This window comes from Hippoglossus stenolepis, chromosome 10 (genome assembly GCF_022539355.2).
Source record: "Hippoglossus stenolepis isolate QCI-W04-F060 chromosome 10, HSTE1.2, whole genome shotgun sequence".
NCBI lineage: Eukaryota > Metazoa > Chordata > Actinopteri > Pleuronectiformes > Pleuronectidae > Hippoglossus > Hippoglossus stenolepis.
Genome location: NC_061492.1, coordinates 9,829,675 through 9,973,853, shown reverse-complemented (window position 1 = coordinate 9,973,853; position 144,179 = coordinate 9,829,675). Strand labels below are relative to the sequence as shown.

Here is a 144,179-nt window from a genome sequence, read left to right as displayed (position 1 = left end):
TGAAGATATTAAAACACTGCACTGGGCCATGAAATTAATGAGACACTCAAGGAAAACTGCATCCCTGACTTGCTTCAGTTGCCACTTCTGCTACTCAGAAAGAGGAATTTCAATGTCCTACCAATTTTGTTCACCAAATAAGTAGCTTCTCGTCAATAAACATCCTCATAACCGGACTTAATTTACGGCACACAGAAAACCACCTCATAGAATATTAATGTTCCTGAAGTCAGTGACAGCACTTTGTTTTGGAGTGGTTATGGAGAGCTGGCCATAGCTCAGAATAGCTGCATGACTCATCCAAAACTTGAAACACCTGGGTTTTTTTGCAGGTAATAAGGAGATGGTCATCAAAGTAGATAAGAAAACAGCCCTGGAAATAAACATCCAGGAAAGAAGATGCTAAGATGGACAAGCAGGGTGGAATCAAGTGAGGAAATGAGAAGATAGGAGGAGTGCCGTTCTGACCAACACACACATGTGAGAAAGCATCACTGGGAGATGTGGAAGGTTTGATTCGGTAGCAACAGGCTCACAGGGGTAGGAATAGGAAACGAACACACCCAGAGCCACAGGAAAAGCTTCCATTTCACCACAGAGCCACAGACAGACAGCCACAGAGAGCAGAGAGGACGCCAATCTGCAACCACAACACACCAACCATCTGCCACACATATTCACAAGTGTCGCAGGTAGCCCGGCACAGACATATCCCTGAGGAATGGAAGGAGTCTTTGGTAGATAAGTAGACTGCACATGGCAAGAGATAGAGGCTCAATATCTGATATGGGAATATTGTTTAACAGTGAAGAACATTATCAAGGCTATTAGTATGTATTGCAAAAGGAACCGCAGGCCCTTGCTCGTATCACACACCCAGTGTGGCTTTCTCTTCCTGGAAATCAGTTTTACTGCCTTTGAGGCTGTCTGTTAAAATGATGCCAGAGGTTTACTCACAGAGACTCCATGCAGGGACCAAAGCCTAGAATGTTCTGAAATGTGACCTTTATATAAATTAAACAGGGGGAAAGCGCAATGCCCTGCTTGTAGACTCGTAGCTGTCTAACTCTGATGCATGATTTAGTCAAACAAACTTACACACATACAGTCTTTCCACTTCCTCTCAATTTCTTTCTGAATGTAACAAAAAAACTTTTCCTTCATCCCAAATTTGTTTACTCCACAAAGACAGGAAAGGGGCTTCCAGTATAGGTTGTTATGGAATGTTATATGGAACGGAGGTCGGGTATTGAGACCTCCTGCAAGCATAGTGCTCTGAATTATAGTCCACCCTTTAGGTTAGCCCGAGAGAGAAGGAAGAATAATGCACTTTTGAATCCCACACTGTGCTTGCTGCAGCAGCTCTGTCAAACCGGGAGGCAACGCTTAGCTGAGCTACAGGGAGGCACTCATACACAGACACACATGCGCACACATTCACACAAACAAACAAATAAAAAGGAGATAAGGCATGGTCGAAACACTTTGCACAAGCCACCCATGGCTTTGAGCAGATGTATTCAGAAAGAAAGACATGTGTGAAAGTCATACATATTCACTTTGGTTTTTATCCCTGTTTCATACATCTGTCCATGTATCTGTCCAATCACCCCAGCTACTTCTCCACCTTTTACTCTGCATTGCAAGTTGCGAAAGTCGTCCATCTTTCCATATTTCTACGGGTTGTACAAATGAGCAGCCAGGTATGCCTCATCTCATTGTGAAACACCAATGATACACAAAAGGTATTTAAAAACAGACCACACCCAAGTAATGATTCAATTAGTGCGTTAATGTTTATTTAGGCAAAACTTCCATATGACCTTCCAAGTTCAGTCTGAGCAGAAACATCCTTTTCATCTTCAATGATAAACTGAACACTCATCTATTTAAGAGGTGTGCTATGTCATCCTCTCCCTCCTGAATCATATTGGCTCTCCAATCTTTCCCCTCCACTCACTCCAATTTCCTCTCATAAAAAGTCTGCCTTCTATGACTCTCCTTGGCTTGAATTTTTATGCCTTTTTGTGGCCCATCTCAAAGGAATGTTTTCAAGGTAATGTGATGATGACCCTTAGACTCCTCATTAAATCACTTAGTTTCACAGCATCAACTAAATATCTTAAATGTTAATGCAAAAATACAGCCGAGGCAGTGCGGACGACCTTAAAAGTTTTCTTTTATCTTTATCAACTAAAGGTCTTCGTCAGAGTCTCATACATTAGCCCGCGCATCAGCATCCATGTCACAACCTTATTCAGACAGCCAGACAGACAGTCCAAACAGAGTCGGTTAGATTCAACAACACTGAAGAGATGGATGTCAGAGTGACAGATGGAAAGTTGAGCATCTGTCACTGTGCTGTACCATTTGGCTGAAATCAAAGGGAGATGAGGGCCTTCAAAGGACAAGCAAAGCCGTGTCTGAGGCCAGACATGCTCTGGTGTGCTCCGCAGATAAGGGCCAAGAGGTTATATTGCTTTTCTTCTGTCTCTCCCTTTGTTCTCCTGTCTTTAGGGAGTGGGAAGAAGACAGACTAAAAAGAAAAAAGTGGGGGATAAAGAAAGGCAGTGAGAGAGAGAGCGAGAGAGAGAGACAGAGAATAAGTCAAGAGCAGGTTGCTTGTCTCCCTCTGCCACGGCGCGCTGTGTTGATCAAACACTCGTTAGTAGAATTTGCTTGGTGTTTCCGGACAGCCAGGGTAATGAGGAGAGGTGGCTGGAACAGAGGGATGCTGGGCCTTTATTGTGGATCATTTCTGACAGTATCAGAGTACTTTGCCTTTCAGCCCTTCCCCTTCCCTGCCCTCTCTAGCTCGCTGCAGCAGAGCCATTGCCTCCAGCGTGCCTTCGACTGGGAGCACTTTGACTCAGCTGGATGCGAGGCATGGGCTTAATAGTAGAGTAATCCACTGTGGAATTTTGAAGGGAATGCACACACTACTTCAAGTCTTAAAGGGTTTGTAGGTTTACTTTCTTGGCACCAGATGAAGAACACTGCTGCCCCGGAGCACATCTATGAAACTGGCTGCTGTGTGTTTTAAAATGCATGCAGTGTGCAAGGTGTTGGCAACGGTGAACTTTTGCTCTGACCTTCCATCCCTCTTCTCTATAGACAGAATATTCCCTTAAGTATTCTGATAGAAATATTTTTATTCCAACATGTATTATTTTAACTTGTATCTACTATTTATCGATCTTATTTGCAACCCACCACAAATACAAGCTGGATTTTGTCATTGAGGTATTAGACATACAACCCGTTTTTGTCCGGTCAGCAAAATTCAAAAGGTCAGGCCAATGTTCTTGCATGATGGCGATGTTAAAAGATTTTCAAAGTGGGCGGGGGGTGGGGGCGGTGAACAAAGGCCAACATTTCGTATTATTGAAATTGAACAACAGCGCTTGTCAGATACATTGATTTTTCTGCTACTGGTTCCTACTATGATGATGCAGGCAGTATGTGAGCTGCCCCTGGAGTCAGGTATATAACACATGCCTAACACCGGCAGATTAGAACACAAAGAGGGGCCCATTCTCCTTTAGCAAGGACAAGTCAGAGTGGTTGATAATGATGGAGGATGGGTGGATGAATGTCTAATGTCCTGTCAGTGTAATACACTTCAGAGTGGCCAGATTTAGCTTTAAGTTTAGCTGACTTTGCGTTAATTTACGTGAATGCACAACATCATTTGCTTCACAACATGCGGCAAATTGTCTGATAACAATTTGGGCAGAGTTTCTGCATGATTTTAAAATGCATATATTATATTGATTATCTCCATATAATACACATTAAAATAAGATGTGGGTACATGTTGCAGCTTGATAATGTGACCTTAAAATAACAGTGAAATACAGCATTATTGACTGTAGACCAGGTTTTTGTTGGTCAAAAGTGCAATCACTTTCTGCTGCCCTCGAGTCAGCAATGCGCCAACAATGTGCGTGACCACACTTCGTTTTAAGGTCAACACGCACAAACATGGACACACATTTAAACAGTGTGGGCAGTGGACAGGCAAATAACAACTGCATCAGTCTGAAACTAATAAAGACTCTTGTGTTGCACTTGGTGCCGCTCTGCGTTGTGGCTTCACTGTGGACTTTCATGTCTTTCTGTCACCAAGCTTATTAAATCGGAATAAAACAACGTTAGCTGGCAACATATTGAGCAAATACACTTTTATGGTAATTCCCTCGACATTTCCGGGGAACTTGGTGACCCATGTCAGCCATTGTGTTTGTGTTTGTCGGATTTTGTTTTATGTAAAAACATCAAAGTATGTCCTCATATTCATCTGTGCTTTTTGATATGACTGAGATTAAGTGGAATAAAAAGAACGTAAATTAGCCGATGCCTTTAGCATTCTTTTGATACAAGAAGGACACTGTTCATAGAGGAGGCGTAGATCTAAATGTCCTCTATGTTGGTTATCGCATGACATAGAGCTAATTAACTCTGGAGCGGAAAATGCAGGCCCTGTAAGGAGCAATAAGCATTCTCCATTAAAAGCCATCTAATTAGAATGCAGGCTACAAGGGCTTGAAGGAGAACACAACAAACAGAGTGGCCAGTGTAATTGTGAACGAAGCTCTGAGGAAAGCAAACATAATGGATATAATCAGTTGAGCACTTCTATAAGGTCATGATAGAACGCTGTGGAAGTACTTCTCCATATCTGACTGAAGTTTCCAGATGGTGTTTTCCTCAACCGTGGAAAAGGTCACAGACATTTTAGCAGCCATGCACTTCAGATAGCATGCCATCAATTATAACCTAATCTATCTGTTGATACCTGCAGTGAGAAGAGCTTGAAGCACAGAAACTTCGACTGGAAAGTTCTAACAATAATATCCTCAGTTAAAATGTAAAGTGGGGGCTTGGACTTTTGGACCCGATTGAAGATTGTCAATGTGTTGAATGCAATAAAGTTAGTTTCTTCTGGATCTAAGCAACTTCTAAAAAAAACAATAGCATTTCACAGACAGGCTTTACTTCCCTTTTATGGTCAGTTAATATTTCATGGATAAAAACAAAATGTTCTATTTGGGTCAGTCTCATTTTCCCACTGCCTTTAAATTAAGAAGGGAGCCAACCAACGTCAAAAGTTGTGGAGAAACTGTAAGATTCCCAAGTCAGCCAGTTCTCCGTCCACTCAAGGCCTTTAGGCTCCGTGGTTGATCGATAGTAATGGAAACGCCAACAGGCCTCCAGAGCCCATTGCCAATTTAACCTGTTTTACCATGACTCAATTCTTCCCTCTTCTTCAAATAACCCAGCTGCTTACCGGGGGATGAACTACAGGCTTCTGCTGCTGATAAGAAGAGCGTGCAGGAGCACAGGGAGGCAGAGATGGATGCAGGAAAATAGTTTTAACGTGTGTGTGTGAGTGTGTGTGTGTGTGTGTGCACAAGCACCACTGGTTTAGAAAAGCAGACAGGTGAGGGAATCTATGGCAAAGCAACAGCAGAAATTTGCTCAATTTCCCTTCACTTGCACAAGCATGATCCACACAACTCAGACACAGCCGGCTTCTTGGTCAATTTATGTATCACACTGGGCACATTATGAGTTCCTGCAAATTTCCCCATTGTGGGACTAATAAAGGACTTCTTAATCTTAAATGTGTTTGGAGCAATGTGGAAGAAGGATTTTTGACTGCGGGTGATAATAATAAATACACAGATTAATCTCCATAAAAGCTTTCAAGGATCTTGGTCAGCAACTAACTGCTCTCCATATAACCGACCATGGGTTTATTTTTATCCAAGACCTCTGGCCTTTTTTTTATCCGTTCTGTGTACACGTTCTGTTATCAATAATTACCATAAACTATGGTGTTTCAATGGATAGAAAAGATAGGGATTTACTCATTTTAAACAAAGCCTTAATTGATACACGTCCTGCTGTTAGGCAAACACTTAAATTTGGATTAATTCTAAACCAAATTAAATTTAGAATTCTAACTGTGTTTATTGCAATTTAAAGCGAGATTACATTTAATCAGGTTGCACTGAAATTCTAAACTCATTTAAAGCCTAATCAAGGATCAATTCCAAACTGTCACTTGTTTAATTTGTTCAAATTGCTTTATTTATTAAAATGACACTAGTGGGGTTTGAGCAAACAACTGAGATGTAAATCAACACATCTCTGGCACAATCGTAACAAAATGTGCTTCTTAACTCTCCACCAAAGCAAATCTACGATGTTACAATTAAATAACAGTGCATCGATGTCCTGAAACCTCTTGTGATTTTTGCTATTTTTGTTCTATCGATTTGGTTTAGGATTTATAGATACAGCAATTGTCTGGTAGCCTATTGTTCCTCAGGGTAAAATGTTTTCATCTTCAGGGACCTGCCTGGTTGAATGAAGGTTCTGCAGGGAAGGGGAGAGAGAGAGGGAGAGGGGAAGAGTAAAAGAGAGAGAGATATATAGACAAAGGACAGCAGCGTTGGGGGGCCGAGACATCTGCTCAGGTAAATAATGATGATGCTGCGGGAGAGGAAAGGAATAAGATATGGAGGTCACGTTCGCTAGCATGGAGTCTCCATCTGTCCCCTGGGGTTAGTGGGGTGAGCCAGGGATGACGGTGGGCCCGGGAGAGAGGGGTTGGCAGGTTGTGGGGAGGGTTGCGGCAGACTGGGGGACGCTGTTTGCCAGCTCCATTTTTATCCCAGAGGCCAAGCAAACAGTAAATGAGGTGTGCTTGATATAAATGCAGTCTATCGGCTCAGCAATCTGCAGACCTTTCGCCACACGAAAGTTGAGGTTGGGATCAGGTGTAGTTTGTATCGATTCGCCCTCCGAGGTGAACTGTGCAATACAGCATCTTAAAGAGGATCATGCCCGCGTTCTCGTGTGTGTGTGTGTGTGTTGTGATCGGGTAGAGACATTTAGGACTTTTATCCTCTCTTTCATGTCGACTCATGACGGCACATTTCCTGAGAGAAAGGGCCAAGTGACACTTAAGCCCTTTAAAATATACTCAGAGCTGGTCTCTAAAAGCATTAAAAGCATGTTAAGGAATAAAAGCTGGACACAAAAAGAGGTACAATTACAGGATGTGTTACAGCAAGCAGCCCACGAATTAGATACCACATAAATCAATTACAGGGCATGATGATGATCTAAGGTCACATATTACACATCTTCACGGGTCTCGAAATCAATTGCACCCTATTTACATGACTGATCCCAACCGAACTCAATAGTCATCGACAAAATGTTTTCTTACACTTGTGTTTAAACAGAGAAAAAGAATAGACAGAATAAACTAGCCTTGCTTCACATATCTGAATCGCAGACCATATCTTAGCGATCCAAAAATGTCTGGTGTTGTGCCACTAACAACAGTTTGTCCACAAATCGGAGCATTCTAAGATTACAACTAGATCCACACCCATATGGATTTCAGGAGGTCAGCGCCGGTACCAATATATTAATCGAAATATTAATATTGAAAATAAATTGGCAATGATTCCTAAGATATCATTATCAGACCTTTTGAGAAAGAAATATAATTGAGGAAACACAAATACAACCAAAGAACTTGAATTAACAAAATATTAAAAAAAGAGCATTTCTGCATTGTATTCTGTGGATGATTTACAGAGGTAGAAGCTCTTTTTTCACTTAATGTAAAAGATGTTAAGTAAACTATTCTTAGCAGCAGCTACCACTGTTGTCCACTGAACAGTACTTGTCACTTCTTAGAACTAAAATATCAGACTGATTATCAGGCTCGGAATAAGTGAAATCCACAGCCTGACAAGGTTGGGTAAATTGATAATGCATGATAACAAATTACTGTATAGTGTTGAGCGATTGTGGTCAGTGTTCGGAAATCAAAGAGCAGGACTTCCTCAAAGCTGGATTTAGCCTCTGACACAGAAAATAACGGCTCTGTTCGCTTCTCTGTCGGAATACCAAAAGGTGACGACCTCCCACCAGAATGTAAAGTGTATCCTTTTTCTCTTTAAATGCTTGGGGATGAATCACAAAAAAAAGGCGAAGGGGCTTCAGGAGCCGGTGCTATTGATTCAATTTATATGACCACAAATACTTTAAAGCATAATAAGCCTATGCTTCAAATTCCCATACCCTTTCGAGGCTTGAAATGGCCTTGTCGTTACCTACAAATCACAGTTCTCCGCAAAGCTGCCCTCTCTGGAGCGATATGTCCGTGACCACAGGGGAGGGGGAAAAACAGAAGGCAAGAGACACAAGCAAGCCTCTGAAAAATGTAATGGTTTCTGTTGAGGATTTAGCCAGTGGTACGGCAGTGTGGAAGTATCACTCATGTTCCAGACGTAGTAGATCCTCTGGGGAGATGGCGAATATTAAAGGGCTTTACAGGAGCCTTCTCGTGAAGGCACTTGACAGGAGATTTGTTTATGACCTTCAAAAAGGGAGGAGGAAGTCAATAATAGCCCTGAATGCCTCTTTTGCATCTCAAGGCAGTCCCTGGCGTGGAAAAAAAAAAGAGAGCCTGCGGTTTCAATTCATCACAACTGTGCAGCTCTTCCACTTCTTTTAATCACGTCGGACCAGTTCTTTTAAAAGCAGTGATAAGGCAATAGCTGTTGCAAAAAAACTGAGTGGATCGGAGAGGAAGACCTAGTTACAGTAAACTGTATCTACGATCGGACGGTCAACAGTTTAGAAGTAAAGAAGATATGGCAGTCTGAGTGCAGGGAACTGCTGACATAAGATATTAAACTGACACTTTCCTCAAATTCATTCATTAAATTATCGCTGACCACAGATGCATCAACTTCTGAAGCTCTCGCTTTCCCAAGAACCCAAGCCAAAGCTGTCAACGCAATCAACATCAAAACTATATGCAGGAATCAAAGTAAAAGATATTCTTGGGACTTCCTGAATACATCGAAGATTTCACCACATCCCTGACCAAAAAATACAGACAATGACATGTTGTCAAGTTTGCACGTAGGCCTAGTTTAGAAATATTACAAAAACATGAGTGTCTTGTATTGAAAGCCACCCGTCTCCATATCCAACTGTACAGAAAAGAAATTCTAAAGAAAAGCTGGGTGTTTGGTCTCTAAAAATAGGTTGGGGATAATTGCCTGAGAGTAAAAGAAAACCTCAACCTGTCAATTTATGAAATACGACATGCTTTATTCCTCAACAGCCCAAAAGTAAAAGTGCCAAGTGTGAATCACAAGGTAGATGAGGCAATACGTGCAGCGTTGCATACTGTATTCCTTATATGCGATAGTGCTTTCTACTAAAACAGGGCAAATCACAACAGCGTTCTTCTCCTCAAATAAACTGAAGCTTGGAAGTCTTTCTGATGACCTTGATTCTGAAAACTTGGGTAACTGTTAGCTATGACGAACAAGGACTTCAACCTCTAAGATACAATATCTGCAATGGAGAAAGACTATAATTACATCTGCCAAGGAGGTTATGTTCTCATCTAAGTTTGTTTGTTTGTCTGTTAGTTATCAAGATTACACAAAAAAACTGGCAAGACAAATTACAGCGAAACTGCAAATTGCAGGGACTTTTTTCCTTTTTCCGCTGCGAGATATGGCACTTTTCAACATTTTAATTGATTTCTCACAGAAAAAGTCATGGATCTTGAATTTTTAAAAAACAGACATATTTAGATAACTGACATCTATAATTGTGTGAAATTTATTGCAGATCCATATGAAAATCTGGTGAATTATTTATGTGGTTTCATAAGGGGACTGTTGGGCCTGGGTGGAGGAATGCGCTCCACTGAGTGCCATTCTAGTTTATGTATGTCAAAGAAAGGATGTCTGACTAAATGAGTTACTGGGGAGCTTTCTTTCAAAGTAGCGGGGGCTGTAATCAACTAAGAATTTTGTCGGTCGATTCAGAACTATTTGATTCGATATAGTTTAATGTGATTGATGTAGAGCCATTAGTCCTGAAAAGTTCATCCATCTCTCAGCTCTGCAGATGCACAAAAATATGGACCACTGTGACAAAACTAAGGTGTCACTCATCTTGGTCCATTAAAATCTACAGAAGCAGATGATCGGCCCCGGATGAAACTGGTCCACAGTTCTAGTAAATTGTCACAGAAGCAAGTTTTACTGACCAATTAACAAGTTCAATAAAGACTAATATCTGCTGCTATACAAACCTTCAGTTTCACACTTTCCTGATCCATCTTCATAAATGAGAGGATGAGGATCTGACTTGACTTTATTCGAAAATTAGTACTACGCTTTCAACAGTATAACTTTGATTAAATAACGACCCTATAGCCATTTGTGCGAGCAGCTTAATACAACCCATGGTCGCAGTATATTGTCAGATGACCTCTAGAAGCCGTGGTATTAATGACTGGAGCAAAGGAGGAATTCAGATAATGTAGTACTGAAGTCCACATCAGGAGATTCACACAATGGAGGTTTTAGTTTCCTGTGAGAAACCGATGACAATGTTGTTACTTTGACCCAAGATTGTTCCACAACCTCAACCACTGGAAACTGTGACGACAGAGGTTGTCTAACCTTATGGGAGTACTTATTTTAACCCAACCCATGTCACGTCACCAAACCGTAACCAAAGAAACACAACATCCGAGTATGGATGGATAGTTTTTTTCAGGAAACACAAAAGATGTGGTATCATTCTAGTCTATAAAACACTCCCTTTTATGTGGTCTCTCCAAGATGTCATATATACAGGCTTTTTCATTTTTCAAATCATTGCATTTGTATTTAAGCCAACTCATGTCACGTCACTAAACCAAACCATAACAAAAGAAATACAACATCCAAGTAATCACAGCCCAGAATCCTTCTGTTTGTCTCAGAGTAAAGACAAGAAGCATCAGAACAAACATAAGTTATTTCAGGGAAACACAAAAGCTCCGGTTGCAAACAAAAAGAAAACACTAAAGAGATAAATACTCAGGTTGTGTTCTGCATACAAAGCCAACTCCCCCCCACACACACTAGTCTATAAAACACTCCCCCTTCATGTTTATGTGGTCTCACCAAGATGTCAAATACATAAAGGCATTTGCATTTTTCTCTGAATTTCATAATGTCGAATCATTGTATTGCAGCTTTGGGATGTGATCTAACAGGGTAATTTCAGCCCATTAAAGTTGTATATTGTAGAGTTGTTTAACTGTAGAGACCTAAAAACCTTCTGTACTCGTGTAAATGTGAGTTGGAGGAAATATGTCCAGGCATTCTGCTTTTTCCTTGTTTTTCCACAGCTTCTAAACCTCTCATGGTTATTTCACCGTGTTGGGATGAATGACGTTAAAACTCCGTGTAAAGTTAGACTCCCTGTGAGAACTTGAACAAGCTCGGGCTGAAAGTCCCATTCTATCCGTCAGAAGGTGAACAGACGTCACGGGCCGCTAGCTACACGGTGCTATAGTGTGTGAAGGACGTCGAACAGCCGGACTCACCACGGAGTTCTTCATCGTGGCCTTCACGGAGAAGCCTCGTGTTCTCAGCTGCGTCTTGTTCCTCGACATGTCCTCAGGTGTCTTCTCCTCAAAGTCCGGTTCAAACCGAGGAGCCACGTTGCGTCTCAACAAGTGTCTGTGTTTGTGTTGCTCTCAAAACGTGACGACCGTCGCGGGGTCCTTTTCCTTTTTTATTTGTTGCAGTGGTTGCTATGCAACATCAGAGACGCTTTGGTCTGGTTGCTGCAGAGACGTGTGTCTCCTAATCACCATGGAAACCACAGGGCACTGCTGAAAATATGCAGAGAAGTGTCGTGGTGTCTGAGTGTTGTTCTTTTTATTCATTATTATAAAGGTAGTAATATTACATATGAAGATCAAGTTAAAGTTCATAGTAATATAATCTATTATTAAGTTTGATATTAAATGTAATTAAAATTTCTTTACCGTCATTGAAACATTTACACGTTTATAATTACTATAAAGATATTAAAATTAACGTAGATTATTTTTACTTTTAATTGTATTTGCATGAATTAAAAACATATAAACACACATATATATAGATATTATTTACATATGTAAAAAAAACGATAATAATATTACATATAGTGATATCAATACTGAATTTGTACTTAAATTTGCTTTGTACTAATCAAAAAAGTATATATATATATATACATAATGTAATTTTCTGTGCCCTAATTAAAGATGTAAACTAATTAAAAATATGTTAATATTACAATTAATTATAAAATAAAAATATATATAAAATTCAATTATTATAAAGATACTAATTGTGCAGCAAAAGATTCAATGATTCAGAATTTAATTCAATTTACTTTCAATTTATCTTTTCCGGAGGGAGATGCATCTAACGACTTACTATATATTAATTCTCCTTTCTAATCTTCTTAATCATCATAGGTGTTTCTCTCGTGTGCAGCTGTAATGGCGGTGCAACAGCAGGCCAAAGGATTCGTATTGCACCTTATTCTGTTGTTCAGTGACACTAATGGGTCAAAAAATAGTGCTCCGTGCTTCTGCCAGCTGGTCACGACTAATGGGCGACAGACAGTGAAACGAGGACCTAACCTCACGCTGGGTGACCTGACTTTTCGTCTGGGAACCAGCACACTTACGTCTGAGACACACAGGATTGATCACACGCTCAGCTCATCATTACACACACACACAGCATTTCTTCATCCACAAGCAAATCCTTAATGATGCTCTTTGTGTGGCAGGTAGACCACGGCCTTGACTCTCAATAAGCTGGTTAGAGAGGGGCCCCGGCACTGAATCATTCCAATTTAGGGATATGGTACTTTTAATCTTCCAATATCGTTTTTGCCTCTGGAGACTTTCTTGGGTGAACTGGTGCAACTGTTATTAATCTTCAGTGCACAGGCAATTTCTCTAAAAGCCCCTATTTGTTTTTTATGGCTCCATTGAGAGAGGAGGGTGTAGCAGCAGGGAGGGAGACTGTAAACAAGGTATGCGGGGAGAGCAAGTTATGTTCCCGTCAGCATTCGAGGCTGGTCTCTCCCTCTCTCCCTCCCTCGGCCTCCCCTCGGAGGATTAAAAAGAGGAAGAGGGGAGTTTTCAGAAAGCAAACCGGAGCGTCAGCATGAATTCAGCTGGACTGAGAAATGATTGTTCAAACAGCACTGCGCTATCTCGCTGCTGTGCGTGCGCGGCGAGGAAGCGGAGCTGGTTCTCGGGAATCGTGGAAGCAGACCTTGCAAAAAGTGATGCATGAAATATGAAATATATGTCGTTGGTTTTCCCGGTTTCTTGACGATTTTGAGTTCATGTGTGACCGTGTAGGGAGGTTTATACTGAATGTATCTCTGTCAGGTTAGCGGTATCGTGGTTTATGTTAATATCTATTTCTTCCAGTTGCTTAAAGGACACAAACAGTATATACTGACTTTGACAGGGAACATTTATTAGTGGCATTTTCTGCCACTAATGATGTCTCACGTATAGCCAGGTGGTTCGGCAGGTATCGAAAGAACGAGGCAGGGAAATATGGGTAGAAAAAGGAGGCCACAATACAAGCAATACTTTGTAGACCACGCTTTGAGGAATACGTCTTATATTTTATACATCCACACTGTGTCTTCATCATCATACCGTGCCGGGTTTTGATCTACAGCTCATTTTCTGGGCCACCTTCAAGCTCGGCAACCATTGTCCACTGCGAGGGAAAACAGCAATTATGATATCATTAGAGCAGGAACCGGTACCTACAAAGCAGAGGACCCAGAGGGGACTAGTAGAAGAATCTCAGCAGGAGAAAAGGATCGTAGAGACTTTGCTGCAGAGTCAGTTTCCCCCCCAATTACCATGAAACAAGACAAACAGTCATTAGAGTCGGCCATTAGGCTGTAGGAAGAGCGGCCGGGGGCTTGTTCGGTTTAACAGTACGTCAGGTTGTGAAAGTCACACAGAAAATGAACAAGGTCTCTGTGATGAATGTTATCCAACGCAGAGGCAAATCGGGATTCTTGTATGTGCGGTTTGCGAACAATATTACACATTCTCTGACTTTTATTTCCAACTGAAAAGATGGAGCCGAAAATACATTGAGTGTCCTGTGGAGAAAATGCAGCAGAGGTCTTTAAACACTGAGAAACCCATGAAGAACAATAAGTCCCGGTAACAACCCTACTGAGCCTCATAGATATAATAGAATAATTTGATTGCTAAGAGGAACACTGATCTGAATACGTCACATGTGCTACAGTTCATCACGATTGCTCGACTATCTTACCGTTTATTGTATATATTTACACATATTTATATATTTAAACACAAAAGCAATGTGGTGCTCTATAAAGTTTGAATCAAACATGAATTGATGTGGTGTGGTTGTTTAAACAAGGAATTAAAAAACAAACCAGTCACAGAAAAATGTATGTACAATAAAGCGTACATCCCATAAAAATAAGAAAAAAACAACAATATAAATAGTCACAATAAAGCGTCAGTGCAATGTAGTGCAGATTTGTGTTTTCTATCTGTACACAGATGGTCTCAAACATCCTCTTCTTTTCCTTACAGTATCTTTGTGTAACATCTCCACTGATATAATTTCTTCACACGTTTTACTCACACAGTCCCGTTGGTTTTACAAATGCATCCTTTCTCACGCAGATTACAGATACAAATCTTCTCTACATTTACAAACTTGAATTCCTCACACAGACTCACAGGTTTACAAATGCAGATTCAGAACCAGAAACCTTTTATTTGCGAGCATCATTTTAACTGCTCAAAATCTTTCACCCTAATTCGAGTCCATACAAACAGCAACAGCAAATAACTGCTTTTGTTTCTGTCTTTTACCACTGAAGGTTCATGTACAGATCCTCTCCATAATTAACAAACAACTTTTATACACATGAGGAGTGGGATTATAAATTATTTGGCAGCAGGTTGGCACATTTACCTGCAGTTTTCTCTCAACATGCAGGGCCGCTGTTTCCCTGCCGTCTGTCCGGTGAATCCTGGAATAAGCCCCAGCCCGTGACCCTGAACTGGAAAAAGTTAGAATATGAAATATGATTGATTGAATGAATAAATAAGCATCTCTCTGGACCAAACGTTAATCACGTAAGGGTATCCTGTCCAGAAATCCACATGGCAGATTGAGGTATCCCAAATTCAACCTAAATTCATGTACAATTGTCCTTAAACAGCTTTTGGAGAATGTTAGACGTTAGCTAAGAAGATTGAACTAACTACGACTGTTCCCACTACCATGCTTTCTATTTATGGATTCCTCTCTAACTTTAAAGCAACACTATGTAACTTTCACTGAGAAACAGCGCCCTCTGCAGCCACATGTGGTGATTAATTCTGTCAGGCTCCGTTTCCGAGTGATTAATAGTTTTTCATTGTGTAGTGCCACTCACTGAACTGAAACACAATGGAACATTGGACATTACCCATGACCCCCAGCTTCCTGAACCAGAAAATCTGCTGCTGTAATATCAATACAGAATTCTTGATACTTTAAAAGTTTTCTTGCGAAATATTTGAGATAAACTCTGGTCCTGATTCGGTTAACTTAAGTTGTGACTATGAGTCAGCTACACTCTTCTCACATGAGATCGTACACGCTCACCAAAGTTACGTTGAGACAATCAGTGCAATTTTGATGCTACTATATTTAGGTAAAAAAGTTGCTCAGTGTTGCTTTATATTACAAATGTTGACAATCTCACAGAACAACTAGAATGGCACTCAGAGAGCACGTCCCTCCACCAAGGCTCAACCGTCTCCTTAAATTCAATCAAGCTTCAATCAAAACATAATGGGTTGCTCCCTCACCCATACTACATTCTTCCAACAAGTTTCATGATAATCCGTCCAGTACTTTTTGTGTTATCTTGCTAACTAACAAACCAGCAAACATGCAGACGAAATCATAACCTCCTTGGTGGAGGTGAATAATACACCAGTTACACCCTGAAGATAAAGTTTGGTGATAAAAGAAGTGAATTATTGCTGAAATGGCCCATTAGTATTAATCTTTATCATCCCACGCTGTCATAAAAACAGCAAATGGCAGACATAGCCCAAACACAGCACCACTTGCCTCGTGTGTTTCTCCTCCCCAAACGATAGCGGTTCAGATATCCAGACTGTAGTCGTCTTTCCCCAGAGCCCTGATGAAATCCAAAGGCATAGATCCCTTCAAACGGCAGGGCAGTTGGCGGCAATACTTGATATGGGCACAGAGTTGCAGGGCCTCACTCACAAAGCCGCAGCGTATTGATCTTCATGCATTATAGAAGCAGCTTTGAGGCCAGCTGATATTAGAAGGCATAGCTTGCAGTCCCAGTGAGCATACACTCTAACATGCCCACTGGACCATAGCAGCAATAATCAGACACAGGTCCAGATGATAAACATATGGATGATACATCTATTATGTCATCGCAGCACTCTGGTTGGTAATTGTTTACATGATTACGTTTGTTACAGATTAATACACTTTTATTTGGCCTCTTAAAATTCATGGGTGCCGCGTGACTCATTCTGTCAGAGGCTGAGCGACTTCAATCTTAAATACTTCACAGGCCATTGTGTCACTGTGGGCTGTCAGGCTTTTTCCGTCTGTATCATCAAAGCAGATCCACCGCACGCTGCTCGCCTGACTGTGTGACCCCCACTGCTGGTGCTTTCAGCAGCCCAGGCAACACCTAACCCTCCAGAGGATTCGGCTTTTCTGTCACCCACAGGTCAATGTCACGTCAACCTGAATGTGCGAACAGTGACACCAGTGATCCCACTGGAGCTTATACAGAAGGTGGCTTCTCTGCACATGGATCCACCGCGGAAACGGTGTTAGGGATAGAGCGAAGCAGAGGAGAGGAGAGAGGAAGCAGGTGAGAGGGTGGGGATAATGGCATTTTTTAAAATATATCCGCTGTAGAGAGGCCTATTGAAAAGATCAGGTTTTTATGTGCTGGTCAAAACTATCAATTTGGTGTGATAAGGTCTAAAAGAGAAGAGGAGCTCTTTTTAGTCCTATAATATAATAGTGTGTGTGTGTGTGTGTGTGTGTGTGTGTGTGTGTGTGTGTGTGTGTGTGTGTGTGTGTGTGTGTGTGTGTGTGTGTGTGTGTGTGTGTGTGTGGCTGAGCCCTTTGAAAACACTACCTTATACTATAACAGTCAGGCGATGCTTTAGGATTCAGGAACATAGATTTTCTAGCTAATAATAATAAGAATCACATTTTTCGTGTGTTTTATTTTACTTTCAATTTTCATCGGCTGGTGGTTTGACCCCCTGTTCCTCTTGTGCCGTTGTCGAAGTGTCCTTTAGCAAATGCAATATAATGGCTGTATACACTGATTTGAGTGAGGCTTTTAAAAATGCAGCCCAGGAGTTGATATATTGTTTTCAAGATCAGAGATGTATCATGGTGTCAGAAAAATATCCTTTATGATGTGTAAAATTGAATTAAAGTTAAATTTGCCTCAGCGGATTGTGAATTTAATCCACATGTCGATAAACTAAAACAAGAAAAAGAAGAAGAGATTTGAGTGTTGACACAAAAACTTTTAGATAAGAATCTAAAAAAACGTTTCCACCCATAAATTACATTTTAAAATCCATCCGCATTAGTCTAAGTCTGTGTATGTACAGTGTGGGAATGCCTCTGTTTTACATACATGTTTTTTTTATCAACCTATTCGAATGCATTTGCCTCTTGTTCACACACACAACAACAAAGATAAACAGAATACCCCTGCGGCGACAAACTGTGTATGGCAGGGCAAATGCAATTTGCTTTCATTTGAGTGAGGGAAAAAAATAACAGCATGCCTCTCATTCACCTGACTGGTGCGTCCCTGCTCTGTGGATAAAATATTCAAATAGACAGAGACAGGCATTTATAAAGCCGATATATTTCAAAGCACATTCCCCTAAGTAAAGCTGATACTAGGGATCCTATCACATATGGGCAGATGGAGGTGGGCAGAGGGGGGACAAGAGGAGACTTTTTTCTTTTTTTCCCCGGGAACTGAAAAGTCATCTCTGCTCACATCACATCTGCCTCCCTCTTCCCGGAGCAGGAGGCTGAGAGCCTGCCTCTCCCGTGCTCCTGACATCTTGGCTCTGTTAATTGCAATGTTTGCCTGCTGTATTGGTATTCACGTTAGGCCCTGGGAACAGATGGCGATTAACTTTAAATATTATTAACACTTCCCAGCGTCCTAAGACCCTGGGTGGCAGTTGTGAGGACGAGCAGACGTGCAGGTGGAATTACCACAATTTCCATTACAGCATCAAACGGAGTAATACAAATTGGGAGGATTTTCCCAACTGTCGAAATGTGTGTGTGTGTGGGGGTGTGATCGTCTGTGTATCGGTATTCCTCATGTTTGCTGTATGTGTCTGTGTGTATCCTGCATGTGGCATTTGACTCTGTAATGTTTAACCACATGTGAAAAATGAGACGGCATCTTTTAAACAATATTGATTGTTGCTGTTTTTACTCTGACATGTATCCTAAGTATATCATGTATCACATGAATTACCTGGTACTGGTATTTATAAAGACAATGTATATATATAAATAGTAATATTATATAAATATCATAAATATTACAGTATTTTTTATAATTGTAAAATAGTTGACAGCAAATATTGATATATGTAGTGAATCATTTTGTTGATCTTACATACGTACAGGCTGGAAGAGACCCCCCCTCTAAATATGTCTTTTTAGAATATGTTATGTGTGACATTTTTGATGTAATAATTAAATTATACCTTTGTGGTAATGTGAAATATTTCCTTAAGATCTACAAAAGGCACGTCAAATATTTCATTGATCCACGATGAAAATTATAGGTACACTTTAAAGCTAGAGTGAGTACAAGAGCATGACATTCCAGAAATGTCTTATTCAAGAAGGAAAAACGACTCCAAAAAGCCCCGGCGCAGGAGTGCACCCGGCATGGCCTCTCGGTGAATGTGCATTCAGTCCGTCTGAATGTGCTTTGAAAAACGCCTTTGAAATATATATGACAGCCTATCTGAGCGGGTCTGCAAATGCACTTAACTGTTGGGTGGCGGGAGAGGTGTCGGAGAGGTGGGGTGACGCGGGATGACTTGAAGGCACCGCAGAGGAGAGGAGGAGTGAGCGGCAGGGGGAGAGAGAGGGGACTGAAACCAGGGAGAATAAAGGCAGAGCTGTTACTTTTACATAGTGCATGGGAGAGTGGCGGCTTTTTGATGACAGCCATGGGGGGAGTAGACTGATGTGTGTGTCTGTGTGTGTGTGTGTGTGTGTGTGTGTGTGTGTGTGTGTGTGTGTGTGTGTGTTTGTGTGTTCATGCAAGAGTGAGTAACTGCGTTTCTACGTTTGAGCGTCTTTGTGTTTCTTTGTCTGGTTTTGTGCGAGAGAGAGAAATAGAGAAACACGCTGTTTTACTGTATTTATGTGTCAGTGTGTCTGTGTGTGTGGGCGTCGAGAAAGCAACTGAGGAAGAAAAAAAACTAGGATAGTTCACTAGTATGAGTGAAAGAGGGCGATGTTCTCGAGCGTGCACTGACATGTCACATCGTATTTGTCACATTGGAAGGGAGTGCACCGGTAGTCCCTGGTGCCCTGACCCTGCAGTCGGGTGGTGCTGCCGTGCTGTTGCCACACAACAGCCGCCGTCTCTGAGATTGTGGGGCTGCAGATCACTGACCCTCAGCAACCCCCCACTGGCAACTTCTGGAGAGCCCGGGCTCCAGGCAACCGTCTCCTGCTCATCCTGCACGTAGTGAACTCCTGCCCACACCACGGGGAGGCCCGAGCTCGTACGTGCAGGCCTCTGTCTCCAGCAGGTGTGCAGGGAAAACAGCAAAAGAAATCACCACCCGCGACAAAAATTAGCAATCACTTTGAGCTGATTGCTTGGCGAGCACAATGCGGTTATGCCGAGATTAACCGCCACCCACCCTCCAAAATGCTGCGGGTCTGGAACCTGCAGAGGTTATTAATTTATGAATAGTGGTGATTGCAGTCTGGCTCCAGGTGAATCATCTGCTCGCTCTGTTCGGTGCTTAACAGGTGCAAGAGTTACTGCTTCGGTTACCCTGGAGACGATTTAAAGCAATTTGAAAGGGCAGACGTATCCGCTCCGGGATCTGTTGGGTTTTACTGTAAAGTGCGCTGCTGCCGCCACGATAGGAGATGACATTTAGTGACAGATGTGCGCTTCCTGTGCGAGTGCGTCTTTGAATTTGTTTCACCATTCGAGAAAATAACACAAATTATGTACAATCATTGCAGCTTTTGCGGAAATTGCTGCGTTCGAGCAGTCAGACACGTGTGATGCTGAAAACCCACTGTGACTCGGTGCAGTGTGCGAATTATACAAACGAGGACAGCTCTAACACATACTGTGCACAGTGCATGCTGGGAGAGGAAGACTCTTGTGTGTTTCACCTCCAACCCCCCCCACACGTTTGAATTTCATTTAACCTACATTTTAGACATGTGTCTAATGTGCTAATTTACAGCAATCACAAGGTGTAAAGTGTTGTGGGGTTGCGAGTCCTGCAGGGAGGACGGCTATAAAAGAACTCTTGTGGGAATAGAACCTGCGTCTTGCAATTCACTGGAACACAGTGGTGCACCAGTAAGTACGAGTTTCAACCTCACATGCACGGGATAGGGCTGGGCAACAGGGAATTGTTAAAGCTCCTGCAAGGTGTTGTAAAGATAATAATGTTTGATTATGTTATTGCAGCGTGTCGTCCAGGTCTATATTTGAAATGATATATTCAGGAAAGAAACTCTTTTATTGTTTTGAATTATTACTATAACACATACACAAATCGATACATCATAAAATAAAGATCATGAGTAGGACAAAATATCAATACGGCAATATATCATCGTCCTGACTCATACGATTATCGATTTGCTATTTTGTTTTATTCAGTTAGACAAATATACCGTTATATGATTGTATTACAATAATACAATTATCGCAGAATCACTGTATCGTGATTTTATCATTATCGCAGACCACATATCGCGTATCCTATCCTATCCTATCCTTACGTGACTTAACCTGCGATTCCCATCCCTAATAAAGAGTTTCTGTTCAAGCCAACACAGTGGTCAGTCTGTTGTTTTCTTCTCTGGGCTCTAACCCACAAGTCAAAGCAATTACGCAAATAATCCTCTGCAGTTCATTCCTGTGTGAGACGAGCAGACGTGCCAGATACCTTCACAATTCTAATTGAGAGAATAGGAGAAAAAAAAAGAAACATATTGCAGGCAGGCTCGCACCTTTTAGCGATGCCTCCCACTCCGGGCCCCCCTCGCAGGAAACGCCTGCTGTTTGCTGTTTAACTGCTGTTGTTTTGTTTTTCGTGCCGAGTGTCTACATCAGTTCTTTAATTAGGTAGCTTTTTTTTATAAAAACCCAATCTAATCACAAGCAGAAGGTCAAAAGCTGTTTGTGTTTTGTGTCATTGTGAAGAAAGAAATCTCACATGTGCTGTTATCAAACATTTTTATAAAGGCCAGCATTTAACTGCAGTGTCTTATTACTATATCTTTTTTATTTTCAAAAGAAGAGATGAACACTTCATGCAGGAAGAAGAGAAATGCCGACCTGGTTTGATTTGATTCGGAGTGTCGTCACATAAAGTCACCAGAAGTCGCCAGAAATCTGAAACTCCAAAGTGCCATCGTCAATATTTTATTTCTACAGCTTCAAAAAACGTCTCTGCATGATGTGAAATGTTTCACTCAGAAAAGTGATGAACCCACGCAGACCTACGCTGCAGCTCCCTCAGCCCTGCGGAGGGCTTCAACCCAGCGTTTTGGTTTTACAGCTTTCTTCCCTGTTTCACAAATAACAGAAAGTGAACAAGGAGCCGGTCAAAGTGAAATTTGGCAACAAAACAGCCTGATGGTTAAAGTGACGACAGCGATAAGTGAGATAATATTGGACTTGCATTCACCCAGTGGCCAGAGAAACTTCTTACAGAGGATCCTAACGCTGCTGCATAACTTCTACTTCTTTATGTGAAAATGATCTCTGTCAATTTAATACACTAAGGTCACAATTTGTCTTCTTTTTTACAGCTTGATTCTGTTGCCCCCATGTTACCAAAAACTGTTTATATGATTTTAAAATGCTTACAGAGGCAATCAATTTGAAATTTAAATAATAATTATCATAATACTTTAAATTCAAATTGTATTAATAGCATCTTTCATACTTTAAATGCAGCTCAACATGCAATGGATTTACGTAAGACAAATAAATGTAAAATAATATGGAATTAAGGCCGCTGAATAAAAGTAATAATGTGAAGTTAAGATGGCAAAGTTAAAAACTGTGCATGAAAACAGTTCAATGCCAGTGCTTTAAAAGAAAAAGAAATATAGAAACAGAAATATACGGAATGAAAAATTGTGTTTGTGATTCAAAATTCAATCCAGTTTGTGACTGGATTCAATCTCCTGATCTATATTTTATTTTGGAGAGGAAGACATCTCTGGTTCATAATTTGACTCCCGATATAGAAAAAAAGCGATGGTTAAAGCAACGATTCCACGCAACATCACCACCATGTCACCAAATTCTGTCTTTCGCTATTGTTTTGAGCGCCCCCTAGCGTCAGACGACACATTGCATGTTTAAGATGAGGATGTACACACTGAAACTGATATGAATCCTGAATTTAAACCTCTGTGTATCGTCCATATAGCTTCTCCTGCCAATAATTCCATCACTGAGCTGCAGTAACAATCCCCTGGAGGATGATTGACTTGTAATAGTAGCCATGACTCTTAATGTGTCCCTCTGTTTAGGACTTGACTGAATAATTTATGTCGGGGTAAAATGATCAGTTGTAAAGCTTTCAGAATCAAGTGCTATTTCCATTTCTGCAAAAACATCCTTCAGGGGTCACGACCTTTGCCTTGTTGCACGATCGCAGAGGAGCAGGGAGACGTGTAGGCAGGGAGACACGAAATGATAAAAGAGCCGGAGAGAAAGAGATTCGGGGAGGGAGAGAAGGGAATAAGAAACAAAAGAGAGAGTGACAAAGCAGTAGGAGGTCCATGCTGTTTGTCAGCACAAGGAGAGCGAAATGTCAGCTTGTGTGCTGCATCAGTGAGTGATGGCTGCCATTATCCCACCCAATGGGTATAAGCAGGCAATATTAGCACACGGCTTCCACACCCAGATGAAACAGGCAGAGTTCTCCACAGTGGGGATACCCAGAGCCAGCGTGGAAAATGGAGTGTGAAAGCATGCGAGGCATAAAGATCGTTGGAGGGAGGGGGGGAGATATAAAAAGACTAAGGGATGTAAGAGGGGGAGGCTGGAAAACTGAAATAAAGAGAGAAGAAAAGGCGCAGGTGTCGCCGCGCACAAAAGACAATCACAAGGAGGCAATGGAGTCAAAAACGGAGGGAGAGAGGAAAATTAGAACAAAGGAAGTGAGTATCCCTGTTGTTTCAGAAGTTCCTGCAGCGCTTTAAATAAAATAGTCCCTCTCAACGTAGACCACACAGCGCGATCTGACATCCATTGAACAAAGTGGCTGAGGCAGATACGGTGGTTCGGGGGCACCGCGGTGGGATGCACACAATGAGAATTACAATTATAGAACAAGCACACATCACTAGCCGGCTTCACACAGAGGGAATCTACCTGTAATTGTTTCAGCAGTTTGAATGGTTTGTGTGTGTGTGTGTGTGATAGAGAGAGAGAGGTTCATAAGTGGTTTTATGTAAATGATGTGGACTAAAATTCAATATACCAACATGGAGTGAAACCTATAATCATCTCTGGGCTGAGTATTTGTGTCCAGACTCCTCTCGTCCTCGTATCACTTTGGACCTGGAATGAAACTCAGCCCTCGGTACCACATCAGCGTAATTAAACCGTTTCTGACATTTAATGCTCATAAAGATCGGTATAGGGAAAATGTTAAAATAAAAACCCTGCCGACGAGGAGGTGAACTTTAGAGGAACATCAGGAGGATTTAACATTGATCTCTGGCATAAGAAATGTACTAAACAGGAGCTTTACCTCCACACTGAGGTATTGAGTTGTGGAAGATGTTGCAGAACGGTTGTTTAGCCTCTGCAAAGACATAAAGATAAGTGTTAGTAGTAACTCTGTTTATGAGAGCCCATCCAGATATGTCAATCTTTGCAAAAGATAGATGTAAACATGAAGAAGTTGACATTGTATGTTCAAAAACACAAGTTCAGACTTAAGATAAGTATCTGCAGACTTATTATATATATAGGAACAGTGATTACCAGTCAACAAAGGGTTTCAAGGTAATATCAAGGGTCACTGGTTAGCTGACAGGAGAGTTTTTCTTAAATGGGAATTCAAATATAAGTATCTGAGAAGATTCATCTATAGACGTGCAACCTGTGAAGAGAGGTCAAAGGTACAGGTAGCTTTGTTATAAGAGGTTAAAATGTTCAGGAACCAAAAGAAAGAAATAAAATTTCAGTTTTCAGACAGAACGGTTCTCTTTCCTGCTTTAGAGATAGTTAACAGATTAAATCTCTCTCTGTGTGTCTATCTATCTATCTATCTATCTATCTATCTATCTATCTATCTATCTATCTATCTATCTATCTATCCTTCTATCTATCCTTCTATCTATCCTTCTATCTATCTATCCTTCTATCTATCCTTCTATCTATCCTTCTATCTATCTATCTATCCTTTTATCTATCTATCTATCCTTCTATCTATCCTTCTATCTATCTATCTATCCTTTTATCTATCCTTCTATCTATCTATCTATCCTTTTATCTATCTATCTATCCTTCTATCTATCTATCTATCCTTTTATCTATCTATCTATCCTTCTATCTATCTATCTATCCTTTTATCTATCCTTCTATCTATCTATCTATCCTTTTATCTATCTATCTATCCTTCTATCTATCTATCTATCCTTTTATCTATCTATCTATCCTTCTATCTATCCTTCTATCTATCTTCTATCTATCTATCCATCCTTTTATCTATCTATCTATCCTTCTATCTATCCTTCTATCTATCTATCTACCCTTTTATCTATCTATCTATCCTTCTATCTATCTTTCTATCTATCTATCTATCCTTTTATCTATCTATCCTTTTATCTATCCTTCTATCTATCTATCTATCCTTTTATCTATCCTTCTATCTATCTATCTACCCTTTTATCTATCTATCTATCCTATCTATCCTTCTATCTATCTATCTACCCTTTTATCTATCTATCTATCCTTCTATCTATCCTTCTATCTATCTATCTATCTATCTATCTATCTATCTATCTATCTATCTATCTATCTATCTATCTATCTATCTATCTATAATCCTTCTATCTATCCTTCTATCTATCCTTCTATCTATCCTTCTATCTATCTATCCTTCTATCTATCCTTCTATCTATCCTTCTATCTATCTATCTATCCTTTTATCTATCTATCTATCTTTCTATCTATCTTTCTATCTATCTATCTATCCTTTTATCTATCCTTCTATCTATCTATCTATCCTTTTATCTATCTATCTATCCTTCTATCTATCCTTCTATCTATCTATCTATCCTTTTATCTATCTATCTATCCTTCTATCTATCTATCTATCTATCTATCTATCCTTTTATCTATCTATCTATCCTTCTATCTATCTATCTATCCTTTTATCTATCTATCTATCCTTCTATCTATCCTTCTATCTATCCTTCTATCTATCCTTCTATCTATCTATCCATCCTTTTATCTATCTATCTATCTTTCTATCTATCCTTCTATCTATCTATCTACCCTTTTATCTATCTATCTATCTTTCTATCTATCCTTCTATCTATCTATCTATCCTTTTATCTATCCTTCTATCTATCTATCTACCCTTTTATCTATCTATCTATCCTTCTATCTATCCTTCTATCTATCTATCTACCCTTTTATCTATCTATCTATCCTTCTATCTATCCTTCTATCTATCTATCTATCTATCTATCTATCTATCTATCTATCTATCTATCTATCTATCTATCTATCTATCTATCTATCTATTTATCTCAGTGTAGAACTGTCCTTTCATTCTTCTTTCATTTTTAATTATTTCAATCTGGAACCCAAACACAGTGGCACCACACTGCACAATCATAAATACTATAATATAATGTTTTTTTCTTATCCACCACCCCCCCCCCCTTGCTAATCCCAATTGTGCTTCAATTGTAACAGCAGCATTATGCTAACGAGAGGAATCTGTTCCATCCATCATCGCAGGAAGCTGCAGCTCGTCTGGCATCGTGTGTAGAAATGACAAAGCTGGCAGATTAGAGAAACATTAACACACAGGATATGCCCCGTGTAGCATACTGTATATCCTTTGTATTGATTTGTTTCCCTTCTGCTATATAGTCCTAAACGAGCTCTCACAGGGGGCACAGGAAGTTACATTGAGTTGGAGTTACTTGGAAGTAAGAGATATGATATCAAAATGCAAAAATATGTAATGAGGGCTTTGCTTTTTTTCCCATTTGTTTCAGAAATTTATTGGCTTTAAATGCGACATGTTCTGGCAGATGAAAGCCCGAGTAGGTGGGAGATTAAATGGTTGTGGTTTTATTACGAGCTAAAGCACAATCTAGGGAAGCCATGTTTGAAAGGCAGACAAAGTAATGACTAGATGTGCTGTCATACGATTGTGAGATTAGACTTTAAAAATTGCATTAACATCATTTATTTACAATTAAGAAAATATAATAGTTTATACAGCAATGCAAACTTTGTGTCTGAGGGAAAGAAAGAGTTTTTTTTACTGCTATTTTCCACCACAATGCAGAATAACTTGGCACTGAAAATGAAACAAAATATGCTTTCCAGATACTCTGAAATACCATTATTTTCTTGGCTCAAACAAGGCAACATGCTGGCATGTGTCAGGATGAAGCGGCTGGGATGAATCTGCCTCAGTAAGTGATTCACAGTCCCCTGGGCCTTCAATCAATGTTATTTTACCCCTGAGATTTGTAATGGCATGTGTAATGACACCTTTTTCTCTCTCTTTGATGATGCAGGTAAAGGAAAAACAAAGGGAATGAGTCAGGAAATCAAACCATTAACCAAAAATGTCACGGTGAGTCAGAGGTACAGAGAAAGTTTGCACGCCGTCAACAAGTCGGCATAAAGGTGCATGAATCCATTGAAATGCTGCACTGTCTATTATCCACACTGAAGTGCGCCACAGATAAGGTTGAAATCGCAGTGTAATGCAGACGGATGAGTTTTGGCAGTTTCAAAGTGGAACCCAAACATAGTTCAACCACATTTAACCTCATTTCAGTCCATTTACCGGCTGACGCTCACCTGCTCCGTCTCTATCCCTCTTTATAAAACAAGTTATGAGCAGAGCAAAGTAACCAAAACAAAGAGCTTGCAGTGTGTGTTTGATCGAGAACTGAGGGCAAGGGAAGGAGGTGAGGTCGAGGAAACTGTGATTCCACACTACAAAGACTTCCTCTTGCAGGAGAGGTGGAAATGAAATGAAAGTGCCACAGTGTCAGCATCAAAAAGTGATTATTTGTTTTTAACATCGGAGGAAGGCACAGGCACAAGTCGCATGTCAAAGGTTGTGTAAGATTTTAAATATTAGTACAGCATCAAATGCAAAGATGTAAAGATGGTGGAGTAAAAGCGTCCTGAAGAGAATGAACTCCCTGTGTGTGTGTGTGTGTGTGCGTGCGTGCGTGCGTGTGCGTGCGTGCGTGCACGTGCGTGCACGTGTGTGCGTGTGTGCGTGTGTGTGTGTGAGTGCCTTCCCCCGTTTCTGAAGTGAGATGGCTCCAGCTCCTATCAACAGTGATATAAACATGAAACTCAGGTGGACACGCATATTTCTTTCCTTTTACACGCCGTGACATCTTCCAGGAAGACCAGGGGCGGCCGTGGCTCAGGTGGTTCGATTCCCAGCTTGTCAAGTACGTCTGTTGAAGGGTCCTTGGGCAAAAAAGACTGAAAACCAAATTTCTCCTGCACCAGCAGTGTCCGAGTGAGACGCTTCAATGAGAAACAGAGCTAGAGATAGAGGCTCCGTGTGAATGTGTGTGTGAATGGGTTGATGTCAACTGTAGTGTTCAAGACTAAAAGTACTGAATACATTTATTTACAAATCCAAACACCTGCCACACATGGTTCTGTTACATCAAAAGAAGTGACACCTTATTTTTACACATCCATGCTAACTAGCCGCTGGCTGCAACACAATCTCGCTGAGAGTGAGCTGCGCTTTTATAAACAAGCATTTACCGATGACAGCGTCTCACAAAGGCTCAGACACTGACAGCAGCAAAGCTTGTGGATGAGATGTGATGAATCAGTTGTATCAGTCTGCACCGGAGCTAGTTGGGGTGTTTCTTGTTGGCTCTCCTGTACACAGGGTCACTTTACTCAGTTGTGTCTCTTGTGTTCAGGGGGTCTCTTTCCCTGAGCTTCGCATCTGCCAAAAAACGAAGGTAGGCAGGAGGTGTTGCCATTGGTCAGGCCGACAAAACATGCAGGATGCTAGTGTTGGAGCTAATGCGAACACTAATGGCGGTGATTATGGTAAACATAACCATTAAGAACTGGAAAGATGTTGTGGTGGCCCCCCTGGACTGTGTATAAAGATGGATGATATGACAAAAAGTCTTTCTCAAAGATTGTTTCTGTGAGTAATAGTAATTCTTATAACTCTGATTTATGTTCAAATGGGCAAGATGGCAGCGTTTGTATCGGGATATTATGGCTTCATGTCTGGATGGCGGGAGGACGTGGAGACTTGTTGCCTATCTTTATTTACAGTCTGTTTCTATTTCCACTGTCTTCAGTACAAGCACAGGCACGGCCATGGATGGATTACGGAATGGTCCTACAAGGGGCCCAAGGGGTCAGGGAGTCCCTGATCCACAGCCTCTTGGACATGATTCATAACATTTTTGTTGGAAAGTCAATCTATAGACAACAAAGATTTCTTGCTCCTAAGTGGGAGGGGGGAGGGGGCCTCGTAATCCGTCTATGGGCACAGTAATCACACAAACAAAACTTCTCCTTTGTTGGAAAATATTGTTTCAGCAGCAACATGTCAGCTCCATTTCCCGGCAGAGAGGAAAACAGTAAACGTTCACCCTACAGTCGACATCAAACCTATACACACCTGCGTCTGTACGTCCTCCCCTGCCTTGTCTCGTCTCGAGGCAGTGACGGCTTCGCGCGGTGATGAGAATCAGATCGCAGGAGATGATTGTGCTTTCCCATCAACACAACCGGTGAATGCGTTCATTGTGCCTGCGATTGTAAGAGCGCTGACAATTGGTTTAAAAAGATCTTTTTCCTATTATGCCTGCAAAGCCTGGAGTATGATGCTATCTGCCACCTATTCTCAACCACCTCTCCAGTAACTTTCAAACGCATCACGCATTTTTCCCCAGGATTGAACTAAATGAGAATGGATGTCAGGGAGTTTCATTTTTTGGGGAAACGAGGACAGCGTACGACTCAAAACCCCAAATCAGCTCCATCAGTTCAGTGAACTATGCTCCTCGCTGTGACAGTTGAATATGTGTGGGTGACAGTACAAACAAAGGTGAATCAATGCATTTCCCCGAGGAAGAGACAAAGGGAGGCTGAGAGGAAGAAGAGAGTGTGAGGGAGAGAGGGAGAGAAAAGACTGAGAGATGAAGGTGGCAGCGTGACACAGGGAGTGTGACAGTGTCATGCAGGCTGGTTTCATCGTTTCTCCCCGGCGCCCTAGGGAGATCATTAGCTCACAATATGGAGTCTATCAATCCTCACAGAATACCACTCTCCCCTCCGGATACATGTCCCGTCTGTTTGCCTCTCTCTCTCTGTCTATCTGTCTGTTTGTCTGCATCTTTCTCGCAAATGTACATTCAGGATCGTGAAACTCTAGTTAGCAAGAAATGCGTTATCTAGCCCTTGGATGTAAAAAAAGACAGTAGCCTAAAGAGTAGCTATTATCCTCTGACAGCACGACTCCCACACTGAATGTGTCAATGTCTCGTCTTCGTCTTTGACTTGACTTGAGGTTGATGAGTTTTTCATCCATACGCTGAAGAAGTAAACAACAGAATCCAATATTGCTTTGATTGATTTGGTCGAGAACCAAATGCATGACACAGAGGAATCGCAGGTAAGGTAGAAACTATTTCAAAACATGGACAGCAACAGGTGGGTAGTCGATTGAGGCAACAAGTCCAAGAAGGGAGCAGGCAGAACAAAACAATAGGCCCCTGTCCACACTATGTGGATTTCTGCAAAACTATTTACACATCTATACATCTACACATTTTTACAAACACTTACCAAAGTCCATATTTTAAAAAGTTCTGGTTTCTGCGTATCGTTGTAAACATGTAAAATGGAGCAGTCTGCTTTGCGCATGGCCACTGTTGCTTTGTGTAATGACCATGCACCAGAAACAAGAATATTTGGCCATTTGACAAATCATCCATGTAGACTTTATCGCCACCTACTGGTCTGGCATGCTGACTTGAGCAATCTCTTTAGTCGTTTTTGTATTATCGTCTGGACGGAGATATTTTGTCATATAAAAGTCATGTGGATGGAGAAGGAAAATATCTGTAGAAGTTTCGTCAAGGCCATGAGGCTACACAGCATAATACACAGTCTGGCAATAAGTCAACCAACTGTATACCTTACAGTATGTGAAGGGGCTAAAGGGCAGGTGAGGAGGCAGTTTCTGACAAGGTGACTCAGGAACGACACAGCATGAGTATCAGTCACACATAGAAAATGTCACAGAATAGTACAAAAATAAACTAATATGAGGTAGTCTCCATATTTTCAATAAAATCCTGTCTGTGGATGCTTTTGAATACCTCATACAGCAGTGCACTTACCCATTGGGATTTTTCACCTCTCTTGACAGTTTGCTGGTTGAAATTATGTTGAAGTCCTTATAGAATTACAGATTAGCTCTCAGGATCTGTGCTGGCTCTTACATTTTAGAACAAACTCCCTTGGTTTTTCTCCTATATTTAGTTGAATACTTACGGTAGAAGCTCCTCTACCTATCAGGCCCTGGGGAAGTATAATGGCAGCACTCAGTGCACCAAAGAACTGCTCAGCGCAAATGTGAAACTTTCAACTTAAACAAGAACTACAGGGGAACTATAAGTAAGCTTCCATCCTTGTGACATTTTTAAGAGATGTCACAAGGATGGGGAAAAAATCGTACATGCTTGAGCAGCATTATGCATTTATACTGCAGACAACCTGTTCAATGCATACCCCACGGATGCATAATGCATGCTGGGATAAGTTCCAGCCCACCCCCCTTATACCCTCCATGACAAGCAGGTATAGTTAATGGATGAATGGATGGAGAAGCCAACTCCAACCCTACTCCACGTGTTTGTGTAAGTCAAATACATACATATGCATACATGTAATTGCGGGTGCAGCCCTGAAACACTCTAAATATGATTACAAATACAGCAATATCATTGTGCCGGGTGGTTTGGCCCACTGTTTAGAAACGATGTAGAGATACAGGAGGGTTTTTCAGGAGCCAGATATTGCACCGTCGACCCTGGTGGCAAAGAGGCGAATGTGTTCCTAATTGCAAAAGGATGTCTCACACACACACACACACACACACACACACACACACACACACACACACACACACACACACACACACAGACACAACCTTAGACACCCTCTGGGAGGAAATCTCTCTTCCTGTTCCGGCTATGGCTGGCCAGCCAAGCGGAGCTGCCACCTCATTGTGTCCTTCTGTACCAAGGCTCTGAGAGAGAGAGAGAGAGAGAGAGAGAGAGAGAGAGAGAGAGAGAGAGAGAGAGAGAGAGAGAGAGAGAGAGAGAGAGCCTGACACACATGACACACACAGGGCTGCATGGGGCCTGATCCCCCGCGATGCAAACACAGAAATTTTAGAGGCTGCAGCATCTCGTTCACAGTTTGTTATTTTTCAAGTGTGCGTGTTCTAACTGCGAGTTGTTGCTTCTCTCTTTGTTCAGGTTTCAATGTTGACCTGTGAAAGCAGCTAACATTGGCCACCATTGAATATTAATCAAGCGCAGTTCTGGAAGGAAATACATAAGTTAAATAAATACATAAGACTAAAGGCACATGGAGGTCGAATAAAAGGAAATGAGGCTGGCAATGTGAAACACAAACTCTCGATGCTTTAATTCACGTTTAACAGATATCAACGACCCCATAAATGTAAATTAAAATGATATGTGGGGAGCAATAAATAAGCTGTTTAATGGCTTTGCCCCTCTCGGGAGGACATTGTTTTTCTATTTTGGCTTTCACACTTTTCTCACACACGGTCTCACATAGACGCTCAAAACGATTCCATCATTAGCAATGAATGCAAATAAGATAATAAAAGATGCGGTTGTTTATTTCATGTCATTTACCTCATCTAGTCCGTGTCAGGCATCCACCTCCCCCTTACTTTCCTCTCTCTTCAGTTCAATTTGTTTCACCTAAGAGGTTTTTAAAAATGCATTAACATTTTGAGCAAAACACTTCTGGGAGTCTGATATTGATTCTTTATCATCAGGTTGTTTGTTGTAATAAATGAATTTGTTCTTAAGGCAATGGATATGTAAAGTTGGACTGGAGTTGGTGCGGAGGGGGAAAAAATGGCCCTGGGTGACACAACCAGCAGAAAAATATGAATCTGTTATTCATTTGATAAAAAACACAACGCTGACTTAATCGTTACAAGTCATAAATGTATGTTGTCATTCTCACTTAGTTTTGCTCCCTGACTGATTTACTCATGGTCAATATGCATATGTGTGTGTGTGTGTGTGTGTGTGTGTGTGTGTGTGTGTGTGTGTGTGTGTGTGTGTGTGTGTGTGTGTGTGTGTGTGTGTGTGTGTGTGTGTGTGTGTGTGTGTGTGTGTGTGTGTGTGTGTGTGTGTGTGTGTGTCCTCATAATAAACAATGGCATACCATTGACACAATACATTTAAATGACTTAACACAAACAGCAAATAGTGGAGGTGTCAAACAGTCAATATGGCTTTGTTCAATCAGCACAGTTGTTAATGAGCTCGTACATACAGGGAGTAGATCAAATAAAAAAATATTTTCATTATTGATTAATCAGCAGATGATTTCTATAATTTAATAATTAAATAGTCATTGGGTTACTGTGCAAACTGTACATAATGCCTGTTTACCTCACTGCCAATCGGACCATCTCATTTTAAAAACTTGGGGAGAGCCACATAGTTTGTCTATCAACAGATGCAACAACACAATATATAATACTTTTTGGATAGTACTATGTTGCAATATTTCCCTGCTTTATTTTCTACTTCCATTTAACTGAATATTTGCATATACTTAAAACAGGACGAGGAGCAGACTGCACGAGAGGGTTGAGTTGAGTTAAGTCAATATCCAGGTATTGAAGAGAACAGCAGGAGTCGGGCGTACATGCAGGCAGGTGCAGGCACATGCACACATCACACTAACACTGTACTCCCACAGTAGCATCTTGAGCAGCCTAGCAACTCTTGTTAATGCGTTATTGGAGCTGCCATCCTGATTCAGTCTATTTATTGCCTTTTTCAAGTTTGTTTACTGCAGCCCGTAACTCATGCCAGCCAGAGACAGACTATTCCTCTCTTCTGCCCATAAAAAAACTTTTACTGGGCTAACAAACTGTACCTGTCGACAGGGACGTCGGTCGGCCGGGGAGGGGATGGAGGAAACAGCAGGAGAGGAGTGAGGGAGGGATTTATGGCTGCTTGTAAATTTGTCCATCAGAGCTGTCTTTCTTATCAGCTACCTTTGCTCTCTCTCCGCTCCACAATGAGCCTGTCTCAGCTCCAAACGAGATCAATTCCATCCGTCAAACGCGGAACGTTCAACTCAAAGTGAAAAGCCGTTTTATTTCTGGGAGAGGAGAGGAAATAAAAGAAATTATGTGTTTTCCAACCTCCTAAACACCTTTCATTAGTGGATGGATCCTGTTCCCAGTGGGTTCGAGAACGAGGAGGGTTAAGTGAGAGGAAACGGAGGAAAAGAGAGGAGAATTTATGAAAGATACAAAAGCGCTAACCTTCCCGTCGCATTATAGCTTTATGAATATAACATCAGGACGGAGAAAGCCGAAGCGTTCAATCAGAGATGCTCTGTTTGTTGGGGGAGCTAGTGATTATTGTTTATTACTCCAATAAAAGCCATACAATCCTCAGCCTTGCTGTGCCCATCTGGTATAATGACAGCTTAAATATTCAGAGCTGTGCAGCCGTAAAGTAAAAACAGAAAGAGTAAAAATAAGTGTGTGTAGTAGCTGGCGAGCTTTCCCACTGGGTTTGTGTTTTGTTTTTTTTATTTATTTCACACACCTCCAGTTTTGGATTGAGAAATGGGCCGACATTTAAAAGCAACGGCAGCAGGTTTCCCTTCAATGTGCACACCGGTCGCACACCCACAGGACGTGATGTAACGAGATAAACCGCAGCGATTCTGCATGCTCAATAATTACACCGAAATATCAGACGTACACCGCACCAATTAAGCTAACGCAATTAACTCCGGGGGCCGTGGAGAATCTCGGAGGCTCGGGGAACCTTACGAGGATTTGTAGCAGGCTCCCAGTCAATCCTCATTTCATTTCATTCCTTCCTAGGTATCATGTAACCGTCTGTGCCGCGCACCTGTGGAGTATTAGGAGCGCCGTTTGGCTCTGATTACGCTCTCTGTCTCAGGCGGCCTTTGTGTTGTGTTGCCACGTTCTCTCTCTGCCAAAGTGTTTCGCTCTAACGGCAACACTTCGTCCCTCCGGCGTCATCCCTCCCGCTCTCTTTGCTTCCCCTGCACACCCCCACCACCACCCTCTCTCCGCGTGTCTCCGTGTGGCCGCGGGGAAGGGCCACTGTAGGCGATCGATACCTGACAATATGGCGAAATCATATATTTTTCCTCTTCTTAAGCAAATTCAATTTGGTCCTTAACATTCCAGTGGCTTTAATTAGATGCCCACGGTAGCAAATTGCAATTTACATTTTTATAGTTTTTCAAGTTAATTAGCTTGCTCACTCAGCCAGACCCAGCTTGTTTATGCTTCTCCCCCCGATTTCCTCTTCTCATTCTTTCCTCTCGCCTCCTGTTGGAGGCCTCCGCGCTTCTGTTGTGTTTACCAGCGGGAAAAAAAAGGTTAATGTCACACAATTCCTTCACAATAAACCAAATAAAACATTAAGTCCACAAACACTTCTTTTAATAGCCATTTAGAAGATAAGCTCCCAGCTACGGTGGGTTGCTTTGACTATATCAAAGTTTCACGGCCCCACCAATGTTACATCCCATTGCACAAAAACATTTTAATCATCTCTTTTATGAGGACAAACCCTTTAAAAACCAAGTAACTTGTGTTTCTTTTCTTCCTGTTAAACTTTTCGTCACCTCCATCTGGTCCAAAGAGATGTGTTGTGTTAAGTTTTCCCTTTTTCTGGCAAATGTGGAAGTGATTCTTAGCCTGACAGTGTTGTTCATTTACAGATGTACAGACGTGGTTGTGTCACTTGATGAACACATGAATCTACCACAGTTAGTGCAAAACTTACAAGTAACATTTCAATGATGAGTTAGTGTAAAAGTTTTTTTGAGTTGAGGCACAAAAACAACTTGTTTAAGTTCTGAAAACATCCTGTTTAGTCAAACCATGGTTACAATCATAGACTGTGTATAAAGATGGGCGACATTACAGCTCCCCAAAAGTGAAGCCAAAGTGTCTCAGTTAATTTCTACTCTCTTTTCTTTTCATTTGGAACCTTGAAAGATGCTACACAATAAAGTGTACCATATATTATTTTAATTAGCTATAAAAACTCCTGATTGACAGTTGAGACTGACTCATGATTGGTTGAGGATTTGTGGCAATAACAGACCTCCAAATGACGCCAAGATGGCAGCCTTCGTATTTACTGTACATTGTTTTGGCTTCATTTCTAGAAATTAGGCGGAAGTGTAGATGTGTTATCCATCTTTATATACACTCTATGGGCACAGATGCGTGGCTAAGGTTAGTGGTCAGTCAAGTGACCACAGCAGTCATGAAAAACACTGTTATGTCTATTATTTTTTACCCCCTATTAAACTATTACATGAAAGCATTACAGCAGTTTGACAATAGGAAAATGCTTTGGTTGATCCATATGATCAAACTACAGAAGACGAACACTGCTGAACCAAGTAACCTTCCGGTATAAGTTCAGTTTAAATCTCTCTCAAAGCTAAAATAGTCCACAGTTGCCAGGGAAGTATATCTACCTCTGTAGAGCTGCCCCCTGCCAAAATAAATCCCAAAATGTTTGTAGCTTTTGTGCAAAGAAATAAAATTGTTAAGCCAATGCTCTGACCTGCCGTTGTCAAAGAAAAGACAAGAGACTGTACCTCCTTTTTTAACTTGTCTGACATTTTCATCATGTTTATTCCCAAACTAAACCTTTCAGATGACAGATATACACAAGAGAGAGAGAGAGCGCGAGAGGGAGGAAAAGAAGGAGGAAGAAGCGAAAGAGGGAGATAAAGAGGGAGATAAAGGGGGAGAAAAGTCTGTGACTGCAACGGAGGTAGATAGAATGAGAAAGACAGCGGGAGAGAGGGAGAGTCAGTCAGTGCGGCAATCAGCTGAGTAGACAGGCGAGTCACCTCTACTGTCAGTCACCACTCCCCCCCTGTGACCAGTGGACTAAATGAAACAAGGCCTTAGAGGTCCTCCATGTTGTCTTCTGTTTCATCCTCCTTCACCATCACTCTTCATCTCGTTTACAGACATCAGACACTTCGCCACGGAGCCTCAGAGACTGCGGGGCCGGCCGGGGGACCAAAGGGTTGCTGACTGCCAAGAGAGCACGTGAGCGCTGACCTCCATTACAGCTCAATTAAACAACTCGTGTCTTCCTCGAAGGTAAGAGAGCCCATCTTCCTTTTCCGTCCATCTGTTTGACGATGATGTCCCACTCTCGCTCTTTGAGACATCACATCCATTTAGTGGCATATTGTAGTGGCAGTTGTTATTGTTTGACCAATGCTATGACTTTCTACTCCCTGAGGCAGAGGGGAGAGACAGGTTAATGTTCACGGCTGGTTTTATGCTGAAATATTACACTGTGGTTCTATGCCCCCACCAACCAGTGCAGTTTCAATCTACATAATTCTTTCTCCAGATTCGTTTGAGGTCACCGTGACCTTTGACCACTGGAATCTAATCAATTATTCTTTCAATCCAGGTGACAACTAAATACATTTCCTAAAGGTAGACTTGAAATAACATGTTCAAAAGGCCAAAATATGTTTTGTGACGCCAACGTGACCTTAACCTTTGACTGCCCAAATGTAATCAGTTAATCCGTGATTCTCTGTGAAATGTTTTTGCAGAATTTGAAAGGATTCTCTTGAGTCAAACTTAAGAGAATCCTTTCATAAGGCATAAAAGAGTTTTAAAGGCCATGTCCATAAGAACGTGAGTTCACAGTGACCTTGTTCGACCTTTAACTACCAAAATGTAATCAGTCCATCTTTGAGTCTAAGTGAACATTTCTACCAAATTTGTGAAAATTCCCTCAAGGTGTTCCTGAGATGTTGCATTCACAAAACCAAAAACATTTTATAAGGAGACAGTGACCTTCAACTGTGACCTTTTACAACCAAATTCTAATCAGTTCATCCGGCCGCTGGTTGTCTTCGGCTCGTAGGCAAAAAAATAAATAGAACACAGGTTAAACACAGGTAAAAGACTCCAAGAGCAGCTGGTATTAAAACATCAATAGACAAGTTAAGTTCGAAACCTGCTGCTATATGCTGTGATGATTGTGGAAATGGGGCAAATAGAAGCTTTCCATCACACGACTAAGACAGAGTAACAGCATCAGCATTTAAACATCAGCTGTCAGATCGTTTCATGGACCAGAGAAACCCAGAGCACATTTGTTCTTCCTCTGAGCTTTTAAATACCATTGAACAAATGAATGAATCAATCTCTCACTTTCACAGTCAAGCAGTCTTTGCCACTTTAGGAAAGACAAATAACCTTGGCTAAGATCTTACAAAAAAAAAGGGAAACTGTTGCTGAATCCACTATCTAAAGGCTAAATGAACAGACGTATCTCGCTGATGGAGGGTTTCTTTTAAGTTTTCTGAGTTCTCAGAGTGAAGAAAGAGGCCTTCATTTTAAGGTCTGCAGGGATACCTCTACAACCCGCAGGCTGCATCATTATAGGCAATATTTGGGTGGAAAACATGCCCAGGGAGCAGCTCCTGGCTCAGAGAGTACAGTGTTTTATATCACACAGAATCTTTGAAAGCAAACATAAGTGTTTTTTTGGGAATTTCAGAAACCTCCCTTTTTTCTGCCTAACCCCCTTTAACAGGTTATGGGATTCACAACTTTCCTCTAGTTATCGGCTGCTTGTTTTTCCTCCAAGCCCGGTTGTGCATTTGAATTCTGAATGTTACTCTGCAAGGATGATCCGTCTTGGTTTCCTGACACATAAGTTCTAGTGCTGTTTAAGAAACACTTTTCAATCATCCTAACTTTATTTTGCTTTTCTTGCAGAAATCATTCTGTCCTGAAGAACTGAAAAGCAGAAGCATGAACACTCCAAAAGAGGACATAAGGCATAATCTCTGCCCGAGGAATGGGGGGGAGAGGGTGAGGACATGGGGGCGGGAGGGAGAGGAGAGCCTCTGACCTGATGTTCCAGCCCCTATCCGCTAATTAGTCTTATTCACTAACCAGATGCTTATAATTAAATTTACATGCAGTAGTGAATAGCCGGATGGAAAAGAACAGATCCATCAGGAGGCCACGGAGGAGGCGTTCAGCCACTATCGCATGGTGTGTAGAAACACAAGAACATAAAAAGCTCATTAAGAGAGACAATAAAGGGAAAAGACCCCCGGAGCACTTCAAACACCATCTTGAGTTGTGCCCTGGAAGCAACCACCCACTTTCACCCACACTCCTCTCTCCCCTCCCTCCATCTATTCTTCCTTCATTTTTCCTTCGGTCTTTCCTGTCTCTTCATGACTGCATTTGCTTCAGTCCATAGAATTACACTTCTTCTCTTATAGGGCTGTCATCAGTTTTATATCCTGATTAGATAAGTTCATACCCAGACAACATGAACAAAAGAAAATTGTTGGACCAACAAATACTTGATTTGGTAACACACAAATTAATTAAGTTTGTTAGAGTTGACATGTCTTTAATGCTGATTCGAATCTCGTAGTCCAGCGGCTATCGTCTGATGATGAATTAGCCTCTTGGGGCAACAGCCAGTATTTTGGGGCTTCCGGTAGATACAGCGGATTTCTCTGCCAAGACTCTCTACTGTTTGCCATAGCTGTTCACAGTCTGACCAGCAACATGAGACACAAATAATGAAGTTGGAGTTGAAAGATCACGTTTGTTTGAATGCTTAAAAGCAACACAGCCAATACATGTCAGTCCCTCCTTTTGTTTAAACTAGAAACTGAAACCAGAAGAGTTCCAGCACCAAATTCATGTCCTTGTCCATTCTCCATAAGCACATGCAGAATCTGTTTATTAAGATTACATCGTTGCTAAAAATTGAATGTGAATTTTACAGTGTGAATTGAGGCCATGTCTTTGATGGCCTTTGTTGCAACAGCAGCTATTGTCTGCTATTTATGTGATTCTTTTCCATGTGGTACATTTGCATGCAAAATCCTTTTGTTGCTCTAATCCATAGACTCTCTATGTACTGTATGACATGATTCTTACATAGATGGTTTAAAAGGTTATTAGCTGTTGAGTGTATTGTGGGAACCGGCCTGAACAGTTTTGTGGTCCATGTCAAATGTTTCATACCGAAACCACATCCATACGACGGAAGTGGCCGCTCTTTCAGGTACAAGCTTCTTATTTTGTCGTGGTTGGTCGGAGTCCTTGAGTGTGATAACAAATACAATATACACGCTCGTATCGCACAACCCTACGCCCTTTCATCCTGCACCTGTCATTGCGGGTTGTTTGTTATCTCGCAGGCAATGTGTGGCAACCAGAGGTAAACCCTCTTCCCTCTGGAGATGTTCAGCGGAGAAGAAGAGGGGGCGACTGAACAAGCTCTTCTTTAATGCAGCTTTGGCACAGTGCCCTGGCTGATGGAAGTAGCTGCAGAAGGAAAACAACAACACACCACCACAGAGAAGACTCACTCGCTCGCTCGCTCCCACTTCGATGCTTCAGCTAGTTAATTATTGCTCGGAGCTATTTAAATACACCTAATTAAAACAAATGTAAAGTAGATCATTAGTTGAAAGATGTTTGCTCCCCCGTCGGAGGGGAAGTGGCGTGGTGCGGGCGGGCAAACAAAAGGGCACCCGTAGATTGCTCTGTGGTCACTGACCGTTGAGATATTCATCAGGAACGAGGCCGGCAGAGGATGAACTGGCACGAAAATGCCATTACCGTTTTCCTGTCGATTTGAGCGAGGCAAACAATGGTTTAATTTCCAGCGCAACGCGTGGCGGCCAGCCGGCTGTGAGCTGATCAAACAAAGTACATATAGGGGGGCAGATCATCAAAAGTAAATATCAAAGGATCTGACAGCCAGAGGCCTAATTGCATTTATTTCCCATGAGGTTCCCCCGCTTTCTTTAGATAAATAAACCTGATCACAGAGGAGAAGGAGCGTCGGCACAGAGAAAACACACAGCGCGCAGGAAAAGTATATTTAATAGGCCATTTTCAAGACACTTTGATTTGTCACGGCAGAAAAAGCACAGGTACAATTAATGACATTAATGACGGCTGATTTTATCCGGGTGTTCCAGTTTCGTGCTATTGAGCGTGCTGGCCCATTGGTGTGGTTTACTGGGACACGCATATGGAGCAGAGCCACTGTAAGACTCATTATTTACACCTGTTCTTCTCCTGCTATGACAAGTCAAAATCTCTGCTGTTGTAATAAACGACGGGAACATTAATTCTGTACAGTTCTGCAGAAACAATGAGCGCTACAAGAAGTGACAGCGCTATTGTAATCGAACGTCAACGTTTTTTTCCCTCAAATACGACAGCTACAGTTTAGTTAACATTAAGGGAAGATTGTGGTTATGGCAGATAAACTATTAATATGATGTGGCGGGAGTTTGACAACTAAAACACTTTGGGGAAGATCGTGGTTATGCTTAATAAAACATTAATTGCACATCTGTGATAGAACTCAAATTCTGGTCTGCTGCATGAAAGTCAGACAAACCTCTACCACCTTACTTTCTACGTGGCTGCGTGCTGCTTCCTGCACCGGCACTAAATGTTGGCACTTGACGTGAATCATGAGGTGAGGAATTACCATCTATGGCTGTTAATTGAGTAAGTGGGCCAATTAACTCGGGGAGTACAATGTCATTATTTCCAGCAGGAATGTTGGGAGAGATGCTGCTACAAACAAAAACTGGAATGTTATTCAGTAAAGTGTATACCATCGCCAAGGCCCTGTAGTCTCTTTAAATTTAATAAAACTGAAATCAGTGTTTTTTCATCAAGATACGTGAACGATTCCCTGGGAAATCAAGGAAAATGTCAAAATGCCCGTTTTCGCAAAGTTAAGGGAAGTGAATGAAAGCTCCTTGATCCGACTTGAAATTTCATGATTTCTTTCCTCATCCATAACACAGCGTTCCACAAAGTTTCATGAAAGTCTTTCTTGTAGTTTTTGCATAATCTTGCTTACAAACAAACATACAAACAGACAGGGGTGAAAACATAACCTCCTAGGTGCAGGCAATGAATAAGAGAAGAGAAGAGAAGAGAAGAGAAGAGAAGAGAAGAGAAGAGAAGAGAAGAGAAGAGTTTTTTAAATGAAATAAACCAGAGAAGACCTGTTCCACTCTGCAGCCGTATGAAGGCCCTTCTTCTGTATCAGTCTTTAATTAACTATTGACCGTGCCACCAACAGGAACCAAGAAGCAGAAGACAAAAGAAAGGAACTAGACAAAAGCCTAATGGCCTGAGAACACTGCGCCTTAAAGGCATTTTCTCCGCTCCACTTATCTCTCCTGCCCAGTTTAGGCTGAGTTTCAAATCCACTCTCAGATGAGCCGGCGGCCTCCAGCACACGTCCGCCGTCAACAAGTTCATCTTCCCAGAATCTGCAGATTTGTTTGATCCAAGTCTGAGGACAATTACTCGCTCACAGAGACGCTGCCAGCTCATCCTTAAAGGCCTCTCCATGTCCGGGAACTGCATGTTAGCGCACATGGCTTTAGCGTGTATGTTCGAATCGGTAATTCAAACAGAGGGAAGCTCTGAAAGTGTTTGCAAATGTGGCTGAATTTGAAGTGGCATTACTGTGAGCATAATTAGAATCAGAGTGGAGGGACGACACGCAGTCGCACAGAATACAACACATGCACCAAGCCACAGGGACCCACTGTGTGTCCACTGCCCACAGTCTGACTGGGCCCATATGTTAAATGCATGCGCCCACACACAAATTATATATGCACACGGTGAGAGGAACAAACAGCCCAGTGACGTACAGCAGCACCTCAGGTCTAACCCCATATGGACAGGAGGTCTCTGTATGTTAAAGACATTTATTTTTACACTACAGTCTACATAATCTATATTTTATTCATTATATATATACATACGATTCAAACACAGAATAAATAATCACTAAGAAGAAAGATGTTGGGACATTCGATAATTAACAAGAACAATCAGTCCATCACTCCACTCCCCCGTCAGATATTAAAAACCTGATGCAAATGAACAATAATTAAGATGGAGGTGTTGTACTCTTTCTACATGGCCATCATCGCCTGTCAATCATTTGCACCTATAGCATGAGAGGAATATTTATCGCCTGCAGCACCGTTCGTGTACAGCTCCGCTCCATATACCTGTAATTACAGAGGAGTAATGCTAAGCAGCCGTGTGTTTGATTGAAGTGTGTGCTGGTGTGAGCGGAAACTGTTTACATTACGCGCAGGCCAGAACTAGGGGATGAGGCGAGATAGATAATTCAAAGATACAAGGAGAGGACACACACGCTTGGTCCACCGGTTCTCCTTGATATTGTAATGAGCCTCCGTGGTCTCCAAACATACCCATAAATTTTCATAACTGGTGGGTGGACGGCGGTTGGCACAGAAAGTGAGCAAATGGCTCAGTCTCAGGCATCATGAATATCAATGAAAGATGGGGGAACACGACGGTCCTGGCGAAGCAGCGACTGGGCGAGCAAATCTCCAGCACTTTCAAACCGTAGAGAAATTTCCCAAGGCTCGCGATGACTGTCGCGTTTCAATCGTCACGGCGCCGTGATGATGTTTCTCACAAAGTTTATAATAGACCTATTAAAATGTGAAATTCTGCGAAGACTGTTGAGACCTAATCAGCACCATGCTGACTTCAAAAATTTATTGTGCGGTATAGTAGCATTATTCTTAACGACACAACGGCTTAAAAATATATCAGCTGCACAATGTCACACAACAGAAATCAGCTGATTACCACCGGAATAGAAGAAAATAGAAGCCAGAACATTGATTAGGGTCCTGATTTCACCAATTTAGTTATTGTTGGCAATCTCAACCAATACAGGAAACTATAAGTTTGGGTATTTGTTCAGATGAGTGCAGTGACCGTTTGTTTGGACTGTGTTAATACTCCAGAGTCTACTTCAGAAGTATTCTTTGTCATTAGTGAGTCCTCCTCAAACAGTTCTACAATCTACTGTCACTTTTTTAATTGTTTGCGTGCTGGATGTTGTGAACAGAGTTAGAAAACATTGCGCTCATCCTACCTGGTTTATCTGCAATGAAGATTTTATGGTGAGTGTTTTTTATTAAATGAAACTGAATTTGCTTTATTACAGTTGGAAAGATATGCTTTTCACAAACACACACACAGACAGATGTTTGTGGAATTAGTTGGTAGATTGATGCTGAATATTTTACAGCTATTCAAAAAAATCGTTGAATCGTCGAGGGGTTTCCCGTGATAACAGAATAAGTGACACGGTCGTGCTGGAGAGTGTTTACCCTCTTCAGAACGGACGTACAGTCTGTGTGGTGAAAACAAACGTTGAGTTTATGGGAATTTTGCTGCCAAATCAAGCTCATCAATCATCCATGCCACAGTTCTATTCCTGCAACAGTTGCACCAATGTATCATCATTAATTTGACACTGATATATTGATGTTTAATAATGATGTTTGATGTAGTATTTTCACAAGATCTCTGCGACACTTCCATTAAGACCAAGATATTCAATCATACGGGGGCTATAGGTAATAACTGTCCTCAGCAGATGCCCCAAAATGACATAATGTATGTTTACATTAAAGTGACACAGTCCATGAGCGACCGTAACCTATGACAAAACCCACATAAGGAGGACGATCAGATAAAAAAACTAGAATGGCTCTGAGGAGAGTAAATACTTCTGCCAAGGCCCAACAGTGCTTTCATGAATTTGATTTGGATCTGCACCAAATTCAACAGACTCTTAAATATCAGCCCCCGAAACGAGATCATGAATTATTCACTGAGAAATCAACAAAGATGTTGAAAAACACTCGCAATCTTCAGGAAAGTGAAGGAAGAAATTTCTGGATTTGCACCAAAGTTTATTGAGTTCTTTTGGTGCCTTCCACCAAGTTTCGTGACAATTTGTCCACTAGTTTTTGCGTAATCGTGCTAACTGACTGAAAAACACAGATGAAAACATAACCTCCCCGGTAACGGAAACTAGAACCGTCATTAGAGCGAGCAACAGTCACGTTAAATTCAAACAAGCCTCACAAATAACACATATCAACGACAGCTGCTTTCAGACATGCACTGAACTGAGGGAGAGCCTCTGGATTATCTGCGGACTTTCTGCTGACTTCGTACTCGGGGGCCAGCTGGAGAGAGGTGAGAAACTTCTCTTTGATTAAAGTTGAATTTAAAGTTGATCACTTAAAACCACATTTGCAATATCATATGTATTCAATGTGCTCATCGAGCAGATCTAATGGAAAAGCATTAATGACTTTACAGGCTGCAGACCTGCTGTCAGTGCATCAGAAGTTGGGCTCTTTGGTTGGAATAAATGAGAAATAGGAAAGTGGTCGTTACCTGTTGGCTGTAGAGGGGGCGAGAGCCGATAGCTGTGGAGCCGGTGGACAGTCGGCCTTTCCTCCACAATAGAATTATGAGCAGGATGGATGGTTGAGCCATGACATCAATATCTACTTATCCATGTGTCCATCTGGAAATCGGCCGAGAGGAATGTGATTAAAAGGCTGCGTGATTCATGCTTTCAATTCTATTGATCTCCTTATACGAACCATTACTGGAGACTCACTCACTCACACACACACACACACACACGCACACACACACGTATCACATATGGACTCACACACAAAGGGCAGTGGATACATAAACACACTCACGTATTACATATGGGCACACACACACACACAGGGCAACGGACAAAGAAACACACGTACACACACAAGGCAGTGGACACAGAAACACACACACAGAGCAGCGGACACAGAAACACACACACACACATGTATCACATATGGACACACACACACACACAGGGCAGGTGACACAGAAACATGGACACACACAAAGGGCAGCGGACACAGAAACATACACACATGTACATACACACACACACACACACACACACACACGTATCACATATGGACACACACACAGGCCAGCGGACACTGAAAAACACACACACATTAATGTGCCATCCATATCTATAAATATCAGCCTGAGGTAGACTGACTGACGACCTTATTTCCTCTCCCTCACACCCTTAACCCCCTGCCACACAAACACACACACACACAGACACACACACACACACACTGAGGTAACGCAGGCCTTCATATTGCCGGGGAAAGCTCGACAGCTAGTTTGCTGTGAATTTAAAGTGATAAGCTGAGCGAGTGGCGAGCAGAAGCTATTCCTGGACGTTAGGTGCACAAAACCGGGCACTGCCGGAAGATTTATCTCCTCCTCTGAAATTTCATTTGGGGGAAGAATAATAAGGCATAGGAAATGAAAGTTAATCAGGAATCCTCTCTCTCTCTGTGTCACTTTCTCCCTCTCCTTTCCTCTCCTCTCCTCTCCTCTCCTCTCCTCTCTCTTCCAGACATGGGGTTTAAGAGCTTGGCTGAGGCCCGCTTTATTTCGTCTGGAGCCTTTTGTGTGCCCACCCCCGCAACCTTTTAAATGCTTCATAAATCAGAAACAAGGCACACACTTCTGACGCTTTGTTGTCCCACAGAAACTAATTACAATGAGAGAGCCCTTTCCGCCGCTGAAACAAACCGGAATAAAACAGTTCGCCATCCAACACCCGCCAGATAGGTGGGCAGGTTAGAAAGCATATGGAGGAGACTGCCGAGGGATTCAGCTGCGAGGTGGCGTTCTCATTATTATCCTATATAGAATCATTTTAATTCCCTTTAATCACATTTCTTCTGTAGAGTTCAGTCTAGTGTGAAATCTGTATTACCTATTCATGAGATGTAAGTTGCAAGTCCGCCCCAACATTTATTTGCAACTTGTACGATGTCCAAACACAATAGCACCTTCCTCCGTGTTCACCAAGATTTCCCCCGTCCCCCTAAAAGAATCAAACATCCATCTATGGAGGTATGAACAAAAAAAACGATTGAGGTGTGGGTCCAAAATTCATTATCTTCCACAGCATCCTCTGTATTTTCCACGCTGACCGGGCAGGTTTTAAAACAGCCAACACAAAAGCAGGTAAATATTGGAGTTTGTGGACCCTGAATGCGACCGTCTGCAATACGACAATACTCCTGGATAATGCTGCACAGGCTGTTTGGAGGAACTTAAACTGTTTGTTGGGTTTTCAGCTGCTTGCGGCCGTGTGAATCTGCGTTTCGCTGAGGTCGTCCAAGTTCAAGATTAATCTCCAACCTCTGGAGTTAAAGCCACAGAGATTCAACACAGAAACAGGCCATTTATCTGTTTGATACTAGAAAATAACAATAAACAGCATATTTCTTAAAATAAAAAAAAGAAAGTTGTTTTCCCTTTAAAATGAAGCTGAAGTAGACTCAACAAATCTCCCTGGATCTGATCTTTAAAGTTCTGTGAAGTAATTTTTCTAATGCTGAAGTCACTGTAACACTGAGTCTAATATGAAAAGGTCTCCGGTGCTGCTGGACCCACGGAGAATTAACACTTTCACCACTTTCCTTTCCCTTAGTTTTCTATCCTGTGCATAAAGACTGTGGACAACAGTTTCACTGCTCTCACCAAGAAATGCCTATGTTTTAAAGTGTCATTTAATATTAATATCTTTCACTTTCTTTTACATTGCAAGGTGTTTATTTTTTTACATTTTTGTGAATTTCTTAGGAAATAATGCGGAGCTCTTTATAAAAAGAATCAGGCATATGTACAGTACTTAGATGATATTTGGTGCAGATCCAGATAATGATGACGATTCTGTGAATCAAAAATTGTATTTCTAGTGAGTTGATCTTTACAGTAACTCATCGAGCTCGGAAACTATTTGCACTACGCATTCATTTCCCTTTTCAAGTGTGTGATGTTGATTCATCTTTCATTTTCAAGTGACATTTGGAGATAATTAAACTATCTTGATGTTCTTATCTTTTGCTTTTTACTCTCAACTATATCAGAGAATAGATATTTTTGCCTTCATGTAACAGTTTGCAGAAAATGTCTGTGTAAATCGCATTTGTATCTGATTTGAATACATGTAAATGCAGTATGGTGATAAAATGGTCAATCAGCCTTGGCGGAGGTATGTGCTTTCTGATGCGTCATTATCTTCCTGTCGTTTTAACATCAATAACATTCAGTGTAATCTGCCGTTTGTGTGGTTGGATGTTTGTACGAAAGCTTCAGAGGTTAAAAAAGTCATTCAGTGAAACCTCTGTAATAGTGTTTTATTCCCTCAGTGCTTCACTCGTGTCACCTGGGTGCACTTGGCTCATATTATTTCTTTGTTTCCTGTCAATTAACCACATATTTAATAGACCAATATTGGACTCTCAAAAACGTACTTAACCTTGCCTTCTGTTTTTTAAATCGCAGGTTATTTGCAAAAAGAAATGGTGCATTTCATATGTGATTTATCAGGACCAGAAAGGCAACAATAGGTTTAATGCAATGCTCTCCAAGGCAGAGGAAGCAGCTAGAGAGGGGGAAAGGGAAGAAATGAATTGAAGTCAATTAAAAATGAGCCGAGGACACAAGTGTGCTGCAGTAATTTAAAGAGCAGCAACATTAAAATATGCTATTCAATGACCTCGAGTTCTGCTGCTGCCCCTTTTAAATACATCAAAATCATGCAAATAGTTGGAAACATGCACAAAAGGCTGCATATTAGCATCGTGGAAATGGGCCTGTTTATTGCTCTAATTTATGATGGAGAACTGGGAGAGGGATTTTTACAAGGCACAGGGATGTGAAGGCTTTATGGTTGTTCAACACAGATAGCCAAAAACCAATAGCATCCTTTTGTAAAGATGGTTCTGCTTATTGAGATCATAAGGTTTAGGTATTTATTTGAGCATATATGAGAGGAAGCACGTGGACAAATAAACCACAAACGCCTACTTATGTGTCAGATGGCGAGGAGTCAAAAGCTTGAATGCAAACCATTAAGCAGTGGTTGATGAATCCAATTTTCTTTAAATAAAGCAAAGCTGCTGTCTGTCATTCCTCTCGGCAAGTCACTTAACCTGAGTCGCTTGTGTAAACACCCGGGGGGATAAATGGGTATTATCTTAGAGGAGGCCAAGAGCTGGCAAGGAAGAGGGGTGATGGAAATAGGTAGGAAAAAAGCTATCGCTTCCACTTCCTGGACAATGAGGATGGCTGTAATGAGCAGTCGATTCGTGTGTGTGTGTGTGTGTGTGTGTGTGTGTGTTTTTTATCTGTGTGTGTGTGTTCCAAGAGGAGCAGAGAGAGAGAGAGAGAGAGAGAGAGAGAGAGAGACAGAGAGACTCGTAATGAGGTGTCTGGGATGCTGATGTGTTTTTCCGGCGATACGCAGCGTAAAGCTCACAGTTCTCTGAGCACGGTGCTCCGACGCACACACACCTCCTGACCGCGCTGAGCCGAGCCAGATTGCTTCGCAGTGATGTGGTTGCGTTGAGCGAGGCTGTGATTGGTGGCTGTGTTTACCTGTCGGTTCGAGAGATAACCAGAAGCCTCTCACTAGGATTTGTTTCTGTCTTCTTACTAAAGGGGCAGTCCAGCATTTTAACACATGAAGATTAATGTACTCATCACAAGAAATACTACTCTTGTTGGGTTCTGGGGGGAGCAATCAGTAGGTTAGTGTTACAAAGTGGTTATGAGCAATATGGAAGATTTAGACATTTGCTTTGCTTTTAAGGTAAGAAGCTATAGCAATGCATTATGGGAATTGTAGGATTTCATGTTTTTGTACCAGGGGATAAAAGTCGGTCACATTCTACATTCTTTTTATAAATCCCTCACAAGTAGAACCAATTTTATTGAAGTGGATCACTAATACACGTAATCAACCCTTTAATGCAGGTTATATGGGGGGGATGTGATGTCAAGACTTTTTCAATGAGTCATCTTTGAAATTCTATACATACATTTTCCATCCATCCATCCATTGTCTTCCAGTTAGCCAAGATCAGGACCTAGGTGTGGGATTCCGAGGCGTTTCCTAGGCCATGACCCAGACATGACCCAGACATGGAGGGACATGCAGTCCCTCCATGTCTGGGTCTACCACTGAGTCTCTTCCCAGTTTGGTGTATCCAATAAACCTCCAATGGAAGGCGCCCAGTAGGATCTCTGATGAGATGCTGAGCCACCTCAGCTGTAGCCTGCTAGGTGAAGGAGCAATGGTTACACTCTGAACTCCTCACCCTATCTCTCAGGCTGAGCCTAGACACCCGACGGAGAAAAATCATTTCGGCCACTTTCATTCATGATCTCGTTATTTCGGGTCAGCACCCCACAGCTCGTGACCATAGGTGAGGGTCGAGATGTATCAACTAGTAAATTGAAACCTTTGCCTTGTTGCCTCCCAATACTGCTGACGCCGCACTGACTTGCCCACATCTTGCATTCCATCGTCCGCTCTCTCATGAACAAGACCCCAGGATATTTGAAAAAAGCTGATTCCTCATGTGCAAAATTCAAACACACACAGTCCTTGGGAGTGTGTTCAAACTCAAGAATAAACCCAGTGCTTTATTCTCTGTAGCATCCCTTTTGCAGTTCATTTTTTCATTTTCAGTGTCTGGTGCTCTGCTGTCGATGCGTCTGGCATTTCCCCTTCCTCTCCTTCTTTCTGTGACCCATCCCTTTTTCCTTCGCTCCCTCCCTCGCTCTGTCGTCTGCTCTCTCCTGCCCGGGCCGAGACTCTTGCCTCATGGACGAGCTCTGTCCGCCCCTGAGAGCTAACACTGAGCTCTACCACATCTCCCAGCATGACAGCAACAAACCAAAAAACTGTTTATTTGTTGTGTGTGTGTGTGTGTGTGTGTGTGTGTGTGTGTGTGTGTGTGTGTGTGTGTGTGTGTGTGTGTGTGTGTGTGTGTGTGTGTGTGTGTGTGTGTGTGTGTGTGTGTGTGTGTGTGTGTGTGTGTGTGTGAGAGAGAGAGAAGGAACGACTTTGAGGCTTGCATCATTTTCCAGGCAGACAAATATGAAAATGTGCAGGACAACTCTTGCATGACAGCCCTGTCATCATCCATCCATCAATCAACTTTGCAACATATATGTACACGGACGCAGGGAACACATGCACACACAGATGCACACATCGTGGGGTATGTAGAAAGATGCCGATTGAATGTCATGTCATTTATTATCCTATATGAACCCGGGGGAGGAAAGGAGATGGTGAGAAATATGTCGAGGGCTGAAGAACCAAATATGACACCTCACCAAACCGGCGTTTAGGCCTCGGAACCAGAGCACAAAACCATTTTGTTCCTCATTTCTTTTCATTTTTCTCGTCACTGGATGTCACTTCGAATTCCGCTCCGTCTTTGAAAGCGGACGGGGACAGGAACTCCAACCTGGGGGGGGATGGTGATTGAAGGAAATGTGGACAGGTGGATGGAGATAGAGGAGGAGCAGAAGAAACTGACACATAAAGAAATGATACCTTCAAGGCTTGTCTGCCTGGTAACGATCATTTTTAAGTGAGCTGTCGTTATGTTTTAAGATAATTTGAGACACGATCAATCCGCTATCCTTAATCTTACCAATACGTCATTACAATATGGAGATTTTTTAATCACCAACCATATCCCGACGTCTGCAGCCAACAGCCATTTAGGTCAGGGCCTCTCCTCCGTTTCTCCTGTCTCTGTACCCCGAGTGTAAATCAGAGCCCTAAGCAGGCAATATCCTCAGCCAGTCTCTCTGCTCTCTCTTATCTTTAAGCCATATATTGCTTTTTTTTTCCCATGCAGCAATTTCCCCAAACTTAGCCCAACTCTCCCCCTCAAGACTTATGAAGATCAGGTTTTATTGGTCGGGGTCTCCTGCGAGTGGATTGAGGGAAGGTATGAGAGGGGCAGGAGAGGGGACGTACAGATTTATTTGCGGTGGAGTCAGAGGAATGGGCTGCCTATTCAACCGGTATCTTTTTTCAATTGTACACAGTAGATATCAGACCGGAGCGCCGCGGTACTGTGGAGCGGGTTTTGGGAAAAGGTCACAGTGCCGCCTCGCTCGCTGCATACAGTCAATTTGTTCAGTTGGAGAGATTTAATTCTTTGCACAAGCCCGACCGGAATGAGTGGGGACAAGCGTCGCATTTGAAATGTGTCATTGTGCTTCACTTACTCACTTTAAAGAATAGTCATTAGTCTGATTAAATGTCATTTCTAAAACACAGAGCATGGTGCATATTGATTATATTATTACCATATCCACCACTTCCAATTGATTCACACAGCGAGCTTGATATTTTTGAAGGGAGGCTGCAATAACACGGTTTGAGTGACAGCTGGCGTCCTCCAGGCTCAGATTGGAAAGGTTGTTATGTGCCGAAGGCGTGGTCATATAGATAAAATATGGTTCCAGTCATTTTAAATATTAAATGTATTATGCATGGACGGCTCTCATTCATTTTGCGCGTGTTCAAGTTTGATAAGTGCACGTAAATGAACTGTATTCTCGGCCACAGCGGGAGCCCGTTGTAAATGGAACGTCAAACGAACATTTCTCTGGGAGCGACGGCAAAAGCAGCGGGTGAAAATTATTTCGAGATTCGGTTTTTATGGCTGTTTTTCATCCTAAATGGCATCGCTGGAATGAGACCCAGCTAATTATAAATGCTATTTGTGAAATATGAGGCTGCGGTTTCGCAAAAAGTTGCTTCATTTTCTGTCGATGCGTTCAACAGTTAAGGTTTTTTCAAGTCAACATGAAAAACTAGTTTTAAGAGACTGCAAAAAAGAGAAGAAAAAAAAAGACCTGAGAATTCTTTCTTGTTTTAATCCTGTTCTATTTTATCCTCTGCCCTCCAGTGAGTCAACAGTAGCGGTGGTGGAACAGATTCGCCGGAGCCCTGTGAAAACAGAACAGATTCGCCGTAATCTGCTGTATGAAGTCAGCATGTTATTGTTCCCCGGGTTTTGAGCCGTGATTAGACAGCAGATTGAAGACATTTGTTGTGCGCAGTCCCCACAGATTACTGAGACACACAGTGACAAAAAAAAGGGAACAGCGCGGCAAGATTTGCATGCAAAGGGGGTGAGAGTGTACGGGGGGGAGAAAGGGGGAGGGGGTTGTATTCTGCTGCACTGTCATGATAGAGAAAACAAACGTCTCACGTGCCAAGCACATGTTGCAGATTCAGACGGACGTATCACACGAACGCTTTCCGACACTCAATGTAAATCACACACTCAACTACACATAATGCATTATTACACTGCCGCCAAACACGTTGAAACGGAGCATCATGCTAAGTGTAATAAAAACACGTTTTTCGCACCATAAAGGCTGATGAATGTGTTTTTGAAAAACTCCACGCCGCCTTTGGAATAATAGGGAGTCAAACTGCTTCACAGATGACACAGATACATAAAATATGTTCCAAAAAGTTGGCAAAGCTGTGAAAGGATCGAGCCGAGGCAGATTATGCAAATCTGTACCTTGACTAATGACGTGAAAATTGCATGTCCGCACTGCATTAACGTACACACCGATTCACACGCGTGCATTAATAGGACTTACAAGACTGAGCTGTCCGTGACAGGTCCACGTTTACTGCGCATAAGCTTGTATGCATATGCATGTGCGTGCACGTATGGGAACACGCCTTTATGTGTCGCTTTATGTATCTGTGTGTGTTCTGCTGTCAATGCCCAGGCACATACGTGTGTGTTTTCCTCCCACGTCTCCAGCTCTAATAGCATGTCCTCTGGATTAAGTGACATAGATGGATTGTTTCCTCCTGATGCACCATCCACCTGCAGGAAAAAGAGCCCCCCCCCCCACAGGGCAAACCCTCCCTTATTATCTCCCCCTCTGGAGCACGGGATTCCGAGGCCGTCGCAGAGGATCAGCAATGAGGAAGAGGAGACAAATGGAGACGGCGAGGCAATCAGCAATTCAGATCAGTCTCGCTGTCAGAGGATGTAGGTCATAATATGTATCTGTGTAAAGGGACAATAGGATGTTCCACCAAGAGGGAGTAATAGAAAACCTCCCAGCGAGGAAGTTTAGGTAGTTAGTTTAGTTAAAAGGGAAAAAACACATTCATTAACATGCATATTTAAAGCTACTATTTTTACCTTAAAACAGCAGCTTCAACATTAGTTTCACTGAAGTAGATCAGGGAGAAAGTTGCAGCTTTCATTCTCACTCCTCGCCCTGAATATCTGTTCTCGCTCTATGTAACTTTGGTGAGTGGGTACGATCTCATGTGAGAAGTGAGTAACTGGCGCAGCTTCAACTGTCAGAATCGGGCCCAAACTCTAGATCACTTAAAAAGACTTAGAAGTCATTAAAAACTGTATATTTAGCGGAGAAACTTTATAAAATATCAAGAATCCTGAACACAGTTTGGTGTATTTGTTATATCGGCAGCTCTTCTGCTTCAGTAAGCTGAGGATCCTGGGAAATAGCCATTGTTCAGTTGTGTTTTATTCAGGAAGTGGGACTACACAGTCAGAGCTTGGGTCAACACATTGATATCCTTTGTTTTCTGCTCAACATGAAAGTAGAGAACAAATAAAAAACTTGTAATGGCTCGGACAGGGAGCACAGAAGAATTAGTCACCACTTGTTTCTGCAGATGTGACGCTGTTGCTCAGTAAAAAGCTTCATATTGTCGCTTTAAATGGGACAGATTTAGGCCAGTTTTCTTCTGCCATCCCTGACAGGTTGATGGTAAAACAACATACAAATAACATGTAGACACATAGAAAACACACACACACGCTTAACATAAATAATTCATACATCATTGACAAAACTGTACGAGAAAAGACAAAGGCACAAAGCGTATGGAAGACAGGAATTACAAATGATTACTATAACAATATTAAGACACAAGTAAATCAAGCTAAAGCACAAAAACACAAAAACACAAAAACAACTAATTAAACCTAACCTTAAACTTGTCTTCATAATGTGACTGTGTAAACAGATTCAGGTCATCACACAGGTTTCGATATTGCAATTAACAGTTGGACTGAAAAATATCTTTCCTCCTATTTTCATTTTAAGGGAATAAAGTATAGTTTTCCTTCATTGGTGTATTTTATTGCTCAACTGTCGGAGTGCTGTAATGACATCAATGTGAGGATCTTCGCACCAGTAGTATAAACATGTTGATGTAACTGTAAAATCTCTCCCCTCATGAAGAAAACCACGACTGAAGACACTGATTTCTCCTCTAGAAACATAAAATGAGTCGCTTCTCGCATTCTGAGTTCACTTCAGTGGAAAGAAAACGCAGCCGTAACACGTTCTGCAGCCTGTACATGTCGAACCCAAAGATGTTTTAGGAAATCACTAACTGGAGCAGAATTCAGCAGCTGAGGGGAAGTGGATCCAGCAGGAAACCAGACAAATTATTTATGATAAGCCTTTAACATCACGGATGAATGATACGCATCTTAAATCTTACACACACACACAAAAAAAACATCAGCAAGAATTACACATCTCATGCAAAAGTATTTTTGGTGATTTTCTTGTTGTTGAAAAGTACAGACCAGGAAGAGCTGATGTACACAAAACTGTTTCCCACTTTCAAAGCGTTAATGTTGCTGCTCTCTGCAAGTATTTTTAACTTCAAACCTGTTTTCTTTTTTTTTTTTTTGCCCGGGATGAGGAAGTTAAATCAAAAGTCTATTTTCAGGACTTTAACCCAAATTTAAATCATGCAAAAGTTTCTAATTTGCATCACAACATCTTCACAGCGTTCTGCCTCCCTCTGGCTCTCCTCTGTCTTCCTCCTGTCTCCCTCCATCACCCCCACACCTTCGCTCACCTCGCTACCACACATCAGTAACAATCTCATTTACCGCCCCATTAATTGCTGAAATCCCAGACACTGGTGAGAAGTGCGCGCGTGCGTGTGTGTGTGTGTGTGTGTGTGTGTGTGTGTGTGTGTGTGTGTGTGTGTGTGTGTGTGTGTGTGTGTGTGTGTGTGTGTGTGTGTTTGCCAGTAGCAGCAGTGTATTGAGGGAGGAAGTTGAGGCACAGAAGCTCTACACCCAGGATGTGTCACTGGTAGTAAACCTCCTCCATGTGCTGTAAAAGATTCACTCTGGGGCCTCGCTGAGGAAAAAATAAATTCCACAAAGACACTAGATACAGCGTGTACGAAATATTACCCACCCTTGGTCTTTCCATAAAGTATATTGATGAGATGAATTCAGGTAGAAACCATTATTCCTCATCAATTCTCCTTATTCTATCTCCATGAGTCATAAAGCAGGAGAGGTTAGAGGAGGATTTTTCAAATTGTGAGAGAGTTGGAATGTGGATTGATCAGTCTCAGGGAGTTTTATGTTTTTCTACATCAAGTTAATTCTCGTGTCTCCTGCTGCAAAACCACTGGCCCACGTGTGAGTGCACCGTGCCTCATCTTAAAGGGGAATTCTGGCATTTTTCAACCTGCTCCCTATGTTTATAAATGTGGGTGTTCAAAAAATGGTAATTAGAAAATTCTTGGAATCGGCCCAGTAGATCACCTCCACCAGCAGCCGCTCTGCAACCAACAGTGGCGACTGTGTAATCTTATGGGGCAACTGCGACAGTCCATGAAATGCCAATAAAAGGCTCAAATTGTTGTTCTGGGTCTTTGCTAAGAGTCTGGCATCATTAGCCATGTCTCACTCAACGAGATGTCTCACTCTCAGGTCTGATGCGAAGGAGAAATTAATCATTGATGTTTAATGGTCATTAGTCATTAGTCTACTAACTACTTGCTTATTGAGTTTAATGCCGTTATCCTGCTGTGCTTTTTTGTGTAACAGTTCGACAGCGCGGATCCGGAAGTAAAGATTCCAACAAATTACAAGATTGTAAAACAATGTCATATGACACTGTAAAAGCCGAAAGAAAAGCCAAAGAAAAGATTAATACGGAATGCAAGGCACAAACTGCACTATGATGTGTCTCTACTCCAACCCAACAACACGCTCTCTCACTCCCTTCACCGTTTCCACCTCCGTTTTTCCTGCAACAAGGGAACTTCTCGCTCAAGTTCTCATTGAGCAAGACGTGTGTAATGCTGCCAGACTCTGAGCAAAGGCCGAGGATAAGACTCTGGGTCTTTTATTTGCAAAAAAAAACAACCAGTATTAGTGGACTTTTCATGGACTGTTGCAGTTGCCCCATAGGATTACATTGTAGCCAGTGCCACCATGTCGCAGTTGCTAGTGGGGGCGATCTGCAGGACCAAAAGGTTTTGCATGCATTTACACATCCACATTTCTAAAGATAGAGCCCAGGTTGAAAAATATCAAGGAGCCCCTTAAAGTCTGCATTTAAACACTTGCACATCAGAAAAACATTTATTCACGCACAAATCATCTCTCAGTCTCTGCCTTAATGTCTTAATAGAAAACTTAATGGAAAGGTGGCAAACACACACACACACACGCATAAAAAGAACTAAAAAAGTAAAGTGGCACATTAGCAGGGGACTGTTAATGAGGTGAGTCCCTGCTGCAGTAATGAGTGTGCAGATTTAACTACATTAGCATCCCATCCCTCCTCCACAGTGCGTCAGGTAGGGCCTGACAGCGCTCACAGTCAGACGTGTTACAGTTATTTGTTGCAACATTGATCCAAAGCATCAGGATGCTGCTGCTTTATTGGCAGAGGGGATGCAGGGGGAATTGTGCACCAAAGTACTTCGGTTATTGTGCGGATTCGCTCTGAGCTTTGCTTTTATTTGAGGTGATGCTTTGAGAATGTTTTTTTTTTTGTTTGTTTGCTGCCGTGTTTTTCTTTCATGAGCATCACAGGGGCGACTGTTCTGATCCGAAAAATGAGATATTTACTCCCTGAGAGCTTTTTTTTTTCAAACGAAACAACTGCAGGTATGAAGGGAATCATCAAAAGTCTCATTATTATTAACACAGTTTTTATTGGTGCTAATTGTGTTTTCCTGTTTCCAGGAGAAAGACCCTCGAACTTCACAGTTCCCCTATGAACTCATTTGCAGCCTTTGCATCTTTTGCCAAAGTAGTTTTTTGCAGTTTTAACCTCACATTCCATTCACTCGGGCCGTGTACAGACAGCTGCCAGTTATATTTTCTGATGTGCAATATCTCTAATGGGCGCCTCTGCATGCAGGGCACATCATGAAGATACTTAACCATGAAATGAAAGCATAATTACACCAGGGAAGTGCTTTTGTCTCTTCATTTTCTCTCATCTTCACTATTCTGTGCTCCGTTGCTCTCAGGTGGCCCCGGTTCTTACGTGGATGCACTCAGGGGCAGCCTCTTTCTGTCTCTCCATCTTCCTCAGCCACACACACACACACACACACACACACACACACACACACACACACACTGAAATAATTGTCAGGGCAGGTCTGGAGAGAGCGAAAGAAATAGAGAGAAAGGATCTGAGTCTGAGATGGGCGCGAGTCCTGAAAAAAGGTCAAAGCGATTGATGGTTCTCTAACATTCGGCGCAAGGACGCAAGGTTATGACATCTTATATCACCACTGTCGCTGCCGCCAATGCCATCAGCACCGGCTCCATCAGAGCACGTTTTATATTACCAGTAAGTGGCAAGTGCTATCTGACATTCCAAGGCTTTTGCAAATTGTTCTCTCGGCGGTTTTGAGTTGGTATTTCTCTCCCTCTCGCTCTCTCTCTCGCAGGTTTTAGTTTGAGATGAATAGGGATGTTTAAGTGGTGGCTCGGGACGCCGTCAAATCGTCCTTGAGTGTCATACAATAGACACAAAGCGGAGTAGAGAGGGGCGAGAACGGTAGGCGGAAAGAGATAAGAGGGAGAGGGTTAACAAAGAGGCTGTCAGAGACCGAGGCGCTTTGTCATTGTCTGGAGCATTTAATGAGCAAGAATTAAACAATGACAGCCCGTAATAACCTGAGAGCAGTGTGTGAGTGTGAGTGTGTGAGTGTGTGAGGGTGTTTGTGTGTTGATACCCAAAGGTTTGCTTCTGCACGTACAGTACAATAAGTTGATGGGACATAACATCATATTTAATTGAACAAGCCCCTTTTTTGAAATGTCACAGTTAAAGCACAGGTTTAACTAATGTTGTAATTTCATACCACAAATTTTAGAAAGTAAAATACCCCACAGGCCTTTTGAGCTAAACACAAGACTGACTGGAGTCAAGCGTGAGTATTGGTGAGTCTTCGATGCAGCAGTTCCACTCCACAGTCACTGCTGCGTAGACTCTGGCTCCACGTTACATCAAAAGTGCAAGATGGCAGCACCTGTATTCTATATATTTAATTTTGAGGAAGTGGAGACACATCGTCCATCTTTATTTACATTCTATGTTCAAGATGCCAACTTGTTTATAATTACAATAGTTACTTAGCAGGTAACGTACCATGTTTAGCATCTTAGCTTAGCATGTTAGCATGGTAACATTTGCTCTTTAAAACTGAAACTTTGACATTGTAGACGTGGTAAAAAAAGAAAAGTTGAGGGGGAGATGAATGTCCACAACAAAATTAATTCAACTATTGTTGAGATGTTTCACCTAAAACCATAAAAGGAAACCATTAGGTATCGAGTAACAAGATTTATCACGAAGAAAAGTTTAAGGTAACCTTGAATGTTAAATGTTTGATGGAGTAATAAGGTGCTATGAGCTCTTTAAGTTACAACAGTGTCTGATCATTAAGAGCCTTGTGGGTGAGGAGGGAGAGGATTTTATATTCTATTCTACGTGTACATGCTATTCTGGATTTTACAGAGGGCCAATGCAGAGGAGCAACATTACTTTCATGTTTGTGAATCACTGTCCTGCCTTTTAGTGAAAAATTACTATAGAGAGAAAAAAGACAGGGTTACAAAGGAAGGTTTTAAGCACTGAAACATTTACTGTGGAAATGCGATTCAATGTTAAAAGAAAAAAAAGGAAAAAGAAACAGCAGAGGCCGCCCACATCTGCTAAAAACACTCTACGCAAACGTGGCCACGCCGCATTTACTCATCCTGTAAATGGAAACCACGATGAGGCCTGTGTGCCAGTAAACCCCAACAAGTTAACTGGCAAGGCCTCGTTTCAGCATTCGACAAATTCACTGACGTGGGAGGAAATAGGAAATACAGGACCATAAAATGAGGATACACTGATGCAGCATATAATACGAGTCCTGTGTGCATTGTGTGTTGGTTAGAAATTCATCAAATTATTGGTTGATATTATCTTTTTTATGGTTATCAAACTCCCAGAAAGACATACTTGGACACAAAGGACGCCCACAGTGAGTCCCTCCTCCACAGGAAACACAGTTGTCTTTCCTAACACAAATACAAGCATTTGGAGACGTAATAGCTGGTGCGCCGCGGTCTGTTAATGAACATAATCCCCCATGTTTGAATCCTGCAGCCTAGTGAAAGGTTTGGCCACCCAGTTCCAGTGCTTTCCAGCTGATTCCAATTAGATGCTCCCATTAAATAACATTGCATTGCAGTGGTTTACTGAAAAGAGAACAGGAGCAGAAGGAACAGAGCGCATTAAGGAAGCTTCTCATCTCCAGAGGTTAATCTTCCATTTTCAGCCTAATTTACAGAGCACCAGGAAACATGCATGCGGGGAGAATGCGAAAGAGGGAGGGAGAGAGAGACGAGGCAGAGGTGGTGTGCGATCGCAGGGGAGGAAGCGAGATCAGAGTAAAAAAGATGAGGGACAGAGGGAAAGAAATAAAATAGATGTTTTTTAGCAGATGTGAGGGGAAAACAGGGGGACAGGCCACAGATCCTCCTGGATTGTGACCTGGCTGCACCTCTGCATGTGGCAGAGACGTCTCATTTGTCGTCTGTTTGAGTGAAAAATGACCGGTTGTGATCCAATCAGACCGCCTGTCACTGGGACATGTGAGTGAGCGAGCAAATATGAGAAAACGCACACAGACCAGCCTACCATGCTGCAAGCATCAATCTCCACCATCAGATTAAACACGCTGAAATTAATCCAGACCGACTGGGCAATATGCAGATCACACTGCTGTGTGTAAAAGATGGCGCAGCCGTCCCTGAGGGTGGATGGGAACTCAGCTGTGTGTGTGTGTGATGGGGTTTTTCTTTTGTCCAGAATGGCTGTCGACAGAGATTTTGCAGATATAGATGTCTGCAATGATTGCACATCACAGCGTCAAATGTTCATACGGTGTAAGACAAAGGAGGGAGAAGGCGTCATGTAAATGTCAAATGAGGCAACAGTAACGTTTGTGAATACATTGAAATAGGTCAAACTGAGTGCAGCTGATGTGAGGTCTTTACGCAGCGGGGGGAGATGCAGCCGTGAGGCGACTGTGTCAGATCTGAGACAGAAAAAAACACACCAATACACCAACTGGACGAAACTCTCTGTCTGGATACACAGCACCCCCTAGAGGATGAGAGAAAACATGTGTGCATGTGTGTGTGTGTGTGTGTGTGTGTGTGTGTGTGGACTAAAGGGGTAGGCTAGGCCAAGCAGAGAGAGAGACTCAGTGACTTTATACTCCTGATAATCTGGATTAAAACCCTCTGGGACAGCATTAACCACCGCCAGCTGGGCATTACACTTACACAGATACACACACACACACACTCGCGCACACACACACACAATCTCTCTCTCTGTAGTTCTCTTCCTTTGTATGTGTGCGTGTGTGTTTTAAAGATTACATGATTTCTCTGCCTGCACATTATTTGCCCGAATGAAAATAAATCTCCAAATTCTGGTTCTGCGTTTGTCTTCTGATCTCAGTGTTGCCGTATTGAATGTTCACACCCATCTCACCCAGACATCCCAATAAAAAGGTTATTTTTAAGAGTGAATCATTTCCAAACTAATCTTTTTGATTTACACGCTTCTCTCTCTTACAGCTACAGCTGCATCCTTCTACACACTAGCTGACAAGGCGGTTTCAACGCTTGTAAAAGTTTGGCGATGGTGGCGTTCGATGAGACGCTGTGGAAGGGAGATGCGAGTGGTTGGGCCCCGTGCTGCCTGGCGGCCCACTGGAGGTATTAGGTTTGATTGGATTGCGGTTGGGGATTTGTGTATTAAACTGAGATTAACATGTGATCCAGCATCTCGCATCGAAAACCCACGCAGCAGTGCGAGGCAGAGCGACCAGAGGGAGTCCACTGACCTCCTGAACGCCGGCTGTTTGATTCCAGTCCTGCTGGGCCCTGGACATGTGTTGGGTTCATTTCATTCATTCTATTCCATTGCTGTGTTTTATGTTATCTGCATTTTATTATGACTTCTCCTCTTCTTTATCAAGTTTAGTTCCATTAATCAGTAACCAAATTGAATTAATTGTAATTACGCTTTATATCAGTTTTCAGGAGGACTGTACAATCTGTCAGTGCCTTCAAAATCATTACAAATCACCACAGCAAAAAATTATTGGAAATTAATTGGCCAATTATTCGATGCCACTCTCGTGTCAATACAGTAAATATTCAACGAGAGCCAAATAAACATGGCTTCACGAGGAGCCATGGCTCTGTCCAAGTTTATAAAATCCACCCACCATCACCTCTAAAGATCAGTAAATAACGTTCCTATATCTTTTTTTAATCTAAAATATAGCCTACAATATGTGAAATGTGAAAATGATAATTGTCCTGGAGTATTTAGCTGTTGGTTTGGTAGATAGATGTGTCACCAGGCAACCAGTGTGCAAAATGTGACATGTTATGCTCCTGGCCAAGAAAAAGTCAGGTAGATAAGAGCTTATGAACTGATTACCTGGCTGCTGGACTCCTTTCAGAGGAGCAGCAGCACTGTCGCCCCACGGGAAGAAGGTTCTTGGTTGGAATCCTGGATTGACCGGAGCCGTTCTGAGTGGAGTTTCGATGTTCTTCCCACCTCTTTGTGGGTTTTGTCCGAGCACTGCGGCTTCCATTGGACTGTGGCAGCAAAGGACAAGATACAGATTGGAGTTGGTTTGAGTCGGGACTTTAGAATGACCATAGGTGTGAATGGTTGTTGGTCAACATGTCAAAGGCCAACGTTTGTGGCTCTATAACTCTCTAGCTTTCTCTCTTTTCCAAAGATCTTTTTCACGTCAAAGTAAACACCTTGTTTGGAGGCAATTTGATTGATAAAGATGTTTTTCTTGGAGGGACAACAGACCCACACTCTCACACTGATCCTCAGCAGATGGAGTTGGCTAAAGTGAAAGTTAGTAAATTGACATTGAGTTGAGTTTGTTTGGCAAAATACTGTTTGTGAGGTCTAAACGGACTGATCTAACTTTATTCTATTAAATTTCCATGGCTTATTTCTTTTGCTGTTGAAGGTGATTGGATATGACTGAAAACATTAAACCTGAATAATCTCTCTCATTATATTTCTGATTTCATAATCTACTTTACATAAAAAGTCCTTGCTGTCTATATGAAAACCAGAAGTAATAATATTCCTGCCTTTTTCATTTTCAATTTTCTCTGCTATTTTATTGCTTATTTCGTATGTTCTGTTCAGCCAGTTTTGCTATTGAATCATTACTTTTGCTACTTTGCACCAAACTCGTTCCCCCACAGGGATCATTAAAGTTGCATCTTTTTTTTCCCGAACCTAAAATTCAGATTTAACTTGTGTGCTCACACCTTCACTGCCGATTTTCACACGGCTCCCACGCTCCTTGTCTCAGATTCAGGAAGAACCACGTATGACTGCCAGAATGAGCCTGTTCCCAATCTGCACTTTCATTCTGTTGATCTCTTCTTTTCATTTCCATCTCCGTTGCCTGACAGTCCTCTAATGACTCTCTGAAGTTGTGCGTAAGCTGGTTAACCTGACCCCATTGTGGAGAGGCAAGTCTCCGGGCCTGATGCTTTTCAGTAACACAAATGGCATTGTGCATGTGGTGCACTAATCTGTGCGTTGACCGTGCGGTTGTGTGCGAGCAAGAGCGCCCAGGAAGATTAGAGCACACAATTGAAATCAACATTTAGCGAACAGAGATGAGTGACGACTTTCTCATACGGCACGGACATGAATCCACAATTTTTACAGTGGGTCAACCAGCCTTCATTCCCCCCCTCCCTCTCTCTCCCGCTCTCTATGCACAGAGGCACCAGTATTGGGTCTACCCAGTGGGTCATTGATTTCCTGTCAGCTATGAAAAGGCTGAAGGCCCATTAGGCCAGGACCAGATAGATGGACAGATGCTCACACACATACACACACACACACACACACACACACACAAACTAACACAGACAAAGTTATGCCATTTGATGTTTCACGACATGCATTCAAATAAACTCTTGCGGCCAAAATATTTTTGTTTTTGCATTTTAAATGTTGCAGCAGACAACCAGACTTAGAAGTCGGCAGCAGTTTAGTCTCACGTTTGGTAGTTTTTTACCTCACCCAGCATGACCCGTGATGCACCTATACCACAACCAACAGTGTCCTGACACACTTCTACATCACTGCAGCAAAGTGAGAGGTTTAACCAATAGAGGTCAGCAAAAAAAAGATCATCATCCATGTATAATCTATGTAGTTTATCCTTTTTTAAGGGTGGTAGGGGGGGTGGAGCCAATCCCAGCTGACATAGGGCGACAGGCGGGTACAACCTGCCAGTGTATCGCAGGGTCAACATATAGAGACAAACAACCATTCACTCTCCAATTCACAGCTCTGTTCAATTTAGAGAGTCCAGGAAACCTAATGTGCATCTCTTTGGACACTGGGAGGAAGCCAAGGTACCCAGAGAAAACGGTGCTAACCACTGCACCACACTGCCGCCCCATACAAGATCTTCAGCTCATGTTAAGTTTCTTTCTCATCATGAACAAGTTCAAGACAAAGTATCTTTTGATAACATCAATTGGCAAAAGTATTTGTAGCTTGTCCCTAATGGACAAGCGGGGCAAAGAGGCTTTCTGTCTTAGAGAGAGGGATAAAAGCCCACTTTTTCCGACCGTCTCTACTATAATCGATGTAATAGAATTAAAATATAAAAGTATTTGCGTGAAGAATGATAAATAGCTCAAAACATCCGCAGATACATCTGTTGGGTCACACTGGCTGGGCTATCTAGTTGATTTGTGATGCCCCACATTTTGTTAAACAGGGAGAACATTGGGCTCAGTTCGGGTTCGGGTTCGGGTAGAGCTCGGTTAGTTTTCTCTCTAATCTGATCACCTGATCAATCACTGCGTTATAATCAGGTTGTGTGTTTTGAGAGGTTACTATATTCTCCACACACCAACTTTTTTAGAGGCTTTGTGTCAAGAATTATTCATTTTCAAGCGCAAGCTGAGATACCTAAAGGGAAGCCAGGGAGTCACTTGAGTAATTTTCTCAGACTTGATAAAAGTCCCTTGTGCACCACTCAGAAACTTTCCTAGATATTCTAACATGCTGTGCAGAGCCTCCTGGTAAATTGAAACCATCAGCATGCAGCTTTAAACATGTTAAGTTGTTCCCCAAGTATGTTAACACATTTTTCCATCATTAAATATTGTCATATACATGCAGTATTACTTCTATGTCTACATCACAATTCTTTTCTCTAAACTTCAGCCATTTTTCGTCTCCCTCCCTCCCTCTCTCCCTCCCTCCCCCTCCCTCTGAAGGACATTTGGTTGATTGATGGTGGTCCAGGCGTTTTGTTAAGAGGCTCCAGGTGGAAAGCTGTTATCAGCTGTAGGCCACAAGATTACCTCAGGCAGCTTTCTGCTCCAACTTTTCCTCCTTAAATCCTCCCATTCACAAGCTGCTCAGCACACACACACACACACACACACACACACACACACACACACACACACACACACACACACACACACACACACAAATGTACACCGAGGCACATGAGCAAACTCACATGCATGCAGAGATGCAGATGGCCACATACCACCACAGTACATTTTTATGAACAAGTTTACACCATATTTCATACTTTTTGACACTCTCCTTTGTCTTCCCTCATTTCATCTCCATCTCTTGAGTCAACAGCTTTAAGTCAACACTGCCGATGCAGAATGTTGACTCAAAAAAGACCTCGGAGTTCCACTCTCTGGCTCCACTCTCCTCTCCTGTGTTGACCCTCGGATTCACTCTGCCTTACCTGTATTTGTCACTCTACCTTATCTCCAGCTGTTTGAGCTGTTAAAATATTAACAGAGGGTATTTTCTGTGTAGCACTTTGAGTGGTGCTCGGTGACAGATCTGACACCAGATTATGAGCAAAAGTTAACACCTCTTAAGAGTTTAGTAACAGCCACAGTGTAAGTGTGGTCACACCTCTCCTCTCCAGGCTGCTTTTGACAGGACGGTTCACAGTGGTGAACGTAAGACGATGACTTCTGTGTTTTTAAACTACATATAGCCTGTTTTTTTCTTTTCCGGAGGGGCATCATGTTATAGGAGCCGGACGAAAAGACCCAATCAGCAAGCGATTGTGAGTGTCACTGTCCATGTCATCGTTTTCCAAACATCTCAGTTTCTGCTCCTCCAGACTAAAACGCTGCCCCAGAGTTTTACTTATACTGATTATTTTTTGCCTTTTTGTCCAGGTTGCACTTGCTTAGATATCCTTTATTGTAGAAAGCGATGTTTCCATGTCTTTTGTAATTATAAAGCAGATTTAGGTGCTTTAGAAAATACTGTTTAAGTATCAAGATATTCAATTTACAGTGAAATGGCTCACAACCTGAAACTGTGCCTTCAGAATTTTCTGAACTTGGTGATGTCACTACGAATCAGTCACCGCCTCCCAGCAAGGCCCACTGTCCAACCTTACAGGATTTGAATCTCTTTTAATTTTATCTTTACTATAGACTCTAATTTGTGTTGTGTTCAGCCTCTCCAACGACTTTTAACTTTTCTAATGCTGATGTTCCATCTTGTTACCTTGTCTTTGTCTTAAGCATCACATTTTATCCTAGATGTTGTTTCACAAGTTACATTCAAAGTGAACACCAGCCGTACTGTGTGAGCTGCAAACTTGCTTACTCACAGTTAAGGGATGATATCCACTGCTGGGAGTTGGAGCCCCGAAAAAAAAGAAAAAAAGGGATAAGCTGCTTCACAGCTTTGTCTAAGCCTCACTTCTGATTGGCTGACCGACACAAAACGCCTTGTAGAGCTCTAGAGAGCATGAGAGAGGGTGTAAAACTACATTGAGATAGTTTTGGTACATAACACCACAAATATATCGCCTTAAAGATATTAAAACTTCAAAGGAAACACAGGAAATGTGTAAAATATGGGAACTTTGATTTTTACTTCTAATTTTAGCAATGGCTCTATATGGTAATGTCACTCTCTTAGTCAGATGGTAATATGTGTTCATCACTTTGGTCCAGACTGAAAAATCCCACCAACCATTAGATGGATTGCAATGACTCTCGGTATAATCAGATGTTTATGATTAAATACATACAAGGACATTCCCATTGGCCTCTGCTATAGTTTAAGTTTAGTGAAAATTAGCAATGGTTAGCATGCTAAACTCGATGGTCCCGTGTTAAACCCATAGACTGTAAATAAAAATGGACAACATGATACATGTAGCTTCCCATAGACTGCAGTTTTGGTCATAACCCCCACCTCCTTCATGTTTGTGGATGGGACATGGGCCAAACTAAAAAGTACAGGTTAAATACATTTTTCCAAAAGATGATTTGGATTTTTAGGGTATGTTAGGTAGCTAACCGGGTAGCTGATGTACATCACCACGTTATTATTGTCTTTGAGATTTCACTCAAAGTGTGTCTAAGTAGAGTCTCACAAAACTGTAAGTTTAAACTGTTACACTAGTGAGTAAGATATTTTTTCAAACTGCCACGGACAAGCCTGTGAGAGGACACTCATGATGCTATGATGAATCTTCCACAGGTCGTCTTGTTTTGGGAGGCTACACCCTGGTAGGCAACATCTGTCAAAGGAGGCAGTCCCTAAAATTGGACACAGCATCTGTATGCGTCCTGCTGTCTCTCATTTGCATGCTCTCCACTCCTCCGCCCTCCATTGCACTGTGGCACTTCTGGGTCAGCCTCCCATCACGACAACCGGCAGCGGTTCAAACTTGGAGAAAGGCCGAATACAAGGAGAGAACAGACAGGAGCACAAGAAAACAGACGCAAGAGAGAGAGATGGAAGACAGAGGGAGACAGAGGGAGACAGAGAGGGGGATGGATGACGAGAGGAAAGGAGACATACGGACGGACACAGTCCAACAGACGGAGAGCTATGGGGACATTTGGAGGATACATGAGGCAGTTATGAACCTATTTGGTTTCTTCTACAGGAGCGCCCGAGTGTCACTAATGGCAAAGTAGGGGCTGGTAAACACATTTCTGTGACGGCACGACACTGCCAGAAAACAAATTAAACTCTCGTCTCGCATTTCACACCCTCTCAACCCTTTTCTCTCTATCTCCCTCAATTACTCATTTCTTGCCACTTCGGTTTTCCATCTCTGTCTCTCAGTCTTTCTCACTTTGGCCATCGCTCTCTTTCCACCAAACCCTCCATCTTGCTTCTGTCTTCCCCTCGCTTTCTCCTCATCCATTCCTCGCCTCGACACATCTCGTTGTCTCTCTCTCTCTCTTTCTTCTCATTTACGCTGCATACACCTAAAAATGAAAAACAGCGCCATATGCGCGGGGACAGCCAGCGGAATTGTGCTCCTGATGTTCCTGCTGAGGCAGTTAAGTGTCTCTCTGTAGCCGGTGCCCACTCCAGCCATGCCCAGGACATGTGGACAGTTGGCAGGCACAGCAGCGCTGAGCAACATGGTGGCTGCTTTCTGGCTGGGTGTACTGAGACTGGGAGTGTAATGAAGCTTCTGGGTCCTTGTGTAGTCGCGCTGCTCCGTGCACAATGGCTGTCGGAGTTGCTGGTGCAGGACAGCGGCGATAGGTCATAAAAGTTTTCATACAGGTTGGCCAACAAAGCCTGTGTTGCTGGGATTATTGAGTCATTCATGTACAATTACCAATGAATTACAAATGAATCCTTTCTTCTTTAAAATCCAGAAATGAAGCCAAAATATCTGAGATACGAATACTGTCATCCTGCACTTTTGGTCTCAAAGTCTGGACAGTAGTGATCGGGGGCCGGGATATTGAGGTCCTGAGGACAATATATACGCTCGACCAATCGCGAGTCAGACTCAGCTTTCACACATGACGTTTTATGGCATCAAATAACTAATTCAAACCAAACCAAACCAAAAGAAAAATAAACACTTGAACATACATCAGTGTGATAAGAACAACCTTAAATGGCAGAAACCATTTATGAGGAAAGTTTATTTGATGTGATAGTTCAGTCCGTGTCCCATCTGTCAGGTGATAGAGATGCTTTGGCTTTACTGTTGGGGAGCCGCCATGTCATCTGTCTTCATATACGGTCTATGGTGTGTGTGTGTGTGTGTGTGTGTGTGTGTGTGTGTGTGTGTGTGTGTGTGTGTGTGTGTGTGTGTGTGTGTGTATCTGCCACATCTCTTCACACTCATTGCCGCTTGTCCTTCAACTTATCGATCTCTGAATTATGTTTTCTTTCTTTCTTCCCTTGAAACGGGTCAGAGCACAGAGCAGGTTAATACGTTTTACACTCTAAATAAAGCGCTGATATTGTGTCCAATGACCTCTGCAGTGTTGTATATTAGATACAGTAAGTTGGAGAGTACGGTCACACTGCTGTCAGGGTATTGTGAGGGATGTAGGGCACCTCTCTTTGTTTTTAGAGATCAGATGCTGCAGGTATGATGCAATTAAAAGTCGACTAAAATGAAACGTCCTGTTTCTTTGAGTAAAATAAGGGATTTCTCTGGGTTTGTTGGAAACATTGTTAGATAATGGAAGTATAAAATGTTAAGTTATTGTAATGAACAATTCTTACGCACTACATCTTTAGAAATATTTTTACAGCTTTTAACTATTCAACAAGTAATATTTTCCTAAATTTAGTGTTTTTATTTCACAGATAGCAAAACTTCCTCATCAGTAGGTGTTTTCATCACCATAGCAACCAGATGCTAAGATTTGAAATAGAAGCTGAGTTTGATTGACAGCGACACTCCCTCAATACCTCCATTGTTGTTGTGACAACAGGATGAATCTGATTGGACAACTTTGATAGGAGACCTCTGATTGGCTGTTGATTGCCTTAAATACTGTTAAAGTTTATGACAGTTTCTATTGCACTCTGACCTTGACTGAGGTAAGTCATGTCTCACTCTCTCTCTGTATTTACCCAGCATGCTAACCGACACAATTCAGGCTCATAATTTAAGTTTGAAATGAAACCACTGTATAATATGAAGTTGCTGCTGTTAAATGTTGATAATGTGCTGTTTTCTGTGCTGGTTTCTGTTGCTTTTATGACAAATGTGGGAATATTGTTGCTGGCTTGTTTTGTGTTTTCTGCTGCTTATCTTTGATTCCTGTGGTATTCTTGTCATTTTATGTTGCTATTTAAATGAATTAGTGATACGCGATAGCATGATGCTAAGTAGCGTTAGGTCGCCTAGGCCAAGCAGAGCGAGGCATTGTGGAAAAAATATCTTTAGCACCAGGATATTTTCACATTTCACATGTTATTCTACCAAACGATGTGACTTTTGTAACAGTGGGGAGATTAATCTTGGTATTTAACAATAGTATTTAAGACAAAGTAAAAAAAAAACAACTGCCATCACTGTCAATCAAATTCAGATTCAAATTCATATCAAAGCATCTGGTTGCCATGGCGATTGATGAGGGAAGTTTTCATTTATTTCAAAAAATGCTTTTTTTCCTGGTGAGTTTTAATTGGTTTATGGGGAGTTTGAATGTGTTTAAGGACAAGTTGACGGGAGCTTAAGCTAATGCTAGGAGCACATTACATGAGGTGTGTAGCTCCTTTCAGGAAAAAACAATTCCTCTCCATTGGGTCTAATGTTATTTCAGAGAAAACCTTTCTGGAAGGAGCATCAACTCGCATAACTCACTCCCACGGTCCCATTTTTTTACTCTCACAACTCCCAAATATATCTGTGTGTTCGGCAAAGTCTTGGGATTCTCACGGTGTCTTTATTTCACAGATAGGACTTATAGTTTTTGAATTAAAGTTGTTTGAGTGCTGCACTCAGAGTTTAGATTTGTCTCTTCCCAGTGGGGAGAGAACAGGTGCATTCAGTTAGTGAGCTTTCAAGAGTTTTAAACATATAATTAAATAGCATTAAATAACATTATATAATATTGAGTTATTATTCATAACATTATTATTTCAAATGTAAATCAAATATAGTCATCAAAATATCTTAGTAAGAACAAAAGTATATTCTGAAATAAATGATCGCAAAACTTCCTCATCAGTAGGTGTTTTCATCACCATAGCAACCAGATGCTAAGATTTGAAATAGAAGCTGACTTTGATTGACAGGGATACTGCCTCAATACCTCCATTGTTGTTGTGACAACAGGATGAATCTGATTGGACAATTTTGATAGGAGACCTCTGATTGGCTGTTGATTGCCTTTAATACTGTTAAAGTTTATGACAGTTGCTATTGCACTCTGACCTTGACTGAGGTAAGTCATGTCTCACTCTCTCTCTGTATTTACCCAGCATGCTAACCGATACAATTCAGGCTCATAATTTAAGTTTGAAATGAAACCACTGTATAATATGAAGTTGCTGCTGTTAAATGTTGATAATGTGCTGTTTTCTGTGCTGGTTTCTGTTGCTTTTATAACAAATATGGGAATATTGTTGCTGGCTTGTTTTGTGTTTTCTGCTGCTTATCTTTGATTCCTGTGGTATTCTTGTCATTTTATGTTGCTATTTAAATGAATTAGTGATACGCGATAGCATGATGCTAAGTAGCATTAGGTCGCCTAGGCCAAGCAGAGCGAGGCATTGTGGAAAAAACATCTTTAGCACCAGGATATTTTCACATTTCACATGTTATTCTCCCAAACGATGGGATTTTTGTAACAGTGGGGAGATTAATCTTGGTATTTAACGATAGTATTTAAGACAAAGTCAAAAAAAAACAACTGCCATCACTGCCAATCAAATTCAGATTCAAATTCATATCAAAGCATCTGGTTGCCATGGCGATTGATGAGGGAAGTTTTCCCAGTCATTTATTTCAAAAAATGCTTTTTTTTCCTGGTGAGTTTTAATTGGTTTATGGGGAGTTTGAATGTGTTTAAGGACAAGTTGACGGGAGCTTAATCTAATGCTAGGAGCACATTACATGAGGTGTGTAGCTCCTTTCAGGAAAAAACAATTCCTCTCCATTGGGTCTAATGTTATTTCAGAGAAAACCTTTCTGGAAGGAGCATCAACTCGCATAACTCACTCCCACGGTCCCATTTTTTTACTCTCACAACTCCCAAATATATCTGTGTGTTCGGCAAAGTCTTGGGATTCTCACGGTGTCTTTATTTCACAGATAGGACTTATAGTTTTTGAATTAAAGTTGTTTGAGTGCTGAACTCGGAGTTTAGATTTGTCTCTTCCCAGTGGGGAGAGAACAGGTGCATTCAGTTGAGTTTCAATGGTAACCAGATACACACACATAGCAGGAGGGGAGGGGAGTCTGAGTGTCAGGCCAAGTCCAAGAGTATGGAGGCAAGTCTGCAGCAGGAGTCATCTCAGCCTGAGACAAGCTGGAGCAGAGAGGTGGAGGTCAACCTGCTGGAGGTCGGACAGAGGAGGCTGTTGGTTAAGCTCATTAACAAGGACCAGCTCATCACATGCAAAACCCAAAAAAGGAGAACTCCCTACATCGGCTGCCCGGGCTTGCGCACTACAAATGAAAAGGAGCATAGGAAGAGTCGGGGCTGGAGGTGAAGCAGGAGGAGACGACTCCAACTATGGGACTGAGCTGCAGAAAGGTGGAGGCCGAGATGAGCTGGAGCAGAGAGAACAGGTGGAGAAGGAGAAAAAGGCGAATCAGTGCTCAAAGAAGAGAACGATGATTAGACGTTTGTACTGAAACGTCTCAGCCTTTTCCCTCCACCCATTCTTACCACACCCACTCCTTCCCTCCTTGCCCCCGCCCCGCTCACCCGTTCCCCCTTTGGACAATATTATAAATATTTTAATGATGTGAATGTTGTAAATATGTTACATTTTGTGAATAAATCTAACTAGTACAGTAACATCTACCTCTTTCTTTCTGAATATAGATACAGGATTCATGGCCTTGATCAATTAACACAGTTTTGGAGTGAAACAAATCAGTGTGATTCATTTAGTGTGCTACTATTCACAACAACACAACACAGCAACAGAAACAAACAATGTTTCTTAACTTTTTTCCATTTGGTCTTATTTATATATTAATTATGACAATACTATAATAGTAATAATAATAAGAATAAACTACATTGTCATCAGTTAGTTTTCATATTTAATTTAACTGTTTGCTGATGTTAAATGTAAAAACCACGATATTAGGCAAACATCTGTTCTGTAAATCTTAAAGATTTCACAGCATCTTTTGTGCAACAATGTCTATTTTAAGTTGTTCTCTTGTTTACAAATGATACAAAGATTTGTAGGAACCATTTCCATGTCCTTCACAAAACTAAATACCAAAAGTCCACAGTTCTCCAAAAACACAAAAGAGAAAAACTGAAAAAACAAGGTAACACAATCCACATTCCAGAGTAATAAAGAGTCCAGAGTAAATGAGTTCACCGACATGAAACATGCATCTTTCAGAGAGTTGATGTGGGCACAGAGTCTGAGTGCCGGCCCCAGCTTCAGGTTCATGGTGCTGACCACGTGATCCTCGGTGAGCGGAACTCTTCAACCACGACTCGACCGCCTGGAGAAAGAAGAAGAAGAAATAGAATCCTGTTCATTTTAATGAGGGCAAATATTTGACTTGATTTATTAAAGCTACAACTAACAATCATATGCCTCAACTGATGATTTCTTAGGTAATTTATATTTTTTTCTAGAAAATAAATGAATAAACGCCTAATATATTTTTTCCACAGTTCAAGTAGATTCAGATTATTTACACCCTGAGTCTCAGTTCATTGGAAAGTATTTTGTCTTTCATTTGGCAGGTAAATCTGAATATTAGTAGAAATTCCAATAGATTATTAAACAGCAGGTACTTACTGAAGAAGAACTAAACGTGTTCTTTGTTCCTGCCACTTTTATTTTCTTTTAGCACTGTGGAGTGAAGCCAGACACAATTTGTAAAACATGGGCAGAGCCAATTCTGACTTTTTGTTTATCCTTACACACAGTAAATAACCACCAGCCATTTTACATATCCTCAGTAACAAAGGAGTACCGAGAGTTGATATAAGAAAACCCTTGTTACCCGCCTTCCTCTCCCTCTTCATGGGAATGGGAGGATCATCTTCATCTTCCTCTTCCTCTTCCTCTTCCTCCTCCTCCTCCTCCTCCTGCCCCTCCTCTTCCTCCTGAGCATCCTCTTAAATAAATAAATGTTTCATTTAAAAGTAGTCACGCTAAACTATTTTGATTTCTCATTACCACTGTGTGAATAAAATGAGGGATTTCTCTGGATTTGTTGGGAACATTGTTGGATAATGTAAGTGTAACATTTTAAGATATTTTAATTAACAATTCTTACGTACTACATCTTTAAAAGGATTTTTACAGCTTTTAACTATTCAACAAGTAAAATTTAGGTCTTGGATCAGTTCATCATTGTGTTATTCTACAGAAAAACACGCCACAATCGTGCTACTTTTCTCTTTGTACATTAAACACAACTGAAGTGCTCGACTGAGGCCTTGTTTTGACACAGCTGCCATCAGCTCCCTACCCGACCTCCCTTTTCCTCGTTTCCTACCTCAATCCCTCCCTCGCCCCCTCACATCACACCGCACATGCATTCTGTTATCAGGGAAGGTGTCAGAAGAGTGTGCTTAACACTTACAGCGTCAATGTGTGTGTGTGTGTGTGTGTGTGTGTGTGTGTGTGTGTGTGTGTGTGTGTGTGTGTGTGTGTGTGTGTGTGTTCCACTATTTAGCGAGGTGACACTTTGGATCGACCATGCGCTACCACAGGGGCTGGTGCCGGTGTGTGTGAGGGGTTGCATGGGTCAGTAAGTCACTAAGTACTGCTGAGGGAGAGCCAGCAGGGGGTTGCTGATGTTTACAGGGGTCCACGCTGACACCTATACTGAATTGACAGTGTGTGTGTGTGTGTGTGTGTGTGTGTGTGTGTGTGTGTGTGTGTGTGTGTGTGTGTGTGTGTGTGTGTGTGTGTGTGTGTGTGTGTGTGTGTGTGTGCGTGTGTGTCTGTGTGTACACCCTCTTCCTGGACTCTAATTCTTCCGAGGAACATTAGTAACAGACCGGAACACTCCCATCTGCCACTGCTCTGTCCTTCGACTCCGAACCTTTTCTCTCCCCTTGTTTAATCATCTCTAAGCTTCTCCTCCTCCATCCCCTGGCAGTTTACAATCAGTGGCACCTATTTTTTGTAGTTATGTATGGTTTTCTTTTTTTTTTTCTTTCTTTCCTAAAAGGTTCATCCACTCGTTTGTTTCTCTTCCCTTTTTTTTCTATTTCCTCATCTCCTCATTCTGTCATTCCTGCCACCTGTTCTTCTCGACGCCTCTCCATGTACTGTTTCCCTCCCAGTGTGCTGCCATCCGCCTCTACAGCACACGCGTTTTAATACCTTCATTTATGTTCACATTTTAAACTTAAATATACAGTCATATTCACACCACTGCTGACACCTCTGTGTTTTTTTTTTCTCTCCTTCTGTCTGTCTGTTGAAATATCAAAAATATCTGCCCGTCTCACTCTTTCAGTTGTTTCCCCTCTGTGCCGCACGCTCACCCCTGCCTCCAGTGCGGGGAATAGTAAAAACTGAAAACAATAAATGTTATCGCGACAGCCACTGAATTCGGAGAGATAAGAAATTCATTAGGCGCCAGCTTGCTAATGACGTGCAAAGAGATGAATTTGCAAGGACAAAAGGCGCGTGGTAGGAAGAGGAAGGAGAGGAGAGGAAGAGGAGGAGGGGGAGAATGTTCCCCAGGACGGAACATCATATCACGGCTTGGCAGCTCGATTGGCTTGTGACCTCTGCGAGTTTTTAGAATTAAACGAGTCCTCACTGTCTCTTTTTCTGTCTTTCACAGTTTGTTTCTTCCTCTCTTCCTCCCTGTCTGTCTGATATTACTCAGCAGACACAACCACAGGGAAATCCAGGTTGAAAGCAGTGACGCTCACATTCTCTCGCTGCTCACGTGCTCCTCAAGGTCAGGCTGAGAGCAGGTCTCCATTAACTAATTATGGAAGTTCACAAGCAATTGCAAGAGTGTGAAGAAAAAGGGGGAGATGAAGCCCGGCTGTTTCTTGAGGGCTGTTATCCACCTGCATTTTGTGTTGGGAACAAAACATCAGAGATGCATCAAAAACAGACATAATCCTAATGTCAGAGACACACACACGCACACACTTACACACACACACTTACACACACAAACATAGACATCTGCCATTTGGTACCCGTCCTGCCTCATGTTTTACCCCCCAGCCCTGTGCTGGATTACCCCTTCAGTATTTACATCTTGCAAATCCAGCCAGCAGTCTCTGATAGGGGCCATCTGTAATCTGAAGGTTAAATTTGTGGCGTGTGTGTGTGTGTGTGTGTGTGTGTGTGTGTGTGTGTGTGTGTGTGTGTGTGTGTGTGTGTGTGTGTGTGTGTGTGTGTGTGTGTGTGTGTGTGTGTGTGTGTGTGTGTGTGTGTGTGTGTGTGTGTGTGTATCAACATGCTCGTGTGTGTATCGGCCTGTAATTTGTTCCTGCTCAGCGCAGGGACTGTATCAGTGTCTGCGACATCTGTTCAACACAGGGCCTATCCAGCAGAACTGAGCACATCCTCTGCACGGCACAACACACGCACACAAACGCACACACACACACACACACACACACAGACATTTTATATTTGTAAGGTACACAGGTGTATGTAGGTTGTGTTTCCACCCCTGTCCGTTTGTTGTGGTTTTGTGTGTTTGTGAATAAGATGACACAAAAACTACTGGACGGATTTCCACGAAACTTGGTGGAAGGATGAATATGATGATTAACAGATTGATTGTGATGTGTGATTATATATACACTAAACAGAACTGAACTGCTAGCTCTGTTTTTGTGAATGTATCATATTTATAACACCAGTTTTCCCTTAAATGCCAAAGTCATTTAGACACATACCATGATTTCAACACCCGGGGTTCAACTCAGGCCAGGAACCTTTGTTTCCTATAATCTGTCTCTGTTTTTGCCTGAGGCCGTTTGTTGTCTGCATCTAAATCTGAAGGATCTAATGATCCAATGGGATGAAAATGATATAAACAACTCCCACTTTAGAACTCAGAACTTAGTATCATAACATTTAGTTCCTAGTATGAGTCAAGATTCCAAACTAAATCATACATCTCCCATAATGCAGCTTATTAACATTTTTCATCAGACCCTCATCTAAATTGTCTGTGTATGTGAAAGCAAGGGGGCTAGGTCTCTATATGCTGGTCCTGGACCTGGCCGCTGGAATTGACTCCAGCCCCCCCTACGACCCTCAAAGAGATAAGTTAATAGGATAATGAATGGATGGATGTATTAGACCCTCCGTGCCTGTTGAATGCTCCCGTCTTTCAAACTCAATGCCTCCAGACTGTGACATTTCAAGCATTCCTCAAGATAATTATTTGTTATTTTCTAGGACTTTGGAAAGCTCCTCCAGAGCCAGAAGAAACTATACTAGCGTTGTCACAGGCTGGGAAGCACTCAGCATAAGTACACTGACATTTGGGTTTAAAACTAAAAACTTCTCTACAGCTGCAGAATTCATCTTCATTTGTAAAATCACTGGCTATTTAATGAGCATAATTTCAAATAGTTTATTTTGTTTGCAGGGCTTCGGTGTTATGTCATTGTGCATTTAAATTAGTGTTCCTCTGCACATGAGCACACGTGTTTATGCACATCTGTCCATGGTCAGACAGGTCGCGCCAGAGCGGAGTAGAGAGGAAAGGCTCTGGGGCTAAATATTGGATATTAAACGCCCGGTATTTCTCACAGCTGATGACAACAACCCCAGAGGGATCCATGCAGACAAGGAGAACAAAAAGACTGAAATGAATTTACAGCTCACCCGTTGGGAGGAATGGATGTGCCGAAGATGAAGCGATGATCATCTCCCTTCCCTGCTAAAATGAAATATGATGGCAAGGGAGCTCAGTGCCATTTCCTGCCTGGCACAGGAAGCGCCCATCTGGAGTTGAGTGCTGTCTGTCCTCTGTTGCTGTGTCGGGCGACGTTGTAATAGCTCTTGTCACTGCTGTTGCCGTCCTCAGTGCTGTTATTATTTCTGAAGCACCGAGAGGGCCCGGCAGGTCAGCTGAGAGGAGGGAGAAGAAATAATATTCATGGTTTAAGACGGCGTCTGAGGAGAGAACTGGTAAAAAAGGTGCAATAAGTGAGGAGTTTGTCATTTAAACTGGGACAGTAATAGAGTCTATAGGAGGAAGAGCAGTGAGATGCATGCTGGCAGCTGCCCGTACAACTGTCACATCCTGCCCGCCAGAAAACCAGAAGGAAGCCACTCGTCATCACCGTGACAACCAACGCGTGACAAGAGGAGGGAGGAAACGTATCCATCAAAAAATGATGCAGGGATGAGTGCACTTCGTCGTCTTTCTGCCCACACACACACACACACACACACACACACACACACACACACACACACACACACACACACACACACACACACACACACACACACACACACAGACGCCACATACACACCACAATTCCTTCATATTTCATTTGGGTCATCAAAAACAGAGAGGAAATCTCTCACTGAATCTGATGCTTTCTCCACTCAGCGACATAATAATGTGTTTTCCTCATAATGAAGTGAGCGTAACCCCCCATAGGGCTAATGTTCAAAGCACACAAACAAACGGAAAGCACTGGAGGACAGGAACAGCAATTCAAGTGTGACAAAAAAAATTAAAAAGGAGCCCCAGAGCCAGAGACTGTCTCACTGACGCTGAAAGCAAGTGTCTGGTTTTTAGCTGGAGACAAATCGTGAATTATTTTAATCAGGAAATTAACCTGTAAAGCAGAAAATAGTCCTAATCATCGAAAATGTAGAGATGTTATTACACTTAACCAAAGAAGCTGACTGTGACTAAAACTGGATTAACATCACTTTGTCTAGATTAAAAATCTGAAATGCTTGTTGAGCTGCACATATCTAAATATTTCTGCAAGGTAAGAATTTCTGATGTGAACTAACAATTTCTTTTTAATCTTCTAGTTTGCTGCAAACCCTGCCTGATGGTTTTCCTCATTAACGGTGCAGTTATAGGAACATGACCTGTTGTCACCGCATATCAAGGAGCTACAATTGCAGACCGATGGTTGGGGATCACAAAAGAGCGACTGTGCATTCTGAGGCTTTGGTGCATGAACAAATAGCAAGAGCTGGAAACTATGGGTACTGAGCACCACCCAGTGGTTGGTCGTTTGTCCAGTTAAAGCCTCCAGTGAGAGGAAACACAGACTCGGGCCTGTCGGTGCTCAGGAAAATGGAAAATCCAGTTTTACCATGTATTTTACGTGATGAAATAGGACTTAGGGGACAAGATTCTGCCCAGGTATAAGAACTCAAACTTGAAGGAATCTTTTGGTTTTTGTTTTACATTTATCTTTATGGATTTTCTCATGTTTATTTTATATTATACAAAGATTATATTATAATATGAATCCTTTATTATTGGGGAAATTTGCAACTTTACAGCAGTAAGAGGGCAGTCAGGAATTAACATAAGTAAATAATAATAATGCAATACTTATAAAGTAAGGAGATATTTTTTTAAAATGACAAAATATAAATGGGAGTAAAATCTAATATATACAGTGTAAAGAGAATATGTACAGTGTGAACATATGTACGGTGAAATGGATTGCACATAGCCATTGGATTTCACAGACAGAAATGAATATTGCACAGTTAAAAAGTGATACCTGAGTTAAAGTGCAGGAGTCCATTAAAGGTGCATGTGGTTGTACAGACTCACTGCTGCAGGAAGGAACGACCCAGCGATACCTCTCCTTCAGATACTTAGGGTGGATCAGTCTGACGCTGAAGGAGCTGCCCAGTGCTGTGGTGGTGTCCTGCAGGGGGTGGGACTGGTTGTCCATCCTCCTCCGTCCCACCACCTCCACTGGGTCAGGACTGGGCTGGCCCTCCTCATCATTGGATCCCTCATGTACTTTGTATTGGTTCCTGTTTTATTTTGACATTCACCTCCCTCCCTGTTCCACCTGTGTCTCGTAATTGGTCCCTTTACTTCCTGTGTTACCTCCCTTGTGATTGTCAGTATCTGTCCTCATGTGTTTTGACCTGTGTTCAATCATCCATTAAGTCTGTGATGTGTCTGAAATCACTCATTCACTCACCTCTACTTTACTATACAGGGTCTTCTATGTAGAGCACTATTTAGTGTTCTCATCAGAAAAGGAAAAAACGTTTCAGTCGGGCTGTTCCTGCTGCTCTCTCTCCTCTCGTCTCTCTGCCACGAGCACAATGCATGATTGTAGGTATTGCTCAGTTAGTGACCATCGGTTGAACACTACTTTTCACAATGCATTGTGGGAAACAATGAGTGCACGATATACAAAATTTCTCCAAACACCACTGAACAAGAGCATCCATGTCCTCTTACCCCCCTTCTCAGCATAGCCTGCACTAAATGAGGAAATCAGCGGGAAGTGACATCACCAAAATGTCAAAGGTCCCACAACAAGAATACATTGAACAAAATAAAAGCTCCCCAAACAAATATACACATAGGAAAATAACTAAATGTGAACAAAAAATTGACTTTAGGTGGAATATAAAACCATTAATCTCACCTATTGGTGCCACGCTCACACATGTATGAGGAAGTAAAGATTAGACATTATTTATCATAAGGAAACTGTCAAATACTGACTTAGAGCTGCTTAGTCCAGAGGAATCCAGTTCTCCTTCTTCTGGCCACAAACCCTCTTCTTCGACTGTTGGGTCGATGCTGCCCCCTAGAGAGCTGTAGAGTCACTCTTCACAGAGGGGGGTCAATTGACTACTTTGTGAAATATGTTTTTCGCACTTATCCAAGAAGGTAAAGACAAAGATTAACTTCACACACACACACATCACATAAACTTCATCCCATTATTGCACTGTCTGATGACTAGCAGGAGGGCCACAGTGGCGTCTGTGGTGAGAAGCGAGGACTGACTTTAGCCAGCGGTACGCACAGAATAATGAATGAGTAATGAATAATAGAAGGATAATGAAGAATAATGACTTGGGGGCACACACATGTACACACACACTCATACGCACACGTGGGGACAGACATAGATGATTATACAGTATCATCATTTATCTTTTCTTCTCAGGGACAGAGAGAGAGGTTCCTCTGTCCCCTCTGGAGAACACAACTTCATTAAGAAGGAGTCACAGATGGCTGCAGGGCATGTGGAGAATCTCACTCTTACCATTTCTCTCATCTGCAGCAAAAGACTTCTGGCAAATCGGGGGTGTAGATGACATGAGCAAAAAAGTTGCTGCACTGAAAGGTCACACCACATTAGCACGAGGTCGCCCTCCAAATGATAAATATCACAATTACTCAAAGCCATCAACGCACGCATCCGATGCTGCTCTAAAATCATTACTTCTCAGATTCTGCAAGAGTTTGGGGGTCTTTTCTGTTTCTAGTTTGGCCGATCACGTCTGAGCAGGCCTTTGTTGCACGCAGGTAACCAGTCTGTTATGCAGCCATCAGGTTTTTAATTTATCTGCATTCATAAGCAGATAGCTATTAGACAACAGAGACTGACTCACTACTGGTTGAGCGTGTGTATCCCCAACAGCGCCATACCCTGATTGCCACTGTGTAGACGGCTAGTATCAAAAAAGATTAATTCTGCTATTAGTGGATCCTAGTTGGATACATGCTGTGAAATTTAAAAATAAGAGTCAAAATCAGAGGGTTAAGTAACACGTAACTAACGTACGGCTCATGATGAGTTGATGCTTTGATGCAGGATGTATCACAGACTATTACAGACAAACAGGTAATAGAGCTGCTCCTGACACACAGCTGGGAGTTTAATGAAAGGAGCTGGTCTGGAGGATTCTAGTAACTTTTAGAGGAAGTTTGCTACTTTACTTCACCATTTCTCTTTAATCTCTGACCCATTCACAATAAAAGCATATATAATCTAGTTTTTTTAATGCAGGTATAATGATATTGTTGCGTGCTGTTTCTTTCTTTTTTATTTGCACATATTGACTTTTCATTTTTATTCTTTTAATTGGACTATATGAAATCCACTTGCTTCCTCTCACCTGCTCTGGCAGCCAGTCGTCACAGCCCGAGCCTGAAGGTGACCACTGTCGGAGATATGAAACGTTTCAAACACTTTAAAGGTTCTGTGGACTCTGGTTTTTCATGCAGCATTTAGAATTTTACAAATTGAAGGCTCTCGTGGTTGAGATTAAGTACAACTGTAAATATCCTGATGCAAACGTGCGCATTTGTTTTCGTGTTACTCTCATTATTCTTTAATTTTGTTGGACTCTGTAAAGTGTTTGATAGTTTTTTCCTTTTCATACCTCGCCTGTTGTTTTAATATCATGCCAAGATTTCAACAACAACACACAGGAGGTGGAAACACAGGATGCGGCTGCTTGCCTTTTTATTTTAAATGGTGGAATGTTATTAATAATTTCTATGCTGCAGTTTCGTTTCATATTTGGAAAAGGGAACTTGAAACTTCCCTTTCTCTTTTTTTCCCCTCCCCGATACTTCCTTCATTCTCACCTGTGCAGTGATTATAGCCCCTGGTTTATTCTTGCTCTTGTTAGTGGTTGTCCTCTTCTCTACACAACATGCTGCTTGGTACTTTTCTGCTGTTCTTCTCCTCTGTGAGCACAGGTAAGGCGACACTGTGTATCTTTCTAATCCAGAATACTGGTTTCAAATTCCCTGTTTCATTTTATTTGTGCTTCTTGTTGTCGTTGCAGTCAAATCCCAGATTACAAACTTGCTTGAATATTCCACCACGATCACTACTACAAGGAAAGGTAATACATCTGTGTTTGTTTAGTTGTCTGTCTGTTAGTTAGCAGGATTACGCAAAAACTACTCGACAGATTTCCACACAACTAGTTGGAAGGATGCAGTATGTGTCAGGAAAGAAGCCATTACATTTTGGGCTGGATCCGGATCAGGGGGCAGATCCAGGAATTGTTTTTTACTTTCTTTAACATTGAGAGACATTGGCACATGAATGTCTGTACAAACACTTGACACCAATCCATTCAGAAGAAATATATCATTGGGTATTTAGAACCTTAAACCTGTTTCTCCCGGCACCATAATCAAAGTAATCAAGGATCACCGAAGTAATTAGGATTCTTCCTCTGGCCAACATGAAAATCTATAACTTATTTCTCAGTTATCCATCTCATAGTTGCTGGGATATTTCAGTTTGGACCAGATTGGTGGATCCACAAACCAAAAGAACTAGAACTACACTGCTGATGTGGCTAAAAATCGGTTTCTCGTCTCCTTTCTTCCTCCACCACCTTCCATTCTGTATCTTTTACCTCCTCCTTCCCAGTAACAGTACCTCCTGTGTTGGTGCGGGCCAAACCGGACTACCAAGTTGTAGCAGGTCGAACAGTCGAACTGTACTGCGATGCTTACACCATACAGCGCTCCATCCGCTGGTCCTGGCAACATCTAGAGAGTGAGACCTGGCGAGAGGTGGGCCACAGTAAGAACCTGAACCTCACCGAGCCAAACCAAAGCGGGCCGTACCGCTGCAGGGCTGAGAATGAGTATTCCCAGAGTATGAGCAACATCATCACAGTCTATATCATCCCCATGCAGCCAACAGGTTGGTGGGCCATTTTGATTTGTTGCATACAGAGCATTGGGAAGTTGTTGTATAGGTTCACTCCTGCATGTTGTTGTTGTTTTTTCTCAGTGCTAATGACTGTTAGTTTGATTTGTCAGGACATTAATGACAAATTGTGACATTTCTTCTGAGATGTTAAGAATGCAACAACAACCATTACTTAATGTGCTCTAAACAGTGATTGGTACGATTGTTCGGTGTTCCCTTTGGGGAAGTGCAGGGCTGACTTTGCTGCGATTTGGACACACAATATGTTTAATATTAATAAATTTGAATAAACAATCGGCCACCGTTCTGTAGCAGTCACTGGGTTTGTGAGTGGAGGGGGGCGGGCAGCGTCCCTTAACTGTCAGCCTGCGGGCCGAGTTGAACCTGCCATTCTGTTTCCCCAACTAGAGAATTTCGGGATCGCCGGCTTCGTTCTTTCTCTCCTGGCCTTGATCGTCAGTCTGACTGTTCTGTGTTGGCTGGGCTGGGAAAGATTACGTGGCAAACTGCCCCCCTCGAACACTGCAGCTAAAGGTAAAGAACACCACAGAGCAGTTTTACTGTTCAAGCAGATATCTTAAATGATTCATTTAAAATTCTTTGTTTTCTTCAAGGTTTTCCTGCACCCGAAAAGGCACAAAAGTCAGTACACACTCACATTTGTATCATTGTTTGTAATTTGGTCCACTATTAACAGACTGACTGCATTTTTTTTTCACACCAGGGGAGGTCTCCCAAATAATGAAGGCGACGGAGGTGTGTACATGAATTACACAAGCAACAACCAAGACTACAGTAATCTGGACCCCGTCAATATGACAGGGGACAATATGTACTCAAGTCTGTCATGAACAGTCAGGGGAAGGTGAGACGTGCAATAAAAAGAGGAAGAACGATTTTCATTTAATATCAGCATGTAGCGCTCATCATTCTGTTTGACCTGATAGATACGGTTTGCCATATGATGTCAGTGTGTACTTTAAAGTTAATAAACGCAATTGGAACATGGTTCAGTTGTCTTTGTCTTAACTCACATGTTCTTATTTTAGTTTTTGTGCACACAGATTAATACATGCATTCTATTACTTTTTCATTTAAATTTATCATCACAGTCACAGCAAATGAAATCCACACATAAAAATGTTATTACAGGGTTATAACAAATCGTACTTTGAGAAGATGTTTCGGGAACACTGCACACACCTTTTGAATAGAATACAAGACAACCACAGCTGTTCAAATGCATCAGAAAATCTGTTTGGCGTTACAGCAGATATGTACAGCTTTCTTTCCCCCAGTCAGTCATGGGCTGTTTTTCTTTCACCACGAAACATAGATGGGATGACACAATATTGGATGGCAGAGGGGAAACACAACTCAAGCATTATAACTTCTGTTCCCTGGTTTCACAATGCCAGATAGGACTTGTCCAGGCGTGCCGGTCATCAGTACGAGCATGCTTTGCTGGAAAGGCGTCACGTGAGAAGAGATGCGTGAACACAGACGTGATCCACATTTTACTATCCAGATTACGACTGATCATACCAAGTGTCACAAAATGGTCAAATGTTTGTACATCGTGCATTATTGATCGTACATTTTCTCAAAAACATTGTGAGATTTCTTTGATTACTTTTTATTTCTTTATTTTACTAAGATTTTGTGTGTGTGTGTGTAATCTAGTGAGAAGCTAAGGCACCATATGTTTAAAATTGTTGACTTTGTGTCTGGTGTCTCTTCAGTTAATTTAACAAACTGATAAAGTGCATTTCTTACATAAGTTGTGTTTTATCACTTCTGCTTGCAAAACTTCTGCTTTTCAGCTTCCACTTCACACAGGAAGAGCAGGAGGACTGGTGTAATTCAGACATCAGCTCTCACAGCATATGTGCATAGTCACAAAATTCTGTGTGGTGTGTAATTTTTAACGAGTCGCAACAAGAGAGTTGTGGTCTTGCACACACGATGCATCCCACCACAACACACCAAGGACACTTGACATGCCAAGCACAAACCCTCCTGTCAGGCTCATGCGCCATGTAATAAATATCTACATTTTTATACAACTATTACAAATGTCTGAATCAATCCATGCCAGGTTGTTGGATCTCACTGGGAAGTCTCTGGCTTGGATTTTTGCTGTCCATAGACATCTGAGAGGTGGCCGTGTGCGAGCACCCTTCTCCCTTTCCGATTCTTTTAACTTGAGCCACGATGAACCTTCTGAACTTCCTCGTGGCGAAAAAATAGACGACAGGATCCAGGATGCAGTTGAGGCCCATGAGGACCAAGGTGATCTGATGTGCGTCGTTGAGCGCCTGGAGAGTGCCCTGGTCCCAGTCCACGTGGCCCCAGCCCTGGTTGATCTGCAACACCGCCAGTGTCCAGGGGCCTTGGATGATATGGTGGGGCAGGAAACACAGAGCGAACACTCCCACCACTGCCAGCAACATCTGGAGAGCCCTGCGTTTCACCCCCCTGGGCCTTTTGGACTTTCTGGACATAGTTGATGCAGATCTTATTTCAGGCTGGGGAGGATTTTGAGACAGTAACGCTCGAGCGATAAGGCAATTGCACACCACAACAAGAAAAAAGACGACATAGAACATTCCAATTATTAAAAAATGCATGGCAGCTACTTCTGTCTTCTTTTCATCAGTCTCATTTTGATATCCCTCAAAGCAGCGAGTGACGTTGTTCTCGTCAGTGTAGGTTCCTGGAGACGCCAATTGAGGAATCGCCATCCCTATGGTCAATGCCCAGATGATGACGCACACGATGATGCCACGGCGCCTGTGGTCTGAGGAGGCCGCGTCCAGAGGCCGGGTGACCGCCCAGTACCTGTTGACACTGATGGCTCCGAGGAAGAGGATGGAGCAGTAGTTGTTGATGAAGAACAACGACCCCGTCAGCCGGCACATGAAGTCTGTGTACACCCAGTTACCATGGCGACTGTAGTAGCCAATCCAGAAGGGAAGGGCGGACACGAAAAGAAGGTCAGCAATGGTCAAGTTGGTCATGTAGATGCGGATTTCACCCATGGACCTGGCTGCGCGGAGGCGGCGCACAACAAACAGCACATAGATGTTGGCGAAGAGGCCGAGGATGAAGATGATGCCATAGACGACGGGGAAGAGGACGTAACGAAACTCAGAGTCCAGGAAGGTTGAGACATTGCTGGCTGTAGTGCCCGGCCCAGAGGTTACTGTCATGGCAGTTCCTTCTGTGGTTGACGCCACCATTTTTATTCTGTGAGTGACAGAACATATCAAGTTATGTGCAACTTAGATCTGGATGTAGAGTATTTGTACACAACAAAATTACAATATACACACACAAAATGTACCAAATAAAATGAATAAATGACTTAGGAACTAAAGTTCACCATCTTATACAAACGTGTCAAAGCAAATGAGATATAAATATACTGGTGGTAGCATAAAGAAATCCTACCTCTAGTTTCAAGAGTGGACACAAAATGTTAATTCGAAATATCTTCTGACACTTTTTTCCCTTAATTTAGATCCACAGCATCTCATCCAGGAAGTAAACGCACCACAAAGTCACAGACAAATACTACGAAAGAACCTGTGAGCAATGTACGATTCACCACCAGCATCATAAAGATTTAAAAGCTGAGGTGCAGAGTCCGGAGGCGGATACTGAAAGAGAAGCAGTTATTACCGACGTCATGTGACTTTCATATGAACAATTTCAAAACCAATGCATCCAAAGTCTTACCCAACTTTACTCAACATATGAGAGGATGTTATCGCAATCAGAGTCAAAGTGAGTCTCTTGTCAGAATTACAACAGCAAGTTCAATTTGACTTGATCTTTGGACTTTAACGCACTGTGAATGAAGTCCCTGAAGAATTCTTCAAAATGTACAGTCCAATTTGTTTTAGAAATCAGTTGTATGTTCGCTTCCGTTTCCAAACCACACACGCAGAGAAGAGACATTTTACTATTCCGCTGTGGTTTTGTCTTAAAATTGTCTATTTCAACATTTTTGGAAAATGAAAATGTAATCAAACAAAAGTCTGCGTCTCACATAAATAACCGTGTTGTCTGAATCCTTTTCTGTAAGTCGACACCCTGATGTGATGAGGAAACCCAAAACGGAAGGATTCATCTTTAACCTGCATCTTCCTTTCCGCAGAAATCTCACTGTTTTCACGAAGACTTCTGCAAAAAACTCCTCTCCTTAATCATTAGAATCAACATAAGCATGACTTTTATTTTTACTTTTACTGCGGAAAACAGTCAGACTTCTCCAGAACTATTCCTTTCTGAGGTTCATACTCTGGCCTATGAGTCATCATTAGTTGAGGCCAATGGGTACTAATGCATTCATGCTCTCACATTGGGCTTTAGATGACAATAACCTATCTAAGGATTTTTGTGTCACTGACCACATAATGTATTTCTGGGAGAAATAAGGCAGAACTTTGTCTTCCTCTTTCTGCAGAACTCTTATTGGATTACTCACTGGATGACTCTCAAGTGCTTCCGTTTTGAAGTTGTTTTTATGGATCCGGACAAATTATTCCGCAGAAAGCATCCATGAAAAAATAAAAAATGACAATGAACAACAAAGCAAAACCAGCACCACCAACTACCAACCAACACACTCATAAATAAATCCACACAGTTTGATTAATTTGTTTGGTTATTTCGATCGTCTTTCTTCTGGCACAAAGGACATATTAAAATATACACGTCTCCCCTTTTAACACATACACTTAAAAATACATTAATATATTGTGTCTGAAGTCAGTGATTCTTTTTTCTCTGTATTAAACCAGATCACAGTCTTTTTCTCATCCTGACCTAAAGTGCTGTGATTGCCTTAAAATAACCACTAAAAGTTTAATGATGTATGAAGTCACAACAAATGGATATTAATATATTTTCCAAATTCTTTGTTTATAAGACACCGGTGACTGTAACATACCACTTGATAAAATTCAAAATAGTGACACTTTGTAACTGTTTCCCTGCCATTTTCTAATGAGACACCCCTTTATAAGATATTATAAACTATAACTTTACTGATATTCAATCAATGATTTACGAGTTGTGATAATGGTGAGCTATTGATAAGAATATTCTTTGATTGGTATCATATCTCAAAATTGTTACATTTGTACAACAGGATAAAAGGTAATTAATTTTGCTATTAAATTTAAGGAAAAAAGATACAGAGCATAACATGTAACTATTAGGCAAACGTTTGATATCTGCCATAATTCACTCCTTTTTTTACTACACTTGCCACAGACACATTTTATATGTCGTAATTTCTTAACAGAAAGAGTAAATAATAAGCAGTGGACTTACCAGACTGTTTCTTCTTCTCTAATATCTCTCAGGCGGTGAACACTGTGAACCGGAGCTCTGAGGAGTAAGTGAAGTTATTGTGTCATTACTGGGTGTGTCTCCTTATAAGTATGAGTGAGAATGTTTCAGCCTCAAGACGAAGGAGGGGTGGACTTCCTCCAGTCTTCACAGGGGAAACCCTCGGTGTTGCAACACAGATTCCTGTCCGTCAAAATGAGAGAGAGATGTTTATCATGGAGCAATCTGGGTGTTTTCTGTGTGTTTTTCTCTGAGCGACTTCTCCAATAATGTGTTGCAGTTCATTCAGACATGGCGTCTTTACCACCCATACATGCATACACAGGCCTGTGCTCTCCTGAGTGCATCTGTTACTTCACTGACATGGTCAAATATGCATACGTATCTATACATTCCAATATATTTATCTTATATTATAATTTCCCATCCTCCAGATTCCAACATCTTTAAACTTCCCATATTCCTTATTTTGTGTGGAATTTGTTCTATAATTTGTACTTCTTGTGCAAAGTAATACTAGCTAATTACTGTATGTTATATATTATAAGAATTTTTACCACACAAATTGTAGGGATTACAAAGCTGTGATAGCCTTAGTTATTTTTCAAAACAGAGGCTGCTGTAGCGATAAGATAAGATGAGATGAAATGAGATAACATAACATAACATAGTATAAGAAAGAACTATAGTAATCCTCAAAGATAATATAGAACTGTTAAGTTTAACAGAAAGAAAAATGGAAATTACAGGAGCAGCTGTTAGAAAAAGAGAAAGATAATCAGTTTACAAAACAGAGAAGCTTTGCGATAAAAAGAAAATGAAGAAAGGATTTAAAAAACACTAAGGCTGTTGTCCATCTGATCTTAATGGGTCCACTGCTCCAGAGGTTGAGGTTTCTAACAAGTCAGCCTTAGTAGTTGATATATTTTGTTAAAAGCCCTCAGAGCTCCATTCACAGATCGAAGTGGGAGTCCATGGACATAGGGGGTTAGTAAGTTCCTGATGGGATTTGTCGGCAGACTTAGAAAAGGCCAGGTTTACATTCATGATGACATTTTTTTATTTAAAGTCTGTTTTTAAATCATCTGTTTCATGTTGTATTTGCCTACCCACCACAGATCTCTTGTGTGGGGCCTACAGCCAATAAAACCACACTATCATCAACATTATCTTGATTGCATGTTAGAGTGACAAGAGGTTAAACTGCTTCTTATTATGGCCCATGATTCTGGCTCATCAGCAGCCGAGGCAAATGTGTACTTATGCATGTTAACCACGTGGGGGAGGAAGAGGCTTGTGAAAAAGAGGGGAAGACTTCTCCTCTTTCTCACACAGTGCACAGTGGTGGAGGGATTGTATTCAACACACAACACAACTACACAAACCTCTCCTCTGAGTGTGTAGTTTTAACAACCCCTTCCCCCCCTGCAACGTAAAAATTAGATTCCAGCTCCTATGTAGAAGCACAACGCAACACGTCCTCCTCTCCCTGGTGCCACAGTATAATTCCTAGATTAAGGTTAACCAGCCTCCCCGACCTTATGGCTGTTATTATGGTTTGGCAGCGGAACAAGACAGCAAGAGCTCTCTGGTGGTTGTGCCCTGCATGACTGCCAGACACGCTGTGCCTTTGCTTGGTATACAGGGCTGCAGTGTTTGAAAAAAAAAAAGAAAAGAGGAACGTTTCACATATACATCTTATTGCTCGTGGTTTGGGTGTGGATTCAAAAGATTCCACAGCAAGACGCTGAGATTTGTTTTGGTCATGAAATGGAGAGCAGCGTATGAGGGATGTGGTTTGGTTCAAAAGCTCGGTATGAGATATTAAATGTATCGTAGGCTGTACACTGTACGACATCAATTCAACTGAAACAGCTCATCTTTTATCATCACCCTACATGAGTTCAAATAAATATTTCAAGTTACTTTGGCTCAAAAATTATAGTTAGCATTTTTTCTCCAGAGACTCTTTCTTGTAATAAATGGAAAAGTTTTTTGGAAATATTTTCTTTTTTTGACACGATTGGGGATATCGACACCAATCTCACATGTGGATGCTAAATATAAATGTAAAGCAGTCAGGTATGATAAATTATCACAAACACTAGAATCAACGTGGAACTGCTTTACTGCCCGATAACATAGGCTATAACAAAATCTTGCAGTCTGGTTGTTTACCCTAGTTTTCCATCTTTGTGCTAAGCAAAGTTAAGCTAAGCTAAACAGCTGCTGGCCGTGGCTTTGTTTTGATAATGTATAAAGTAGTACCAGGCTTTAAGCTAAGTCACAGCTGTCTCCAAGTGAAACAGGGCTTAACCAGGGTGAAGATTAGTGTCTGTTTCAGTCCCAAAGCCCCTTCACTTTTAAATTAACTCATTAATTAATGATGCATTGAGTCAAAATATTGAGACAAAGGAATAAATAGCTCTTCAATTGTTCATATTTGGTGACTTGGTTACAGTGGATATCCGTTTTAGCATTCGGTGGATATTGGAGTAACATCATCATCATCATCAACAGTGACCAGGTTCTGGTCTTCATCAACTCCTTAAGGAAATAGCTGACTCTCTCCACTAGTTGCAAACTTTTCCTTATGTTTTAATAGACTTCTTCACTGTTTCACTGCCCAAAAAAAGCCACAGATCAGAAGGTGAACGAAAACAGCGAATCTGGACGCTTTCACAGCCTCTAAGTTTATTGAGCTTTTGTTTCGATTTCAGCTGTTTTGGCATTTTCACAACTCATAATATGACTTTGAGCAAATTATTAAAATTTATTTCGCTGAACTCAGCGGGGAAAGTATTTTTTTACAAAGTTGAACCAGAGCGGCTTGCAGTGTTTTACAGTGTAATGTTAAATAACTCTTGGATTCAAATGCAGACTTGCCAGGATGGCTGTAGTTTCATGCTTCACAAATATGTCTGTGGGCTTTACACTTGCACCTGGCTCCTCTCTGCATGCCACTTGATTCCTTCTCTTGAATATGGTTTTCTGCCTCTAAATGGCCCTGAAACGTTTTGGAAAAGATTGATACAGGTCATCCCTTGATGTTCTACACTGCTGCTGCTGCTGCACGGGGCGGACCGAGGTATTTTTCCTCTCGAAGAATGGTTGCAGTTTCAGTCCAGGTGTGCAGAGACACAAGAGAGGGGAAGCTGCCAGGACCTCAACAGCTTTTTTTTTTTTTTTATGGGATAGCTATGCTACAGTCAGAAGTCAGAGTCATGCATTCCTCAGGGAGGCAGGAAGGGAGGGAGCCGCCTGTGTGGACCTTTTCTCGTCCCATTAACACCTTTTCACAGTCGCTCCTTCACTTGATCTTGATGCATGGCTCGTTGCCTCTGGCCCTTCGACATCAAAAGCCCCAGTGAGATGCAGACAGGTAGGTGTTCAAGGCCGCTTCAGGGGAAAGGCAAGGACGCCGCGGTTGAGAATTGATAAATGAGTGTAGTGTGTTTGACTGCACATCTTGCCTGGCAGTGGGTTCGTGGCGGAACCGGGGAGTGCAGGTCTCTCAGGCAAATTCGCTGCATGCCAGAGGCTGAGGTTTGAGGAATGTCCCCCTGCAGTGAGTAGAGAGAGAGAGAGAGAGAGAGAGAGAGAGAGAGAGAGAGAGAGAGAGAGGGCCACGTGAGGCAGAGCGAGACAGGCTGAGGCATCTGTACTTCAAGATGATATAAGACCTGACGGGAAGACGGGGACTTTTTTCCAACCTTATCAAAGACTTGAAGCTCTCTCCCTCCCGTGGGACGTTCTGTCTATTAGGGACATAAAAACCTCAAACATCAGACCTCAGCTATGGGAAAGCAAGAGTGTCAAGATTTAATGCAATTTAACTAATATGACACGATTGTACAAGCGAGGTTGTTTGTAAAGAGCAGCTCTACACATAGCGTGCATATACAACATGGAATGTTAGACAATGATACACAATGTTGTCATGGCGCTTGATGACATCGGATAAGTGCACGTTTCCCTACATGACAAGCTGCCCCACATTTTAATCCATCAGGGTTACATCTGTTTAAATACTGGTCATAACCCGCCCTGAGAGCACAGTGAATTAAGCACATTAATCCTTATAATCGCTGTAAAAAGGACATAAAGTAGGAAAGCTCCAGTATGAGCCATATTGTGGCGTCAAATCCTTCTACTTTGGTCTCGTTTTATTCCTACGTTCTCATTTTGGATTGTCAAAATAATATTGTCAGGTGACTATTGACCCGATCCCTGCACTCTGTACTATTGGCTGCTTGTGATTTTGGAGATCTGCACAGGATTATTAGAGATTAGTCTGCTGTTTCAGCCTCCGCAACTCTCTCTGGAGAAGATAAAATACCCAATGTGAAAAGCAAACAAAAAAATCATGTGGGCTTAAGAAGACTTTTTATCTGTTTGAAAAATTTATCGCGATTTGTGCTGTTTATTTGCTCAAATTCTTATTGGGACAAACAAGCTGACGTTTTCTGGCTGGTGAAGGATGTTTGTGATTAGGAAGGATGTTGGCCAGAACACGGCTCTTCCTGAATCAGCTTGTCCAGTGTGTCCCACAGAAAATCTACTGTAGGAGATTACATTCCCTCAGACTTCGTCCTTATGCATGCTTTAGATCGCATATGCATTTGCATTTACATCGTTTGACGTATTAAGGCAAATTCCCCAAATGAGAGGAACCTGTCTGTGCATGAGCCAAACCTCTCGGGACGGATGAAACATGACCGATGAACATTAAAAAAAGAGGCTCTTTCCACGCTCCTCTTTACTTATATTTCATCTCACTGCTTCCAGAGCCCTGACGGATGTTTAGGGCTTTGCTTCTTCATAGATCAACCCAGTATCTCTGGAAAATAAGAGAAAACCCCATTTTTTATGGCAACATTCTCTCTCACGCTGGGCCTTTGTCTTTGAAGAACCGTTAGCATGAGAAATATAGGGACACACAAGGCAAGGCAACTTTTTTAAATAGCATGTTTTAGACACAGCGGTAGATTCAAAACATTACAAAATAAAAGATTTAAAAGTGTAGCATAAAACAGGTAAAAAAGGTTTAAAGAGGTAAAATAATTAAAAAGGATGAATCTGAAATGTTCAAAGAGAAAAAAATTACAAATAAAAACGATAGAACTGTGTAAAATAATACATTAAAAATAGAATAAAATACAATGATGTATGACCTTGAAATAGCTTAGTAAAAGGCACTTGTGAATAAAAAGGTTTTAAACCTGGTTTAAAAAAATGCAATGGATGAAGGGTTAAATTGGAGTAGAGATATGTAGGCAGTCACATATTCACATTCACCTGTGCTTGGATTTCCTGTTGTGGAGCTCAGGTGTTTGCACGGGCATGCCCGCTAATGCAGCAGCTTCTGAAAGGATTTAATTTTCACTTTGATAACTCTGGTATTTTGGGCCTTTTCCCCACCTGGAGAGATCATCCCTGTGACATCATTTATACCTCACCTTGCCCATTGTGTCAAATGGCATGATTAGAGCAGCATGGTCGTTGCATAATCCCTGTAGGCATGTTCAACGAGGCGGAAACAAAGGATCTGACTGTGGGAATCTCGACAAAGGACGGTTTTAATTGCGCAATCGTCTCACCGGCACCGTCAAGGTCCCAGATAGATGTGAAGGTTCGTGAATGTCCTGTAACTTCCTGAGAGAAACACAATGTCCCGTGGATGTTACATTTAAATGGAAACCAAGGCAGCACAGATTTTGTTTTTGATAATAGAGCAAAGTGCTAAAATGACGGCAGTGTTTATGACCTCCTCTGCCCCCAAATTAAGGAGTGTTTCACAAGAATGTGTCTAAGTAGGTCCAGTGTGTGTGTGTTTGTGTTTGTGACTTCACCTGGTTTGGCTGGCTGTCTCTGACATTCACAACAATTAGGAGGTATTTTATCATCACACTGAAATCATTTCCACACGTACGTAACTAAAACATAATGAACGCAGGTTGAAGAATTTACTGCCCCGCCATAATCACGCTGTAATAACAGAGTGCACAGTACACGCGAGTTGCACTTATTATGCTGTATCACTGCAGTGCACTTGAAGTTAGCACACTCAGTGGCCCCAGTTGAAACCAGGGAGTGTGTGTGTCCATGTGCAGCTACAGGGAGACGCTGCACTGAGTGGAACACGGACTGATCCATGTGTCCGTTGTGAGGCTCGAACCATCTGAGCTAATCTGGGTTTGGACTCAGGGGAAGAAAACTGTTCAAACTGCTAAACAACCCAACAACTTTATCCACTCTCACAGAAAGGTACACAAAGTAGTAGTAGTGGTGGTTGTGGTGTTACTGCTGCCACAACAACCAGCCTAAAATCAATCTCTATGAATACAGTCAAGGTTCATGGGATCTAAAAGGTCCAGAGGAAAACTATAATAGTTTATTGAACAAACTGGATAAAACTCTTTGGACGCATGAACTTCTCAACAGGTGATTACACTTGGAGAAAAATATAAGAGATAATAAACAAATACAATAATGATTACAAAATAAAACATCAGAACCAGGAGCAATTAGATTACAAATAAGAAAATAATTGTAAAGAGATGTTTTTCAACCATAAAGCTGATCAAAGTATTTCAAGCCATAAACCGGCTTCAAATAAACTTGTTTTCGACTCATTGGCATGAGAACAGAGACTTCTTGCATTAGAGCTTAATGGCTTTGGTATAGGCCTAATGTTTAGATAAACACACTTACCAAACCCGAGGGGCTTTTTGGACAATAATCGGGGTCCAGGGTCTCAGTTGCATGTATCATCGACATCAAAACAGTTGTGGAGCTCTATTTGTGACATCTGTACATTTATGGTCATATGCAGAAAGATCACCATTCTTATGGCAGCCAAAAAACTTTGATATAATAAAATACAGATTCATAATATGTGAATAAATTGGAAAGATAATTCCCTTTATCCATTGAGTTCATGTGACTGTATGATACTTTTGGTAGTTTATGTCATAAACTCTCATTCTTGACATTGGAATAATCGTCGTGCACAACATTAAACTTTACAGTAAGTTTGTACTTGTTAGCAATTTATAGATTGTTATGGTTTAAACCAAAATAGTGCCATGATGATAAGGATAATAAAATGCTTCTCCTCTGTTATTCAGTGCTGTTCATCATACTGACAATAAAATAAAATGTAGAGAGAGATTTCTATGTTGTTATTGGTCGATCAACTGTATTATTAATACTGTATATTATATTTCCTTTATTCCATTTATTTATTTATTCCTTTAGGCCTATTTTATTCTTATTGTTGTTTACATTCATGATTGATTGTTTGTGTATGCGTGTGAGAGAGAGAGAGAGAGAGAGAGAGAGAGAGAGAGAGAGGGACATTAACTGTGAGTGGATCAGAATCACTCGGACTCTCCTCACAGCCTCAGCCTGGTTTTCTTTCCTCCTCGCCGGCCACCCTTCGCCCGGGTGATGTGGGGGAGAGAGGCGGGACCTCGAAGCCGGGAAGGGCGTTCTCTTTGCGGTCAGACCGGGCAGAGTCATCCCGAGGGGTGGGTCCTCCGGCAGCACAGAAGGAAAACCCACCTTTTTTCATTGTTACGGACGCGGTGGTGGAATGTGATGGTTTGATCTCCAGCAGCGGGCCAGCGACCGAGGAACTATCCGCGGGGGGAAAAAAGCACCGACGAAAGCCGCACTCGGGAGCCGGTGTGACCGCGAAGGCAGAGCCCGCCTCTGTCGCCTCCAAGTGTCCGGGGCGAGTCTGAGAATGTGCGGATGAACTTGTCCGCGCCGAGTCGGCAGCAGCGAGTCCGACCGTCCGCATGAGCTCGCACCGTGGGAAGTTACGTGGATTTTACCGTAGCGGGCGTTTTAATGTGACCGGGCGCTGGAGCCGCGAAGGTAAAGTTCGCCTCTTGTACTTTGAGTGTTTTATTTGTGTTTGTGGGAACACGGGGAGTCGTGTTTCAGGCTCCGCGCCGCGGCTTCCTGAGTCGGGACTGCAGAAGTCTGAACTGCGGCAAGTTTTTCAACCCTCCTCCTCCTCCTCCTCCTCCTGCTGCTGCTCTTCCTCCTCTTCCTCCTCCTCTGCTCGGGCTGTAGCCAAAGTGAAGCATCCAGGACTGCGGCGAAAACCCCAGGTGTTTTTCAAAATGCGTCTTATTGGAGACACTTGCGTCACGTTTCTACGCAGTTGTCGGTGTTACATGGTTGCGTTCACCTTGTGTCTACGCACATTGTAACGTCACGCTCCCCCCCCCCCCAATAGGCTACAGAATAGGACTGTCCAAAATGTATATCGAGACAAAACTATTCATAATCGTCGATATCGATAATTATCTCGATCAATATTACATATTTGTTTCTTTTAAAGTTGAAAGACAATTGATTGAATTCTATCTCGATAGATATTGATATGGTTTAATCGCTGATCCCTACAAGGCAGTGATTCTTTTTTTTTTTTAGATTAAAAAGCTCAGATGATAGCGTCAATCTCTGGGGAGGGGAATTCAATTTGAAGTTTATGAAAAGCTCTTTTCGAGCCACTTTGAACATATGAATGTTGGGGGCTGGTCGATATGGCCAAAAGGTGAGACCGATCATTACCGTGAGAAAAATGTCACGGTGTTATTAATCCTGAGTGAAGGATGTGGTTTTAAACTCTTCTTTGTGGACAGAGAACAAATTAGATACATCTCATGTTAAACTTCCTCACTGTACCTATTAGCAATGTATCGCTATATATATATATCAAACCTTTTTTATTGTTATTCATTGTTAAATTATACTACAATAAGTATTGATATTGTTTCATAGCCCAGCCCTACTACAGAATAGAAAGCTATAGATCACACACACCGGGAAAGTACATACTTCCTGTACCTGTCGTAGTCTTTAAAGTTTTGTTCAGGACGTTCTCTTCCTATGAGCTGGTTGGACCTTGCCTGTACTTTGTCTCCCAAACGTATTAAGTCATCGGGAGTTTTAGGGTATTTTCTTGTAAGGTTTCAGTTTCTGTTGTTGACACTCACTATCAGCCAGATAAGCTACTGCATTTCTAGACTTTGTACCAGACTACATGGCCAGGGTTTTCCCCTAAGGACAAAAAGCAGGAAAAGAGGGCTAACCCATTCACATGAACATATTTTAATATATCTCTCCTACACTTTATTGTATGTTTTAAAGAAAGGAAAAGCTGTATGGTATGTGGAAAATGTGTATAGTGCAGTTCACGTAAGGTGGCATTCACAAAGGCCAAAAATATTAAGGGAGGAGATGTGCAAAAGGACCCAATTTAAGCACCGTGAAATCATAATTGAGCACTAACATCACTGTATTTTATTCACTCGTGCATCAACCTGTGGAGAGCCTACAGAAAAAACTGGATGAATTTCACAGTACAGTGAGTTTACAGTAGGAAGGCATATTGAACACAACTTGTACTTAAGTCTTTCATCTGTTGAATGAGTTCAAGGCATTTTGACAGCAGCCAGACGACATTGTGGACCCGTGATGACAAAATGAGTTGTGCACATGTTCCTGTGTGCACTGGACAAGTTTTTTGGACGGCAGACAACTACAGTGCAATCGCAAAAGAGCTGAATCAGCCTTGGATGTAGTGCTGAACGTTAGTGTGAAAAACCTGCACTGAAAATGAGTTGCCAATGGGCAGAATATGAAAAGAAAAGACTGAGTATTCTATCAAGGGAAATGGCAAATACTCAGTTTCCAGCTTTTTAAAATGTAGAGATTTGGAGCTTTTTTTCTGGGATATCAAAAGATGAACTTTACAACCCTAGAAAGTTATGAAATCGAAAACCCTAAACAACTAGAATGTCACTCAGTAGAGCGCATTCCTCCGCCGAGGCCAAACACTCCTAGATATCAGTCCCCTGAATATGCCAGATCTTTTCAATCAAGATCAATGAATGGGAAATAGGTGAACGTGTCAAAACATGCCCATTTACGCAACGTTAAAGAAAGTGAAAAACAATTCTTAGATCCACCTCTTTGTGCGGATCTGCACCAAAATGTAATCGGGTTCTTTCTTCCCACATCCCATCCATCCCTTCCGTAGTTTTTGCGCAATCCTGCTGAAAATAAACAATAAAAAAAACAATGGACAGGGGCTAAAACATAACCTTTATGAGATCTGAGGTACTAACTATAATATCAGTTCATCACAGCCCTAATTGGATGACTTATTAAATCTATAAACACGCTTGTTCTGTTTGAGTATGTGTCTGTTTTCCTTCTCCATGTGATGGCATGTGTTGTGCGGCATAGGCTACACGCATGCATGTATTAAAACAAGGTGGTAGAGCCCAAGGTCTGAACAGTGTGCGCACTGTGCTGCCTCATCAGAACAGTAACAGAGGAGAGTGTGTGCACATGTGTCAACAGCAGAAAAGGTAGCTGTAGTGGTGGAATACTTATCTGCCAGGTGGGGCTCGTAAAGAGCAGCATGGGGAGGGAAGGAGATGGAGGGGGACCTGCCTTGACCTGTTTCAGACATGAAGGAGACCAAAAAAAAAGTTGCTGATGACTTTCCAGTAAGGCTCACCCCCCGAGCCAGCTGTAGATTATACCAGCTGAGCCAACCAGCATGTGCTGCTGTGAATCCACTTTGCTCCTGGCACTCGCATGGCAGCTTGTCCTGGAGGTAGACGTGTGAAAATGGTTTCCTTTGGTATTTCTTTGGTAGGGGGGTCATTACTTATTACACCGCATGTGGAGGGAATGTTGGGAGAGCTGCAAAGGGAAAATCAAACGAGAGTTGCAGCAACGCGAAGAGTGAGATGTCTACATTTTCCCTGATTACTGCTTGATCAGTGGATTTACAGTCTTGATTATGTTCCGAGTTTGGTTTGGTTTGGTTTGGTTGCTCTCTCTTGTGACACACGGATCCCAGCAGATTCTCCCTTTGACCTTCGTCCCTGTAACTGAACATGATTGCTAAGTATGCTGACACAGTGGGAGTGCCACAAATACCTGCTTTATGATCTTTAAACATTGCTGATGGCGACAATCGAAAGTTACACAGAGACAGAGTTTTCACCGTGTCCTGTTGAAGAGTTGTCGCCTGCCATGCAATGTAATAATCACACCCTATTTCTCCTCCTTTATGACCTGGGCTATTCCCCGCATGATCGGTTTTCCACTCCGCCACGACCGCCTTATGAAACAGCCTGTACTGCTTTGGGTGAAACCCAAAACTAATCATTATGGGTGTCCAATAAGGGTAATTATCAGACTTAGCACTGGACCTGGGGATTACGGAGTGGCTAAATGACGGCTCTGGGGATTAAATTAAAATATTGAGGTTTTCTGCCTGGGAGAATCAAACCGCCGGGAATGTCCAACCGGGCCTGCCGGTGGTGGTACAGCCGCTCCGCACATCATGGTTTAATGCCCAGAGCCCCTCCCGTTTGTGCAGTTCTATCACATCAGTGTGGAATTACGACACGTTACTATTGACGTCATCTGTTGCAAGTGCATGCAAATGGGAATGGATCGTTTTATTGCTCAACTGGACTTAAAGCTATATTTAGGAATTGTCCGATATTTCTCCAGCCATCAACCTGATTTATTATGAAAAGCCAAGAGAAAATAAAACACAGTGAAATGATAGTTAGACAATATTAAAACACTAGCTCACCATTAAAGTTTCCCAGAGACTAAGGTGACTTATGCAAAATGCTTGTTTTATGGGAGAAAAACATCAGAAACCCAGATATATTCAATTTACTATCTTGTATGACTCTAACCAGCAAGTGTTTGCTTAACTGATTAGTTACAGAGTAATTTTCTTTCAATCATCTGATCAACCAATTGTTTCAGCTTAAGTAACCATAGCAAAAAAAACAATTTAAAACGTCAATGTAGCAACTTCATTCCCAAAGGAATAAATGAGAAATGAGAAAAGAAAAGTCAGCAGCCACATGAACACACGTGTGTCTTGTGCAGTCTGACCTATACATCCTAATAAGCTGTAATAGATAGCTCAGATAGAATTAGACCGGATGGTGTGGCTTTCGGTTGTTATTAGTGGTAGACTCTCAGTTTCAGCCTCGGTAACCCTCTTGCTCGGGACCAGATTTGGCGGAGGATGCACACACAGGACGCAAGAGTGATGTTGCAGGTGTTACAAAACCGAGGCCTCCTTGAAATAGCAGCGCTGAATCATGGTCTCCGAGAGGCTCGTATTAAAGCCCACACACATTCTGTGAGTGAGTGAGTGTGTGTGTGTGTACGTGTGCGTTTCGATGTAATGCAGTAATGGGCTCAGTATCTGGGACAAATGCTGTTGACAATACGCAGGCCAGCTGGAGTTGCCGTCTGCATGTTAGCAGGCTCGCAGGGAGATGGGTTAATGCCATAATGTTGATTGTGCGGGACTCTGCTTGTACATGCTTTAGTGTGTGTGTGTGTGCAATTTTTTTTCAACACAAATTCCAAAACTACTATTTCCAGCTTCTGGTTTTGAGAAAATATCGGCTTGTCTTTGTTTTGATTGTAAATGGAACATTTTGGGGTTTTGGACTTTTGACCGTACTTTTAAAGACGGAGTGATTTGATTAGTCGAGAATGTAATCAATCATTTAGATACATTTTAGTCGCAGCCCCAGCAAAGTCAACTGCTTGTGTGCTGTGTACACATGTGTATCTTCACATATTTTGACTTGCAGAAGTGATTAGTCAATCAACAGACAATTGATCAACAACAGTTAATCTATACTCAGATTTGAAGAGTTGCTGCGTGTCGTAGTTTAGCAGCACATCAATTTAAACACGAGAATTAAGGCTTTAGGCTTTTTTAAACGAGAATGAGTGTCACGAAAAGATCAAAGTGAGTTCTGGGGATTTGCAATGAGCATATCAGTATTTCTGGTCATTGAATACACAGAAATATTCATAAAAAATGAAAATATATATTAATCCCAGCACTATGTTTTGTGTAAAGACATTTTCTTCGCCTGCGCTCTTGTTTCTCTCTCCTCCACTGCACATATCAATATTCCTCCTCATTCCCAATCGTCCCTCCACTCTTCTCCTCTCAGCCCTCTTCCCGTCTGCCCCCCCTACCAGCTTTCTTTATCAGCGTTGGGCCAGTGACGGGGCAGAGCACTGTGATTTCAGCTGGAGTTCAAACTACTTGAACTTTGTGTGTATTCGCAGGTTTGTGATGTGTGTGTGTTCACGCATATCTCGGCGCTGCTGCCCCCAAGCCACGTAGATGTGTCATCAGATACTGGAGGTTGAGTGTATCAGTCACTCGGCGAGTAGTAGCCAGGAGCACATCGCAGCTCCAAGTGTTCACATGCCTCATTAGGGCTCTCATTAACACATACACTGACACGCAGAGTGACAGATATGTGCTCTCGCTCTGTAAGAATTCCATGTCACAGCAAGAAAGGACTCTGTTCATACAACCTCTCCTGCGTGTGTGTGTGAGTGTGAATGAATCCCCCTCATTAGTCCTGCAAAGCGTGCCAAACGGCCTCCGCATTACCAGCCGCTCTGGTGGACCCTCTGTCCGGTGGTGGCGTGGTCGCTCGCTGAGGCCTCACCGCTCCGTACATGCTGCGGCCGCAGGTGACTCTCTGTGAACCAACCGTTAAGTCGAAGAAAAGGCTGCAAGTGCATGGGACTGTGTTGTGTCCAGTACCCTGTAGGAGGTACCCATGGTAATTAACTTTTAAAATTTTGGAAAATCTTGAGATGATGACTTTTTCCAATTGTCATTGTTTAAATCTTATCAATATGCAAGATATTGGTACAAGTGAAGTACTGTGTTGGATATTGACCGATGTGGATTTCTGGTGGCCAGTGTCGAAACCAATATTTTACATATATTTATAGTTTTAGTATTGTATAAGGTTATAGCTGTTAAAAAACATTAAAATGTCAGTGAGTGAGTGGATATTCCATTCATGGTCTGTTTCTCGCTGGCTCTCGTATTATGCCTAAGTGTTTAATCTTCTTATTTTCCATATGATTGATTTAGTACACGTCATCTCTGTCCAAAACGCAGATTAGATAAATCAAATCCATTTTCTTTAATTTCAACAATATCCGCATTTCTTGTACACCTCTGGCTATTAGCTTGTACTTTGTAACTGGTTTTAAAATGATTAGGATCTTAGAAAGATTGTATGAATCTAACTTTTATTAACTAAACTGACAGGTCTGCTATTTACTGATCTGTAATATATTTTATTGAATAACTATGATTATCAAGCAAACAGATGATTATCAAATGGAATTTTCCTTGCAAATCATGCTGTTGCAGAATAATAAAGTTCGTACAAACCTGTGGTCAGAAGTAAAATCCGTGGTTAATCATTTCTACTGTACGTTTCACAGCTCTGCCACCGAGAGCCTGACAACAATAAGCCATCGAGTTTGAGAATCATTCACAGAAACTTTACTCTGACACGTCTCCATTTCCTTGTATTGTCATAGGTGTGATAAGGCAGCTAACCACCAGCAGAGGAACTTTGTCTTTCATTTGTAATTATGAATAAACCCTCGCAGCTCAATGGTGAGATATAATTGTACTGTCGCTGTTATGATTGTAAATCCCCCTGAAATCCACAGTCTATAAACAAAGAGGACAAGCTTCAGAGACTTTTAGACCCCCTCACTCTCTGAACACTTTGTTGTTTTGAAGAGTTAATCTCAAATGGATTGAAAACGCCTCTGTATATAGAACCATTGATATTATGCTATCTGATATGTTTTCATCATGTATTCAGCTGTGGTTAAAAGAACACTGGGACGTGAGCAGTATCCTGATAATGGTCATGGTCTGTGACAAACAGGTGTCTTCAATGATCCCCAGGAATCATCCGCAGGTTGTTGTGCTGACTCGTACCAGACTTCCAAAAGCGCCTCCCAGTGCCATAATTCAGGAATCTTTATTTATGAACACCCATCGCTCCCCTGCAGTCCCCACAACCGGGCAGCTACCCTGCTGTTGAACATGTGAAGGTTTTCACATGTGGCATGTAACCGAAGAGGAAAAGAAAAGTCCTCATCTGGTCTTCGTTTAGGCGTCCCAACGGTCCACCACTTCCTTATCACTTGGGAACAGACAGAGACCTAAGAGGTTAAGACGTCAAGTCTGCAGATGCTGCGTCAGAATGTCCTTTATTATTTGGTGTACTTTTGATAGAGGACTTTCACATATGGAGAACACAGTAGGAAATCGTCTGAGTTAGATTTGTTCACAGTAAAACGTGAAAAATGCCTGGAGTATCCAGACAAGGGATGGCATCTGGGACGCGCTTACAGGAGGCAGGGCATGACTTATAGATTCTGCTGCAGAGATCACATGTTTTTGTTTACAGCACATTGACACTGGCGTCGGCCCTTATCACCAAAAGCTCTAGAATTTCTTTTGTCTTTCCAAGTTGACATCGTCCCTGGCACCTCTTTTCCATTAGGAGATTCCTGTTTGACATCGGTTGAGTGTTTTCACTTGTGGGGTGGCAGGAAAAGTTGCTGAAATTGTCCAGAGCAACTGATTTGGACATTTGCGTTCTCACATACAGCCCCTCCAGAAGATTTCAGGAAAATGTCCGGACTTAAATGCATGAAAGCAGCTAAAGTTTATTCTTCAGGCTGAATTCTCCATTGAAATCTCACATGTGTCTTTTTATCTTGCTCTTCCAAACAATAACATTATCCTCAAGTGGATGCAATAGGGGCAAATATCTTCATCGCGACAGCATTTAATGTGTTTTGAGGTTCTTGCCTGGGAATCAGGACTTCTTCTATCTTTACTTAAAGTTGTCTCTTTGTCTCACACTCCCTGCCCTCCATGCTGAGTGCCAGTTTTTTTTAGCCAAACCCTCCTGCCCAGTTTGTGTTTGCCTCTGTTTGATATTTCCTGATAGCTGCAGGTAGTCAGTCCTGTAATGTTTAAGCTGCAGCCGGGCCAGGACAGCCCCCCCACATGGCGGGAGTTTGGACCACGCTGACTAATAATGTGGGTCACTCTTCCACTGTGTTTGTGTTTTGCATGCTTTCAGTTTCAGAGTTTCCACTTTTTGGTTTTCCCTGTTTTTCCCAACTGGTTCTTGTGTGGAATTTTCTGTGAGGTTCCAACAAGTTGTTTTACAGAAGTTCCCTTGTGTGCCTGTTTTGTTTCCTGCACTGTTCAGGCTCCTGAAAAAATGGCTACCTCGTCGACCCTGGAAGAGGAGAGGAAAGAAGTGCAAAGGAAACATAACTTCAAAAGCATGTAGGAGGCACAGCTAGTCAGTGAGAGGGAGAGGGAGGGAGAGGAGAAAGGAACTAAGGCGTTTTAACAAGGGAGAGCTAAAGTTAAGACATTTCTTGTAAATTCCTCACCCACACTCTTATTTTCGTAGGTGTTCTCCTCCTCAAACGCCCAATATTTCCCTCTCTCTCTCCTTCTGATTGTTATCTTGTCTCACTCACGCTCTCCCTCTCTTTTTGCCATGCTAAAGAGGTGTCCCCCTCCTCTTTTTTTGTTCCCGTCACTCCTCCTCCTCCTCCTCCTACTGCCTCGTCCAGGAGTATTTTTGGAAGTTTATGAAAAGGGAAATCTGAACCGCTTACCCTTAAAAGGCATGTCTGGGTCATCTGGGTGGAAACTTGTGTTATTAATGACCTTAACATTTTCTATGCGAGTGGGTCATCTGTGATTATAGTGAGTATATGTGTATGTTCAGTGTTGTGTACAGTGCAGGAATGCTGTGGGCTGGGGGGAGAAAGGAAGGATGGTGGGTTAGCAAGCAGGCCTACGTCCTCTGGAGAGGAGGGGGGTCAGGGGCATATTTGGCATATTTCAGGAGCCATTGCAGTCTGGTTCAAAATGCATTCCTCCTCCTGGAGATGTGGCTGAGCAGCCAGACAGACAGCGATCAAGGGAGGGGAGGAAAGGTGAACATCACGCTCTACTTCCTATCAGTCTCATGATGCCGGTGGTGGAAGATGGCGCAGACTACTCATACCAAGCCAAAGCTAAGATGACGCTAAAACAGGTGGTAAAAAGATATAAAAATACCACCTCATGCCACCTACAGATGTTGAACTCCTCCGCACCAAGTCTATAACCTCAGTAATATCCTTAAAAGGCTAAACGTTTGAACCAAAGTCTTTCACCCAGCAGCAGGGTTTGTGTGTTTTGGGTACCATCACTGCAATTTGATGAGTGTTTATGTGCTGAGAGCTGTAATATGTCTCTTTCAAGCCCTCGTCTGTGGCATTATAGTTACAGCTCTCTCCCCGGGAATTCATGATGTTTTAGTCACAGTTCTTTGCAGTAGGATGGCTACTGACTGATGTGTCTGTTGTTGGCAGAAGTGCGGTGTGGCAGCACCGGTCCAGGGCTCAGCAGAGGTAGGGTTCAGCATGAGGTCAGTCGTGTCAGTGTTGAAGGCCCATTGGATGCAGAGTGTACAGTTGCCTATTTAACAGGCCCAGATTTAAATCATTGTCCCTGAAAGTGTTATATGCTGTTTTCAGACATGAGCTCGCTGGAAATAGTGTTGATCCGATGCATTCATAACAAAAGGGAAATTTCTGTAACATTCAACCAAGTGGTGGCACCTGGGTAGTGCAAGCAGGAGGCGGGACCTGATGTTAAAATTGTGCTGTGGAAATCCGTGTATTTGTTTACAGCTTATCGACACTGGCGTTGTTCCCTGTTTTTAATCCTGTAGTCTTACATGATGTCTGCCAACAAGGTTATGTTGTCACCCGTGTGACAACTTTAAGCTTGATCTCCATCTATTATTTATACCACTTATCCTTTCACGGGAGGCGTTGAGACTGGATCCAATCCCAGATGATATTTGGGTGAGAGCCCAGGTAAACCCTGGACAGGTTGCTAGCATGTTGCAGGGCCAACATACAGATAGAAACAACCATTTACGTATTACATTCACACATACAGTCAATTTATAGTCTCCAATTAATCAAAAACCAGTGTTTGAACTGTGGGAGGAAGCCGGAAAACCTGGAGAAAACCCACACAGACACAAGGAGAACAATCAAACTCCACACAGAAAGGCCCCAAGCTGAGATTCGAACCAGGAACCTTCTTGCTGTGAATCAATAGTGCTGCTTTAGCTACATATTAACCATATTTAACATGTTTAGTGTTATTAGAAGTGTAGTACTTCAACATTTTGTTCCATTTCGCATCCCCTACCATTCTCCGAATGCTTCACAATCCTGTTTGAAATATTCATATGTTGCCCTGTCCCCTTTAACTTGTTCCATACCGGCTCTATTTGTGTATCAGATTCCTCAAACAGCAAGACTCTGCTCTGAAGTCGTGAGTGGGTGAGAGAGAGAGAGCCGAGTGGAAAACGGTGGAGTGTAAAATGCTCGGAGGGAGAGAGAGGGAACGAGAAGCAGCAGGCCACCTGTAAAACATGACTTTTATAATGATCACAGGCTGAGATGTATCTGTCGTGTTCATTGAGAGAAGAAGAAGGGCGAGAATACAAAGAGGGAGGTAAATCAGTATCTTTTCACACAATCTGACTTTAAGTAATTCGGGCTTTGTAGGCTCAGGGCAGCTCTCGTGAATGTCAATCTCCCGCTTTCATCTTTATTACCGAGCTCCTCCTTTGTTATTTCCTTTTTTCTCTCGGTTCAACAAGGAGAGGAAAGAAAGCTGAGTTTAAAAAATGAAGGAACAGACTGAGAAGGTGAGAAAGATAAAAAAAGATAAAATCACTGAACATTTACAACAAGTGGTGTTCAGAAGCCAAATTCGTTGTTGCACAGTGTAGCCGTGGTTGCACAGTGTAGCCGTGGTTGCACTGTATGTGTGTGGGTGCGGATGTTTGCCCATTTGATCATGTGTGACTTCTTGAACGCTCCGGATTTGGATCCTCACGTGCTCCTCCTTGGCAAATGATGTGCCTGGCACAGGGAGTAGAGTTGCTCTTCTACTTCCACCTCTACTGTATGAAAAGCTCCACACAGACCGAAGAACTCACCCACACACGCCCATCTGTCCCGCTCTGAGCCTGGGATCTACAGGGGCGGCTCTCAAAATAAAATTCCTCCTGCAGATTATTTTTCTTGTGATCAGAAAATATACATGTTCTCAGGGAGAGGAATGTTCGGACGCCACGGCAACCTCGCGATTGCTCCCCCCCCCCCCTTCCTCTACTGTTTCTATCATCCTCTGTATTTTGTCTTCTGTGCTCTGTTTCTCCTCAACTCTCTTGTTTTGTTCCTCTTTCGAAAAAATTCTAATAGTTTTGGTAATGCAATAAAGTTTAATCATCTTGTCTCAGCTTTGGCGTGCACGGCCCACAGGCATCCCTTCCTATTTGTCCGACCATCCATGTGTTAGCAAGTCTGCTTTTAGGAGCTTTCATCATTGTGGTGCTGATGCATGCAGACCCCCGACTGTTTGGCTATTTTCAGCCTCTTTCCCCTCCTCTCTACTTTTTTCCCCCCTCTTCTCTCTGCTTTGGTTTTTATTGTGGAGGAAATCTCTGCACTGCTGCATTTTATAAAGGGCAGCTGAGGGCTGGGTCGGCTGGTTTTCCCCTCCATGCCAACGTTGCTTTTCTGGAGCTCCTTCTCGTGCTAACTGTCTCGACCAGGGGAAGTGAAGCGGCACAATGCGAGCCATGGCAAGGCAATAAAAACATTCTGGCTGGAGCACAGATTCTACTTTTAAGAGACATGAAACCCTTTTATGTCCAAGGTTTTATGTAGTAGTAGCAAATGAAGAAGAAAAAAAAATCAACCGAGCAGAGCTGCAACTAATCTTTTTTGCATTTCTCGCTTTTATTGGACATCTCATGGTATTTAAAGACAGACAGGAAACCAGGGGAGTGGAGGGGAGTTGGGAAGACATGCAACTAGAGTCCCCATCTGTCGTTGCCAGAAATTGTTTAGTTTTCCCAGTTGCCTCGCTAATGGTTAATTGAATTGATTAGTTAGTTGTCTTGGTTGTGTAAAAATACTGAGAAATGCTTGGACATGTCCACAGTCTGATGTGATTTCTTTGAATCAGAGCTGCAATTATTCATTCTTTTCATTATTATTCATTCTGATGTAATTATTTTGATATGATTGCTTTTGTTTCACCAGCAGTTAATATTATGTAAGACCAAAATTAGCAATTCATTTAAATTTTTCATAAAATGATCAATTGCTTCACATTTTTTACAACTCTGGACTCAAACTTCAAAGGTGTATTTTCTGACGGATCATTACAACTCTACATAAAATTGCTTTCTTTGTTTGAAAAATGGTCCAAAACATATTTAATTGACGGTGTTATCAAAGAGAGAAAAGAAGAAAAATTTCCACATAAAACCAAAGTATGTTTGAGCCTTTGCTTGATAAATGACTTGGAACAATTAATTGGTCTTAAAAATTGTTCTGCTTACACACATGCTCCCCTGTTTGCTTAGAGTGGAGACTAGACTCAGCGACTGAGACAATGAGTAAGTCATCAGCTTCCCTCCGGTCATCCCTTCATCCGTCCTTCTTTAATCTGCCTCTCTCTGCGCCACTTTATGGTTAAAATTCAAAAGACACCTTTTAGTTACTTAAGTGTTTATAGTAAAGAATATATTAAAGATATAATATGTAACAATTCTTCTTTAAAGACGACAAACAAAGTCTTTTGTTATTGTTTTGATTTAGAGACTCTTACCCACTAAAGTCTTTGCTTTCTGAGTCAGTGGTGATGGGTAGTGACTCATCACTGTCCCTTCTACCTGAATGTCTGTCTCAATCACACTTTGTGTGTGTGTGTGTGTGTGTGTGTGTGTGTGTGTGTGTGTGTGTGTGTGTGTGTGTGTGTGTGTGTGTGTGTGTGTGTGTGTGTGTGTGTGTGTGTGTGTGTGTGTGTGTGTGTGTGTGTGTGAGAGTACATGCGGACACATTTTAGAACATACGGGCCTCGCAAGAATCCCATAACACTCCTAAGTCCCTGAGTGGCTCATTTGTGCACTATGGAACATTGTGGAATACCAGGCATATTTTATGATCCAACCCTCAGCCGGCTCCCTCTCTTTCTCCCCCTGTCTGGGTTTATTTGTGAAGCTAAGCCAGTCTGGCCATCCGGCCCCCCCCCAGCCTCCTCCCTTCTCCTTCCCACTGGAGCACAATACTTAAAACATTTCATTTTGGACATTTAGCTGATGCCTTCACTCAGAGTTACACACAGTGAGTATGCTGCCCAGGCGAAAACTTATTGGCTGAGAAAGCAGACTTGAACCTGCGGCCGTGGGAAGAATTACACAGTACGGGTTGTCACCCTGTGAAAAGTTGAGGTCTCATTGTGGGCAGGGGTGTATGTATATATACTGTATGTGTATGTATACCCTCATCTTGTGTCCTTGACAAACAGGTCTACCGCATGTGCTGATGTGTTATGACTGTTTTGACTGTCTGGTCAAACAAGGGTACAGCAGAGCTTCATGCCCGTGGCAGAGATCAACTCTCGCCCACCCACTTGGTCTCTCTCCCTGCTTGTCTTTAAAGACTCTCGCCCGCTCTCTCTCTCGCTCAGTCTGCCTCCCTGCTACTTTCTCTCTCTAGGTGTGGACTCGCACTGAGGAATGCAGTTAAATTAGTGTTTTATCTCTCCTGCCAGCCAGCTGTTTCTGCACTCCCGGCCATGCCAGGCATTCGAGGCACAATTGACCTTAAAAGGAAACAATAGCGGCCTATCAATTCTGCTCTGCCAGTTAAGGAATGGCTCACTCCCGCATGGGCAGAGTCCGGCTCACACACACGCAGCACAAGGACGTGTTTGGGAGCTGAACTTTGAAACTGCTGGGAAATGAGAACACCCAGAATAAAGTTTTTTCGTCTTTAATGTCGTTAACTGCAACCAGATTTTATAAATACCAATTACATTGAGTGTGAATCCCCACAAGACATCCACACCCATTTCAGGATACGTTTGATCAGAAATATAGATTATTCGTTGTATTTGTTTTTTATTTAACACCTTAACTGTGTTTTCTTCAGTTTTTATTACCAACATGAAGGTCTCAATGCTGTTTGAAGGTTTTCTCCACAAGCAGCTGTGCTTTTGAACTGAGTGAAAAGAGACAGAAATATATCTCATTTCTATTTTCTCTTCGGGACCTTTTCCGGTTTAAACACCAACCTCTACCTTGAACACCATCCCACCTGAAATTTTACAGCTTGTATGACCTGCTCTTGTGTTAAATAAATAATTCAATTTAGTGAAATATAATTAATTTGGCTTCCAATTAGCAAAAAGGTCTTAACATCTTTGTGGGTAAATATTTAATTACCAACAGCTAACAATCCTACCCAGCTTATACGTGATGTCCCAGACAGGCAACAAGCTGCACACGTAACAGTCTGTGCTCATCTGCCATGGGCTGTAAGCAGGGATGTGGTAGCATTTGTTTTCCTCGTATTCAGTACAAAATTATTAGTGGCAACCCCGTTTTTAATCCTTTCCAGGTGCAGTAATGTCTGAATATCACACTCCCAGTGCGTACACAGTTATATCATCTGCTAAAAAAATGCATGTGATTGGATACATTCAAAGTAAATATAAACTCGCATATGTATACATAAATAAAAGTAAAGGACAAATAAATGAGGCCCAAGGCAGTTGCCATGAGGCTTGACACACACTTAATGTTCAGAAAGAAATATATACTTTGAAATAAATGTGAATGATCTCAGTCCAGAGCAGATTTCACAGTTCCAAAAATCTGCTCTGGACTTTTTCTGGTTAAGTGGATTTGACGTTTAAAGACTCTTCACATTTTGCCCAGTTGAGGTTTCTATATTGTTAAGCAGCCTTATAAGGAGAACCCTACAGGGGAGTCCTGTGACATTGCCAGTTATCGTTTTGCTTTTATTGTATAAAGGAATAATAGTCCGCACTCCTCTCTCTGCATAGTCAGCAGGAGTGTGTGAGAGCCTCAGATGTTTTTGTGGAACAGGGATGGCTGCAGGGCTGTAAGTCATTAGATATTAGGACAGGTTCTGCAGGTTCACGGAGAAGTTTAAGAGGTGGATGGTTTTCCATGATACATTCTTACTCCACCTTGCCGCTCTGCTGGAATGCAAATCGCAGCAGGAGGAATGCTGTTCACAGCAAATGAAAATACAGCCACTTGCTCAGTTCCTCTCTTCCTCTCTGGCGTTCTCGCTCTGCCTTTCTTTTGTCAGCTCCTTCTGTCTGCTACTTTTTGGAGCTCTGCTTCCTGTTGCTGTCGTTCTCTGTCTATCTGCTTGTTCTCTCTGTTTCTGTCTCTTTTCCTTGTTCTCTCTCTCTCTCTCTCTCTATCTCTCTCTCTCGCTCGCTCGCTCGCTCGCTCTGTCTACCCCCCCTCTCTCTAGGCATCCTGTTCACTCTGTTTGATTTGGGCATTCCTTTCCTCCCCAAGCAGACAAAACAACCCCAGACCTCTCTGAACTTCAGCCCTTAGTGTGCGCACACACAGACACACACTCACATACACACACTCACATACACACACTCTCCCTTCTGCTAATCACTCACAGGAAATGGGCTCCCATGCAAACGAGGCCCGCCTGGCCAGTGGAACCCAGGATGGAGTTTCAGGCCTTGAGAAGTTCTCCAGTGGAGGAAATTGAAAACGAACTCTCTTCCCCCTTTCTTTCGTTCTTCCTCGTTTCCTCTCTTGTTTTACCCACCCTGGTTCCTCTGGGTCCTTTTTCTTTTGGCACATCTTTTCTCCACGCTACATTTGAATGCATCCCTTTGGCTGTGAAACATTGCCAATCATGCCAGCTAATGGACACATTAACAACCATCTCTCGCAAGACTCGCAAGTGCCAAATTGGACTCTGTGAATGCATGTGTATACGTCTGTGTGTGTGTGTGTGTATGTGGTTGTGTGAGGCCTCACCTTCTCTATGTGTTTGGAGAGTGTTAGCCCAAGAACATAAAAGCATGCACTGATACCTTATCAACAGTTTTCCATTATGTGTGATAAAGTGCTCAAAGATAAACGCTGCACGATAAAATGTTTATGTCGAATTAAAAGCAGGCCCCATAGTAAGAATTTCCTCTATGTTTGACACATCAGTTTGTTGTGTCACATAAGGATTATTGTTTGGTTTTCAAATAGGAATAACCTGACTGGACATGTGTGAATCATGGGTTCGGAGAAGAAGTGCTTGATACTGACAAGATACTCGTGTCATATCGAGGCACAGATTGTACAGGAACGCGGAGGTTTAGTGAAATGCAGAACAAACTAGTGTGTTGGTTGTGATAAGGAAAAAACATTACTGATTAATGAAACTGAAGAACCACAGCATATCTCTTTTAAGCTCTTCATTCTGCCAAAGCAACAAAAATAGATTGATCATTCAAGGGAAAAGAAATCTAACATAATGGCCCCTATATTTTGTTCAAATATAGAGCCTACCACGTTTTGCTGATTCTATGTTCAGTGTTCAGTGTGTAATTAATGGCACTAGCTCTGTAGAAAAAAACTTCCGAAGTGATGACTAGTTGTACAGAAACGGAGACAGACCCCGGAGGAAATGCCACCTCACACTGTTTCAGTGAATTCTACTGAGCAACATAATAAATCTCTCCCAACCTTGACATGCTGTGTGCGTGAGGGAAAAGCGAGCGGGAGCGAGGGATGAGTCGGAAGACAGCTGTTTTCAGTTTTGCTTGGTTACGGGTTGGCTAACTGTCTGAATTAATAGCTTCGACCCCCCCACCCCCCAAACACACACACACACGCACACACAAACACAGACAAACATGTTTTTTGGTCTCACGGATATTTGACATATCCTGTCATTTGTAGAGTTACACTTCCTGCTAATAAGTACAGAAATCCATCTGTCTATCGTTTGTCTGTCGTCTGTCTGATCACATCCAGTTCTGACATCATTACACTGGCTCCCTGTCTGTAGAAGAATTGACTTCAAAATCCTGCTGTTGGTTTATAAAGCACTGGATAGTTGAGGACCAAAATATATTTCTGATCTACTGCTACGTTACGAACCGTCCGGACCCCTCAGGTCGTCTGGAACAGGTCCGCTTTCTGTCCCCAGAGTCAAAACTGAACATGGAGAAGCAGCGTTCAGTTTCTATGCTCCGCATTTGTGGAACAAGCACCGAGAAAACTTCAGGTCTGCTGAAAATCGTAGTTCTTTTAAATCAATGCTGAAAACGTTCCTGTTTGCCATGACTCTGTCTGTTGATGTTCTTGATCCCCGCTCATCCAATCGCCATTCAACTTGCTGGTTGTATTGCTTAGGGCCTTGGGAAGTGCAGTGAGGACCGTGAAGTGGATGAGTGGTTCCCCCATTAACTTTAAATAGCAGTCACTGTGAGGTTACTGATGATGACTGGTGATGACGGGGTGCGATCACAGGGACACCACAGTGCGTCAATGTAGCTATGTGAATTTGTAAATTTATTTCATTACCCCAGGCACATTTTGAATGGGTATTAACATTAGACACTAGCTTTAATTAAAACATCATCAAAGTCACATCACAGCAGGTGCAGTTTAAAATAAGTCAGGGGTTATGGTTGGCGTCTCACACTTTCAAAACACTTCACAGTCCCACTAGACTTCCCAGGGTCCTCAGCAGCACACCCGCCAAGTTTGACGTCAATTGGATGAGCGGATATTGAGAAAATCGGAGAACAGACAGACAGAAAGACAAAAGATGTCTGGGTAGGAAATCTCTGGTTTTTTTTTAACTCAGCAGAACTACCATTTGGTTTCGTGCAGTGTAGAAATATCGTTGTGTTGTGTGAGAGCGTCGGACGATTCAGCAAAACCTTTGTGGGGATGTGACGCCGCTGGCTTCATGAATCTAACATGATGCAGCTGAGAGCAGACCTGCAGGGTCATCTCCTTCCTGTGAAGGAAAGAATGTGTGGGAACAAACTGAGAGGACGACGCAGAGCTGAGAGTGGCAGGAGCGACTGAAAGACCGATGCTCCCTGTCCATCAGGAACTGCTTTCAGGGTCAAAGTGTCGGGGAGCACATCACTTGCATCCACAGTTTAGAATTTCGTCATTTCTCTCTGATTTTAATCTATTATATTCTATTAGAGCTGAAATGAAAAGTCAAATAATCAGTTTTGATTATCCAATCAAAGACATTTTTTTTATTTAATGTTCTATCCATGCTTGGAAATTTGATGTTGGTGGCATTTTCCACTACTTTCTGATAATTTATAGGCCAAACAACAAATTGCTTTATAGACTAAATAATCAGTAAGTTACCTGATATTGAAGTGATCGTTAGCTGAAAGGCTTCATGGGCAGTCCCTTAGCCAGACGTTGATAAAAAATAGTCCAACAATAATACAATGGGAATAAGAGCTAAAGAGCGTATGAGTAGATACGTTATTTGCAGCTGATGCAGGTACATTTGTATTTGTTCAGCTCTGTTAAAATAATATCTGATGAGATTGTTGGTTCTCAACAAGCTCATGTGCTTTTATGTCAGTTTTTACATAGTTTTCTCCGCAGTGCCTCCTCTGTGTTAAGTCAAAGTCCTATTGTAAACTTTCAGAAGAGATTTCACCTCAAGGTTCCCGTTCTCTCTTGTTCCGGAGCTTTCAAACACATCACACAGATCTTTTAAAAAGTTTGCTCAGTTTTTCACAGACGCTCAAACTTTTAATTAATTCTAAACAAATTTGCTGAGAATGTATTTTTTTTTATTCTGATACACAGGTCTGTACGTCCAGCGTCCTGTTGCTGCTTTTAGTCCTCAGGAATGTTCCCGCTCTCTTTCTTTAAGCCCCCTCCCCTCCTCCTCTTCTTCAGTTCTCCCCTTCCCTCCACTTCCCTCTCTCATCCTTTAAATTCAATCCAGACTCAAGTCTTAAATCTGGATTCTCTGTGCTTAACCAAACATATGGAATGCTACTGTAGTGGAATGCTCCAAGTCTGGGCTGATGTGTGTGTGCGTGTGTGACTGTGTGTGCGTGTGTGTGTGTGTAGAGCAGATGAGAGCTCCTCGGATGATGATGATTATGATAATGGTGCGTGTGTGTTTGTGTGTGTACCAGTGCCTCCCCTGAGAACTGAATGGGGCCTTCTGTTGTCGTGGCCAAACACACTGCTTGTCTGCTCATGCATGAGTCTGCTGCAAAGCCTCCAAATGCGTCCCATATCTGAGCAGTTAGCTCATTCTTAGCCCGTTAGCTTAACTGCGAACGATCTCCTCTACAGTGACTGCATTGTCAGCCCGGCCGCAGGCTCCGGGCCTCGCCAACTGCCAAACATAATAATAGAGAGAGATGGCATTAGTGTGTGTGTGTCCTGATATTATGATGACCAGTGAGTCCACTTTTATTAACCTCATGCCCTGCTTGTGTGTTTTTAACCACAGGATGGAGACTTCCCAGAGTGGAGCTTAATGTGCCTCAGACATACGGCTACATGTGAAATGTAAGTTACGCCTTCATGTTCTTTGGATAATGTTGATTTATTTGCGCTATAATCTGTTCCTGATCATAACTAGTGTCACTGGAAGTCTACAAAGAAATAAAAAAATAAAAAATTAGGGCTGTAGTCTCTAGTTAGACAGGTTGATGCTCTAGTTAGACCAATTTCTCATTTAAAAGCAATAAGAGCTACACGAGGGACAGACTTCCTGTGTTGTCACAACTTTTAATATGTGGTTATGCTTGATGGATTAATCATCACATGCATCACAACTGTGACATCAACACGACTCCCTTTCCATTCGCTCCAGGCAAGGTGGTTTGGTGCAGTCTTCTAAGTGTCGCCCCTGAACAACTACAACAAAAAGTGCAAAATATTCCTTACAATAGCTTTTTATATCCAAGATCAAATGTATCAGGTCACTTGTTCAGACAAAGTTGATCCACAGAATCGATAATGTTCAGAATTGCAAATGTTTTCCTCCAGCCCTTCTTCGTCCACCTCTCTTCTTCTCCTCCTCATCCTCCTCCTTTACCCACCTTTCCCTCCCTTACTCCCCCCCTCCTCTTCCTCCTCCTTGCCTCTTCCGCCCCTCCTCTGCTCTTTGTGAGTCTGTTTCCTGTTGGGCACAAACGCCGGCGCCGCACTTCCTTCCCTGTAGCCTGTAGTCACACAGGAGTGGCACACAAACGTGTATATATACTGTATTGTGTATACTCTGCAGCATATGGGTCAATGCATATAAATATTACGTTCACGAGTGTGCGTGTGCTAGGCCAGGTTAGTCAGCAGAGACAGTACATGTGTCCGTGTCTTGCAGTGTCTCCTCGGCTGTTTACGTTTCTCACACAATTGTCAAAGGTCAATATGTGGCCAAGGCGTGTTCTGTGCGTGTTACATGTGTTCTGTGCATGTGAGGCGCGTTAGGTGCATTTATTATTCCGGATGCTAACAAAGACCATGAAAACCGACAGTGAAACAAGAAAATGAAGCTTCTCATGTGTCCTGCCACTAAAGGCACGTATATCCTATATTTAGGTTTCTCATCATCAGGAGCTTATGACTTTATATAATGCAGAGACAAGAATTAAGTGTACTTTAAAATAGTTTTACATTTTGGGATGTCATGTTTATTCCTTTTATTGCTATAGGTTAGATGAAAATATTTTATTTTCCTTTAGCTGTTTGAGGCTGAAGCTTCATATTAAGCATGCATGCATCAGACAGAGTGACACTGTCTGAAAAATCAATAGTACTCACTTCCTGACCACTAGACGTCATTTCAAGAAAAAAACATTCTCTATTTATCCATCCATTATCTATACCACTTAGTCTTTAAGGGTTGCAGGGGGGCTGGAGCCAATCCCAGCTGCCATTGGGTGAGAGGCAGGGTTCACCCTGTACAGGTCACCAGCGTATCACAGGGCAAACATACGAGCTGCTTTCAGAAATGCACTGAAGTCCAAACACTTTCCTGACGGGCTGTATGTGAGAACAGTACACAGTACACAGTATTTCTTGCCTGCTCCCTAATAAGAACTCCGATTTACCCCATGTGAGAATACAACAGGATATATATTAAATTCAACGGATGCAAACAAATAATCTTACTGCATTGTTCATATGTGAAAGGCAAACTCCGGAGAACGTATTTTTTAAATGCTCGGTGTGAAATGTAAAAAGCAGTTTCTTTCCTTAACGTTCACATTGTTCACTGAACAAGATAATCTGTTCTAACCATGTGATTCAGGATGCCCGCATCTCTTCTCCGATATACAACGTCATCATTTTACCTCCTCTTCCCTCCCTCCATCCTGCAGCCAGTGCTGCATTCCTGCTGCAGTAATCCACTCTGGCAACTACCTGCTCTGCATTCTGTGGAGTCACTCCCCTCATCTCTCCCCTCTCTCTCTCGGACTCTCTCCCCCCTCCGTGTCGGTGTTTCTCTCCATCTTCTTTTGCTTACCTCACATTATTACGCACATTTTGCTATACATGTGACATGCTTCGTCTACACTTTTCAGCGGCTGCTGCCCCCTCTCTCTCTTTCTCTCTCTCTCTCTTTCTTTCTCTCCTCCTCTTTCTTTTTCATCAGAGAGCCTCTGAGGTCTCCATTCAGCCGCAGCAGGCAGTTAATGCCAAGGCTCAGGCAGATGAAGCACTGCCAGCCAAACTCTCTCTCTCTCTCAGTGTGTGTGTGTGTGTGGGGGGGTTGTTAGTGAATGAGCCAGGCAGAAGGTTGAAGGGCTGTATGTTAAGAGCCATTGATGTTCCTCTGAATTGACAGTATTTGTGGGCAGTTGTTGGTGAGTGTTGGGCTGTCGTCTCCTCTCTTGGTTGCTGGGGATATAAAAATGCGTCAGGGTGATGACGGTGGATGAATAGTGACGTGGTGCTGATGTTGTGACCTTTAATGGAGGGAATGGCTCAACACATAATCACCGACCTTCCACTTCAGTTTCACACGAACAATAACTATTATATGTTTATTGATTGCATCAAGTTTACATAATTTCCAAATATATGTGCCTGTGTTTCGTCACAGACTTCGGTGATTTACAATTAGCTCTTTTACATTCCTCATCCCACTCTGTGTGGGGTGAATATGTGAAAAACGGATATGAGGTCCAGTTTTCATCATAAATCTCAGCCCCACCACTCTGATAAGCCTGTTACTGCTTCTGTGCGCTCGGTGGCACCTGGTGCGTACTTGAATTTCTCAGACTCACTCAGCCAGTGATAACTGTGCGGATGCTGCAGATACTGTCTGTCCTTCTGTTATCTTCAGTTTGTACATTTTTGTTTTTACACAGTGTGAGCATGGTCTAATGTTAGGATTGACTATGGCAAGCAAAGACAGAAACACTGAGAGAAAGTATACAAATAAAGTTTGTTAGAAATTAAAATTATATATTTAAAATATTTCTGTCCAATGCAATTTTGTAGCCCGTCAGCTTCGTATTTTGGGGCTTGTGGTGTAGACAGCAGAAATCTGGCATCTTTATCATAAACTGTTTACAGTCTGACCAGTCAAGTTTTTATATAACACACAAAACACAAACGGTAATACTTTTGGTTTGTGTTTTAGCTCCAGACGACATTTTGGCTAATCTCTATTAACGACTATCTGCAAATGTCCCTAAGAAAATGTTGAAAATCTTCTAAAATACTCTATAATGTTTTTTTTAATACCTGGAAACTGATCACACTAAAACTTTATAATTTGTTCTACGGCCTAACTGGCCACCAGATATCATAGATGTTTGTGTGAGACATCTAACTAACACTCAAACTAACAACGAGGCAAACTAGAAGGGCAGTCTGTGAAAGCATAGCTACAACAAGGCCAACGCCCGATCTCACCTTGCTAAAAAAATAAATTCTGGATCCACCCGTTTATCCGGATCCGCTCCAGAATGTAATAGTTTCTTCTCGGGGGTCATGCCCCACGCCTCGGCAAAATTTCACGGAAATTGGCTTATTAGCTTTTGCGTGATCCTGCTGACTAACAAACCGAAAAACAAACGCCAATGAAAGCATAACCACTTTGGCGAAGGTAAACAGAACAGAATGGAAAACGTGACCTCATTGGGTTCAGGTAATTAATGAGTAAAAGGCCAAATGATCCATCCATCACTCTCTGTGTTTATCAGTGTTCAGATCTCTCTGTGTCTCTCTTGTCTCATTCTCTCACAGTGTGACTCATCCTTACTCACACAGACACTCAGACTGTCAGTCACTCAGTGTTTACTTTAATAAGTGTCATCGTGTTGGGATGTTTTCATGTTCTCTTATCAGGGTTAAATGCTCACACACACACACACACACACACACACACACACACACACACACACACACACACACACACACACACACACACACACACACACACACACACACACACACACGTACACACAGTCCCTATGGAGCACTTCATCACTGCACCACTTCACACACCCGTGTGCTCTCACTGAGTCATAGCAGGTTTTAAGCTGACGTCTGCTGACACCTGAGAGTGTCTGAACAGCTGTGCAGCTTTAAATAGGGAGTCGGTGTTGGTCCGGACAAACGCAAAGAGTTTCCCCTCAGTCTGATTCAGTCGTAATTGTTTAACTTGGAGTTTGTGTGTCTGATTTGATGCGTTTCTCTCTGTATTTTCTGGATTCAGTGTTGACAGATTGAGCGCCCGACACATTTCTTCATGGTGATCCCGTTATTTCACCATCAGATGGTGTTAAAAGGGTGTTAAGCTTGGCAATGGTGTGAGATTGTCTTGGTGTGATTAATGTCTCTGGTTTCTCTGTTTTTTACATTAGAATTATAAAAAGCGTATAACTATAGCTAAAGCATGACAGTTGTAGAGGAAGTATTCACATCATTTACTTTAGTAAAAGTACTAATACTACACTGAGAAAAGTGCTTAAAGTAAAAAATGTACTTAAAGTATTAAAAGTCAAAGTAATGAAGACAGAATAAAATGCCCCCTGTGACTGTTTTACTATCATATCATGTACCATTAGATTATTATTTTTCCAGCTGATTGTTCTCCATTAATCGATCAATAATCTAAAATCTCAACAAAAAAATCTAAAATTCTCAAACCGATTATCAAACTAAGTATGTCAGACTGATTCTGACACACACACACACACACACACACACACACACACACACACACACACACACACACACACACACACACACACACTCTCTCAAGCTGGGAAAGATTATGTGTTTGTTTCTTCATCGGTTCAGATCAGGGTCAGTGTGAGTCAGAGGTTATCGAGCGGACATGTAGCCAGGAGCAGGGATTTGTGTGTGAGTCTGTACATGTCTGCGCACCGTCAGTTTCTGAGTCAGTAGGAAGTCGAGGAGGAAAAAGCCTCTTGACTATTTCATCTTCACAAATTTAGAATTTTAACATCACATGATGCACAATACTATTAATAAAATGTCTTTTTCTGATAATAACTAGTGATAATTATTGTATTGAATAACTTACTCATGGCTATTTCAAATTTTTAAGGTAATGCATACGATAATAATATCAAACATTTAAATAATTCATGTTCATGTTACATTTTTATACTACCAAAAGTTTCATATTGGCTAAATCAGTTTATCGTGAACAGACTTTTTCTTTTTTGTGTCAATATCAATGATATCAGCCTATATTGTTATACAACATACTTTTAAAGATACATTTTCAACCATGATATTTACTGAGTTTTATATTGTGTCTAGATCACTTCCAAAACTGTCTTTGAAATTTGTGTTCCACAGTTTGCTATTATTTACCAACAGACATAATACTACAGTAATACTTATGTCTACTATAAATTAATATTTATCGGCTTGTTATTGATCTTTTCCTGTGTGTAATCGCTCTGCCCTTCATCAGCTGATCAATGTTATAAATAGGCGTAGATTACCATCTTGGCTCTTTAGGATGTTATGTCTATTTTTCTTGTCCTTCTGTCTCTCTCTCTTTCCTGGTCACGCTTTCTAATCATGGCTCATGTTAATGTCATGTCAGCGTGGTTGGACAGTTATGTCTCCTGCTGGAGTCGTCCTGTCTCTCACTTCACAGCTGGTGACTTCCTGCAGTTTCAGTCAGACAGCAAATGACAAACAGACACATGCACATGCACCCATTCACCCATTCACAAACCCAGAGTCTGCCAGCCCGTCAAATGTGAAATTCTTAAACTCAAAATTGATTGCCTTGAAAGATTTTTATTATTTCTTAGTTTGTTTTATGTTTGTGTACAATATGTGAAACATGTTTGTATTAATGGTCTCTGCTTGTGCAGAGCTCAGCTCAGTTTGGTTTAGCTCAAGTACAAAACAACACAATCTGTTCTCCTAATCAGGGCCTGCGTCCTGTTTGCCCCTGTGTCTCTGGTGGAGTGTTTTACATGTTTACAGTGTCAGTGACCTCTGACCCCCGGACATAGAGGGCAGCAATGCTGGGGAGGAGTGCGGACGTATTTCATGGAAAGTTGATGGCAAGTCACACGGGACATAAATTTGTGTGTTTACATCGACAACAAGAGGATTGCCCAATATTGGCCGATATTAAGCAGCTAGAAATACCAATATATCGATCGATTTATGTATACAAAAATCGCAGTGATTCCTAAGATCCAGATCCAGGAACTTATTTTCACTTTCTTTAAGATTTTGAGATAGGATGTTTATTTTGACACAGATTTCTCAGACAATTATTCATGGCTCTTGATGAAAAACATCTGTGTAGGGGACTGAGACTGTATTTGTGAGTGTTCGCAGCTTGGTGCAGATCCAAATCAAAACAGGATCTAGTGAATTTTATATGGTTTTATAATGACACTGTTGGGCTTTGGTGGAGGTTTGTGCTCTGACACCATCTGTATAGTTTTGAAGGCATCCGCGCAGGCAACAGCCAGTGGCCGGAGGCCTTAAGTTTTCGGTTGTCCGTCCGCCCGTCCCATTCTCGTGAACACAATATCTCAAGGATGCCTAAAGGGAATTTCTTCAAATTTAATGCAAATATTCACTTGGACTCATGAATGAACTGATTATATTTTGGTAGCCAAAGGTCAAGGTGGCAGAAAAACCTACACGTAAACTGCACTGGTTGGCGGAGGCATACGACGGCAGTGCGGTAATTCTAATTATACAAGATCGTTTTTTTTTGACGAGGATTCTTTAAATAACAGTCAAAAATCATTTTTTGTTCCAGTTTTCTGTGGAGGAAAAACCGAGTAATGCAGATGCTGCTGTGTCTCACTTTCTTCCAAACATTCAGTATCTTCACTGTAATAACACTGCGGTTTCTTTTATGAACTGACATATGCTGATATGATACAGGATATCTGCAGTAGGCCAAAATTGGTCAAATCATCATGCCGTCCAATTTTTCAGTCTAGCCTTACCTGACCTGATTAAATTCTCTGTAATTTAGATGATTACTGGTGTAAGTTACCAGGCATGGATGAGACCCTGGAAGGCCTCTAATCTGTAGCATCACCTGCCATGCCAATAACTACAAACACACTATAATTGATTCAGCTGGTTTTTGTGTCATTTCGGGTGAGCGCTGAAACAGAGAGGTGCTGGGGAGATATCCGCTGTAACAGGGGAATGTAGAGAGCCCTGCAACCCTCTCTCTGCTCTGGTGAGCATCCACTTGGCTCAGGTTTTCGTCAAAGGAGATACCGAATCCCTCCGTGCCTGCGTTATTTTACATGCTGTGTTTTCATTGAACTGACTGGATTTAACCTGCTCCAGATCTCCTCTTGGCCCGAGGGCCAGCTATCAACTGACTGGCCTGTATTTTCGGGTGCTGCTGTTTTTAAATAGAGCATCTAATATCTTTCCCGTGCTTCCGCGTCTTGATCGCAGTAGCAGTGACTGTCCTCCGCGTGTGTGTAGTGCTGTTCCCTGATGGAGAACATGCTCTAATTTTCTGTTCAGCCTCTAAGATCAGGAGCGGAGCTGCAAAGCTTTGATTTGGCTTCGAGTCAGGCTTCAAAGTCACATCTGCAATCAGGTCATAAGCGGAGAAGCCGAACATTTTGTGTATGCGTAGAGCCACGTACAGGTCAGATACTGTAACTCCTCTGGATTTTCTCTCTCTCTCATCCTGCCGTGCCCGTCTCACCCTTCCTTCCTCTTGTCTCTGGCATTTCTCACCCCCATATTTCCCTCTCGCTTCTTATCGTGCCCTCTTGTACAAGCAGAGTGTTTTAAGCCCCGGCAACAGGGCTCTTGATGTAGAGAGACAAGGTGGTGAGGAGAGACCTAGAAAAGGCTGTGAGTGACTGGGCTAAGACGGGAGTTTGTTATTTTACAGCCCAGATTTTCATCATGAAACTTACCATGATATTCGCATAAACGTTTATCATGAGGAGAATCATTCACCTCCCTGATCGTAACCTTTGACTTCATCGGCTCGTCTGCAAGTGTGTCAGGTCTCATTGAAAGTTGAGATTATAAATGAAGTTAACCTGTGATTCATCAGTCATTTAAATTGACAAATTAAGTTTTGTTGTCTGTGTGTCGCAGATAGTTAAACCTGACATTTCGCAGTATTAATATATTAATTAAACCTATAACTGTAATAGGTGGAGCAGAAAAAGTAGACGTGCATGGGCTGCAGAAATTCCCAGAGACAGGTGATCATGCCTTCACATCCCCAGACTATCCCATCTTCAAATAGTTTTGTTTTCACGTAACAATCAAGATCTTGCTCTGTTGTCTTTATTTCCCCTTTTCTCTCTCTCTCTCTTAGTTTGTGTTTTTCACCTCCTGCAAAAGCTCAAAACCATGAAGAGCCACTTGTTCCATCTAAAAAGTAAAATGAGTTCAGACTGTTTACAAATGACTGGAAGAACACAACAATTTGTTCACCCACTTTTTCACCACATATCCATATTTCACTGTAAGAGGTCATTTTACTCCAGACAAATCTGAGGGGAGTAGGTATCCCCATCCCATTAATGAACCAGCTACTTAACCATAGTTACTGCCCTTTGTTTCTTTACCCGTTTTTCCAGAAGTGGCGCAAAACTAAAAGGGTGAAAGAAACTGGGAAAAAAGTAACATGACAGCACAGGAAACGACAAACCGAACATTATGGGATGCCGGTTTCCTTTTTCTTGGAAAAAACGGGGAAAAAAAGTTAGGCCAAGCATCAGGTCTCCACCATCTTGTGGCTTCCACTGCTGCGCCAGCATCCATCCTCTGCAGTCATCCACACACACACACACACACACACACACACACACACACACACACACACACACACACACACACACACACACACACACACACACACACACACACACACACACACACACACACACACACACACACACACACACACACACACGAAAAGTTACATTAAAGCTATAGGATTATATATTTGTGTACTCTCACACAGCGAGAGTACTTGTTTCCATACTCAAACTAGCAGTAACCCAACATGAAGATGTGGTTGAGGCATTTTGATTGGACTCGGCCCTTTATTAACTACAGTTCATGAGGCAGAAGAGCTTCGGACCCATAACTTCCAACTTACACCCGAACGTGAAGTGCAAAGAAAAAAGGGGGGATTTTCTTTCCTGCCTTCATTCTCTCTTTCATGGAGGGAACAGAATGTACTAAAGGCAGCAGGCAGCAGGAAGAGAGTGGCTAAAGCCCTAATGATATGGTATATGATTGTAACCTTGGTGTGTGTGTGCGTGCATGCGTGTGTGTGCGTGAGAACACAAGCAGAATGGATGAACCTCTTCTTCAACAGAGTTTCACTTACAAGTCCGTTGGTATTGGTCATTAAAGACAGATTGAAGCTCGTCCCTCCTCCCTCTCTGCTTCCCCTCCTCTTGAGCTCTGACCAACTCTTTTTATTTGTACCATTGTGTTGACTTTTGTTTGTTTATTTCACACAGCGTACACACAAAATATATATATCAGCAACACCAACTATAAAGCAAGACAATCTAATATATGCATGACAGCAATTGATGGAGATGAGCATTCATTCACATTTGGTTAAAATTTGTGTCCACAGGTTTCAACTAAGCCGCAGCTCTGTCGCACAACCTGGTTGATGCTTTCCTCGTGTACTGTAGATATGAAACCAGTAGGGAGCCCCACAGTAAGTTTTTGCTTTGTTGTGATTAAGCACAGACTTATTATGTAAGCGCCCCCCATTCACATATTTTCACAATACAAAATAAATGAATGAAATGGCCTTGAAACTAGAATTTCATTAATGTTCTTATAATACAGGCATTCTCTTCAGGTCCCCTTCATTTCCATTTCTAATGTGATTCAGTTGTGCATACAGTGAGCAACACATTTTCTGTTAATTAATTTAAAAGTGTAACCATTGACTACCGGTGAGCTCGGTGCCTCGGTGTCCCTGTGTCTCGTAGCAGCAGCAGACGTAAGAATTCAAGGAGTGAAAGGTCAAGCAGGAAGCTTCCTGTCGATGCAGGTTTCAGGAAGTGGAGCGCATCAGAGTCGTTCAGTGTTGAGCAGCCAATCACGGCTTGGTGAAGCTGTTGTCAGTGTTTAATTTATAAGGTTATAAGAGTTTAGATGCAGATGACAACCTGCAGTCCGATGTGGGTCAGGTAAATCACAAGATTCATGCAAAAGATAACCAGAAGAAAGTGTTCAGAGCTAAGAATCCATCTAATGCCAAAAGAAAACTAAAGAAAGCTCTTAGAAACATTCTTACATCTTCTCTGTGTCCTCACCATCGAACCTAGACAGTGTCCTGGTTTGGAATGAGTTTGGGCAGAGAGAAGGTCCAGGAGTCTCCGTCAGTGGCCTGGTTAAGAGTATTCAAGGCACAGCGAGGGACTGGCAGTGCCCTGGTTATTCTGTCATTAGGAATGTGTCTGCATAAAAGGGGTCAGTTTCGCTGCCTCACAGCCCCTTACCCCCCTTCAGGTTTTCCACAATTGTCAAACAAAGCACAGAACAGGGGGAATGAAACTCTTGTGTTTCTTATGAGCCAAGTTCAGAATCAACAGCCCACCTTGTACCTTATTTTCTTCCCCCCTCTTCTCCATGTTTTCAAACTTTTTCTTGGTCAACTTTAGCTTTTCATGCTGCAGTCAAACTTATTCGTGAATATACACATGTGGATGGAGAACAGGAGTATTAGGGTTGATGAGCACTTATCCATGTGGGTCATGATTCTAAATGGAATTAATTTGTCGACCTAATACTCTCGGCCTTCATTTCTTCAACTGTGATCTTTTACCTCTCCCCTTTTCCTTTACTGGCTTCGTCCGTCATCTTTTCCTTCTCACCCACCATAATTCAAATTCCTTCCGGTGCTGTCCTGACTGTAGCTAATGAGGCCCCAGTGATAAGTGAATCAGGTATGTTGATTGGTCAGGCAGAAGCAGGCCCTTGCCAGAGTCGCTTTGCACGCACTGCCACCCCTTTAAAGCGGCCACTTTGCACTGCTGGTGTGCGTGTCGGAGACAGAGATGGAAGGGAGAGATGAGGGAGGGAAAGGGGGTAGAGAGCTGGCAAAGAAATAAAAGGAGAATGAGAGGAGGGGTAGGCAGCCTGCCAAGACAGGAGTAGCCGGACCTAACGAAACATTAAACAGGATGAGGGAGGTCTAAAAACCCAATGAATAATCATATAAAATGTATAAAAATCTAACTCACAGGATATTTCATTATTAAGTGGGACAGGACAGTAGGAACACCAGATTGAAAAACATCAGTTCAGATTGGTGTCCTGGACGATATCCTGCTGTCTTCTAACATGGGATCACTTGGACATTATCTAGAGTCTTTACTAGGGGCTGGCAGGAAACATTCGGATCATTTCAGGAGAATATCCGGAGTTCGGTGCATGTCTGAAAGTAGCTCCGGAGTTTTCTCACGATAAAATTCTCATTTTCAGTGATTATATTTTCCCTTTGCTGCACCGTGCAGTCTGAAGACCTGTCATAAAGAATCGAGCCGTATCTATTGAATTTTATTTGTAGCCAACGAGTGTTTTTTTGTTTTAAATGAATATATGGGATTATTTCGAGGTATTTTTACTCCTCTGGAACAGGATCATCCATCAGCACAGGTTTGGATCACAGCGACCACCTCAAGACAACAGAGAAGAATTGGTCTACGGCTCACTTAACAAGCCACAGCTGGGCAGAGCAAATGCAGCACAAAATCCCTTTATTGACTAAGGTGTTCTGGCATGCAAGTGGACAGCTATGCTAGCCGTCTTCTCTCCAACATTCTATCCCCTTTTGTCTTCTCTCCGGCTCCCTCTTCAATCCACGTTCTTTATTTCCAGTCTCGCACTGCACCAAACCACCAGACCTCATGAAAGTAAAGAATAATTAAAATGCTGCAGCTAAACGCTTTGAGTTCAGATTGTACTTCTTCATAAAGTTATCGTCGCCACATTGACTTTCAAAGCTTATTGCCTTGGTTTATGTTCAACAAGAGCTTTAATAAATTATGGGAAGAGTGGTTTGGGCTTTCTGCACCAAATGAAACGGTAGAAAATATATGAAGCTACGTCGGAGTAAACCATAATGGCCGGTTATACCTTGTTATATACCATGTACACACATAGTTCATGTAGATAAAAAGAGTTGGTAAATTTACGGCTGGGATTGATGTTTTTACAGTGTTTAAAGTTATTTAATGTGAGAGAAAACTACAGTAGTCTTTATGTGTCGTGGTCTGTAGCTTTTAGGAAGACAGTCTTTGAACATGGTGCTGTATGGGAATAGAAAGAGGAGACACATAGTGTTGGCTGGCTGTCATGGCGGTTGATAAGTGATGATGTGTGCAGATGTTGATTATGTTCTAACCCCATGGGTCAATTCTTTTCCCTCTTGATCAGTGGGGGAAGCTCCCCAGAATGACTTGGGGGGGAAGGATTTAGAAGGACCATGAACGCCTGCTACCTGACTTATACATGAGACAAAAGCATCTGCATTGATTTATGGAGGCAATGCTGACAGGCAGACTGCTGTGTGCTAATAATCTATGTTCTCATTACATAGATCCATGCTGGGTCCGCTGATGGGAGCTGGCTGTAGAAACCTAAATATGATCCAACCTCTGAGGCCTAATTGTACTGACTAGCAAGCTTCAATATCCTTATATGTGGCAATGATGGGACTGAGTTTGTATTGAAGCTAATTTATTTATGCCTAAAGGGGCTAATAGACCTGCAAAGTGAAACAGTTTTCAGCTTTTATCATCGCATCCATCCGGAGGGACCATTAATAGTGATGTGGTTACCACGGTGACGGCCGTGTATGTGTGCAGATGAGATACATGAAGGAGGCCGGGGCTATTGAGATATGCTGCTGTCAGCAGAAGTGGGCAGGCATACAGAAATCGATGCTGGATTTAACATTGGCGAGATGACAAAGCGTGTGTGTGTGTGTCTGTGCAGTCATTTGTAAACCCCCACACTCGCATGTTCTTCAAAGGACTACAAGGTGAAGAGTGGTGCAGTTCATGGTATTTGAGAAACCAATTCCCGGTCCTGTTTGTAATGACTATAAAAAGTAGCCAGAGAAAGATTTGTTTGTGTATGTGTTAAAGTGCGTTTTTATGCTCCATGCGTTGGTGTTTGGCCTCATTTTGTCTTATGCTATGTGTCATAGCAATTAGATGGAATTGTAAAACCATACAGTTTGCTGACTGTGCTTATCTGCTACACCGTGCTGTCAGCTGATGTCTGTCTTCTCCCTCTCTCCATTTCTTCACTTACGAAACCACATTTTGAGAATGCAAATGACTGTCATTGACAAATTAGAGATGACTAACTGTTGCTTCCTCTCTCCCTCCTACAGATGACAGATTCACCTTCTAAACACCACCCTGTGGGATCTTCAGAGTTTTAAAGCGACAGCCACTGAAAGAAAACCAGGCCGACCATCAAGAGAAAAGAGCTTTTCTTCAAGAGCCTGAAGGACTTGCTATCACTACCACACAAATGTGGACCACCCAAAACGGTGTCATCAAATAGTCTGAGTAACAAAATATATCGAACTGATTGAACATATAACTGTGTCGCCATGTCTGATTGTAAAGACATGACGCATCGCCACTTGCGGCACAAGCTACAGAGTCTTGGCCGCAGACTGGATGAACTTGAAGAAGCCACCAACAAGCTGCAGAAGTCTGAAGATGAGCTTCTGGACCTCCAGGTCAGTAGTGGGTCATTGAGTTAAGTGAGGTAGAACAGAAATGCAATGCAATAATAGATTAATGACTGACTGGACTCTTTCTCTCTGCACAGGACAAGATCATCCAGGCCGAGGGCAGCAACTCCTCCCTGCTTTCTGATGTGGAGGCCCTGAGAAAACGTCTCTTAAGGATCCAGGGTAAAGATGAGGAGGTACGCAAAGCTGAGGACCTCTGTCGCACTGTCAGGGAGAAACTGGAAGAGGAGGAAAGTCTTACAAAGGAGCTAAAGGCCGAGATTGAACGTCTACAACGGCGAATGGCCGAACTGGAGAAACTGGAAGAAGCCTTTGGGAAAAGCAAGTCTGACTGCAGCCAGCTCTGCCTCAGTCTAAACGAGGAGAAGAACTTGACCAAGAAGCTCTCGTCTGAGTTGGAGACTCTCAAAGCCCGTTTAAAGGAGATGGAGGGGTCTGAGACAAAGCTTGACAGAGCAGAGAAGGCTTTGGCTATGGAGCTTGAGAAACTCAAGGGATTCACCCAGACCTTTGTGAATGAGCGTAAGAGGCTACTAGAGAAACAGAGAGAGGACGAGAAGATCATTCTCAAGCTGACAGAAAAACTGGAGCACCAGAAGAATCGCCTTGGCATGTCTCCAGATCCTGGCCGGCCAGATTTCATGCGGTCACGAATTGAGGATGAGCTGTCATCCACAGGGCTGCTCTCAGGTAAACTGGGTGGTCACAAGAAGAACCTTGACTACTTTAAGTTGCCAGATGACAATATCAGTCTTATGAACAAATCTGAAAATGAGAAGAACAGCGGCATTGAAGGGTCGCAGGAAGAGGACAACAAAGTGAAAGAGTTGACGCAGGAAGTCGAAAGGCTGAAGAATCGCCTTAAACAGCTGGAGATAGTGGAGGATGATTTGAAAAGCTCAGAGTCCAAAAATGGAGACCTTCATGAGAAGTTCCAGATGGAACGAAACCGGGCTCGCCAATTAAGTGAGCAGGTGGAACAGCTCAGGACACAGCTGTGTGCCAAAGGTGGGATTGGAGGAAATGGAATCAGTAATATAGATAAACATGGCAATGGAAGCAGTAACATCTGCCCCCCAAACGTCCTGGAGAATGGCAAAGCTGAGACCGAAGAGATTATGGTGAAGGGTGGTTTCAGACAAGAGAAGCCTAAATATAGGAGTGCTGCAGCTGTCTCAGAACCAAGCTCCCCTAAACACAGGAACAGGGAGCTCTCTCCTCAGCATAAAAAAGAGACTAAGCTGAGGACCAAAGAGCCGAGCCACTCTGAGGAAAGCTCTCCTAAGTCTGTGAGGAGAGCCCTTAGTCCTTCTTCCAAGAGCAGGAGGACACACAAAACCTTAACTACTGCAGTGTCATCCGATAACGGGATACGAGACACAGGACGAGGAACCGAGGAGAAGTCAAGAGGAGCCGCATTCAGCTCTGTAAACACACCTTCTAGTGATTTGAAAAAGATGTCTGTTCTTAGTCGCTACCCTCCAGCTGCTAATGCCCAGAAGCCACTGAGGACAACTCACAAGCAGACTGATGGGGAGACAAAAAAGAGCAGAGTAGAAAAATCTTCAAAGTTGTACGTTGGTAGTGATAGTGAATCAAACAACTCTGACGTAGTGCCTGAAAGCTCCGGTAACATCAACAGTCTCTCTGCACCAGAGAAGGACACAGCGTCTGCCTCAGATCAGGAATCAATAGACCAGGTTCAGGAATCGGTCTCTGTTGCTTCCACGCTGTCCAAAGCCAACGGATCATTCACAGCCTACAGATCTCAAGTCACTCCTCTGCTGACCAGTGACCATGGGTCAGAGGGTCATTCCTCTGCCTCGGAAACGGAATCTACTGGTTCAAGACCATCTGAACCAGAGCCTGTGACTGAGACAGCTGCTACAACCGTAAGCAGTACGACTCCAACCTCCAGATATCCTAGATACTCCCATGTCCATGACTCAAATTCAGAGGGCTCTTCCTCCAGGAGTTCATTCGATGAGGAGCTCCACAGCAGGGCACAGTTTGCAGAGGGGGGTCACCAGGGGCCAACGCATACTCCGTCAGGGATTGAGATCCAGCGAGTGTGCAGCCCACGTGAGGCGCTGAGGTCAAGAGCTGTCATCAAGCCCGCTATTGTTGAGATTGATAGAAAGGAAATGATGATTACGGAACCTTTGTCTACCAACGGCAAACCCAAAATCTCTACCAAACCAGTTGTGCCCACGTCTAGTAAAATGACCAGTAGTATAACCATCTACCCCAATGACCCGAGCTCTTCCAGAACCAGCAGTCGCAGCAGCAGCGTGTGCAGTGAAACCATGCCTGTCAAAGAGCGACACACCTCCACCAGTAACATCCTCATAGGTACGTTTTGACGATTCATTCACTAGTGATGCTTCAGCGAACACCAGACTTCATGACACACGTACTGTACAACCTGTATGAAGCCTGCTGTTGTCAGAAATCCTGACCTGGTATTTTGAGAATCCCATAATTCAACACTTCAGTTCACACAAAGTGACATTTTTGAACTGGAGCAGTACAATTATAATGGAATAAGTGAGGTGATGACTGCAGTAAATTGCATTACATTTTTTGAATTTTTGTATGGCTCTACTTTTGTAGTTACTCATTGTATTAAGTGTAAGATTGATTAAGTTCAGAAAGCAACATTTTTACTGGGATCATTTAAGTGCCAAATGGTGATTTATATTCAAATAAAATGCCGTCAATGTTTCTGTATCAGTGTTATTTGCTGACAAAATATTAAATATATTTTACAAATTGCCAGGTCCCACCAGTGAGCACCATGGCAGTATTTCCGTCCCATATGAATTCTCCATCCCCAAGAGTGAGATCGCTTTGCGGCCGTGCCAGGACCCGGACTACGGGTCAGACGACCACAGTGATTCCTCATCAAAGTCCAAGCTCCACAGCACCTCCAGAGTGGAGACCAGTCATCTGTGCTGCCAACGCAGCAACTTCAACCTCCAGTCACCGGATGCCACATCCGGAGAATTCAACGACACAGAGTCGGGCTTCGAGAGCAACAGCAGTACCACCACGGTCACCAGCTGGAGAAGCCAAAGGCCAAGCCAGCACTCCCAAGAAGAGAGTGTACCAGATATGAAGAATGTGACTGTGAGAAGCACCTGGAGGAACAGAAGCCCTGCCTCGGTGGATGAGATGGGCCGAGGGGCGACGAGGACGATGGCAGATGGTGGATCTGAAGACGAGGCTGAAGCTGTAACAACATGGAGAGCTTACCGGGCAACTACCACTTTAGATATGGAAGAAGCGTTAAACAGTGCTGTTGGGAATGCTGCGGCACAGAAGGGAGCCAAGCCGACTCCTGCAGAGGTGAGAGACAGATTACATTTATGAGACAACGTTAAATTCGAAGAGAAAAGGTATGTTCTATTTCATGGATGCACAATGTTGCTCTTCGTGTTGCCCCCTATCACAGGTCTACATGCGGAGAATCAAGAGTGGGGTTCCAAGCACTAAAGAATCAGAGGAACAACTCATGCGCAGAGGGAAGCGCTCTCCGTCTCCCGCTTTGGAAACCGGAGGCACGGGGAGGACTGTGCCCCACGCGCCTGTCACCTCTCAGTCCTGGGGACGATCATACGCCCAACAACCACCGGTAAGACAACCAACTTAAAGTTTGTACTCTTTTCTGCTCTGATTAGAAGTAAAGGTGACAGCACTCGCTCAGTCTAAATGTTCCCTTTTCCCCACAGACCAAAACTAAGAACTTTACATTACATTCCAAACATTTGCTCAAAGCAGAAAACAACTGTCAAAATATATTTTTTTTATTGCTCTGTGTTTTGACTATCGGGAAGGAAAGCTGGTCCATTAAGAAAACACCAACAGAAGCTTCTAGAAAAGAAACACGTTCGTCTGTTTGACGTCTTTATTATGACAAATGTTTCCTAGTGCAGGACTGAAACATATTTAGGCTTTTGTTTATGTAGAACGCAAGTGCAATTCACTGATAGTATTGTCTTGCCCTTCTCATTCATTGTAAACTTCTCAAACATTTCTTTCCAAAGGCAAACATGCTCCCAAGCTATTACTGTATATGTGGCTTCTAAAAAAAGCCTCTGCCAGATAAGGATTTCCGTACAGGTGGTGGTTATGATGTGTAACCGTCTGCAAGTAGTTTTGTCTTGAAGATAAAAGGTCAGAAAGTGCAGCCGCAGGCCTCAGCTCCTGGTGTGTCCACTTTGCATGCAAGCTCAGCTTGTATTTTTCCCTGACGCCAGGCTCTGCGACTTCAAGCTTAGCACAGCACTTCTGTAGGCCCCACTCCTGCTGCCCCAGTAAGGACAAAGAGAAAAGGGTGGGACAGAAAACAGAAGAGGGAGGATGGAAATGAAAAAGACCTCAACAGGGGGAAAAGAAGGTTAGGAAAACCTCACGGAGAAGAAAATAGCTTTCTTGTATTTAAATGCGCAACCACATTATAGACTGTGCCGCTCCCAGGCTGCATTTCTGCTCAACACAAACATTACTGAGGACCTAATACTTACTTGTATATGTGTTTTATGTATTGTTCCGCATACGGCTCTTTTTTGCACACGTGTTAATCCATCACTTTGCAAGGTCTTTGAGTTGATGTTTTTACCTGCAAGTAGTTAAACTAAGAAATTTTCTTTTCACATCTCACATGGCAACACTGTAAGCACAACCTGACACAACACTCTGATTTTGAAGCCGCGTTATAATTAGAGCCTGACCGATATATTGATAATATTGGCTCATATGAGCCTTTCACAGGCAAACCGGTATCACTGTTTATAGCCGTTTTCAGACATGACCTGTGGAGGAACTGAGGAGAATTGGGTCCGGACTTTCTCTGCAGTTTTCTTTTCACACATGCGCAACACAGCGGGGGGGGTTCTCTGCTCAAACGGGTTCACAACAACATCAAATCCTCCGCAGGATTGAGGTGAGGGGTCGTGCAGAGGCAGGAAGTAATGTATTTATTCTGCTGCAGAAGTCATGTGACTTTGTTTACAGCACATCCACACTGGCGTCAGCTCTTATCATCACAAACTCTCTTGACATCTTTGTCGGGGTCTTCTATGTGTGTGGCTCCGCAGTTTCACCCGGAGATATTTGTCTTCTGTTGTTTTTTTCTTTTTGTCTGTTGGGTGTTGTCAACCCCCCGACTTGCTTTCAGCGGGGGATCCCCTGCTGTGTTCTCACATCGGATTCTGCGTCTTTTCCTGCGTACTTTATACTAGTGTCCACAGGAAACATATCGTCCAATATTTCGATATTTGAAATTTGTAACTCAATTATTTCAGTATTGGCAATGATGCTTATAGTCCATATCAGCCAGGCTCTATTTAAAATCAACTCATTTCCATTCAAAGGTCAGGATTGACTACATGTACATGTTCACATGTATTCACATGTGAGAGTGTGCATATATGTAGGACTTAATTAATGGAGTGTGAAGGTTTATACAAGTCCTCAGAAAGATGAGGTGAAAGCTACTAATGGGCAACAGTATAAACTCACTTCTCTATTGACGTATGATATATTGTCAGATGGGCAAAGGCGACTCCATGGCTACAATAACATGCCAGTCTGTCACTTTGACTAACTAGAGGGGACTGGAGGCCTTTGGGTAAAATCCCCCTATAAATAATCTGCATGTTGCCGAGAAGACACACACACACACACACACACACACACACACACACACACACACACACACACACACACACACACACACACACACACACACACACACACACACACACACACACACACACACACACACACACACACACACACACATATGCAAAGTGACTGTGGTCTCATCCATCATATTTGGTCTCACTAGGGCAGTACAGCTACTGAAAGCGGAGGTATTCCTTTTGAGATTCACCATCAAGGACTTTACTGTTATCCAACTCAATACTGACTATTAATCCTCAACATTGTTTTTGTTCTAAAATTTATCCCAAAGTACAAAAGTCTGACATCTAATTCCAGGTCAAATTTATATTACTGCTTTAAATCAGTGTTTTAGGCTTTTATTCATGCAGATATTCCTGCAGCTGCTGGTGTTTTGAATTAACTGACATCTTACAGTCAACATTTACGAATTTTGGCATTTTTGTTGAAAACATGTTATTATTTTAGATTTAACCTCAGCCAAGGAGATTTTGTTTTCATTGGCCTTTGTTTTTAGCAGGATTAGAGATCTTAATGAAAAAGATCAGGCATGTGTAGAAAGCTAATCCGATCCAAATGTATCTGATGTCAACACATGTATACGATGATAAAGTGGCCAATGAGCCGTAGCAGAGTTGTGTCCTCTCCTAGTCCCCTTCTAGTTTGACTAAGATCTTGGTAAAGGTAAAAAATGAACACTAAGATAAAATATATTTCAACGTTTAGACAGCTCTTTTACTCTTTAATACTGTGACAGTCTGCCAAGGCTGAAACGAACAGCTGTCCTTCGCACACCTTCTTTTTCCATGTCTTTAGTTCTCCCATCTCCAGTCAGCTGAGCCACTGTATGAAATGAATGCAACTAAAATGACTCCATCCCACTCAGTAGCCTCAGTGGGCTCGATCAAACGTGATCAAATCTTCTTCCTGACCCTGTTCCACATGACTCATCCCTTATATCCCTGCTTACCCTGGAACTAGTCTATCAAACCAACCCCTGCCCTGAAGCTGATGTGGTAAATCAGCAGTGGCCTGATGAACTCCATGTTTCTTGTCAATCCTTCAGTGTTTTTTGTCAGTCACGCTTTTTTGGTACTTTATTATGGGGATTTCCTAAACCCACTTGGTCGACTCTGTGGTACCGTAAAACCTTGTTCATCCTGATGCTGGATGCAAGAAGTAACCGCTTCACTCGGATAGAAATCATGAGAAAAAATTGCTACAGGGCAAAAAAAAAAAACATACCTCAGATCATAATTGGGCTCTGAAGCATTCCTTGGAGCAGAGCTGATCATCTTTTTGGTTTGGACTTTGAGAACATTTCAGTGGTCTGAACGGCGTCCATCCTCAAGAGGTTTGGATACAGCTGTAGTTTGGACAGTGGGAGGTTGGGATTACTTTGTGATTGCAGTGTCAGAGGTTGCGAGAAAAGAGTTTTATTATTACAAGTTTTACAGATGGAAACGTTCAATATGATGGGGAGAGGAACATAGCCAATCATCATTAACAAACATCCCACTGATCATTGTTTCACTAGGTATCTATACTCCTATCTTTGGCCAAAGCACAATCCATCGAAGTTTGTTTGAATTTAAATGGCTGCTGATGATATGTAATTATTGTGTTAGACTTTTGGAATATTGTTCAAAGAGGTGTCCTGACCTTTCACATCAAACGCTCCAGGGCACTGAGAGTAGAGAAGACTGAAGTCAGCTTACTGTCGAGCAGAAAGACACGATCGATCAATTGTCATTAAGGAGGAAACAACACTCCCAATTCCTTTAAGTACCCCGGAGCAGCCTGGGCAAACTAGCTTATTGATTGATCCGTCTTTTTTTAACCCAGTGTCTAAATTATCCGGATGTCATTTATTCAACACTTTATGAGACTGAGATTGTTTTAATCTAGTGAAAGGTCATGATCTTGTCATCATGGCCTGAATCCATAAATGCTGTTTAACCTTGACTTTTTTACTTTATTTTTGGACATGTTAGACGCATTAGATAGATTGCCATCCAACTTTGTACAGATGTTCATGTTCCCCAGAGGATGAAGCCTTATGACTCTGGTGATCACTTGATAGTTTTTGTCTTTACTGAAATTGTTTTATTGGATGGATTGTCATGGAAATCAATACAGATAATCATGGTGATTAGAAAACTGATCCTCGTGAGTTTTCCACCACATGACTTTTTTTATTTGAGCAGCACTTGAAGGTGAATGAGTACATAGATCCACTTTGGGGAGCAGTCAGGGTCGTCCGTCTTCATATCGTCTATGGTACAGATACATAGACTCTGATAGAACTGGTAGCAGAGAAACGCACTGGAAGCCAAATTCAGAAATGAGGTGTTAAAATGGGGATTTCTTGCTTTCTCCAGTGGTCACTCCACACCTTAAGAGTGCAGAACAGAACAGCATTGTAGTGCTTCCTCCCTGCTGTAGCTGTAGGAAACCTCAGCCCGTACATGAATGAGCTGTGAACTTATGTTTGGCTGACGACAGCGGGGCCGATATGGCTGATGAGCAAGATACCAAAACATCCTTTGTTGAATCAAAGACCAGTTAGGTAAAGTGTGGGATCAGAGTTACTCTACTGTTCACTATTCGCCCGGATGTGACCCAGACATGAAAAAAAGAAAACCTCTGGAATAACAGTGCGATATGAAAAGCAATAAATAGAAGGCTTTTATAAATAATAACCAATAGACACACACACACACACATATTTCACCTTTTCTGAAACGTTTCACCTGGAGCGTCGAGGGCACTGTCTTGCTGGAGAGCAGATTTAAGAGCTGGGGTTGGCAAGACAACACGATTCCTGAAAGTAGGGCGTGAGACCAAGGGCAGACAGATTTAGAGCAGGGATATAATTTGTTCTGACATGCTACTTGTGTTATTTCTCAAATTGGCTGGCCTCCGTTCTGCATCGTAAAATGGAGTCCTCTCACAGTTTCTGTTTGGGTTTTCCAAGCGAACTAGTGGAAACTTTTGCTGGTCATTCTTAAAATGAGAGCTTTTATGTTGTTTTTTTTGTCTTAAAGCTCCTGAGTGCTTGGGCTGAATGAATGAAGGATTTAAGTATCTACACATAAAGAGTAAAACATCCTTCAAGAAGGGTTTGACAATTTTGGATAAGAGGCTTATTTGCTTTCTTTCTGAGAGTTAGATGACAAGATAGAAACCAGTTATACTGAATGTGTGTGTACAGTAAATATTACACACCCAGAGGTACTGGTCGGCAGTTTTTCTTATCTTTGGAGATGAGATGCAGGCAGTGGTGGATCTAGGATTTTTCTGAATCAGGGGGCAGTTAAGGGGCCACAATTTACAAAAAGAGAGGGGCCAATTACATGTCCAACATCCATGTACAATTTCTGATTCAGTAAGGTGCACGATTAGGTTCTTGATAGCTTTGAGCAAACCTACAAATTATTGAATGAATTGTGAAAGCACACTGTGTACTTCAAAAAAGCTTTAAAAAAATGAAAAAGAAAATAAAAAATTTATAACAAACTGTCATAGTTATTGTTAGTATCAGATTCAGGATCTGCCCCTAGAGGCAGGCAAGTTTTTTTCCCTCCTTTCCAGTGTTTATGCTAAGCTAATTGCCTGATTCATATTCATACTTTATATTCAGTGTACAAGAGGTAATAATCTTGTATCTTCTTATCTAAATCTAATTCCCAAGATTAATTTAACATGACTACTGTTTTTTTATGATGTAAAATTTATGCTTCTCTTAGTTCCACCTTTCTCTTATGTTGTCAGGTCATTCTGTGCTGCCAGAGATGATTTACTGACGCTGGCAGCATATTAATGTGTTGTTTTTTTTGTCAAGCTGAACATGTGAACAGGAGCACGTCTGTGATGACTGTGGCTCTCGATGTTTCCGGCAGATTTCCTCTGCCGTGGCACGTCAGGTTACTTCACATCCTTTCCTCATGTATTACATTCTGACAGCTGACGTTCCTCTTGTCCTAATACTTTCAACACTTCAAAAGAAAAGTTCTCTCTCTTCGCACAGCAACTCTCTTAATTTTCGTGGAGCCATAAATCTTTGAAAAGCTGTGTAGTTTTTCAAGTTTTTATTTCCTCATGTATTGTTTTTCACTTTTCTTATATTAGGTCTGTTACAATGTGTTGAAGAACGCACAGGCCGCCTTTTGAGGGTAAGAGGAGCACTGCCAGTGCATTATATGGCATCCCCTCTGAAAGCCCAGGCTCTTGCAGCAGCTTACCATAGAAGGAGAATATGCCACTCTGCCATTTCCTCCCCCAGTGACGTGAGCAGGAAGTGACCACACTGAACACGCCCCTTTGGCAGCGTTCGCCGGTGACTGATTTCCTGTCTGTTACCCCAGGAGACTGAGGAAGGCAGTCCAGCAGGGCTCCATTAAAGCCAATTAGCGAAAATGCATTCGAAAAAACTGCACCAGAAGCCAACTCCAACCCACCAAATGTCACTAATTATGGTGCGTTTTTTTTTTTTTTTAAAGCTGAAATTACAGGAGCAGGGTGCTGTTTCTGTGCGCCGTAGGAACTGCAGCGTCATCTAACTCTCACTTTCTCAGCGCGGGGTTACTGAGGTTGTGAGAGGAGGACGTGCTGTTGTAGTCACCACAGACTAGTAACATGGGGTTTGTTTTCTAGTCAGCCCACCAAATTATAAATCTCTCAGTTTGGGGCATGTTTGGGGCTTTCGGTTGGGGATTTTTCCCCTGGCAGGAGACCACATGGCAGACTTTCCTTGTCACACACCAGTTAACATAAACAGCATGTACTTAATGCCCACATAATAGAGAAAAGTCCAAACACGGCCTCAAACCATCCAAACAAAATGCCCCGGAGCTCCCATACATAGATCCAGGATATGGGATTGAAAGAGCTCTGTTTGCGTTTCTGACCTAACCAACGCTAACAACAAGGGTTTCATCTACTTTCTTTCTCTTCTAACCCTTCTAGGCTGCTGATAGCGTGGATCCCACTCCGAACTCCAGCCACAGCCCGGCCTCCTGGAGACGACAGCCTCCCAGCAGCGACATGGGGAGCTCTTACGACCGGGTGTCCAAGACAGCAGGAGCCTCCTCCAGAGGAGGGGAGCTGTGGTCCAGTCGGGGTCAAGGGTCGGGGGCCAGAGCAGAGGGGAGGAGCGGAGCAGGGAGTCGACCGTGGAGCCATCGTCCGCCTGAATATCATTAGACCTCCTGGGTCTGAACAGGACTTCAGCAGGAAGGAGGACAGGTCGGTTGTTCTCTTGTCTCGCTTCCCTTTCCTTACTCTTCTCCTCTGACTCCTGAAACTCTGCAATTAAAGGAAGCCAATGTTAATTACCCTTGTCGTAATTATGTCACTTCTCCTAAGAGGCTTCCCTGGTGCAGCAGCGTTGTAGTTCGATAAGTAGAGTGACCCCCAGCAAACCTAATCTGTTTTCAGACGTGAACTCCAGAAAATGTCCTGAGTCTGACCAAAGTCTTTCAAATATGAAGAACGCAGCCGGTTCAGACGAGTTCACAGCAAAATGTTTGGAGAATTCAGAGAACATGCTACAGGCAGGACATGACCTATACATTCCGCTGAGGAAATCATGAGATTTTGTTTACAGCACATCGACACTTAGAATGTCTTAAGTGCACGTCTGAAATCAGCTATAAATACACATCCATGGTAATGTTTCACTATAATCGTCTGTAATCACTAAATATTCTCCTAAAACGATGCCATTCAGTAATAATAAGGCAAAATGAGAAATTCCCTGAAAGAAAAAGCTCAATTTATACTAATTTAGATATACTTAATTATTCATGCACCAATTAAAAGGATCTCTGGAAGTGAACTGTAATAATTTGACATGGAAATGTACACAGTCTATTTCCTCCCTGATTACTGCTAAATGACCGTGTTGCTTCTGGCAGTATTGCTATGAAATTGTGGAAATAGTTTTGAAGGAAGATGAATAGTTGTGGTAAAATCTAAAAGTTTAAATAAGGTCTTTTTATGTATTTTTCCTCAACAGCACTCCATCAAGCCCTCACTGGCAAAAGCAGAGCCAAACACCGGTCTCCCATCAACTAACAGCTACACCTATTACCACCATCTCCCACAGACGACATCTGCAGCTTTTATCACGAGCAAAGACAAGACAAAAAAAAGTTGCAGCCGTATAAAGCGCAACAAACCACGGATTTGACCCTGAGCGCACACACTGAGATGTGAACGGCTCTTCCCATCCGGAAACCTTCTCCGTCCCCAAAGAGGCATAAATGGAAAGACCTGTGCCTGTACAGCGTTTTGGAGGTCGCCTCACCAGCCCACGTATCCTCTTCTGCTCCTTGCCTTGGATGTATTATAGTGTAATCCCAGAATTTGACAAGGGAGAGGCTGGCATGCTGGTGGACGGCTGGAGATAAAAAAAATTTGTGCGTGCCAGAGAGGGGTTTGAAGAGCGTCAGAGGAAGAAGGACTCACAACATTGAGAATGCCTTTCTCCATGAGGACCACCACAGCTGGATGTGTCGCTTTGGAATCACAATTTTTGAAAAAAAAAAAAACAAACTGCAGTTATCAGCAGTAACATGTTAAAGACGCATATTCATCTGAAAGGGGGCTGGGATCTTCATGCTGAATACTCCACAAACTAAAGGATCTGTACTTTAACTGTGACCAAAAACAGAAAGCGAATTACCCCCTCTTTGCAGACCCGATTCACATTTTCTCTCTGGGCTCAGTTTTTTTTTTTGCTGCGACAATTCAGTCAGACCATCTACTTTCTTTTCATGAGTTTATTTTACATTCAAACCATACAAACACATGCACATTTCTAACATTAGGGGTTATTTTTAACCATTTTCCTGGCATGCAGTGACCTCAAACTGGATTCAATCTTCTTTCTTAGATGTCGGGTGAACACTTGCATGTTTAAAGTCTAAAGTAAAAAAAAATGAAGAGCACTTGAGAGAATGTGACTTGGCATACATTACCCTCTGCGTCTCTGCACACACACACACACACACACACACACACACACACACACAATTTCTGACAGACTGGGACCTTACTTATGCTTTTTGCCATTTTCACCAGTTGTTTTTATGCTTTGTAATTCGCTTCCTGTTCTGCATCGTCCTTTTCCACGTTGTCTGCTTAATCATATCAAGATAAGTAGTTTGCACGTAATAAAATGCAACGCACATGTATAAAAATAGAATGATTTCGGGTGGGAAATGGGGGAAAGGGGGGGTGGGGGTATTGTTTATAACCTTGAACCATGCTACACTTTCCATGGTGCTTTGATTCACAACTTGTCCTGCTCCGTGTCTTTAGAGAGAACGTTTAAAAGTGAACATTGGACTGTGGATTACCAGCAAACCTGGCCTGGCAGGTCGGACCTTTTTTCTTCAGTGCTGCTGTAAATACTGTGTGAACACGCCTGCCAGTCATAGGAAAACACAAGAGGGTCGGACTGTGAACATCACGAACCGACGGTCGGGCTCGCGTGTGTGTGTGACTGGGTTCGCCGTGCGAATCGTCCCAGCTTTCTTTCATCTGAAGAGGTTTATTATGTTTGCTATGTCATGATAATATCAATTTATGGTTTGTATGTTGGAGCGATCTCTCATTGGTGGGGGGGACGGGCCATAGCAACAATGGGTTGCCACAGAAACGGATTTCATGGTGGCCAGTAATTAAATAAGTTGTGTTCTTCAAGGAAACCTCACTGACATTTTTTAAGTTTGAGTCTCTCAACGTGCTCCTGCTGGATTTTAGGTTAAACTCACGGGTTTAACTGCAGATTGAGAGATGCTGTAAACGTTGATCCCAGAACAAAATGTACCAACAATGCAAAGGAACGCGGCTGAACGCACCGATCCATCACGGCAGCGTCGTCTTTCTCCTGAATGTCCTGTACGGCAGAGGCAGTAACACAACTGTGACTGTGAGAGCTCTGAACACATGGGATCTGCTGACGAACGTTCCCTCTCTCCATCTGCTTCTGCTGCTCTGTATCTAAGTGCTGTTGAGTGGAGATGTTCTCATACCATATTCCCTTAATGATACCGAGTAGCGATCAGATACCAGTGCATTTGATATAAATAACTCATATAATGGATTTTAACAGTTGTATGCTAACAACCCCGTATGTAAGTGATCATAGTTTGTTGTTGAGAATGAAAACCATAGAACTTCTATTATCTAGTCCGACAGTCGCAACTGAAAACGAACACAAATAAATAAATGTAGAAAAACACCACAATCGCTTCCTTTAACCAGATGTTAGAGTGCGGCCCCAGTTTATAAAAATAAAAGATCTTTATTAGATTGTGTTTTATGAGATAGTGTCGTGC

At 42.2% G+C, this 144,179-nt stretch overlaps 4 protein-coding genes across 6 annotated transcripts in view; 2 read left to right on the top strand and 2 right to left on the bottom strand.

Annotated features, from left to right (window-relative positions):
* pacrg (PARK2 co-regulated) overlaps positions 1-11,657 on the bottom strand; it is a 130,856-nt gene extending 119,199 nt beyond the window's left edge. The window contains exon 1 of the mRNA XM_035169074.2: positions 11,438-11,657. Within this exon, the coding sequence (XP_035024965.1) occupies positions 11,438-11,506 (69 nt within the window). The 5' untranslated portion in view covers positions 11,507-11,657. The remainder of the gene's footprint in view (positions 1-11,437) is intronic.
* Positions 11,658-82,590: 70,933 nt separating this feature from the next.
* Positions 82,591-84,684, top strand: LOC118115909. Its single transcript, XM_035167126.2, has 6 exons — positions 82,591-82,700; positions 82,790-82,849; positions 83,389-83,667; positions 84,085-84,210; positions 84,291-84,318; positions 84,401-84,684. Exons 1-6 carry the CDS (start codon positions 82,655-82,657, stop codon positions 84,525-84,527), a joined length of 666 nt encoding a protein of 221 aa, XP_035023017.1. The 5' UTR covers positions 82,591-82,654; the 3' UTR covers positions 84,528-84,684.
* A 74-nt stretch (positions 84,685-84,758) lies between these two features.
* ptafr (platelet-activating factor receptor) lies at positions 84,759-89,116 on the bottom strand. 2 transcript variants are annotated; one of them, XM_035167125.2, is made up of 3 exons: positions 89,020-89,084; positions 88,169-88,185; positions 84,759-86,925 (listed from the first exon to the last, which is right to left on the bottom strand). In XM_035167125.2, exon 3 carries the CDS (start codon positions 86,916-86,918, stop codon positions 85,761-85,763), a length of 1,158 nt encoding a protein of 385 aa, XP_035023016.1. In that variant the 5' UTR covers positions 86,919-86,925; positions 88,169-88,185; positions 89,020-89,084; the 3' UTR covers positions 84,759-85,760. The 2 variants fall into 2 exon arrangements, with proteins under 2 accessions (XP_035023016.1, XP_035023015.1); XM_035167124.2 differs by lacking the exon at positions 88,169-88,185 and having other exon boundaries at positions 89,020-89,116.
* A 7,673-nt stretch (positions 89,117-96,789) lies between these two features.
* Positions 96,790-143,050, top strand: luzp1 (leucine zipper protein 1). 2 transcript variants are annotated; one of them, XM_035168143.2, is made up of 8 exons: positions 96,794-96,921; positions 116,380-116,438; positions 129,775-130,131; positions 130,224-132,498; positions 132,926-133,494; positions 133,601-133,780; positions 140,800-141,078; positions 141,851-143,050. In XM_035168143.2, exons 3-7 carry the CDS (start codon positions 130,000-130,002, stop codon positions 141,034-141,036), a joined length of 3,393 nt encoding a protein of 1,130 aa, XP_035024034.1. In that variant the 5' UTR covers positions 96,794-96,921; positions 116,380-116,438; positions 129,775-129,999; the 3' UTR covers positions 141,037-141,078; positions 141,851-143,050. The 2 variants fall into 2 exon arrangements, with proteins under 2 accessions (XP_035024037.1, XP_035024034.1); XM_035168146.2 differs by lacking the exon at positions 116,380-116,438 and having other exon boundaries at positions 96,790-96,921.
* Positions 143,051-144,179: the final 1,129 nt, after the last annotated feature.

What these genes read in the sequence shown, in the direction of transcription:
- luzp1 (XM_035168146.2), top strand. Translation starts at nt 130,000, where the DNA reads ATGTCTGATTGTAAAGACATGACGCATCGCCACTTGCGGCACAAGCTA. An exon ending in ATGAGCTTCTGGACCTCCAG is followed by an intron (nt 130,132 to 130,223) that starts GTCAGTAGTGGG and finishes CTCTCTGCACAG; the next exon opens with GACAAGATCATCCAGGCCGA. An exon ending in CACCAGTAACATCCTCATAG is followed by an intron (nt 132,499 to 132,925) that starts GTACGTTTTGAC and finishes ACAAATTGCCAG; the next exon opens with GTCCCACCAGTGAGCACCAT.
- LOC118115909 (XM_035167126.2), top strand. Translation starts at nt 82,655, where the DNA reads ATGCTGCTTGGTACTTTTCTGCTGTTCTTCTCCTCTGTGAGCACAG. An exon ending in CATCCCCATGCAGCCAACAG is followed by an intron (nt 83,668 to 84,084) that starts GTTGGTGGGCCA and finishes TTCCCCAACTAG; the next exon opens with AGAATTTCGGGATCGCCGGC. An exon ending in CTCGAACACTGCAGCTAAAG is followed by an intron (nt 84,211 to 84,290) that starts GTAAAGAACACC and finishes GTTTTCTTCAAG; the next exon opens with GTTTTCCTGCACCCGAAAAG.
- ptafr (XM_035167124.2), bottom strand. Translation starts at nt 86,918, where the DNA reads ATGGTGGCGTCAACCACAGAAGGAACTGCCATGACAGTAACCTCTGGG.